The sequence below is a fragment of the Spea bombifrons genome, chromosome 5 (assembly GCF_027358695.1).
Source record: "Spea bombifrons isolate aSpeBom1 chromosome 5, aSpeBom1.2.pri, whole genome shotgun sequence".
Taxonomy (NCBI): Eukaryota; Metazoa; Chordata; class Amphibia; order Anura; family Pelobatidae; genus Spea; species Spea bombifrons.
In genome coordinates this window covers 88,310,327-88,449,423 of record NC_071091.1, presented here as the reverse complement: position 1 = coordinate 88,449,423, position 139,097 = coordinate 88,310,327, and the positions used below count along the sequence as shown (strand labels likewise).

The following is a 139,097-nucleotide window of genomic DNA, read 5'->3' as shown; positions in this document are numbered from 1 at the left end:
AGAAATAACTATAATATAACATTTTGCATCACTCATGATTTGTTAGGTAATCAACTTTGACTAAAGACTCTATTTTCTCTTTTTTCTTATTAACAGTAATATCCCTTTTTCTCATTATAACCCGGAGAGGACACACTCTCCGATAAATATCTCCTCTCCTGCCTTACTATATCTATAACCAAAGGGTCAGAAGAAATTCATCAGCACGTAAAGATTTCAATGAATCGCTTTATTCTGCTTGGAAGTTCATGTCCAAAACTCTAAAACAGAGGCATTACACATTGACTTGGACAAACTCATTCTATCCCGGCATCCACACTCCTGAATTTAATGGTTTGCAATTCACTTGATTGTTTGTGGAAAATTTCCTTGCTGAATATTAATGATGAAAAACTTGAAGTTTTAAAAATCTAACTGTTGCATTAACATATGTTTAACAATAAACGTTTGTCTGATATCTCTAATAAAGATAAAATATCTGAACTCATCGTCTATTTTTCTCATGTTCTGCTCATTTGAAATTCCCTGATCGTTTTTTTCCCATTTTTCAATATGGATATTAACACTGACAATTAGTTTTACATTTAACATAACTATCAATGGACATTAACCACAAGTTAAATCCATCATAATTATCTAAAAATATGCAAATGGTTAGGACTGGAAACTTAGTGTTCTGTATCTTTTTTTACCAGTTGAATGTTTTTGGCTTTTATTGTATATACAATCCCAGGTGTTTGACCACCAGATCTGTGTTGTACTGTTACTATAGGTAAATTTCCAAAATATATTCTCGGAATAAAAGATCCAATTGACTTTTGATTCCTTTAAGCTTAAGTCAGGGTAGCTAAGAATATGAATGCATTCATGCGGCAGTAATTTCATAAGTAGGGTACTGTCCAAATATGACTGACACATACAATATAAGTAGCCAATTTTATTTTACTGTTTCCCTTTATAGCTGGTAAACCTCTACGGCTCTCTTTGTCCCAGATGAGGATAAACTTGCCAGGGCTTTCCAAAATAAATATTTATATTTGAGGGAGAGATTAGCAATCGAAAATAAAGTTAGTTAATTTGTTTTCTTAAATTGTGCATGCTAACAGTGAAAAAAATATTGAAACTAAACGGTGAATTGAGAAAAAAATAAAAATAAATAAATAAATATTGAAACTTATATAGAAATATGTTATATCAGTCTTATAGATTTTATCTAAACGGTTTGCATCACTTAAAATGCATGTCAGTAGTGCTATGTTAATATATATCTATTTATAATATAAAATAAAAATATAATATTAAGTTATATATATCTACATTGATATTTTGTTTGGAATGTTCATTTTTTGGTCTCTGGTACTTAAAAGTAAAACAAAGTCACTATAGGACAATTTTGCTAGTTCTCCTATGGAAACACGAACAGTAATTTATATTTTCACAAAGATACCCGAAGGAACATAGTGCAAATACATTGTCATAGACTAGAAAACTCATCCAGAATTGTAAATGGATAGCCTGGGCTTAATTACTAAAACATGACGTGAGCCATGTGTACTTGCTACACAACTTTTATTAATGTTGCAGCCTTATATAATGGTTGACAATCTTTTTCTTCTGCTTGTTTTTAATCATCTTGGGTGCGTACATATTTATATAGACTAACATAACCGACTTAAAAACATAATACATTGTTTGGTGTATATCATAAAAAACTTTGTCTGAGAATTTTAACCTAAGTATTACTTTATGGAAACAAGTTGGTGCAATCAACCTAAATATTTTCATGGTCTCAAGGACATTTATTTTATTCCATATGAATTTGCAAAATTGGACTATTTTTTAAACCTTTCTATGCCGTGGCATATTGTGGCTTAGGCCAACTAGGCATACAACAGCAGGTCCAGGGGGTGGCAGCCGCCCTACTGCATAACAGCCAATTGCCCCAGGGCAATAAGGGTCCCTGTGGCGCCACTTCTAAATCAAGAGATCAACTGCCAACATATGACATGATATCCTGGTGCTCAGAAGAAGGATGCTGGCACATTAGGGGCAGTTGGTGGAGCTGCCCTGGGTTAGGCCTAGGGAAGTGCTGAAGATTCAGTTTTGCAATTAAAATTCAGCTGTTTGTGAAAAAAGATGCAGCTTGAGTGGTCAGCTTAGTGACTGAAAAAGTTTCATAGTAGTCACCAAATTACGGTTCAAAATGGCATGGCTGTATACCAAGATAGCTCCCTTGTGCAAAAGAGAACAAAAAGAAAAGGACCTGCTTACTTTATCATCAAAATTTATACAAACACAACTTTAAACCTCTGTTTAAGATGGTTTGGCCGTGAATGCTACCTTCTGTTCCTCTATGTGTTATTTAGCATGGTGACATTTAATTGAACAGGGGACCCGTGGTCACAGATTTCCCAACCACAAAAATAAGTGCTTACTTATTTCCATAACTCTAAGAAAAAAAAATAGAGATGAGGCATTTGTGCTCCAGAAAGGTGGAAAGTGAAAAACACTGTCCATCACTAAATTAAAGATTACTTTATAAGCCCTATTATAATCCATTGTCAATCTATATGTTTGGCCCAGGAAAGTGATTTATTGGGAAAAAAATAAACAGAATCCAAATAAAAAATAAACATAGGAAAATATCTAGTAGCTTTCATGGGCCTAGAAAGGTACCAACTGCACCTCATTGTTGAGGCTCCTGAAAGATAAAGCATTTGTTTGGGATTGGTGGTTCTTTTAAGCAGGGGAGGTCCGTCTCCGGAGTGCCCTTGGGTTGGTGGGCAAGCTACTGAGTGTTCTTAATTGCGCTAGAATCGGTAACCCAGAGCTGCTATTAACACCAAATAAATATGTTATTACCTTTTATCAAGGTTTATCTTTTCATTAATACCTATCTCCATTGTTTTAGCAAAACCAGCATTTGCACCATTTCTTTTTATTTATTGATGTATAAAGTACATTTAGTAAGAAGCACTAAGTCAGAAATACACAACTGGTTTGGCAATTGGCATCATAAATGATTACATTATTCTGATGATGACAAATTCAAGAACAAATATAAAACTTTGAAGACATAAAAAGACACGTGGCCACCCTATCATTTATTACAAAATGACATTGTGTTGTTTGGAATCAAATTCAAAAAGTATTTAATCAAAGCCAGGCAGTGAAATCTTAGCCCAAAATGGTCAGTGCATAAATGATCTCAATTTATTGGATATCTAATAGATGTTAATAGGAGGAAAGTGTACCTATCTGCCAGAAAGACTGCTGCCAGAACGGCTGAGGCTTCTGATCCTGAAGTGGATGAAGTGAGTTGGCTAAAAACACAAAGACATGGCACACAAGCCAATCTCTCCTCTTGCTTTTGTGGAAATTGCCTCTTGTGCCAGCTACTCGTCCTTACTTTTCCTTTTATGTAAATATTTCCTTTGAGTTTCTTTTTTGTAACTTTTAAACTTTTTGCAGCATACTTTTTAAAGTCCATATAAAACACCGCTTGCAAAATCCAGTTATATTCTTGCTTCCCTTCTGGATAGTTTTGATTTTCTTTTCTTTTGTTATTATACAAAAGACTATACCGGTTTAAATCTGTAATAATTTAGAATGATATAGAATTTATATATCAATAGAAGGGGTGGAATCTCAGTTTTCTGTCTTTTCTTTGCCAAGTTTCCATCAGTAGAAGGGGTGAAATTTCACTTGTCTGTCTATTCCCTCTGTAAAAACCTTGGAATTTGGAGCATTAAGTGTTTGAGATAATATGCATTATCAACAGTCAACTCAGATTGTGTAATATGTTATTACAAAGTTATAGAATGATTTCATTGTGCAGCAGATCATTGTCGTTTTCCCTTTAAGATAGTTATGGCAATTTGCATCCTAAAATTTCTTCTAGGAATCTTTTAGAGAATTCAGTTCATTAATACATGTTCATTAATATATGAGTGGCTTGTGAGTCATTGTAAATACCTGTATTACTAAGTAAGTTGAGCTAACCTGCACCTTGTAAATCCCCAAATTAAAAAAAAAACATTTTTAAAAGAAGGTTTCCAGGATACCAAGGGGTGGACGGGTAATCATCCTTGTCTCCAACCCCATATGAAGACGTCAGAGGCTTTTAAATTGTCCTGGAAGGGGCATAGAGAAATTACACGCCTCCTTATTTAAAATAGGGTATATTATTCACAATTCAGTCAAGATAAACATTTTCCAAGTGAAGGAAAGTACAACGTTGACATTGGTAGCCAATCCCATGGAGTGACGTAACCTCAAGTTGTTCTTCTGCATGTAAGCTATACGGAATACAGTGTTGGAGACCCATCAGACCTTCAAGGGGTTAAGTGCTTTTGTAATGTTACATATTATTTGTAATGTCTAAGTTCAAAAAGTTCAGGGCATTCGTTGGAAAAAAAAAGTCAATCTGTCAATCGCTAAAAAGTGGTATTGTATAATCATATGAGATCAGTGAATAAAACCAGGGAACATTAATCAAACAAATTGCAGAGTATCCAAAGCCACAACAATGCATACATTGAAATGTTTCAGGAGGCAGCATATTCCTTTACTGACATTTCTTTTCTATTGAATTGAAAGTTGCACTTCTCAGAACCAGCCAAGTCATTGGAACGAGTGAACATGTGTTTCTTGTTTTTGCCTTTAGGGAATATCTGCCAAGAAAATGGTCCTTGCCAATCTTTCTTATGCGCATTACAACAAGTAAATATTATCTTACTTTGAACTCTTTCCATATTTGTCACATAAAAATGCTGCCAATAGCCGCTCCGTTATGTGAATCAGACTGAATTTATTTATTTACTGCGCTCTAAGTTTTGTTTATATTCTTGATTTCTCCAAATTTTTTCTCCATCTTACCAGTTGGTAAAGAAACTCCTTTTGGTGACAAAACTGCTTTAATATTACAATTTACAATTACAATGACAATTTGTAGACAGAACAATTTATTAATGCACAAGCTATTATAACTCTGACCTAAGCCTCCATCTGCTACCCCACTCTCATCTGCCAGTTTGCATTTAGTAGAATGGTTTGCTCTGTAGTCCAAACATTGTTGGTTTTACCCAAACTTCTGGATTAAGATACATCACAATTGTGTCATCCTAGATCTTAAGCCAGAAGTCCTTCCAAGCAATACTAAAAAACCCTTTTATGTTACTTGACATTTCCTCTGTTAGCCAGCCTGCCGTTATGCTAACAAAAGTCATTCTCGGATGGCATTAATTTAAGGTGTAATACACAATACAGATCATTTCAGGACCACATTATTGTAATATATGCCGGAACTAAAAATACACATCAGAAAGTGACATGTTTTGTCAATGTATGCCTACAAATGATATATATTTTAATAAAGACAAGATATGAGAAGGGATCTATTAACCAAACCCTATGTGATAATTCTTGGATTAATATTCAACAGTTTTGAACTCTGGTATTGACTAAGTTAAACTTGACTGTAACTCCCCTGGTCTGTCTTGTTGGTGGTGAAATCAGGAGCACCTGCTCATTGTTCTTCATCCACACCTATCTGTAAGGATGAGATGAGTGATTGTCTGCAGTTTGTCCCTGGTACGCATCCTAGCACAGATCACTCTTCTGCCGCTCCCTAAGTGACAACTCAAAACCCAAGAGTTCAAGTGAGGTTATGAGATGGTAATGTAGATCTCCCTGAGCTCCAGTTAACAATTATTGGCCGATTAATCAAGCACACTCACTCGTCCAATGAAGAAGAGTAGTCACAGAAGTTTGGTAATACATTTCAAGCTTTACTTACGCGTTTCACTTACTCATAGAGTAAGCTTTTTTTGGCGACATGCATAAGATGATAACAATCGGGATTGTGTCATCCAAAATGTAAAGCCTGGCAATTTATATCATTTTAACGCAAGCATATTTTCATGAAATAATCGCTTATGTCTGGTTTTAGAGTCAGTTCTACAGATTATTAATTTTTAAGTCATAAAATGAAATACCCGTTTTTTTTCTCATTCAGTATAATCCTTTTGCTTCCACAGGGAGCTACTATGTTTGAACACCTGAGAATTAATGATGTGATTTTTACCATATGTGAAAGTATATGATTGCATTCCATGGGGTTTATTGGAATTAACCAGTGAACATAAAAGGCTCATTTTATTAGTCCAAGTGTGGTAAATTTACAATATTGCCTGCTTTAGAAAATGCCATTAGATTTTATTCTTATATCAATCATAAGTCAAATGAAACTAAAAATATTTAGGAGGTAAAATCCTTTAATTACTCTACTTTTTCCTATCAATACTTATATGGAGTCATAGTTAAGGAGGGTGAAAAAGGCACAAATCCATCAAGACCTTTCTTAAAGGGGTACTATACACATATTTCATGATAAATAAATGGATAAGCCCATTATTCATGGTCTTCAGTGCACTCAAGTAAGCGTCATCTGTCTTATTTTACTCCTCCCCTGCTACCTCTACTAAAAGTAGGGAGCATACCTTGGCATATTTCTGTGTATGGGCAAGCATGCATGTGTATGTATGTATGTGTATATGGGCAGACGTTTATATGGACAGTGCATATGTGTATGTATGGGCAGGCGTGTGTAATGGCAGTGTATTTGTGTATTTAAGGGTAGTGCATTTGTGTGTGTAAAGGCGATGTATGTGTGTATGGGCAGGTGTGTGTAAGGGCAGTGTATGTGTATATGTGTGTGTAAGAACAGTGCATATTTGTATGTATGGGGAGGCTTGTGTAAGGGCAGTCCATGTGTAAATGTGTGTATATTAGCAGGCGAGTGTAAAGGCAGTGTTTATGGGCAATTCATATATGTATGTGTATGGGAATGTGTGTCTTAGGGCAATATATGTGTATATATATGGGCAGTACGTAGGTGTGTGTGAGGTCATTGTATGTGTTTATATGTGTGTGCAGGCAAGCGCGTGTGGGCAATCTATGTGTATATGACTGTAAGCAAGTGTGTGTAAGGGCAGTGTATGTGTGTGGGCAGGCGTGAGTAAGTCAGGTACACGTGTATATATATGGGTGTGAAGCTGTAGCCTTACAACCAGATGGACAGGACAGGGTGGACAGCGGTACATGTGGATGGGGTGCAAAGTTTTATTCTGCCCCTGACAACCGTAACTCTGGTTACACCACTGTATACACTAAAAAACACACAGTGTTGAGATACACAACTGATAATGGTTTATTTAAGCATGTGGATTTGTGGTATTTTACAAAGTCAGGTAATTGTAAATTCAAAATGTAAGAAATGGACATCATCAAAAGTGTTCCATAACTGGATAAAGAGCACCTTATAAGTCCCAAGACCTAGATGGTCATGAGGACTACGAGATGTGTGGAATAAGAGAAAAGAAGGCAGACACAATGCTCAGAATAAAATAGCTTAAAAGTGGTTATAGGAAAACATGAAAGCGCCATATGAATTTAGGATAGACCATTGGAATTATGCCTCAAATTGATAGAATGTGACAGACTTCATAGAACAACATGAGGATGATCATAATAATTGTCTTAAATGTTAGAAAAAAGAAAATTTTTCATTAGGTATTAATGATAACTTCAAAGGAGATGTTGATTTAATGAAATGATGAAATCTTGAAATGTTGTTTCCAGAGTTAGATATTACCTTCATATATACTGTCTTACAAGGAAATCGGTCAAGCCAATCTTTTCAGTGCTGAGAAAATAAGTATGATTAACATAGACATCACTTACTACTCCCAGTGGAAAATACAAGCAAGCGTATTGTGCCAGCTGTGTTGGCTGAAAATCCTAAAGAACTGTATGGAATATATTATAAATTGAACTATTTTAGTATGAGACATAGATATGGACTTCTAATTGCATAACATGTTTGGTTTATCAGGACATGATTATTGGGAAGATCCAAACATAAATGGTTTACTCTCTCTGACGTCTGTAAAAAAGAATTTCCTTAAATCGACGGAGAGCCAAGAAGTTTCTGGGAATATGACCATACTTTTCTCTCTTCATTCTTCTCTCCATTGTACTATGGCATTTTAAGTAAAATCAGTTTTGTGTATAATACTTTCTTTCAAAGAACAAGCATTTAATGTAATTTCCCAGAGGTTGGGTTCTGTTGCAAATGTCAGCCAATTCAACTTTTTTTTTGTTTCAAATTCCAATAATGTTTCCAAGTGTAGTTACTAAATCATGAGTCAAAGAGAATCTGAGAAGTGTGCTGCATGGAATGATAATGTCACATATGCACGATGGACAACGTTACTGGTAATGACTGGTAACAAGTGGTGAAAAAGTAATCCTACTGCCATTGTGTGTAACCTCAGGAGGGCCAGGAAGAGGTTAATCTAAAATACAAAAACGCTCAAAAGGGGAAATGATCACAGCATTGATGACCGGAATCATGATCACTAGTTATGGATTGCTAGTCATGAGTGTCTGGACTACCATTACATTAATTTCCAGTAAGAATGTGAAAATATACCCTAATAACATAGTTATAAGCTGTGTTTTTTTACAATATTAGTACATTTTAATATTTATAACGTTTTTTTAGATCAATTATTTATAATATATTAACTTTAATTATTAAAATTTAAAAAATATTTATAATTCATTGTATTTATTGTGTGTATTAGAAGCAAATATACACTAGTTGACACACAATCCAAAATATAGTAGTATTATATGAATAGGATTTGCTTTGTCCTGGACATTCAACAGTATGACTTCATTTTTCCAAATTACTTACTTCACTGAGCAGGTCAAAGAAAAACGTATATAGAAATATAAATTAAATATTAACTGTGTTTGAAAACACGGCTTGTTCTTCAACACTTTCATGGGAACAGCCTTCAGCCTCATAGACCACAAACATAATTCACCCAGAGAAGTAGTAGTGCGGTCCTATTAAATATTAAAATAATTAAAACACATCATTTCACTCTGAGCTGTAATTGTGCAAGAAAACCCAGAGCTTTCGTTTGGATTGATGCAATGGTTCATAAAAATTTTTATTTTCCATAAACTTCAGAAATACTTAAATCAAAATAGCAACCTTCTGGCAGGTTGCTGACTCATTCAATATGGTTAATTGGAATATATTTTAAGTGCAAAGTCTCAACAGGCTTACACAAATAAATATGGAACAGAGGTCTATCCAGTCATTAGGTTATTACAATCTTTAACATTTTACATGTTTCAGGTTTCAGTCTTAAACATTTCTGCTGCAAGCCGTAAATATATCAAGTTTATGAAAAGCATTCTTTCCGCTGTCTGTGAACGTATTCATACTCAATGAAATGACTGTAAAGTTTTGCTATAAATTGAATACCTGATTAGATTTTTATATGGATAAAGTTTTCCATGCTTAGCCACTTGTTAATATCACAACTGCACCAAAAGTCTCTTGCTGCTAAATCCAAAGGTCAACACGTACTACATTTTCCAGAGGACCGCCGTCTGCCCAGCCGCAGCGTAATATCTGATATGTAGTGACCAAACTGCGTTGGACATTACAAAGAACCATCTATGTGGCACGCTTGACAAGACTGGGTAGGCTTTTTCACTTAGCAGTCAAGCCAACCTTGGTCTTAATGCAAAATGGCAGCCTTTTGATTTTTTGCTTTATAACTTACCCACATTTCTTTGCTGCACCAAAACTCTCATTCTTACACGTTCCTCAGTGTATTCTAGACGTGTATTTGTCACATCTCCCCTGTTATGATACATTTCTAGAATGAATAAGGAGGCCCACATGTGTGCCGGGATATTTGTGGTAGGCGATGTGCATTTTTTGCAAGAATTTCAGTGGAGCAGAAAGGGGTATTTTCTGTACCTTTGTTTGGATGTTGATGGGACCACTGGGTTCAAAATGCACTCACTGGCTGTGGATAAAAGCTCACACACTTGCACGAATCCAACTCTTTATTTATTAAGTGTTACATCCAAGTGTCATTTTTCCCAGGACAGACATGAGGAGATGTCTAAACCTACGTACTGTAGGCTAGATTAAACACATACAAGAAAGAGCCATCTGTAAAAAAGGTAATCCCGCTATAAATTTACGTTGTAGATTGAAACCTTAACACTATTCTCACTATACCAGGCGTGCTGACCACTGAATATAAGATTAACACCTCTGGGTTCAAAGCGGATCTTGGCTTGTTGACAGCCATATTGTTTTATATAAAAAAAACACTATTTTATCACTCCATGGCAGGAAGATGCCCAATGGGCCGGTGGCCTGTAGGGCCACATACTTACTGAAACATTCAGGTCCTGCAGTGAGTGCCTGCTTACTGGATATGTGTGGCTATATGCTCTATAAGAACATGATGGCGGCCCTATGTATGTTATTCGGCACCTGCTGGCCTTAAAGTGCTTAGACTTCTTAGTCATTCCCAGTCTGGCCCTGGTACACAGGGTAGTTATATGTGGCAAATCTGCTATGGTATACTATTAAACCAGTTACACATGGCATATTTAATGTTTAAAGTTGCCTAAAACAATTGTAGCTGGAATAGCTTGGATTTATGTAGGTATACATTTCTTCATAATTAATATGCATTAAACTAAATGGAATAATGCTTTAATCACATTAGAAATTATAAAGATAAAATCAATAGCATATGACTGTCCATGAAAAAATGAATTCCTTAATCCTATTTTAGGGTTAGGAACAAAGATGGATAAGTGGATGGACGGACCTATCAATAATGTAATATATACAATAAATGAGTACATACAATGATATAAATAAAAAAATACAATTTGTATACCTTCATGTCTGGTAGCATAGGATCGGTATCTGGGAGACTTCTTGTCTAGAAAGAAGTTTGGATCCTGGAATAAAAATTCCAGCAGATCCCAAATATAACATTATGTAACCTTCAGACTTCTAAGTAGCCATCATGGTGCTAGACTCTACACATTTCAGCGTTTTAATAGAAAACACTTCACTCCCTTCTAAATTACTAAACAAATATTACGTCTCACAAATACAGCCAATTTTGAACTCTTTAGATTTTTAATTAAATTATATTTAATGAAAGAAAATTATTTTTCTGGAGAAAAAAAAAAAGTACATAATGATTTTTCCCCTTGAAATAAATTGTACATCTTTATTTAAGTGTTCGTAGTATGGTTACATGAGGGGAGGAAATATGTCAGCCTGCCAAAATCTACATTATGTCAGCTGCCATACTCTATAAACACATTACACACACTTTAAACAAATAATCCTTGGTAAGGTAATCGTAGGTGCTGGACTATATGCTTAACAGAAAGTGTCAGTAAAACTGAACGAGATAATTTTAATTTTTAACATTTTGGTTCAATACGACTTACAAGTCTGTAGACTTAAAATGAAAAACTTAAAAAAGAAAGTCAAAAATCAAAATCAAATAAGAAATTAACATTATCCAGTTGTTTATTCAGGGTTAACTGCTGTGCGGTATGAGCTCATAACTTCATAAACCATGATCTAATTCTAAAAGCGAACTTAAAAACAGATATTGTGACAGGTGTAACAGTTTAAAGATCTGCCACAAAAAAAAAATGTTAATGTTAATATCTGATTTGATAAAAATAGGAATATGCCCAATATGCAGGCTAGTTAGAAAAAGAAAGATATAGGCTCCCGAGAGTTATTAATAACAATTTGTCACGCATGGCCTCTATATTTTATTTGGATGGCTCTAGAGAACAGAGAACCTCCATTGTAACTGGCCCAATGAGTGCACCATCAGGTTCTACGGCATTATGGTTGACCCCAAGCCAAGGCAAGAATATGCTAATGTAAACCAGACTAGGCACTGGACTAAATCAGAACACTATATTTTAGGGACACAAAGGGGCAGGGCTTTAAAGAAGAATGAGCAAACTTTACCAGACCCATGTGTGATCATGCGCTACTATTTTAGAGAGAAATAATAATATATCATGTATGTGATAATCAGCTAAATATGCTTGTGAATGCATGTGTATGATGTTTTCTGGGTTATTCAAAGACCTATAACATTTTTTCCACTACCTTTATCATTATTAACCCATATGGTTTTATTCAGTATATATGCGTTATTAATACAGTTTCTAAAAATGTAAGAGGGTATTATCAAAATATTTAGATTATTATATAAATATATATATATATAATACTGTCATAAAAATACTTTATAGCATTATATCTAAGTTGACAAGATTTTTGTTAAATATACACATATACATTTATTGCCAAATTGTAATTAATTGCCTTCAGACTGTATAGAAAACATTGTGAGGATGATTTCTCAGACACAGTGAAAAGTGGAAACAAATGTTAAATAATAATCATCTACATCCTTTCCAGTTTTCCCCGTCAGCAGTTGCATACATCAGCAATATGTCTTCAAAGGTTCAATGTTTTATTGGGGCATAAAAACCACTGAATCAAATTTCCTTAGGACTTATGACCTTACTCATAGGTCTATGCACTTATAAATTTAATTTTACAAAGTTGATTTTAGCTTAAAGTAAAACTGCATGACACATGTAGAGAAGCCGCAAGCAACAGGATCACTTAATACTACGAGGGGGGAGGGTTGTGTGATCCAGCGAGGGCAGCCATTGGGCGGTTTTATGCAATTTTTATATAAAATCTAGTTTAAAGGAAAACTCCAGCTGTCGTATGCACTTTAAACCACATGGATTGATAAGTGTCACCTTTAACCCCTAAAGGGTCTGGCTACATTTTCCCAGTGGGAGGCCTGACCAATTTTCATAGTTTTCCTATAATTAAATTTAGGTTACAAACAGCTTACATTTTACCTGGGGAAACCTATGTATATTTGTTTCAGGGCAAGTAAAGATATTTCTAGATATATTTCTTAGGGAAAACCATGCAAATATGTAATCTTTCCCTCCATTTTCCCTAAAAAATATCAGACCAAATAGTTTAAATAACATAAAGTAAATAATTATCTTAAAAAGTCCCCAACCTTTTAGTAAATTTCTTATAGACATGTGCAAATGGGCCAAAAACGATTCGGACACATTTTGTGATTCGTTTTTGGACCATTCATTGTCGGGCAACAAATTACGTTTCCTGCCCATTCACTTTGGATGAAAAACATTCTGCCGACCACTTCCGCATCTTCTCCTTCCTCTTCTATCTTTTACCGTCTGCCTTCTCTCATCTATTCCATCTTCAATATGTTATCTTCATATTTCTTTCTTTGTCCGCATCTCCATAGACATAAACCAATGGGAACTTCCAATGGGCGTAGAGGATTGTTCAACTTAGGGAAATATGAAGGTGCTTCCGGTGACGTCCTCTCCCTCAACTGACGTTATATCCATGGAGATACGGATGAAGAAAGAAGATTGAAGATAGCAGATTAAAGACAGAAGAGCGATGAGGAAGAAAAAGATGCAGAAGTGGTCAGCAAAAGCCAAAGTGGTTGTGGAGCGTGACACAGTGAAGGAGAATAAGAGTGTGAGAGAGTGTGAGTGAACGTAAGTAAATGTAGGCCTAAGTATTTCAGAGCTTTTTGCTTAATTTTCCTCCGATTGGTGTGGGCGGGGGGGTCTGTCCTCCTTTTTGTGGCTTAGCCACATTTATCAATATTTTGTACAAGTCTGAATGCACAAGTCTAATTTATAATATGAATCATTGGGCTTTAGCCCAGACCTCTTTTGGAATCAAGGAATACCCTGGGTATAAGAAGTTAGCACATGCTCAGTCCATGGTGTGAGCATGATGTATGTAACAGCAACCACTGCTATTGTACATTCACACACCACGCATACAGTGTAATCTTTGTCCCCAAACATCTTAACAATGCCATCATTTTGCCCAAACAGCTTAACAGTACCATCGTTGTGCCCAAACAGCTTAACAGTGACACTTTGTCCCCACCCCAACCAGATTTACAGTGCCAACTTTGTGCCCAAACCGTTTGTCCCTAAAATCTGTACCCAAACAGCTTCACAGTGCCATCTCTGTGTCCAAACAACTTAACAGTGCCATGTCTGTGCCCAAACAGCTTGCCTCTGACATATTTGTCCCCAAACAGCTTAACAGGGCCATGTATGTGTCCAAACAGCTTGTATATGAGATATTTGTCCCCAAACAGCTTAACAATGCCATATTTATCCCCAGACAGCTTGTCTCTGACATATTTGTCCCAAACAGCTTAGCAGTGCTATATTTGTGCCCAAACAACCTAACAGTGCTATATTTATGCCCAAACAGTTTAACAGTGTCCTCTTTATGTCCAAACAGCTTAACAATGCCATAATTTTGCCCAAACAGCTTGTTTCTAAAATATTTGTGCCAACCAGCTTAACAGTGCCATATTTGTCCCCAAGCAGCTTATCTCTGACATCTTTGTCATCAGTGCCATCATGTGCCCAAACATCTTAACAATGCCAACTTTGTGCCCAAACAGCTTGTTTCTAAAATCGTTGTGCCTAAACAGCTTAACATTACCATATTGTGCTCAAACAGCTTAACAGTGCCATCTTTTGTCCCCAAACATCTTGCCGCTGCCATATTTGTCCCCAAACAGCTTCCCAGTGCCATTGTTGTCCTCAAACAGCTTCCTAGTGCCATATTTGTCCCCAGACAGATTGTCCCCAAACAAGTTACAATGTCAACCTTGTCAAACACTTATACACTCTAATGTACATACAGCCATCCATGCATACTCCCTTCCCTTCCCTTAACCTGACATTGAAAAAACACTTTAGAAAAAAGAGGGCAAAGTTTGCTTTCCTGATCTGATAAAGGGTTTAACTCCTTCTGCACCTTTAATCTATCCTAATTGCAAGTAGAATTTAAAAGATCAATCCAAATGATAATAGTTTCCCTCTGCACTTTATTCAATAACATTCAAAATTAATACATGAATACATGTAAAATGGTTATGGAAAAGCTGAGAAATCTTTCTATCACAGTAAAATACTTTTGGGAAGAGGGTCGCCTGGTTTACAGAAACTCAATATTTGTTTAATCCGCTTTGAATTAATTAATTTAATACTAAGTAAATATGAACAGTTGTGTTTATAATAAAAGCCACGGCTTCCAGTTCACTGGAGAGCAGATGTAAAGTCATAAGTGACATCAGTACACCTGTATTTTTAAAACTGGCAGAAAAATTAATCTTACTTGGAATGGAAATTACTTTGGGAGAAATGGATTCTGAAAAAATGTTGAGTGGCTTGACTTAAAATGTTAATGCATATACTGTATATACTGTATATTTTAGGGACATTCCATTGCTTTATATAGTGTTGAATCTACTTTTAGTACTGCTTTTAAAATATGGACAATTTAATTAACCCTTACCAAATCAGAACATACCACTGCTCCTTAGTACCAGGAACAGTAAAACATATTTCCCTATTAAGTTGTGTATCTCAAGATGTTTCCCTAGATTCTGCCGACCACTTCTGCATCTTCTTCTTCTATCTTTTATCTAAATTGTTGTATTATATAAATAATACCATTCTTTACTTAGCATCACACTACCGGCTATGTATAAAAAGTGATTCTGATGCAAAGTGTCTTATCATCATGTGTCTATAGTATAACCTATAATATGGAGAATGGATAGGTTGCTTTTAAAAGTGTTATTTGATTTAATGTTGTTTCCAATACTAAAACATTCTATGTTTGTCATCCCCTATGAAGCTTTGGATATTTTTTTTTCTGCAGTTACCAACTAATATTTGCAATTTTTAAGACTTGAATGGAAAGTGTTTTAGTCCCTTAATCCTCTTACTTGCATTCTTGATAACAAGCCAGTTTTTTGAATCTAGGTTAGAAATCTCATTACTGTTGGTATTTGATATAGGGTACCATATACTTTCATGTCTGTTTTTTTTAAATAATTCTCATTGGCTTAGACTCTTTTTTCCAGTAGATACTCATATTTTCCATGTCATTCTTCCATGTTGAGAGAACCCTTGTGTTTAGTTTTACCCATGCCTGAAAAACAACACTACATAAATGTATAAACTGGATAAATGATAATGATCTCCAAATAACATGCAGATGGAGGTAGGAGACCCTGAAACATTTATGTAATGGTTTTAATAAATATGGGTGACACAATTGTACCGATGGAGAGTATTATTTTTTGTTGAATCTTTATGGTTATCCAATATCCATTATGGTTTTTGCCACCCTTTGTTTTCTTAATCCTACAAATCACACAAATATCTTTGATTTTGTTATGTATTTTCATTGTTTTTATTTAAGAAGGTGCATACCATGAGCATCACTAAGTAAGGATAAATTTGAACATATTGTTTTTTTAAACTTTAGCTGCATTTCCAACTGACACTTTTGTATTGGATTATTATTTTAAGTAATCCTTACTAATAAAAATATTGTCAATATTTAAATGTGATAAATATAATAGGAAATATTTTGCTAGAATATCCCAAATTTTATGAGAATGCTATGAGTGGGAAAACGTTTATTGTTATAGAAATGAAAAAAAAAAGAATATCAAAGGAACAACATTCTGGATCTATGGAGTGTGACCACAAATCCTGGCTTTCATTTGCAACCAGCTTGACTTATTTCTTTTGGAAACACTTTGTTTATTTAACAGATCTTAAAGTTCTTTGAATAGTACCAGCATACAATGAAACCTATGAGTACCGGACAGGCGTGTAATACTTTGAAAAATATTTTGCTGGTCACTCTTCTAGCAGTTATCAAGTGTTAAAGGGACCCTATCATAGAACCAATATTGTTGTTTGAGTTAACATATTAAAACAACGTTACATGATATAACACATGTTTTATGATGATGCTAAAATCTGTTAGCCTGCTAAGAAAGCTGTTCAGACCTTAGCTTCTTAATTGCAGTACAAGTCGTATGTGTATATGTCTAATGAGAAATATCTCTTTCGCGTCTTAGTTTGTCTCTGTGGAAACACTCTACAGTATTATACGGGAACACTTTATAATTATATGATTATTGATATTTTTATGGGTATAGTGAGGGATACAGAACAGAGAATGTGAAGAGGTGAAATGCAGTAATACAGTTTGTAACTAAAAAATAATGTATATAAATAATCAGTATGCAATCTGTACAATATTTATAGAACGCACAAAAGCTGAAACCATGTGACCATACCGTATTACCACGTTACCATCGTATCAATACGGGTTCATGCTCTTTGTTAGCTTACATGAAGGGCCAGCCTCCTCATTGACTGAGCAACCATGTAGCTGTGTACTAGCTGCACAATACTCTGAAAAACAAAATTGCCTTATTATTTATGCTCAGGCCTGGACTGGCCATTTGGCAGATCAGGTAAATGCCTGTTGAGCCGCTGCCCATCAGCACCCCATACTCACCGATCTGCCACTCCAACGTAATGCGCATCAGCCATCAGCCATCCTCTGGACTTAAAGTCCCAGGTCCTCCCTATCATGGCCAGTCTTGACCTGTTTATGATATTTTATCATATCTGCAAACTTCCTTCATGACGTTGTTTTTAAGGAACATTATGAAATATGCAAATAGAATGACTAAATGCAGTGTTAGAGACTTCTTCTGAAAGCCATCCCTTCCAGAGATAATTCTTGAATCATGTATGTTAATCATGTGACACAAAAGCAGGTTCTTAAAAGTTTTTGTGTTACTTTATATAATGGAACTTTCTGAAGATAGAATAAAAAGACTGATTGATTTCAGTTTATTTGCTGCAATTAGTGTTTTATCTGGTACAAATTACAAAGTACAAATTCTGCTTTGGTTGAGGAGAAAGAACAAAACGATTTACAAATTGCTTTTTCTTTTTTTCTTTGGATGTATGACACTCACTCATAAATGATACAACTTTCTTTATAAATAAAAGAAGACATTTTATCAATTTTATAGCAAAATATGCTTTGTAGTGGATTTCCAGCAGTTTAAAATTGATTGTCTGAATTGTTCATGTTTGTAACTTATATTGCCATATACAGAAAGATAGAATATAAAGTAGACAACAAAATAGTAAACATGGATCCATAGAGCACAGGGCTGGGTATATTATCCTTGAGTAAAGGCTATAGGTCAAGCACATTGTTTCATGCTTATTCTGTTTTGTATTACTGCACTAAAAACGTCATGCGGATTCCCCACAGAGCCCGTAAACTCTGGAACATTGCGATATACAGACAAGTTCTTTGGCCACTGGAAGAAATACTCTCAATGCGAACATGAAAAGAAACACTATTAGAATAAGCCCAAGAAAATCTGTCGGGCTAGTCTTTGTGAAGACTGTTCTGTGTCACATTATAATTGTTATGCTGCCCTGCCTATGTTGCTCATACATTTAATCACTTTTATAACTTATGTCATTTATGTAAAATCCAGATAATGACGCACACCAAAACATGTATCCGGTAAAATCTGTTTTTGCCAGTAACCACAGAATTTCATGTTATTTTTAAACATATTCAACTTTTTCTATTTTCCCCAGATTGGGCAATTTTACAGACCACAGGACGTCTTTAATTATGGGGAGAGAGAAATTCCGGACATAAAAATAACAAAAATAAATAAGGCAAAATCTGCCAAAACATCCGTTTATAATTTAAGTGTCTAAGATCGGTGTCATAATGTACTGTCCTTTGTGGTTTGTATTCGATTTTCCCACGTCACTTGAAAACGTTTCCTCTTTTGACCTCTGAGTTTACAGATGAGCACATGGCACACAATCATCATGGAGCTCACGTCACATTGATACGTTTAGCATTAATAATCTATGTTTACATAGAGGTACACTGAATGCAGGAGATCCCATGAGTTAGCGCTGGACATTATAGGGTTCAACAACTTTCCAACATAGGTTCCAACGTAGGTCCACCATTAATGTTCTGTATTTCTAGTAATACTGAAGGAACTATGCAAGCGGCATACTCCTTAAAATCTGACGGGCGGAAACTAGTAAAGTAATCATGAAATTATTCAATAATAGTGGAGATTATTCAATAAAGAGGTGAGTTATAGTGAGTAAAAACATTTATCTCCCTAACTCAACTATGCATTATGCCAGGCCGACCAGAAATATTCATAACGCACCATGAAGATGATGACTCCAGTGGAGGGCTACAAAATATTTACAGGCTTCTAGGAGAAACTGAGGAAGGGAAACATTGAAATAAAGGTATATACCAATCAAATACACATTTCCATGCAAATGAATGCATATGTCTGGGTTATGAAAGGAAATTGATATGCTCCAAAGAGACAAGCAAATGAGTGGAAATGTGTGCCTGGGAATAATTATATCACATATTTTGCTGTTTAAGAGCAGATGATTTCAAATTGGATTTTTGACAACCCAAGAAGATACATTTATGTTATTAGAACAATCCTGAATGATATCCGATCAAATCAACATACAAATACATGTTTCTTGAACTAATACGTCTTAAAATCCCCTTGGCCTCTTAAAGACTATGGATGTGGGATCAAAGTTTTAAAAGCCAGAAAGCAATTTTCCTACAAACCCGCGATATAAATAATCAAATCACGTTCTATTATTCTAGAGAGATAATTTTAAATTAAAATAGTTCGGTATACAGTAGATTTAAACACGTTTCTGGAACATATTACTTTGTGTTTTATCCTTTTGAGTACTGTTGAAAGTTAATTTTTTTTCATTTCAGCTTTTCCATTACATTATTAAATCACTGTATCTTTAGCAAAGACTTTCATACTCCATATGCAATTAAGGAGAATATTGCCAGCACCAGCATCATGATTTTAAAAAGGCAATTTCTCTCTGCCAATGTACCGTACATTTTGTCCATTTCAGAAAATACCCTGCAGTAGGATTCATTTTGCTCCATGTATCTAAACTGCAGCTCTTGTACTTAATGGTTTGCATTATGTGACTGTTATAGTCTGTCTTGTCTTTTATAATATACAGTAACTTGCACCAGGGCGCTTTACTACATTGGCTGTAATGCTGGCTTCATTGCCAGGACTACATTCACTTTAAATAATCCTGTTAGTCTCATCTGATTGATTTTTGGTGGTCTAGTCCAGGGGTAGGCAACCTTCGGCTCTCCAGGTGTTGTGGACTACATCTCCCATAATGCTCTTACAGTCATAATGCTGGCAAAGCATCAAGGGAGATGTCGTCCACAACACCTGGAGAGCCGAAGGTTGCCTACTTCTGGTCTAGTCCGATTGTCAATTTAAATCCCAAACCAGGTGTATTTTGGTTGTGGTAAATGGGGCAGTTGTGCAGTGCACCAATACACAGGTTTCTAAACAGGTTGTGCCTCGAAGTGACAGTCTATTGCCACAGACAGCCACACCAAGCATGAATGCATATTAAAATGCTTAGTACATGGATTAACCTGCATGTATCATTTACTGCATAAATTAACCATTAAAACACTGCAACTGCAGAGCTGCTCTAGAATGCCTCCTTCTATTTCCGTGACTCCTGACAACGTTTCTATTCAGCCAATCAAAATGTCCCCAACCGCCAACTACCAGCTGATAATGGCACGGAGAAAAGTTGTGTCATGTCATCAGGCTTAGAAATATTTAATAATGAAAGCACCAGCCCACCACAGCAACGGTTCATAGAGTGACCACCATAGCCCTCTGGGATGCATAATGTACGACTCTAGTGAGACTGAAGAGAAAACACAAGACTTGGGCACCAGGGGGCTCTTCGTGTTCGTCTTCGTGCTCGTCTTCGGGGGGAAAAAAATCTTCGTATTCCGCGAATATTCGTGGACATTCTTCGTGTTCGGTTTTTCTTCGTTTTTTACGGTTAAGGGGTTAATACGGGGTTAACGCGTACCGCAGCAGCTGTGGCGCCAGGAGTTTAAATGTCCCTATGAGCAACTCTATTGGTCGTCAGCAGGGGGCTCGTCTGCCAATGGTTGATGGCAGACAAGCCCCCTGCTGGCGACCAATAGGGTCGCTCGTACAGACTGTTAAACTCCTGGTGCCGTAACTTACCCTGCAGATCCCACTGGTCTCCCTGTTCTATCAGTTAAATGTCCGTACGAGCGACTTTATTGGTCGTTCGTACGGACATTTAACTGATAGAACAGGGAGACCAGTGGGATCTGCAGGGTAAGTTGCAGCACTTGGGTTTTAAAAGTCTGTACGAGCGACCAACAGAGTCGCCCGTACAGACCTTTAGGCTCCTGGTGCACTTGTTGCACCTTAAGGGGTTAAGGGGCCGTGCGAGTGAGCCTATTGGTCGCTTGCACGGTCCTTTAACCTACGGATTTCCGCTCCCGTTATCTAACGCAGCATCGCATTAACGGCGAACCTGCGGATTTCCACTTCTGTGAACTGCCGCGATGCTGCGATGCCAAGGTAAGTTAGGAGGGGGGGGATGGTAGACGAAGACGTTCACGAAGATCTTCGTGGTGTGTGTCTTCGTCTTCGCCTACGTTTTACCGCCGCTGTCTTCGGAACGAACACGAAAACGCACTCTTCGCGTTCGTTTTCATGCTCGCCCGAAGACGAATGCACAAGTCTAGAAAACACTATATAGTGAAAAAACACAATAGTAACAAACAGTGATCGTAGAGACTCCATTATGAATTTTTGTTATGTTTAACTGTTGCACTTCTTTTATTTAAAGGGACAGGGATGACAAACCTATTGATTCAACAATTGAACTATGCTTGTCTCTATAATCCAAGCAGCTGTTTAATGTCAAATGCTGCTAAGTTTTTAAAAGATGACTGTCTCCTAATATTATAGAATTGTTAAAAAACCTTGTCATCCTGAAGCAATGGGTCTCTGTGATTAGACATGCACAGCAGGTTCAGCAAACAATGCTGCTAGACAGGCTAGGGTCCTATGGACAGCAACGAGAAGCCTTTGCTGACTTCCATTATGTTAAAAATAGAATATTATTAAATGAGTACATTTACTTTTAAGAGCCGGACTGTTCCCTGATACTGTATAACCCTTATTACTCATTTGGGACAATATTTCCATGGTGTTCGGAGAGAATGCAAGCTTTCTTTTGGACATCTGTTGCAGGATCTGTCAACATTCTCACTACCTACACATCACCAAACCAGCTGCATTGCAGATGCTCTGACTTCAAGAAGGAGAACAGAGAGCAGCTGCTAGTGACAGAAAGTCCAGAAAATGGAACCTTTTTACTAATGGCATGCAGTCTGCATACCCAGGGCCGGACTGGGACTGAGAAGCAGCCCTGGAAAAATTTGGAGACCAGCCCCATATAGTTTATCTCACGGTGAAGCTCTTATACCCACACGCACCCCTTATACACACCCGAGAAACACACTGTGTTCCACTCTGCCCCATAATATGCCTTTTAATCCCCTATATGCCACTCTGCCTCCAGAAATGCCTTTTACTCCCTATGTCACTCTGCCTCCAGAAATGCCTTATACCCCCCATATGCCACTCTGCCTCCCTGATATGCCTCAACCCTCCTATATGCCCCTCTGCCCCGTGATATGCCTTTTAACCCCCTTTTTGCCACTCCACCTCCAGATATGCCTTTTGACCCCCTATATGTCACTCTGCATCCAGAAATGCTTTATACCCTATATGCCACTCTGTCCCATGATATGCCTTCTAACCTCCTATATGCCACTCTGCCATATAGGGGGTTAAAAAGGCATATCATGGGACAGAGTGGCATATAGGGGGGTATAAGGCATTTCTGGAGGCAGAGTGGCATAAAGGGGGTTAAAAGGCATATCATGGGGCACTCTGCCTACAGAAAAGCCGTATGCCCCCTATATGCCACTCTGCCTCCCCAATATGCTTTATGTCCTCCTATATGCCCCTCTGCCCCATGACATCCCTTTTAACTCCCTTTATGCCACTCTGCCTCCAGATGTGCCGTTGACCCCCTATATGTCACTCTGCATCCAGAAATGCCTTATACCCCTATATGCCACTCTGGCATATAGGGGGTTAAAAGGCATATCATGGGACAGAGTGGCATATAGGGGGGTATAAGGCATTTCTGGAGGCAGAGTGGCATAAAGGGGGTGAAAAGGCATATCATGGGGCACTCTGCCTCCAGAAAAGCCTTATACCCCCCTATATGCCACTCTGCCTCCCTGATATGCCTCAACCCTCCTATATGCCACTCTGTCCCATGATATGCCTTCTAACCCCCTATATGCCACTCTGCCATATAGGAGGTTAAAAGGCATATCATGGGACATTTTTGTTTACTTTATATGGCAAGCCGATCCAGCTTGCCATATTAAATAAAAAATAATATATGCCACTCTGTCCCATGATATGCCTTCTAACCCCCTATATGCCACTCTGCCATATAGGGGGTTAAAAGGCATATCATGGGACAGAGTGGCATATAGGGGGTATAAGGCATTTCTGGAGGCAGAGTGGCATGAAGGGGGTTAAAAGGCATATCATGGGGCACTCTGCCTCCAGAAAAGCCTTATGCCCCCTATATGCCACTCTGCCTCCCCGATATGCTTTATACCCTCCTATATGCTCCTCTGCCCCATGATATACCTTTTAACCCCCTTTATGCCACTCTGCCTCCAGATATGCCTTTTGACCCCCTATATGTCACTCTGCATCCAGAAAAGCCTTATACCCCTATATGCAACTCTGGCATATAGGAGGTTAAAAGGCATATCATGGGACAGAGTGGCATATAGGGGGGTATAAGGCATTTCTGGAGGCAGAGTGGCATATAGGGGGACACACTTACATACACACACATGCCTGTATTTTAACAAATACAAAAAACATTATACAGTACAAAAAATACATTATTTTACTCACCTTCTACTTCTCTTGACTTCCTGGTAGCTGCACACTGTTCTCCGGTGCTGCAGCAGTGCGAGGGGGCGGAGCTTCCACCTCACGCGGCTCCCATCACTATGCAGCCATCAGACTGCAGGGAATGTAATCTAAACGGCCGGTGCGTGCTGATGCCGCCGGCCGGAGCTACTTTAACACTTTTTTTTTTTTATTTATATGGTAAGCTGGATCGGCTCGCCATATAAAGTAAAAAAAAAGTATTAAAGCAGAGGCGGCCGGCGGCATCAGCACGCACCAGCCGTTCAGATTACATTCCCAGCAGTCTGATGGCTGCATAGTGATGGGAGCAGCGTGAGGGGTGAAAGGTCAGTGCGAGGGGGCGGAGCTTTCACCCCTCACGCTGCTCCCATCACTAGACGGCCATCGCACACGGCTGCTGGGTGCTGATGCCGGCCGGCCGGCTGGCCGCATCAGCACCCAGCGGCCGATTTGATTATATTTCGGGCAGCCTGGGGGGCAGCTCAGCGGCTGTCTTCATGGCCGCCCAGCCCACGGACCTTCCGGCCCACCGGGAAATTTCCCGGTATCCCGGTGGGCCAGTCCGGCCCTGTGCATACCTCCCCGTGTTAAAAGAATAATCTATAAGGATGAGGTTGTAGCACTTTATTTATTGAGTTTATTTACTATTAAAAATACAATATCAATATAGTTTTGTTTGGCTTTTCTAAGATAGAGGAAAACTAACATGGTATCGTTATAAAAACAAGCATACACTAAGTGACAGACAGGGCCGGCCTTAGGGGTGTGCGACCTGTGCGACCGCACAGGGCGCCATGGTTGCAGGGGCGCCTGACCGGGACTTAGATTAAAGCATCGTTTTTTTTTTAAACTTTATTTAACATCATTGATGTTAAATAAAGTTTAAAAAAAAAAAACGATGCTTTAATCTAAGTCCCGGTCAGGGGCGCCGAGCGGTTGCTCGTGAAGTTCTCGGCAACCGCTCGGCGCCCCTTACTCTCCGTGACTCCGTCGCGGTGCCAGCATCTCATGAAATGCCGGCAGAGCGAGAAGACGGAAGCCTCCCGCTCTTACCGCAGGACTCCGGCAACAAGGTAAGTGGGGGGGGGGTGGTTTGAAGGGGCAGGGGGGGGTAGTTTGAAGGGGCAGAGGGGGGGGTAGTTTGAAGGGGCTGAGGGGAGGGGTAGTTTGAAGGGGTAGAGGGGAGGGGTAGTTTGAGGGGGGGTAGTTTAAAGGGGCAGAGAGGGCGGGTAGTTTGAAGGGGCAGAGAGGGGGGGTAGTGAGGGGGGGCGCCAGAGGAGTAGTCCGCACAGGGCGCCACAACGCCTAAGGCCAGCTCTGGTGACAGAGGCTAATGCAGTGAGGGAATTTAAACAAGCATATGGCTATCCTGAATCCAAATCAAGGTCAAGGACCGATTAAGGTCTGAGTCTTTATATCAGAAAAAATGGGCAGACTCGACGGGCTGAATGGTTCTTATCTGCCGTCAAATTCTATGTTTCTAAGTACAGGTTTATTCTGTAGGAGGGAAGCCAATGAAATGTATTCGTAAGTAAGGCAGAGAAAAACAATAACTTCAATTTTGCTAACTGCTACATTTTGTTTATAATTATTATTTATATTTCAGATTATAATTGTGTATATAGACGTTATTATAGTTTACAGGGAGATAGTATAAACAGAACAAATACTATAGGCTCAACGAATGTGCACAATATTCGGCAAGAAAAAAAATAAAATATAATTTTATTAAAATAATATAAATCTACTTATTTTCTATAAACTGAAATAGATATTTTTTTGTTTTTTTTTTATGATGAATCCAGGCATGTTTTTGTGACAGCTAAACCGAAACAACTAAAAGAAACCTTGACCCGTAAAAATATAATTTTCAATTCATGTTTCGCGATTCCTACTGATCATTAATATATTTTTTTCGCTTATTGTAAGCCACGTTATTAAGAACACATTTGTTATTCTGGCAACAAAAAACAACAACAAATGTGTTTGTTGAAATGTTTTAACACAAGAAAGTACTGCTTTTCAGACACAATCGTTTTTTTTGTGGCTTGACTGACAGGCCCTGTGATGTCTACAAACAGCTGCCACATCTTCTACGCTGACCATTCAGTAAGTGTACCCAACATTTAAACACTTAGCGTTTTTCTTACTCAATAAAATTCCTTTTCATTTCATGCCGGGTTGCTATGTCTTTTCAAACAGAGACTGAAAAAGCAGTTGTCTGTGTCAGACAGATTTTTAATTTTCCATCCCCATCAGTTTGTATAAGGCAGACAAAAGCAAACAAACCCTACCAAAGCCCTGGCAACCCACAGTTTAGGCAGTCAATGCATATGATCTACAGGATGAAGGCCGGGACCTGTTCACACATGAATAAAGAAGATTAAGATTTTCTTTCAAAAGACGTGAAGCTTTTTTGACATCCAGTGTCAACAGTTCTGTCTGCTTTTGAATGTGAAACAGTCGTCTCTCTCAGGTTCCCACAGGGAGGTCTTGCTTATTAGCATGCTGTACATTACTGTTACTGGTCACCGTTTCATGGTAGAATAAAGGTGGAAACACTACTTGTTAGCAAAGAATAAAGGATAACTTGCAGAAAAGTCTCCGAACTGGTTGTTTGGAGTATCCTCAAGGAATAGAAGAAAAAACGGGGAAAGATCAAGGGCATTGTTTGAAAAAGGAACAGCATATTTTATAACAAAATCAAATAATTGTGTTGATTTCATTCATGTATAATTGTATTTTTCTAATTATAGAACTATAGTTGATAATTTTCAATTATACGTATATTTTTTATTTATTATTTTGTCCTGCTATGAAAGAGTTACTTTACATTAAATGATACAGTGTGAGCAGAATCTGAAGACCTATTACAAGAGGGGACAGCTAAAGATAACAATAACATTAAAATTGACAAAATACAATCAAACAATAAGATTAACAAAAGTATTAAAGAGTATTAAACATGATAGTAGTGAACAATGGCAGAACAAATCCTGTGAACATCCCTTGTACTGATATGAGATAAAGTGGAGTCGCTTACTGCAGGGACCATTAGTGGAATCTGTATTTTGCACACAATTTCCTTTGGATAAACAAATGGCTCAATTGAAACCCAGCCCAGCATATGACATAAAGATCAAGTACAATAACACACTGCTATATTCCATTTATTATATCACAGTACTATGATTACATTTACCAGAAATATACATGAATGATTTCAGATTTTTCCTTTTCTCTGTCACTAATGCCCAGCATCTCAGCAAATCATTATATTTATAAATGTATTTGATCTATATACCCTATGCAAACATCTATTTTTGTCTGCATTATTTATTATAATTTCAATTTTTTCTCTATACTATGGCAGTTAAAAACAGTTAATAACAAGTTCATGGCGCTACACAAAGAGCGCTTCAATTCAACAGTCAGACCTCAAATAGAGGTCTGACTATGAGACTAAGATCCAGATCCCCCGCAGCACTGCAGGGGACCCGGATCCTCCTGTCTGGTAAACTCCACTGCTGGTGCTTCTAACTCCCTGGTGTGTTGTTGGGGCAGCGGGTAGACGTCTACGCGATTCGCGTAGGCAACTTCCGCTGCAGCCAGAAGGAGGTGTGGTTAGCAGCGGGGGTTGTCTGCGTCCATCTCGCAGACCTTCCCCTGCTGTCAGAGAGGAGAGTTCCCCGCACTGCTGCGGGGAATTCTCTCTGACAGCCGGAGGGTGTATGCGCGATGGACGCAGACAACCCCCGCTGCTAACTGCACGTCCGGCTGCAGCGGAAGTTGCCTGCGCGAATCGCACATTGTCATTCACAATTTGCACTTCAGTTTCTATAATACTGTACATCATTTGTTTATGAATGAGAAATACGTGTCCTTATTTAAACCAAACGTTAACACAATTGGACCTACAGAATAGTTGTCAGTTGTTTTCATATCAATTCCTAAAAGCCCAAACATTTATTACATTGAGACTTCAAATTATATGAACCCTTACACCAGAGTTTGATTTTTGAGATGTGACTAATATGTTTAATCCATAAACACATGGGGAGCAGTTATTTGAAATCCCCTTTGCCCCAGTGGGCAGGGGCTGGGGTGACAAATATGGTCCCCAAGGGGCATACGTCAAACGTTAACCACACCATCCCATTCCACTGAGGGAGAGGCATGGTTGAGGATCTGTGCCTCCCATATGTCTCTTTATGTTATTTAATTGCTTTTGGAGTAGGGCAAGTGGACAGTCTCCCTTTTGGTAACTCTCACTTAAAGAAGCACTTAATCACTCAAATCACTTAAATCAATGAACTGCAAGTTATCCGCTTTTTTCAACTCAAATGCAATCGCATTACCTGGATGCAAGTGTATGCAAGGTTTTTTCTACTTTGTGCAAGTTGCTAATGGGAGTAAAGTGAATCTTTATCTTCATATACGCCCTGTCTGACTTCAGCTGAGGCTGGTACTAACCCTCAGTATCGAAAGTCCAGCTAGGAAAGTCGACACACAACTGTAGGGAAAACTGGATTTAAAGGACACTCATGCAATACTTTGTTACGTTTTGCTGATGTTCTGCCTAAAGTAACAAAACTAACAAAATTAACAAAAAAGTTATTCTAAATACTAAAGATATTCCATTACCAAATAAGAACATATGACATTTATTTCATATGTATATGGCTTTAATCAAATCTTCTTACTTACAGTGAAGCAGACATGAAAGTTAGCCAGCACCCAACAAAATGTCCACATGTAAATATCTGGGAGTTTATTTGTTCAAAAGCCTACATTTCACAAGAAATTAACAATTCACTGGAGTATATTCATTAAAGCATCATAAAATGACAGCAGTTGTAACATACCACCCACCAAAGGGTAAAAAGGTAATAAAGGAAAGTTAAAACCTTAGCATGGCTAAATAAAAAACCTCCCTGTGTGTCTGTCCACATTAAAGCACAGTGTAATGTTTTGTGTAAAGAACAGTAAAAGGTTTCTCCACAGAAGGATTGAGGCTCTTGTGAGGCCTAAGGCAACAGTTTGACACAGGCCTTCACGTCACGCTATGTTTTACAACAATATTCTCCTGGCTTCATAAAAGAGAAACCTTGTGTTTTTTCACAATGGGTCTCTATAAACCATAGCCTTAATACCATAGCACATAGAATCGGCAGTGAAAACCCTGCATTGGTGTTTTATACTTTTAAGCATAATGATGTGCAGTGGCATATCTTGGCTGGGAGTTGCCTGTGGCCTGACGCAGTTTAAGCCCTTACTACTTGGCTCCATGGCTGCTGTCTTTTATGCTGGGAATCAACATATGATGTCAAAATCATTATGGAGCCTGAGCCGGCTAGGCACCGTGCTCTATAGTATATATGGACCAGTTACAAGGTTGCACCGGTGACCAAGGTCACCTAATAGGGCAATGTGCTCCCCGTTATAGAACAAAGGGGCTCTGGTAACTGCAACCCTAGGCCTTGGCCAAAATACACCACTGCCGATGTGTCAGGTGGTCTAGTGAGAAGACATGTGAATTCTCAATATATTATTTTGTCAATTTTATTGATATAGAAATGTGAACATAGAAACTAATTTTGGCTTCCGGTCGTTACACAACTGGATCTCCTACGTTAGAGCAAAACATTTTAAAGAAACACAGCTTATACTGTTACATACTGTTATATACTGTTTTATCACCCCTATTGTCTTGTGGCTATTCATGCTCAAACTACAGTGCTTGGCCATATCACTATGTAGGGAGCAAAGCAATAAGGTAACTTAATCAGAAAAGTGATTCTGCCGTTTGCTTTTTGAACACAAAGTAAAACTTAATTGAGGGTTGTGGATGGGAGCCCAAGGGTGTGAAAATTATAATATCAACCAAATAGGTAGCCTTAAATCAGGAACTCAATCAAACAGTAAGTATTATGTAAATTACCATACAGATGAAAAAGAACATTTAAATGCTAAGATATAAGCATATGTTTAAATGTAACATTATTAAACAGACAATTAGTAAACAATTACATTTAATTAAAACTGTGGAATATGTTGAGAAAAAGAAAATTTTCCCTGGGTAGCATGTGTGGGCCCATTCTGCTGTGGAGTAACAGACGGCCACCTACAGTATCAAGATTACAATTCTAAAACGCTTTGACATTATTCCAGACAAGTCTTGGAACAGTCAGTCCCTCAGGTTTAATAGATTTATATCTTATTTTTTGGCAGTGGAATCCCTCTGCACTAATTAGACATTCTTTCTTACATTTTGGATCCCTACAGTGCTGGGGAATACACTACATGTAAAGTTTAAAGCAGAGGCTATGACTTCATGCAACAGTGAATCATTAAAATTGAATTACTTGTTTTGCTTCCCATCAGCCGATGCTCTTCTCCTTGCAGGTAGTAATGTGTATACTGTGTATACTGTGTATAAGCGGGTTTGCCATTATTGCTCTATAAATCACTAGTGCATTTAGGTTATAATGTTTATGAATATGACAAAAAATATTGAAATCCAAAACCTATTAAGGGAACAGACTGTGTATATATTTTAGCATATGTGCTAGTCATTGCAATGAGGTGGCCAAAAATCTTTCACTTTTTTCCATTTTCTTTCTCCCTTGTCTGTCTCCAGATCTATCTCCCATCCTATTTTTTCAGTTCCACCTTCCCTTCCTTCTCTCTTTCTTCTACCCTCCCCTATTTCCTCTCTCTGTTCCCCTCTCTCTTCCTTTTCCCTTGACTCCTTCTCTCTCCCCCTTCCTCACCCTTCCTCTCCTGAACTTAATCACATGGAACTTGCCCCAGATTTTCTAGGATATTATCTAACAAAGTCAATTATCTTGATACATTTTCTGGGATGTCACATTTCTTGAGCAAAGTCAAATTTCAAAACTTCCTTACTTTCTTCATTATGCTCTCCTCTTCTTTCTTCCTGTCTCTTTCTTCTCTTTCCTTCTATTTCACCTCTCTCTATTTATTTCTTCTGTCTCTTCTTTTTGTTTCCCCATCTCCTTTTTTCTTCTCACTTGTTTCTATTTTCTTGATCCTTTCATACCAGCACGCAATCTTCTTTTTTTTTTTACTGAAGTTGTAGGGGAAGGAGAGTAATGGGCATCAGAGGGACAGGGAGAGCAACAGAAGGCACTTGTCCTTGTAGGAAACATTGAGTGGCATAGGGACCTGCATGTGAAATTTGATTGGACCTTACTTTGATCTAAAGATGTCTTGTTATATCTATATGATTAATTATCCTTGCTTTGTGTGCATATGTTTGTAATACTTGGTGGAAAATTAGTTAATAATTATTAGCAATTTACTTAGCTGGGTCATACAACTGATATGTCTGAAACAACTGAAAACTTTAAGGTGCTCTTAATTATCTACTAAAACTCCTAGTACACATTCACATATATTTAAATTGATGAGAAGAAATACTCAGTGAAACTCTTAAGATAACACAGTAATTTTGTTTGCATAGGGGGCATTACACCGGGACAGATAAAGGATTTGGCAGGAGTTTCGCTTGTAGGGGAGAGAAATAAGATACCAAGGAGGGTCTATCGAGAACAGATTTGGCATGCAGTATAATGAAAGCACTAATAGATTAAAAGGTTAGATTTCTTGCATTTTTGAGTTTGACCTCTAGGTTGCCATACTTGCACGTAACATGGAAGATGCCCAGACAATTCTTGTCAGCTACTTGCATGCAACCACATAACCAAACCTTAACTCTCTTGCATGTAGAAGTCCTGGTCCTGAATGAGGGAAAGGGCTCTTCTGGTATCAACTAAAATATTTGTAGTTGTCCAGTTTTGCTGTTCATATAACTTCAGAGTAAACTGACCTAAAAAATCATAATCAGACTTTTACAAATTCAATTCTGTTTATATGCCGGGCCACTCTGGCTAGAAATACTGTAAGCTCCAGCCAGTCCACTATATAATAACAAAAACTTATCACACAGATCATCTACATTACTTATTACATTTACATCTATATAGTTTCCTCTAGTACCACTGGCAATGTCTGATATGATGTAGAAAGAGGCATGAGACCAGCTTAACTGAAAATAGCAAGTTAACAGCCTGCCCTATAGTGTATTTCTGCTTGGACCTCATCAGTGGGGTATGGTTGGTATCTGTAATGGTTTAGTAGGTTAGGATCCCAAGAAGCAGAAAAGGCATGAGATAGCTGGAGACAAACCTAAGCTGAATCACAAAAGAAAGCCGTAGACAAGAACGCAACTGGGTGTAAACCAGAAGATATCTTTCGTAGTGCCAAATCAAAAACAAGAACAAGGTCAAGGCAAGTCAAAAACTAGAACATCACCAAAACTAAGCAGAATCAATACAGGATATTTACATAAACCAATGGAAACTATCATTTGAAAGTGCCAGGTAGATATAGGCCTCTAGAGCTGAAAAAGGCAAATCTGGTCACATGAGGTCATCCTGGGGTCAAATGAATAGAGAGTGCCTGCCCATGGGATTGCTCCATGTTGCTCAAGCAAACATGCGACCTACCAGCAGGAGCCTGCTGCCTCAGAAGACCCAGGAGGATGTTGTGGGACAAGCTCCGATGCCGGCCATGACACCAGGGGAGCGTGCTGGTGACAGAGGAGACCGAGAGAAGCCCTGGAATGGAGGTAAGGAGGTCCAAATTTGGACTCTCTGTTGGGTGAACCCAAAAAGAGACATTCCATACAAAGAGGCATGAGACCAACTCAGCCAAGAAATTTGTAGTGCATTATTATCGGGACTGTCCTTGTTAGCGGGATCAGGCTAGCATGGTGATGGAGATTTGTAGGTGTTAATGGCACAAGTGACCTAAAACTTTAGATGCTAATGAACAAGGGATGCACTGTAAGGCAGGCTATTGAGTCATTTCCCTTAGTTAAGTAGGTCTCATTCCTCTTTGTACAAATTCTATGAAATAGTGGTTAGCAAGGTGTCTGTACATGGATTCTAGTTTCCGCTACTTGGATTACTGTAAAATTGGTAACTGAGGTAGATCGTCATGATCCAGTCCTGTGACATGGTCTCCTTAAAAGTGCTTCTACCTCACTGATACTGTGATGACTTATCTGTGGGCGCAGAGCAATGTGGGAGATACAAGCAACAGGGAGCATGCAGGAGGTAGCAGGGGGCAGAACTGAGTTCTGAGGGAAAATGTTAAGTAGGATGCAGATTAGAACATAAAGGAGAGAAGGAAATGTTAAAGTCAGACGAGCAAAAACAAAAGAGGACAGCAAGAGAAAGAGGGTAGAAAAGGGAGATGGGGCTTCCACAGAAAAAAGAGAGGAAAATAAGCCATTTATACATAGCAAAAAAAGTGCATGAGAATCAGGGAGAAATAAAAGAGACTCCAAAAGGTAGGCAGAAGAGACACTTAAAGGAGATGACATTTTTTTATTTTTTAGTAATTTTGTTTTAGCAATGCAGCGGCAAGCTAGCAACCTTAGGGTGGCAAACTTAGGTCTGTGCCCTGATGGGTAGAAAAAGTAGTCATTACTTTGCGAAAGGTCACGTGAAAAACAGCAATTACAAAATGTAATGCATCGCTCAGAGCTGGCCTTAGGTGTTCCGGCGCCCTGTGCGAACTACTCCTCTGGCGCCCCCCCTCACTACCCCCCCTCTGCCCCATCAAACTACCCCCCCTGTGCCTTCAAACTACCCCCCCTGCCCCTTCAAACTACTCCCCTCTGCCCCTTCAAACTACCCCCCCCTCTGCCCCTTCAAACTACCCCCCCCTCTGCCCCTTCAAACTACCCCCCCTCTGCCCCTTCAAACTACCCCCCCCTCTGCCCCTTCAAACTACCCCCCCCTCTGCCCCTTCAAACTACCCCCCCTCTGCCCCTTCAAACTACCCCCCCTCTGCCCCTTCAAACCGCACAGGGCGCCACACTCCAGGGGGCGCCGCCGCCGGGTCCTCCACCGCCGCCGCTGCTGCTGCCGCCGCTGCCGCCACGGGGTCCTCCGCTGCCGCCGCGGGGTCCTCCTCCGCTGCCGCCGCCGCGGGGTCCTCCTCCTCCGCCGCCCCCTCTGCACCTAAATGAAAACGTTGTTTTTTTTGTTGTTGGTTTTTTTAACTTTATTTAACATCCTCCATGTTAAATAAAGTTAAAAAAAACTTTATTTAACATGGAGGTTATTAAATAAAGTTAAAAAAACCAACAACAAAAAAAACAACGTTTTCATTTAGGTGCAGAGGGGGCGGCAGCGGAGGAGGACCCCGCGGCGGCGGCAGCGGCAGCGGAGGAGGACCCCGCGGCGGCGGCGGAGGACCCCGTGGCGGCGGAGGACCCCGTGGCGGCGGCGCCCCCTGGAGTGTGGCGCCCTGTGCGGTCGCACAGGTCGCACACCCCAAAGGCCGGCCCTGGCATCGCTTAATACAATACATATATTCAAGGGGTATGACAAGACGAGAATTGACAGACTAAGACAAACCGATACATTAGGTGGAGAGAGCCCTGCTCGCAAGCTTACAATCTTGAGTTTAGGATAATATGACTTAGCAGCTGGGGGTGTCATTGTTATAAACATTGTAACAAATGTGTAGCTAAAATGTGTAAAAAATCTGCACATAAAGCAGGCATGTCCAAAGTCCGGCCCGCGTTCCGGACGGATACGGCCCCCAGGTGAGCCACGGGACTTGGCGTCATCAGCCGGCGCAGGGAGAAGGAAAGCGCGAGATTTGGGCTTTCCTTCTCCCTGCGCCGGCACACACAGCCACAGGGGCATCGGATGAAGAAATTGTGTAGGGGAGGGTTAGATTTCAACCCTCGTCTACAGTAACTTTAAACAGGGTTGAAATCTAACCCTCCCCCAGTAGCGTACCTAGCGGGGAGCGGGGGGCGGTCCGCACCGGGTGCCGCTCATCAGAGGGGTGCCAACTTGCCGGCACCCGGCTCCCCTCCAGAGACGGACAGTAATGTCCGCCGCTGGAGGAGCAGGCTCGCAAGGGAGCGGTATCGGAGGTCTTTAACAGACCACCGGCTCCCTTGAGTGATTTTAAGCCGGTTCAAGGATTTTCCTTGAACCTGGCTTAAAATCACTCAAGGGAGCCGGAGGTCTGTTAAAGACCTCCGATACCGCTCCCTTGCGATCCGCGCGGCAACAGCTGTTGTGCGCCGGGGTTTGTCAGATCCCGGCGCACAACACTGAAGCCGCGCCCACCGCTGTCCGTGCCCTCTGAACCCCGTGCCCTCGGAAGAAGAAGGCAGAACTGAAGAAGAAGAGGAGCGAAGAGCAGGAAAAGGAGCTGTAAGGAGAAAAGAGGAAAGGTAGGAAAGCATACAGTGAGAGTGGATTGGTGTATGTGTGTGGATTGGTGTATGTGTGTGGATTGGTGTATGTGTGTGGATTGGTGTATGTGTGTGTGGATTGGTGTATGTGTGTGTGGATTGGTGTATGTGTGTGGATTGGTGTATGTGTGTGGATTGGTGTATGTGTGTGTGGATTGGTGTATGTGTGTGGATTGGTATGTGCGTGTGGATTGGTATGTGCGTGTGGATTGGTATGTGCGTGTGGATTGGTATGTGCGTGTGGATTGGTATGCGTGTGGATTGGTAAATGTGTGAGAGTGATGGGTGTTATGCTGTACCATTTCCAATGTATTTTTCATTATATAATTATGCTCTAAAGTACATCATAACTCCCATCACTCTATACTGTTCCATACAGTGGCAGAGCTGGGAGACCGAGGCCTTGCACCCCCACCGCAGGACTCCTGAAAGGTAAGTGAACTTCAAAGAGGGAGAGGGTAGATAGTTAGGAGGGGTAGATAGGGAGAAGGGAGTGAGAAGGGGTAGATAGGGCAGAAGGGAGCGAGAAGGGGTAGATAAGGCAATCATACTCCTATCATGCCAAGTCTGCGAGTGCCTCCTGGAATCTGGGTATGCCTGGGCATGATAGGAATGTGATTGCTGTTAACAATTATATATATATATATATATATATATATTGTTATTTAATTGTTTTGTCCTATTTTGGTGTGTTACTTTAAATAAAAGTGTTAGATTTTTTTATGGTGTGTGGGGGGGTCATATTCAGTTTCGGCCAGGTAGTTTTAAAGTGTGTGTGTGGGGGGGGTGCCACATACAGGATCCGCCCCGGGTGCCAAATACTCTAGGTACGCCCCTGCCCTCCCCTACACAATTTCTTCATCAGATGCCCTTGTGGCTGTGTGTGCCGGCGCAGGGAGAAGGAAAGCCCAAATCTTGCGATCTCGGACGTCGCTAGATTTGGGCTTTCCTTCTCCCTGCGCCGGCACACACAGCCACAAGGGCATCTGATGAAGAAATTGTAGGCAGTGGCGGAACTACCGGGGTCACGACTGCGACCGGGCCCTGGAGTTCTGCCAGTCAGTGGGGCCCAAGGGGTGCCGAGCGGTTGCTGAAAACGACCGCTCGGCACCTCTTGGGCCCCCCTGACTGACAGAAATCCAGGACTCCTCTGCTCGCCGTCGCTGCCACCGCCGCCTGCCTCTGCGCTGCCCAGAGTGCAGTGTTGGAAGCGTGAGGTGTTTGTCTCGAGTGCCGGCACTTCACGCTGAGCGCCGGCATATGACGTCATATGCCGGCACTCAGCAGTGAAGCGCCGGCACCCGAGACAAACGCCTCACGCTCCCAACACAGGAGTTGACAGTAAGTGACCTACAAAGGGGAGTAGGGAGGGAGTGGGTAGATCGTGAGAAGGGGGGGTAGGGAGGGAGCGGGTAGATCGTGAGAAGGGGGGTAGGGAGGGAGAGGGTAGATCGTTAGAAGGGGGTAGGGAGGGAGAGGGTAGATCGTGAGAAGGGGGTAGGGAGGGAGACGGGTGATTGTGAGAAGGAGGGGTAGGGAGGAAGAGGGGAGATTGTGAGAAGGAGGGGTAGGGAGAAAGAGGGGAGATTGTGAGAAGGAGGGGTAGGGAGGAAGAGGGGAGATTGTGAGAAGGAGGGGTAGGGAGGAAGAGGGGAGATTGTGAGAAGGAGGGGTAGGGAGGAAGAGGGGAGATTGTGAGAAGGAGGGGTAGGGAGGAAGAGGGGAGATTGTGAGAAGGAGGGGTAGGGAGGAAGAGGGGAGATTGTGAGAAGGAGGGGTAGGGAGGAAGAGGGGAGATTGTGAGAAGGGGGTAGGGAGGGAGAGGGGAGATTGTGAGAAGGGGGGTAGGGAGGGAGAGGGGAGATTGTGAGAAGGGGGTAGGGAGGGGAGATAGTGAGAAAGGGATAGAAGTGGTATGCCGTTTTCAATAAACTTTGCATAAAATAGTTAATTTGCATTTAATTTTAATGGTTCAGAAAATGTCAGGCAAAATGGTCGGCCCTCGCACATGTTCACTTCATCAAATCTGGCACTCTTCGAAAAAAGTTTGGACATGCCTGACATAAAGAATATATTTTTTGTTTGCTTATCTATCTCTATATGTGTTATTTCACTGTTTCCAAAATGCTATGCCTTTTATTATATCATAAATGTTTCCTACTCCAACACAATTCGTTTCAGAGAGGAGAAGTACCGTATTGGCTCGGATATAGGCCGCCCCCGTATATAGGCCGCACCCTAAAAGTTTGGTGCTTTTTTAAAGAAAAAGTTTTTTTTCTTTAAAAAAGCACCAAAAAAAACATGCTGCCACTGTCCTCCCCCCCGAGATATGCTGCCACTGTCCTCCCTCCCCGAGATATGCTACCACTGTCCTCCCCCCCGAGATATGCTGCCACTGTCCTCCCTCCCCGCGATACGCTGCCGCTGTCCTCCCTCCCCGCGATCCGCTGCGCTCCCTCCCCGAGATCCGCTGCCCTCCCTCCCCGAGATCCGCTGCCCTCCCTCCCCGAGATCCGCTGCCCTCCCTCCCCGCGATACGCTGCCCTCCCTCCCCGCGATACGCTGCCCTCCCTCCCCGCGATACGCTGTCCTCCCTCCCCGCGATACGCTGCCGCTGTCCTCCTCTGCCCCCCCTCCTCGACTTACCGGAGCAGACTCCCGGGTGTCTTCAGGGCCGGCGAGGGACATCTACGCAATACGCGTATGCAACTTCCGGTACCGTTACCGGAAGTTGCATTTGCGTATTGCGTAAATGTCTCCCGCCGGCCCCGCAAGACACCCGGGAGTCTGCTCCGGTAAGTCGGGGGTGGGCAGAGGTAAAACGCTTAGATAACCTCCCGTGCCGGCACCCCCCCCGTGGGAAGTGCTGGCAGGGGAGGCTGTCTGAGCGTATCGGGGAGAAGGATGCAGGTCCCCTGCACCGCTGCGGGGGATCTGTATCCTAACCCCGCTGCCTGCCTGGCGCCCGGGACTGCATGTCCCGGGCGTCGGGCGCTAGACCCCGAATATAGGCCGCACCCCCACTTTAAAAACTTAAAGTGGGGGAAAAAAGTGCGGCCTATATTCGAGCCAATACGGTATATGGAACAATAAACACACGGTTAATTAACACATTTTAACCAAGGGGAACTATTTAGAGTTTTTTTTAAATGAAACAATTGGCGGTGTCGCCCACTGAGTCATGAGCGGTGTCTATGTCTATCCGTGGTATGAAATTATGCGTGAAGGCACACTATACACACACACATATAGACTGACTAACCTCTACAGATCAGTGAATAGTTAATGTTACTTGTGTACAGTCAGGAACTATATGTCAGAATGAAATATTGCAATGTTCTCTATGTTTATTTTAAACACTCCTACAAATTTCTGCAGATATCAAGTACTTGACGATACCGGCTCCCACCTACTTTCACACGGCAAATTAACTAGCACCTTGTGAATTACGGAAAAATATACACAATAAAATTCAGTTTCCAAAATTATTTGCCAAGGAGTTTCCTGTGCAAAGTCAAACACCCTATATTAAAACGTGAGAGAGGGCTCCTCCAAAAATCTAAAGCCAAGCAGCCAAGTAGCACTAGATCCATGTCACATATGTAAATTTTAAACCAGCCAAAAATATTTTATGAAACGGTCTTCTCATTTACGCTAAAGTATGAAGTTATGAGTTTCCACTAATCCCTAATAAAGCGGTGTTACAAGTATAGTGTATTGTTCTTGTGCCAACTCACAACTGCAATTAAATCCTTTTTCAGAAATATGCTTTGATAATAATTAATATATCATCACAGCCTGAATGAAAAGTTAAACAAAAAAAAAAAAAAAGGATCAGCTTCGTTTACTTATTATTCTGTGAAATTAGAAAAAGTAAGTTTCAGGATGTAGGCCATGAATGTGTTATTGTAAATTCTTGTGCCCTGGTATCAGATATTTAATAGAGTAATTACTATGAAGATTTAGGAACTGTATTAACTCTTTGGTGGGTGGCAAATACTTTGCATTATTGGACTTTGCTGTGTTATTGACATTATAACATTGTATAAAGCACAGGGCTGTCTTTATTGTTAGAAGGGGTATTATTAGTATCTTTTTGTGCCACCACTCCCCAGAGCCCCTACATCCTGTCCAAGAATGGCTCATCTCTATATGCTTCTTCCATCTTTCTTTCACCCTCTCCTCTCCTGTGGCTCCTGGATATAAAAAATGTCCCAGTTTGACCCCTTAAAGAATGCACTGGTCAAGTAGGTTTTTTGCTCAGCAAGAGGGTAAAAGTCACAAGGGGCAGAGAAAGTTCTTGAAAGTCACTTACTGAACAATACATCATACAGAGACAGTACTTGCATAGAGGTTTTTTTAAGTGTGGACCTTTATATTGTATAGTTAACCCAGTGAGCAGAAATCACAACTCTAGCCAGGTCTACTTTTAGCGAATAAAGAACCACCAGGCAGGTATATCAATGATATTTATCAATAAGCTTATCTTTCAAGGTTGGTAGAGCACATAACATCATGGATGTTAGACAGAACAATACCGAGTGTTAGAAGGCTTTCAGACTTTAGCAAAGCCCTGATGCTAGTCTGTGACGTGTGACAATGCCTTTTGGTCGACACTAGAGACTCAATATTGCTTTCTTACTTTAGGCTGAAAAATTAAGACATTGTATATTTAAACAGTCCATATGGTACCTACCTAAGCAACTGCTAAGGTATGTCATCAGATCTCTATCATTATGAAGTCATATGTATAATTTAACCTGGAATAACTTTCCTTTTTCTTTATTATTTTATGTATGACATGTGTGAATGTTTAGTGAGTGATCACTGCTCTGTTTGTGCCACCTGTCAGTGTTCTTTACTGCTTGACACAGTGAAATGTAGCCACTTTGAGTTTGGCATCTGTTCGCCTATAGCACTATACTGTTTTTATTGGATATGTGCAGCAATTACATTTGTTTCCTCTCCTGTCAACAAGAGGACTTCTTAATTATCTCTCCTAATAACTACTAGGCTGTGTGTTTATCTAGCTCATGGACAGAGCTGGATGCAGGACAGAAGAAACACCTGTGGAGCCATAATGGTTGCACTGTCCTTCCCGAAGGAATCTTTGAGGAAGTGCAATCACATGAATTGAGATAATATCTTAAATCTATAAACAGACTGCACGTGTGAAGCAGTTGCTGGTCTTTAACAACAAGTGTGGGAAACACATAGTTTGACATCTACATTGTTTAAAAAGTACATCGTTTTTCTTTGCCAAATGTGTTTAGTCCATTAAAAAATATCTCCTGCCATGTGATATACTTACCTCCAGTGCTATCTCAGCAGGGGTTCTAACAGCAGTCTATCAGATCCCCGTACGCATGCGCAAGTATTTCCACTGATTTCAATGAAAGTTCTTTTCTGCCACTAAAAAAATGCTTCCACAGATTTGTTCTGCTACAGCTCTGGAGTTGGATCTTCTCCTAAAGGTAAGTGATTTATTTTATTTATTGTTCCTGATTTAAAGAATGCATATTAAGTACTTACAAAGTCTAACATCAATTCTAGTACTTGGATATTTTCCTTTTTGCTAGTTTGTATGTATTATGCATGCATACAAATAACACAAATATGTAATTTCTTATTCAGTATCTGTATGATAAGCAATAAAAAAGTTGATACATTTTATTGGGCCAGCATAGAAAAATACGTAAGGTTACATAAGCTGTCAGGACCTCTTCTTTAGATGGAAATACGTTTCATAACTCCCTGATAGATGTAAAATAGATAATTCCCAAATTCCAACCAAACCACATGGTGGGGATTCGAGATTATAACCTTTGGGTTCAAATCAATGACCAAGTGAGCATATTAGAATCTTACCAAAGCAAAGTTCCCGTTTGAAAGACTAAAGATGTTTTAGATTAACTGTATCATCACCATTAGGAGCCACAAGCATTATCTATGTGTGTTTGTATATACACAGTATATATAAATATATACAGTCCACTTGTGTCCACATTTAGTTTTAAATCAGGAACAAAAGTTCTCAATGCCTGGGTGCAGCGCAGCCAATAAACGATAATCCATAATAAGAACCCACTTGCAGGTAATTTATTGAGTTTGAAAGAAGATCATCATCAGCGTGTCGGTCCGGTTATCAAGATATTCACAATGGCTAAATGAGCCGTTTAAATACAGACATAAATGCATAAGCAATTACATCGTTATTTAATATACCAGTGTATCTCACCAATTAATCACTACTCCCGACTCCTAACAGCGAAACACACACGCACACGTATATTAATGAGCAGAAAGGTGCCAGCTAAAGTTACTATGAGACCAGAAACGCTAGCTTCGCTATCATGAATCTTCCTATTGTGTATGGTGGCGCCAAACACACAGCCACAATTGTCTAGATATACTATTTGTTACTCGTTATATGAAACACCATCCCCTAATCAATAGTACAGCATTGTCCAAAATGTTTTGGTATGGTAAAGGGAACATACCAAGATACTTTTGACAATGCTCTGCTTCCAACTTTGTGGGGACAGTTTGGGGAAGGCACTTTTTCTATTCCAGCATGACTGTGCCCCAGCGCATGATGCAAGGTCCATAAAGACATAGTTGGATCAGTTTGGTGTGGAAGAACTTGGCCGGCCGCACACCCCATTGAGTCCTGGCCTCAACCCCACATGAACTGGAACGAAGACCTTCTTATCCAACATCAGTGTCTGGCCTCAGAAATGCTCTACTGGATGAATTGGCAAAAATTCCCACGGAAACTCCAAAATCTTATGGAATGCCTTCCAGAAGAGTGGAAGCTGTTATAGCTGCAAAGGGTGACCAACTACTCATTAAAGTCTATGTATTTAGAATTCAAGTCATCAAAGTCCCTGATAGTGAAATGGTCAGGTGTCCCAATACTTTTGTCCATATGGTGTATATTAATATATATAATTGAGAACATAACACACATGTGTACACATATCCTTAATTGGTTTAGCAATGCGGTACCAAGTTGTAAATCTGAATGTGCATTTTGAGGCTGCCGATTGGGAGGTGTGGGAACACAAATCAAATGTCCCTCTTACCTCGTCATTCATCGAAGCTACAGATAAGTCATTAACTCAAAGGATATGGAAAGCGAGGAGTCACAGTTGGAGACTTAAAAGGCCTCAATAGTAATGTGTCTTATATTTGTTTAAGGCCGTAGCACATTTTTACCACAATTATAACACTTTTGCTTGGCAAACTGCTCCATTAATATTGCATGTGAGGATTAACATTAAGACTTGCTGCTGCTGGCTTATGTTTCCAACACCTCTGTTAAGAAAAGGGCAAAAAAGACAAAGTCTATGCTGTGTACAAAAAAAAGTCTAAACCTTGAGAAGTTCCATCAAATAAGTAAAAAAAATGTTTTATTATATGTTATGACACAAACCCAAAGAAAACTTCAGTCAATACTTGATTTCTTTTTAGGGTAAGAAGCCTGTTTGATCTAGAAGTAAGAAGTCATAACATGCCTTCTGTAATGTTTAAAGATTATTCAATGTGCCAAGTTTATTCACATGGAGAGATATATAAAATACAGTAAATATGTTTTATTAGTTGTACTTACAGACATTTTGAAGGCTTTTAGTTACAAAGTGAAACATAGGCATGATGTTATTATTTCTATCAAATTAATATGTGCCCCCAACAATTTAATACATTACAGGAACATTTCTTATAACAATAATGCTATAGATATATAGGAAAGGTGGAGGAGGTTTGCAAATATGGGTCAAATTTTAAATTGTCCTACTCCAGGCAAGTTTAGAGTAAACATCCTTTGTGTAACGTGAGCATTACGTTTTGTTTTTATGGAAAGAGACATAGTGAACCTTACCTCAACAGAAATCTTGGGGCTGGTTGCATTTCTTATCTATAAGATCCATGTCAAGGGAGACAATAAAATATAAGACTTGCAACATAATCATCCTTTCTTCATTTTGTCCAAAATATAAAAAATAAAGTAAAAGTAAATCCAATAAAATAAATACAATAAAATAGAAATGATTCTGGGTGGTACATTTCACAACATAATTATTTACCCACCTTCTAATTAAAAATGGAATGAAGAAGAAATGTTGAAATCCCACTCTCCTATTCGTTCCACTGGTATCAGCTCTGAAAACTATCTAAAGTAGAGTAACTGAGCAGTTCCTACATAATGCCCCAAATCTATCCACCCTCCAAGTGACATAAAGTGCTTGTTTTCTAATTGTTTAAGATAGAACAAAATAATATAGTTTGTTAAGGATTGAGGAAATCAATACATACTCAGGACAGATGCCATGTAAATGACAGAATTGGTTATCCTTTGGTCATCTCTATCAAATATTATACGATCATTTAATAATGCGATGATCAATCAATCATAAGAACGGATGCTAAATTGATTTGTCTTTTTGATGCATACAAAGGGGTATCATCTACATTTAGATTTGCTGTGATGTACATAAAAAAGAGAAGTAGAATCCGGAGCCACCTATCTATGCTTAGGACTTACAATAATAACCTAATAGCAATAAAATAATCTCACAGACATATTATTTGCAAACAGTTTATTGTGATAGCAGCATCATGCACATTCATTTAATAAATTCAACAGTGTAAAAGCATTCACCCTGTAGTTTACAGAAGCATTAAACATGCCCCACAATACAAAAGCCTCCAAAAACATTTTCCTGTTGTTCGAGATTTGATCTTTTTCTTTACCAGAGTGATTTGGGGGTTGACCACTGTTTAATTACCATTTTTACTTATTATGCAATCAAGCAATGATTTATTCATTTAAAATATAATACAAACGTCCAGGCTTCCTCCATAACCACTATATAAAATGCAATTCTAGAAATCTTTCTATATTTTTTAGTGTAAGCATAGTGATAGTGTTTATTCAAACTCTGACAAGTCATGCACTCCAAAATATGACGGACATTCACAGAACCATTTGTTCCACAAATGTTATTCAGAAAGTATAAGATACGTAGCAAGAACGACATGCTGTACATTTTTTTTTTAACAAGAACACATTTTAAACATTCATTGAGTGTGTCCTAAAGTTAGTTTTAGATAAAGAATACAGTAAAAATATGTCAAAGTTTTTTTTGACGACTTTTCTACCATTATTTTTTAAAACATCTTTAAAAAAGTATGAATTAAGGCAAATAACATTAGTTTTTTAAGTACCACGGAATTACTGTAAACATTGTTCCACTTTGTAAATAAGAACACATTTAAAACCAGTAATTTTTTTTTTAGGTTAAAAAGTAGAAATATAGGTAGCATGACAGATTAAAAAAATTACTATTAGGAATTTTCAAGAAAATGACGATCTGGCCATTTATTTTATGATCATGGACACTCATAATATATCAATATCCATTAAAAGGGAACGTGGTACATTCAATATAGTTAGAAATAAAGAAAATGAATGTCAAACTTTCATTCTGATAATACTGAAAAGATAGAACACGATGCAACATAGTTATTCAGCCATAAAAAGATAAAATACACACAGGCACGGTGTGTTTTATTCATGTTTTACAACACCAGCGAGTTCTTCGGTGTTTTTTTAATATCCCGTACATGTGTGCATTATAAATTTCCAATATACTCTCCAGTAAAAGATTAAAAAGCCGAGTTCAAAAATTCGGATGCAGGGTAGGCTAAGTAGCCAAGCCTTTGGTTGGCTTTTATAAACTAGTGCTTGTGCCAGAGCAATTAAAACTACTTAAAAATTTCATATTCAATGCACATAGTAAAATTTTAGAAACAAACTGATCCATATACTTTACAATCTTTATAGTACTTTGTTAAAGAAAAGTGTTATTACAATTATCATTCAATAACTATGTAAGTTTCATGCACGTCGTAATGTATTGGTCTAAGTATTCCGCAGATTCGGTGGAGGAATTTAAAATGACTACTTCTTCGCTCTACAATGAGTGCATATAGCTATGCTCCTAATGGTTTTCAACCAATAGTAAATATGGTCCAGTCTAGGAAATAATTACTGTAATGTAGAACTGTGTTTTACTATAAGAAATATAAGGAAGTAGTCTAGGACACCAATTTTAAGAGTGCCTGGAGAGACAAGGAGATGCCAACGACACTCATCTCCAACCAGTTTTGCCCATGCCCTTTAAATGTCTTATATGTTATTGGAGAACATGGTGGTAGTTTTGTCCAAAGTCTTCTGAAGTTACCTTTAAGCAAGCCAACATAAATACAAGGAAGGTGCCTGGAGACATCTACAGCTTGTCTGACCATAATGTTGTATGAAGCCAAAGTGTATGAAGTCTCTCCACCTGAATATGACCCGACAGAATCCCAAACAATGGAAGGGTGTGTCTTATGTTATGGGATATTTATGTAAAGTAATTGTATTATTGCTATCTAACATTCATTTAATTAATGATTTTTTTTAATAAATAGATTGATTGTACTTAATTAATTCTGTATCAGGATTTGGGATAAGAAATTACTTAAATCACTTGAAACAGATCAATCATTTTCATAGTATAAATAACACATCTCTGAGCAAACTGATGGATGAACAAAATAAGCCAGCAACGCATATTTTTTAATAAGCGCAACTCAAGAGGTGCTGTGCGGCACAAAGCTAGTGTTTTTTGGCAAATGTAATGCTGAATATAGACAAACATATCTTATGTCACACGCTATACAGCAAAGGCTTGCATACTAGCAGCGTGTTGAGAAAAGAGCGGTGCCCCTCAAAATATCTGTGCTGAAAGAGGACCCCCTGCTTCTTTAATATGGATGGTGGCACAGATGCACCTTTATACGCTTTTTGAAGTTGCACGGTATCTTTCCTCTTAAAACATATGAAGGGTGTTGAACAGTGTTTTGAACTGTTTAAACTTTTTATTTTAAATATTCAGTTTTTATATCATGTATATTCTACATTTTGCAATAAATGTGACAAAGCATAGCATCCTAAATATTAATAACTATTAAAGGAAATCAAGTATATATTTTCAGTATATTTTAAGTTTTCTCCTTTTTTAACACTGAATTTAATTTGAAAAATGAAGACGTATATAAAGGACTTACGTTTTTCTGTGAATTACGTAAAATCCCTAACCGTAGAAATGTTCGTTGTTTTGACTTACAAATTAAGAATTACAAATAATATAGAAATGTCACAGATTAAACATCCATTATTTAAAAGCATAAACTTCCCAGGGTGTGCTACCTAGAGCTCTCCTTCTGGGAAAGGGGCTTTGTGAGGGAGCAGGGCTAGCCGTGCGTGGAGGCAGGGCTAGCTATTCATAAGGGTAGGGCTAGCTGTTCAAATGGACAGGGCTAGCCCCAGACAGCCTAAAATGGGCTAGGGGCAGGAGGAGAAATGATTATAGCCAAAGGCCGGTGCCCGGAGGCAGCAATAATCCAGTTAGAAATGTGTATTTTACAAATACCTTACGTGTAAAGAACTGATAAATATCCAAGGCAACCTGGGTATCAGTTAAAGGTCACACACGAACCAGGTAATATGGACAAAATCATTTCATACAATTATATTAACATATATTGGTAGAGGCTTCATTATGATTGATTTGGGCATTTTCACTGGGCAAACCATGCCAAATCTTAACAAACACTACCAATTTTATCTCATTGAAAATGCTTTATAAGGTAATTAGAAATATGAAACAATATAAAAATAGTTATTCTTCTTATTTATTGCAGATATTTCCAGTGTTTTGAAAAAAAAATGTTTCCAAGTTCTCATGTAAGTGTGTTTTCATGACACCAACGTGCAAGGTTCTCTTGGTATCACAACCCTGTAGAGAAAGAAGATAAATAGTTACACTATAAGCTGAAACACAAGAAGAATAAAACTACAGCAAAGGTTTAAACACAAATTATGTTTCTAAAAGAACAGCTCAGTGATGGAAAGATTTAATAGGACCCTATTGTAAGCACAATATTGTATGTGGCCTTAATTGTATGTGATAATTTTTAGTGGGCCAATATATTCTTAAAACAAGCTGATGATTCCATAAGGAGGACCAGCTCTTCATAGAGTGGAGAGTCACATTTGTATACAATTCTAACACGGGCACTATAGAATACAATAAATATGTTTTATACAGGGTCATCCAGGCTATTCTTGGAGCAGAAGCTTGCTAGGACTGACCCTTTATAATGTAAAGTGAGATCAATGACATGTTCTTGTGAAGGAATTTTAGCTCACATACTTAACTATGCATTAAGAAGTGACAGAACAGTTTTAACGTACACTATATAACCAAAAGTACGTGGGCACCCATCCCAAGTATTTAGTTTAGCCATGGCTTTTGCTAATAGATGTATAAACCCATGCACATGGACATACCATCTTCACAATGGTGCAGTGGTGCAAAGAGCCTCTGGACTCAAGAGCTGGGGAAACATGTTCTCTGAAGTCATGAATCCCGCTTCACTATCTGAAAGTTTGATGGATGCTTGGTGGATGTCAGGAGAATTCTATCTACTGGAATGCATAGTGCCTACTGTAGAGTTTGGTGGAGGAGTGATAATGGTGTAGGGCTGTTTTTCAGGGTTTGGGCCCCTTAGTCCAAGTGAAGAGTAATGTTAATGCTATAGCATACAAATACATTTTAGACAATTGTATGCTTCCAACCTTGTGACCCCAGTGTGGGCAAGACTCTTTCCTGTTCCAGTATAACTGTGCCCTGTGCACAAAGGCAAGATTTATAAAGATATTTGACAGGTTTGGTGTAGACCAACATCAGTGCCTTACTTCACAAATGCTCTTTGGCCTGAATAAGCACAAATTCACACACACATTCCAAACTCTTATGGAAAGCCTTCCTAGAAGAGTGGAAGCCATTATCGCTGTAAAAGGGGGCCAACTAAATATTAAAGTCCATGGTTTTGGGATGGGATGTCCAACCAGCTCATATAGGTGTGAAGGTCAGATGTTCACATACTTTTGGTCATATAGTGTACATGACTTAATAATACTAAAGACAACAGTATTAATAGTAGTAGTGTTAAAATATACCCCATTCCTACCCAAATTGTGATGCATTCCACAGCAGCTTGAAAATCAGAGTGTGCCAATGCCTTTAACAGGGAATTAGCCTGTGTGTGTCTTTTTGTAATAGTGTTAACTATTTTGTGGTATTGTCTGTAATAGGATTAAAGTGCTGAAACATACTTTTGCACTTCACTGTTTACACTTAAATTACAGAGCACTTGGCACCGTAGCTGTGAATAGTCAGAAGTGAAGAGTGTGTGGGAATGAGAGCCCTGCTGGATTCCAGGCCATAACCATGAGGGGAGGCGTTATGTATCTGAAACAAATGGCATATTTACTTTGTAGGTTTTAATTTTCTCATACACAATTGTAGAGATAGCCAAAAATTCCAAGCAGCTCCTTATGAATAGATAAAAAGGTACAAAAGAATTGGCAAGGTAAGGCTACATGTTCCCGGGAGAAAAAAAAAGAATATCCACTCAAAAGTGAAAAAAGAGAAAAAAAATAATGAAGAATATTTGTAAATAACACTGTTGTTAAATAAATTAATGTTCAAAGGTCTATTTAGAGGGCCAATACAATGTATTATACAGGAATCTTTCCCAAAAAACACCAGAGTTGAATGTGCCACTTTCTGTTCAGATAAACTGATTAAAAGCTACAGGGAGTTCATTTTGAAGATGCTAAATACTGGAGAAAGGCGACTATACAGTAATGTTGAACTTAACTCCCAACTCATATTATATATATATATATATATATATATATATATATATATATATATATTTGATCAGATTATAAAACTGGAATTCCTACTAATGTTTTCATTATTACTATGAGATTAAAAATACATTTTCATATATATATTGTTTTCTATTTCTTACAACGGGTAACTAATAATAATAATACGTTTTGCATAATATAATGTTTTCAGGCAGCAACTTATCTATATGCATCCTGGCTGAGTTAGCCTGGCCCAATCTACTAGACAAACACTCTGACAAGAATGACGGCTGTCATTCAAGCAGCCAATCAGTGGCAAGAACCATCTGACCACAAATGGGGACCGTGGCTTCTTCCTCATGTTTAAATGCTTTCTTTTTTGAAGAATGCATATTAGAGTACTCGCTCAGTACTTTAATATGTATTCTTCTTAAGTTGGACTGTCAGGGACAGTAAGCTGACCCTTTAAAAATGTTACAAAAAGAATCAGTGGAACTGGGGCAATAGCTATAAACCTGACTGTTCGGTGATCAATAAAATATCCATGACCTGACTCTCTCATACACAAGAATGTACACATCTGTACCTCATTTTAATATCCTGTCCTTAAACTTGCTTTTCCATGCCTGTCAAAACACAAATTTATCTACATAACAATTGTGCATTTCTAATTGTAACATAGATTAGGCTGTAATAAGGTGCATACCTCCGAACAATTCAACTAGCCAGAGGCTCTGGTTAGAGGCATGTCTAGGAGATATGATTTACCGAGACATTTTATGTTTTTTGTTACCTATTGTTAGTTATTTATACTGTAGTTTGGAGTAGCCGTATTAGTCCAGTGTATAAGAATGCAAAAAAAAAAAAAAACCCAGAATGTTTTTTTTTGCATTCTTAGATATTTATATATAATACCCATCAAACATTCTGAGCTCCTTGAAAATCTGGGCCTTAAAGACAGACACATGGATTTGGGCCTCGAAAAGATGGGACACTATTTAGTTGTTAATAATGAATGCAATATTTTTCATCACAATGACTATGTTGATATGTTTACCATTATGTTTACCATTGTGTTTTGGGGATAAAGGTTTGAAGTGAATGACAAGTGTCATAATATAAGTAGATAAGTGCAACAGCTTTCTAGCAGGTTCAGTAAGGGATTTTAAACATGTACGGGACAGGTATAAAGCTACCTACGACGAGACCAAAGACTGACAAGGGTCTTCACATCCAGAAAAATTAGCAGGTGGGCCGAATGGTTCCAATCTGCCATCAAACTATGTTTCTAAGCGATGTACAGTCAAAAATGTCTGCAGTCTCAAAGTGAGTGGAGTGTACATAGCAAATTAATATAATCCAAATTCTAAATACCTGAACCTGCAGCATGAGTCAAAAAGATTTTGCTATATAACCATATTTAAGGTTATCAATTAAATAAATAAAACAAGTGATATGTAACATGGTTATGGCAATATTAATACAGCTATCACTAAGTTGACTGATATTTCCAGTAAAAAAAATCCGCAATTAAACTGAAACCAGGATTTTTTTTAAATGTGTAAATTGACTGGTTGCATAATGTAAGGTGACTGAGAACTTCCTGTTTTAACCATATTATGGCGTTATGGTTTATTTTACTAACACATAATTGAGAGAATTCCTTGGCAAGTCAGTTGGTTCCAAATCTGATTAGTTTTGTGAATTTCCCCTTGGATTCCCGTGAGATTGAAGGCTTTGTTATGACAAAATTACGCAAAAAAAATATATGAGATGTTTTAGATACACTATCCACAGGAAGCCACAATCTCCATCTCACATTGATACCTGACCTGGAAAAATCTTAGTGAAATTGTGAATGATTTCCAAATAATAATAATAATAACGCTCAGCTTCCTGTTACATTATAGGGAGCGTGCTCCTAAGTATATTGAGCTTGCTCCCAGATGATATTAGTTCAAGATTGTATGCTATATATAGTTTTAAGGTCATTTCTGAATGACATAAAATATTGATTGGAAGCTGTGCAGAAGGTGAATGAATGAAATTATAATTTCCGGGATTTATCTTTAGGAATGTGCACAGTGTGTCTTAGATTTTGGACAGCTTTTGCTATTTATTGCGTTGCTTTTGTGAAGTTGTATTCAAGACGTAACATTTGTTTAGTTCAAGGCAAATATCAGGGGATGGCCCGGGCAGGGGAGAAATCGACCCGAGCCAAATTTTTCAACCAGCTTTGGGAGGTCACATAACGTCACATAAGGTGCCAGCCCTCCTTACGTCCTGGTGTTGGAGAGAAATATTAAATACAAAGTTGAGATTTCAACCAATGGAAATTAACGTAAAACCTATTTTATCAAGACGATTTTCCATTATCTAGCATACTGAGAATTGTTTGCAATTAATTACATTATTATTTATGAAAACATTTTTAAAAAACAGAAGTTGACATATCGGTTGATATTTCATCAGTTCTAATCTTAAATTACTTCTGAAAACTACAACATTCTAAAATAACTTGATTTGAAGGATTTTATCTCATCTTAACCATGAGATCAGACGTGTGAACCCTGGCAAATTTCTCTTGGAAGACCAGCTGATCTGGCCTAGCATTATTATGTTTTATGATTATTATTATAATGGATTGTTCCATATAGCACCATCATATTCCATAGTACTGGACAATGGGCAAATTGTATAGTTCAAAATTAAAAAAGAAGAAATTCCTTGCACCGATATTCTTTTAGAAGGAATGCTCAATCCCAGTATACCACATTAATAATGGGAGTCTTTGGTGTATAGACCCCCCTAAATTATGTCAAATATCTGTTAAAATCACAATTCAATCCGGCACTGAATACAGATGATTTCATGTGATATTTTAATTATATATCACTTATAATAGCCTATTTTTAATGTATTTAAATCTAAAGACATTGTTATGTTTCATAAAAAGTACAATGATGTGTGTTAATATGTTCAATATATCAAAATTTGAAAGAAGACTTGAAATACTTGAAGACTTGCAGACTTGAATTGAAATACTCACGTTTTTCTTTCTTCGCCTCTACAATTTCACTGTCTGTGTCACTTGGAAGGGTCCAAGGTTGACGCGAACCCTGCAGTTGTTCAAAAGACTCCTCCTAAAAAAGCAATCAAATCAAAAAGGTTTTCAGTTTTATACAATATATAGATATATACCCATAATTTAAATATTTAGTTAGCATGGGTCCAAGCAATCTGGTTCAGACAGAATGATGAATCAATGCATATGCACATAATAAACGTCGTTTGTTTTGTGGTTTTGGCCCCTCAGTACCCGTCATGTTAGCCAAAAAATCCTGTTTCCCTGTATGGGGTTAGAATGTGTTTTTCAGGGTAAAATCCGTGTGTGTATATTCTGCCAGTTTTGAAGATTTAGTGATAGTAAATAAATCACAGTTTTCATGTTTCCCTACCTAGAACTAATATAATGCAGTCTTTATAGTAGTTCAAGTTATTAATAACACAAACATGTAGCTGGAGTTGAACATTCTTCTATTTACTGTTTAAGTAAACACTGTACTTTCTCATGCTGGAATGGAATACACCTTACTGCCCAAGGTCATTTACTTAAATTAGCTGTAAGATGTAACTTTTGGTGCCAGGTGTTATCTCCCAGAGGCATAATTCTTCACAATTTTTAGCTTCAAGTGTTTATTTACTTAATGCCTGAAAACAGTTGTATGTGTGCGTTCTATTAATATGAAGTCCCTAACCTATCTTTAGATGACTTGCATGCTCATTTTCGTTTAGTGGAGTAGAGAGGGCCTGATGATGGGTTCCAGACCAAAGCCTAGTCCACAATTAACATACATTTACATGTTCTTTGTCTGACACAAAGAACATTCTGAGCATGAACACAAAGTAAGGAGTAGAACATTGCAAACTCAGTGATATCTTTGTTCTGAGTCTATGGAAGCAATGTGTAGTGTTTTCAGGATATGTTCTATCAGGATTGTATTGATGTATTCCGGGTCTCTAGAATATTATTCAGAATGTGGGGAACTTTACCGAACCCAGGCTAAACTACAATATTGATTATTGTAGCTCAAATGACACTTGTGTTTTAGGGTGAACAAGTTGTAAGAAAGTTCACAGTGGGTTCTCCGTTGTGTACTAAAGGACATGAGACCCAAGGCTGTCTTTAGAGCAATGCAGTATTTGGTAAACTGCTGAAAATTCAGATCTGTATATTCCCTACATCATTTATTACAATGCCAGACTGTCATTGCAATGTCCCCGGCACATCCGCAGTGTGACTAAGACTAATGGGATCCCTTCTGTAATGATGGACGCACATCCATTTATGCACCAGACAGAGCAGGCAGCTCTCTGCTTCTGTTCATTTACACTGATCGGCAATGGTGTCTACTTTCTGATCAAAACGAAAGAGGGAGTTACAAGTGTAGTGTGATAGGCAAGTATTAATATGAAGAACACCAATGGGGTTGGGTAATGTACTTACCAACTAGAATTCAAAAGGTTATAAAAAACATTAATTGCTAAAATATCACTTTGGTTGGGTATTGTATTGGTTTACATGGGATCTAAGATGGGTAGATAATGGCGTCGGCGAAGTTTAAAATGCCGCCCCCCCGGCATCGGCGGGGGGGGGGTGTCATTTTAAACTTCGCCCCAGGCGGCGTTAAGTCTTCGGCCGGCCCTGCTTATTCTTGATATGCCCTGCTAAAAATATATACTAAGTAATCGTAAAGACCTGGAGATAACACAACACAGTAATCATTTTCTAAGGAGATACTTCTCTGTCTTCTAATTTACATTCAGTAGATTGCCAGCTTTTAGATCACTATGTAGCACGACGACCTTTACTGTTTACGACAGTAAAAGCAAAATATAAAAAAGACAAAAGGAGTTTAATCACATTAACTGGACTGAATCAAGCACTTGTTTATTTGTTACTATAAATCAGTACACTGATTCATTTTTATATGTTATGTTTTTTTATGTTATGTAGACTTTTATGTTTGCTTTTATAGATAACAAAGGACTCAGGATAAATACAGCAAAATATTTGTTCTCTGCTAAACATCTGACATTTTTACCAAGCAACTCAAAGAAATAACATGTCATCTAAAAAGATCAATGATTTCTGCATTGTGCACAGTAATATTTTCACACTGCATCATTTGTTTTACTATTCGGAAAGTGATAACAGGTTTAAATGCACCGCTACTAGGATTGCCCGAGCTAATAAGTCACCCAATACACTGTTAAGCACATGATTTCATTAAAGATTAATTGGCCAGGTGGAAATGCCTCAGTAATGCAATCACTTTAAAGAAAGAAAAAAAAAAAAGGACAAGTGCCGCTATCCAGCTGTGCTGAAATATCACAGCAGCCATCACTCAGGCTATACAGACAAACTGGGGAGTGCTGCAGCCTGAAGCTCTGGGTGTCAATGCAGAATGATGGCTATTCTGATATTTCAACACATTTACATAGCAGCCCCCGGCATACCCAGATTTTAGTCTTGTGTCCAATTTCTATCTGTTTCTTTCTATTTCCGATGCCTCCAATCACTAAGCCTTTAAGTTACACCATGTTAATGAATGCATATGTTTACAGAATTATTACTAATATTTACTATTTTATATAGCTCCGTCATATCTCACAGCGCTCAACAATGAGACAAAAAGGACTCAACCAGTAGTGAATCACATGACAATTTGGGCAGACATAACTGGTGAGGAGGGAGTCCTGCTTTTATGGTGCGTCTTCATTACTATTATTTCATTCCGGAACTGAATTTCCCACTAAGGAGTTTATTCACTAAGTGCTCAATTTAGGATTTGTTAAATGGCACTCAGTTGGCACTGGACGCAATATCAACACATTTCTTGACAAACACTACTGGGGAACCCACAATCCACCTAACAGGAGCAAGAAAAATGTCCGACATATGCCCAAGTTGTAACATTTTTCTTGTGGTTTCTGTCAGACCTATCTGACCCTTAATCAGTGTCTAGGTCCATAAGGGGCAGGTTTATCCACCACCAGGAACAGCATAATATGAATACAACTAAAGGTCAGTCCCCTCCACCTGGAGATCAAAGGCTGTCCATTTAATGACAGAAAGTATACTCACAAAGCAGAATTCTTACCTCTGAGATACTGTTTTTCTGAGAAGCATTTCCTATATTCTCTGCGGCAATTTGAACAGGAACTCCCGACACAGAGTTTGGAGTCCACGCAACCTGACTCTTAATCGTTACAGATCTACTCCTTTGGCCAGCAAAGGTTATATCCTTGTTTCCTTGGTTACTTGGGGTCAAGGGTCGAGATGGCAAGCTGTTTGGTGTCACAGGTCTGCCCAATGGAGTAAGTGGTGTTTGAAGTTTGTTTGACTGTGAATTTGGTGTTTGAGGCCTACTATTTGGGAGACTTGAACCCTGCCCTCTATTGTTTGGCTGAGGTGGAGACTTATTTCCTTGAAGCTGAAGCTGTAGGCTTTTTGCAGCTTGGTTTGGCAACTGTGGTCTTGTGTTTTGTAGTTGAGATAAATGGTAGACTCCTTGTTGATCACTATTAACGGCGGCACCTTGTTGACTGTTTGGACTCCGTGACATACTGGCTTCTGCCATGAGAGCCAAGTCTTTTTCAATATCTGAAACAAGAAAGGAAACATTGTTACATCTAATTTACAGCACACGATACAGAATGCATTGATTGTCACAACTACCGCATGAAGCTAAAACCATGGCTGAAGCTTTCATGAGTGCTCGTGAGTTGCATATAAATACTAAATAGGATAGAGTCACAATGCAGAGATAGCAAATATTGTAGTTATATCTGAAACACAATGTTCCATTTATTACTTCAAAACATATGGAAATTTGTAATGGTTTATATAACCAATATAAAAGTGAGTTGAAATCTAATGTTTGCCCTTAACACTACTCAACTAATTCCGTATCTGCCATGAAGAGATATTTATGGTCGTTCTCAATGTTCTATCATGTAGACCTTGCATCACAGTTCTGTACTGTACAATAGTATTCTGAAGTATAAAACAGAACTGGGTCTACTGTCAACCCTTCTTCTACTAAACCCTTGTACTATAAAACAAGGCATTTTGATATTTCTACCACCTTTTTGTTGAATTGGCTTCCCACTTAAAACCGTTGGAAACAGGTCCCTTTTATCTTCATCTGAAGAAAGCTCAGTCCCGAGCTATGATACCTAACTCTTAGCCAAAACACTTTAAATGATCGCTGAAACAATTTAGACCATAGCTTTACATAAATTTTTAAAACAGAAAGGAATATGCTTTATCATGGAGTTAATGGTGATTAAGAAGACCATTTTCATTTCCAGCAAGTTAACAAGTAAGATGTATCAACAAAGGAAAAATAAAATATGAAGTGGGCCAAGAAATGCATCAGACTTAGAAAAGGCACTAAATGTTAAAATTGGTGAATATTTAAAAATGTTGGAAATTCTGAAAAAAAATCATATATAATCAAAATAAATTAAAAAAACACCCCATGAACTGTTTAAAAGTTATACTGTGTTTTCTTTTATAAAGGTTATGCTCCAAAATATATTTTATGACACTGTGCTCTGAGATTCACAGGAGGAGAGAATAATATGGGTGAGGTTAGTGTTGCACATCCTTGGAGACTTGTGATCCTGTTCAGTGTTAATTCCACAGTGTAGTTACAGAACTACATGTGCAAATGACGGGATTTATAACGTACAATAACTGTCTCATAGACTGGAACATAGCGGCATACACCTTTACAAGAAACAATTATGTCATGCAAATTCATACTTAAAGCTGTAGGCTTAATAACTTAATAATCCACTTATTTGAGGGGGTTGAGGAACTTCGTTTTTTTAGAAATATTTAAATCTCCCTCTTATACCATAAACATAAAATATTGAAAATCCACAATTCAAGAAATAGGGTTCAATCACAATGACCTATGGATTTATTGTACAAATGTATCAACTCTAATAATTGCATTTTGGCTTAATAAAAAGATTGTCAGTCTTTTTGAAAGTTGTTATTTTTCAAAGGTTTTTGTCTACCCTCTGAAAGAGAAGTTGTCATGAAACAAGGTTATAGTAAGAACAGCAACCCTAATGCTTCGGGTCCAGGTCCCAGAACAAGCCTCCAGCTGGCCCATCTTGCAGGGCTGCCCCAGTTTGAGATACCGGTCAACCCTTTGCAGGGCAGACGTACAGATATACCTGTTTTGGGTAGGCTTGAGAAGAAGGGAGATAGTACTTAGAGTATTTTTCCACAAGAAAGCAGACAGGATATGCCTTACAAAGGGTGATCTAAACATGACCAATGAGGGAGTGATTAGATTACAAATATAGTTCATTCAGTGATGCAAAACTGTCGAGTTCAATATGATCCAATAATGACAAAGCCAATAATATACTGTACATAGCTGGGAGCCCTTAGGGTATGACCAGGAGTCTCCAGGAGAAGCACTGCTTCCTTGGGTTTCAGGGTCACTTCACATTTCTCCTGGCCGGGGTAGCGGTGTTTATACAAGACCACTTTCCCTTCTACCCATACAGGTATAGTACTGTCTACATTGCTGGTTAGCCCTGCTCCATGCAAGGCTAGCCCATTTTCTAGGTGAAACCATTCTTCCAAAAGAGGGGGAGCTCCAGGTATGGTAATATATGTAAATTAAATTAAATTGGGCACCTTTAGCATCCTGACTAGATGATGGGATAGTTAAACAAACTAGCACTGCTCTCTCACACACCTATTTTATGTCTAATGCAGAGGTGGACAAATCCAGCATTTTGAGGGCTTCAAATAGGCCAAGAATTCAATGAATCTTTGCCTGAAAATAAGTAGTTTTATACATTTTAACTAAGATGTCAAGCTAAGATGTCAAGCCAAACAGGGATGAGCCCAGTGCTAGTTGTTCCTGGGCGCAGTATTTCTATGCTCCCATTCGTAACTATAACATACGGACATACTAAGAAGTAAACACGCTCTAGCACCCACTTACTGTAACACTATACACATACATACATACCATCTTGCTTCTCTCAATCACACCAATAACCCTAGACACACCCTAAAACCATGCACTCCAAATACTAACACACTCATGCGAATGCCATACACTAATATACACACATAATCTTACACATATGTTGACACACACACTCATGTTAACAGTATACCCTGACACCCACCCAAACACTAACACCAAATACTGAGGCAAACACCCATGCTAACACACACTAACATCATATTCTGACACGCACACTCATGCTAACACCATACAGTAACATGTGCAAACAATGCTAAAAGCATGCACTCAAATATATTACTATCATATACTCACACACACTAACACAAGCACACTCTAACATTATACACTAACACACACTAGCACATACGCAGTATGGCCACACAAACTAGCCAGTATACCAGCACACACGGAGTGTACTAACATACTCACTCACTCTAACATACACTTATGCATATATACACACACTCTCCCTCTCCTATCATCAGTACAGCTTTCACAGCTCCCCCTCCCTGCTCTCCCTTCCTCCTCATGCTTCCTCTTACTTCAAGAGCCCTGACTTCACTGTAACTTGCATTTTCTTTGCAAGCTGCTGTTGCCCTACTACTGTGGGGTCACATAGCATCCTGAACATGACCCAGGTAGACGCCTTTGTTACCAGGTGCAGTTTGCACACCGTTGTATCCTAAAGTGCTGGCTTGATTCCGCCCTCAAAAAGTGGAATTGTGCAGCCCTAGTCTAATCTAAGACTCATTTGAATGAGAACACAAATTTAACAGATTTGTTCATGATGTCACAGAATTTCTCATTTTCTGCTGAAATTCTCATATATGTCAATTATTCTGGTTCTTGTAATAAAGTGTATCATGCTTTGAACTTGAAGCAAAACAATGGGATTTGGGAATTAGACAGGGCAGTACAATCAAGCAGCACCAATAAGTATCCTCACACGGATATATAATTTTTTAATAAATATCTGTCTGGAAAGAATGATCTAAACTACTGTTTCCCAATTTGTATGCACGCAGTCATCCTTGTTAGCTTCAGCTGATTGTTGATCACCAACCTACTTCTTTGTTCTCTAACTATACCTGCCTTATGTGAAACAGAAGAACCATATCATAATGATTAACACATATATATATATATACACACACACAAACACACACACACACACACACACAAACACGCACACACACACACACACACATAATATTAACAGACTGATAAGATAGGCCTGGTGACCAGAGAGGGTGGTAAACATTTGTAAGCCATTTAGAATATTTGAATTTCTGCCCAGTTCACCTTCTGTGACATTTCTAGCTACCTTAAGCACCTTAACTACCCTTACAGTTTACACCAAATATCTCCAAAACATTATTTAGAGCTGTCCTGGTGATAATTTGTCTTTATTTAGCCCATATGTTAACACATTGGAGTATTATACCACAAAAACTTGTTTCCAATACTTTACATATATAGGATATAGAATATATTACTGTGAGGAATTTAGCAGATTTTTATGTTATTTTGCTTTCCATTGACAGGCAGACTGGGGAAAATTCCCATCCTAGGACAGATTAAAGGGCACTTTTTTTCAGCACATACCAGCCAGATGCTTTTCCATGCTTTGCAGTTCTTTTGCGGTTAATGCCTCTTTCAGGAGCTTTTGACTGTGTGAGCCTCCACTTCTGGCAGACAAGGCTTCTGAGTCCCAGACTGGTTGACGCTAAAGAAGTTCAAAAAGTGAGAGAAAGTGCTTTTACAAACAAGTCAAAATTGAAAAAAGGAAAGAAGTAACTACACGTTCCCAAGGCACAGAGATCTTTGGAATTAGTAGTTTCTCAATAGGTGTGTCTACTGTCATTTTATTTAAGAAGCCTACAGAAAATGGGTTACTTGGACCGTCTAGAACTACAACGCCTAGCGTGCTTATTCGGCAAAAGACCAAAGGGTGTCAGAACTTTCTTGAAAATACTAAGTACATTTGTAATAATGTGGACACAGTGGCTTATCATGAGGTCTCATGATCCACTGAAAATGGGCAGAGAAACTATATGTTACAGTTTTTCCACCCTGATCTGATATTTGTGAATTAGACTAAAATTGTCCAAATTGTGTAACATATTTTTTGAATAATTGAATGAATCGAATACAGTGTATATTATATATATATATATATATATATATATATACATACATACATACATACATGTACATGTACATACATGTGGCATCCTGTAGACATGTTTCGCCCTGTGTTTGATTACTTAGTTAATATGAGGCTTTGCCAGAAGGCTTAGGCAATGTATTCACTTAAAGTGAGGAGGGAAAGGGGTTTTTGTGTAATGATAGTTTTTGTATTTATCTGCATACCACATATAATTTTACTTAAACCAAAGTCTGGACATGTTGCGGTGTTTGATGCTGTAGCTGAGCATTTGATCACGATTTCCACTTACTGGAAGTACATAAACTTGAGATAAGTACATCTCATGGCCACAAAGCACTTGAAGGTCAAGACTAAGAAAAACAAATTCATATAGTAATATCCTGAACAAATTCTTGAAGGGAAGTATCTTAAAGGTTTGCAGGAAACATAAATTAAACTAAATATCAGTACATTCTACCATAGAAAACATATAGCAATAAACTCCTGTAGGCCAAGTTTATAGCAGGGGAATTCAGATTTGGCAACTGTGCTTGGATACTCTGTTTACACAAAGAAGTCATATGTTTCAGTTGGCTATGCTTAAGTTTTATCTTTTTTCTTTTCTTGTAGACAATGTGGCATTGGTCCTATTCTCTCATCTTCCCCTGATAAAGAAATAATTAAAGAGGAGCAGGAATTTGTTCAAACCATGCTGCAGCTGGAAAGTGATGTAAGCTAGAGACGCTAGAAAGGGGTGAAACTGGAAAAGGTGCCTTCACCCTCTTCCAATCCCAGTGCATTGAAAAATATGCTGGCTTGGAGACCAAGTTGTCTTGACATCTCAAAATAATGTTCATTATATATAAGGATTAATTTATGTAAATTATTAGAAGTAGATGCTAATTATAAAAAGTTATTGCATGATTAAATAGAATGTAATTGTTGAAAAGCTTGAAAAGGTATTGCTGTTGGTTCCTGATAAGTGGAACTGGAAAGTCTGGGACGTTACTGGAGATCTCCCCCATGCAAACTCCTCAGCGGTTATTACACAGAATATAATAGTACGCTCTAAGATCATGAGTGGGTTAAGGTGCGTGTCTTATATATGTAAAAGGTCAGCCCTTCTCTTCTGCTATTTCTTGCTGTTTTCGTGGTGATGACAATATTTTTTCAAAAAAATGTGTTTTCTTATCCCATTTACTTTGATACAAGTCACAGAAAAAAGAAATTGTTAATAAAACCTTCAAAGCAAGGCAACATACTGGTAACTACTAAAAATATTTTACTCAAAATATGCCTGAAACTCATAGTTGCCAACATTTTCAATCAAATGCTTACTTGAAAAATTGAAACCACCGCCCAAAACTCCACCCACTGTGCACAATCCACATAATTAGCATAATTTGGCTCCGCCTAGATATTATAGTGCAGATTACTGTATATCACCAGGTTGTGTCACACTATCATACATCCTTGGTGTGCGGTACATTTGCAGCACAGCATCTATGTCAGACAGGAGAATTTTATGGGTATCAGCGGTGGAAAGATATAGTAAGACCCTGTGCAGAGCTCTGTCTACACCACAGAACAGACAGTTCACAAAAATATTGGGGAGTGAATATATTGGCGAGTGATATAGGCTTTTTGAATACCTGAAGGAGGATGGAAGCAATAAATATGAACACTGACACCCCACATACACACTCATTCTAACACCTCAAGCTGTCTAGCATTGTACACTAACACACATACACTGATTGTAGCATCGTGCACTGACACTCCCCTCACACACACTATATGCTGTCACACACCGTCTAACACTGTACACTGACTCATGATGTAGACAGCTTAACATGTACACTGTCACCCCATACACACTCATTCTAACCGTGTATTTTAAGTAAAGGATAGGTACAAAAATGGATAATTGTAGATATTTTCAGAGTTGCAAAGTAATAGTATGGATAGACTGTCAAAATACACATGCGCTGCCTTATTAATGCCTGCCCATACACATATACATACACATTTGAACTTACTCACAAACCTACTGGCTCACACTTGCCCTTGCAGCCACACACTTACTTTCCCTTAGATACACATGCTGTCAAATACTCATACTTTCAAAACACAAACACATTCTCTGTCCCCTTTCTCATTACCGTTTTTCTCCTAATCTCTCCTATTCTTTATCTATTCCTATCTGTCCTATTTTCATTATATCTCCCCTTTCTCATTCTCATCCCTTTTCTCCCCATCTTTCTTCTTTAAGTCCTGTGGTGGGAGTCCAAGGTCTGTTTCTTCAGACCTCTTCTCCTGTGCACACTGCTTCAGTGCTCAGTCATGATGTTTTATCCTGGCGCTCAGCATCAACTGCCGGCACACAGTGTTAGGCAGAACTAAGGCAGAGGTGTGAAGGAATAGACCTCGCGCTTCCTTAATTTTGAGCCGGTAAGAGGGAGATTCATGATCTCCCCAATCGGCCCTGCACCCACAACCCTTAACTGCGGATCTCCTGGGACACGGAAAGTACCGGGACAAACTCCAAAATCCTGGCACTATGATGGGACAGCTGGTAACAATGTAAATCTTGAATTATCAACTAGCACTTAAGTATCTGGAACAAATATGGTTGCCAACTTATTGTCTGTAGAACCTGCAATAATTACCTAATTTATGACCTTGTTTGATTCCATGTTAATAAAGTCTATTAGTACAGCTGGTGCACATAAGACACGCACACACGTTTCATTCTTACATTAATACTTTTGAATGCATTTAAAATATGCTTTGTGTCTTTTCCAAACCACCAAACTGAAGATACACTAGATACAGTTTTCCATAAGTCTATTCTGCGTCCTCAGTGGAATTTTTTTTTTTACATTTTTTACAACTAGATTTCCCCACCTTTCGATTAGGCATTGGTTTATTGGTCTACTTGTAATAATCAAAAACACAAGTAGAAAAGGGCTGGAAACGTGAAGCAGATGTAAAAAATAAATGTTCACGCTTTAGCTGAAACATTTTTTTTAACGATGGAAAAACCTTTCTCTGACGGAGTTCCATAAAACTTTAAGATTATTTGAGATTTCGTTCTTACATATCCATAGAAATGTATCGGAAAATACCAGTGAGTTAATTGGTTTAGGTATATTCAGATGGGCTACAGTTAAGGCATAATGGGAGTTGGCATCCATCAACTACCACATATGGAAGGTAGAACCTACCTAAGCCTGGTTACCAGTTGTCACCATTAGTTTAATGGATTAATTAATGGATTACTAAAAATTAATTTGTCAAATCCACAAAGCAATACTGGCAAGGTGTTTATAGTGATATAATAATACTAAATTTGAGCAAAGTTCAGTCACCCAATGATTTCAGCTTCTCAATGTATTCAGTGGCGGCTGGTGGGTAATTCCAATGGGGGTTCACAATACACACATTTTGAAAATGAAATGTACATTTACTACTTAATGTACAGGTTAAAATAAATTTCCCTAAATTAACCCTAAAGACCCCATTAACCATAACTGCCCCTAAATTAACCCCCACCTCCCCTAACTTTCAGCAGCCCAAATATTAATTTTATACTCACAGTTAGATGAGTTGCTGAGCAGTGTGGACGCTATCAGGAAAGGGGTGGGGCCAATCATCAGTGTGACTGCAGGGATTGCAGTCAGTCACTGGGGAGGGCGGGGAGTGTGGTGGCTGGGAGCTGACGGCTGGGAGCTCCTCCCCCAATCGCACAGCCTTTACTGTGCGAACAGAGATGAAATGGGCGGCTCAGCCGGCGCTTTAGCAAGCGCGGCAGCAATTGAACCAAATAGGGTCTCTTCCTATCGCGTGTGCAAAAGGCATAGGCACTGGCAGGCTACATCAGGGGACAGGAGGCTTCATGGCATGTGACCCCCAAAGCGCAAAGCCCAAAAAACAAATTGCAAAATTCATCAAAAATCCATTTTAATCTAATTTAGATTAAAATAGATTTTTGATGAATTTTGCAATTTTTTTTCCTTTTGCGCTTGGGGGTTCACGTGCGCATGTGCTCCTATGGAGGAGCCTGAACTGCCTGTATAATGAAGGGCTTCCATGGTATGCAATTACTTTTAGAAATCATTCAATATTAACTTCACATTATGCATGGCCAGTTTAGGGCCTTGTTTTTGCCGTTTTTAATGTATAATCAAGTTGGGAAGCTGAATTTTGTAATACACCAGGAAATGCCCAACTTAGTGAATATACATCTGACTATGGTATTTGTAGCTAGTGTATAATTAGGTGTTGATCTCTGTTTCTATGTGGGCACAAAAACAAATGTCTATATATTTGTGAATGATAACATTCTCACTTTACCTTAACCTGTATTGCTATGTTGTGTTTATATTTCAATCCCACGAGAAACAATACTGGAACGATATCAGAGATGTTCCTCTTAAATGGCATTTCAAAATGGATTCAACATAAATTGGTCAGGTAGGAGCCCAGTTGCAGAGGATACCCACGATGCATGACACCAGACAGGAAGGTACAGACAGGCGAATAGAAAACACAAAATGCTGAAAATGAATAGGGAACAGTCTATATTGGAGTGTGATGGTTGGTTGGGAAACACAAACAGGACTGGTTTACACAGTGGAATAAGTCACAAACAGGATACAGGCTGTAGGTAATACACGGGTTGAAAAGTCTCTTGAAAGGGCGCTGTGGCTGGGAAGGGCACATGGCAGGAAGCCCTCAGGCAATAAGACGTGGTAAAAAAACAAGCCAGGTTGGTAACAGAAAGATGTGGTTGAATCAAACGGCCAAATCAGGTATCCAGTAGAATGGCGACAAACAAGCCAGGTCAGAACCATAGGATAAGTAGGAAGCTTCTAGAATAAGTACAGGACCAGGATACAGCGCCACAGTAGTAAGCTGCTTAAACTGCAAAGGCCCAGACTGGAGGGCAGAGCAGGTATATGAGGGCAGGGCTACAACCAGGTAACGTGGCTTAGCTGATCAGAAAATAGCAGGGGTGCTGATGAGAGGGAAGGGTGGCCACTAATATTTGCAGGTAGGCATGGCAGTAGGTATACTTATTACATGGTCCAGGCTGGCAGGGTGGAATCCTGACAGTAGATGTGACTTGCCACTCTTACACTTTTTTCATGCAGGGCAAAAAAGAGTTTCAAAAAGCCCCCGCACCTATTGAAATGAATCTGCCCAAGACATCTTTACTTGATTTTCTGTTGCGGAATCTACAGGGAGGAAACAGGTTAGTAACTCCAGGTGGTTTCAATTGTAAGAACAACATTGTTAAAGGATCTACAGGTTTAGGGAAACTGCCATGACACTCGTGTTCTGCTTTTATACAATGAACTGGGCACTACAGAGCTTTAGGAAACAAGAGCGCAAACTTGGGAAATATGAGTGTTGCATTTCTGTGCAGTACAGCAAAACAAATTATGGTATTTACCCCTGAAAGTGAATAATTCAATTCTAAAAGGAAAAAAGACTGGGAAGAGAAAGGAAGATCAACACAAGAAAAGGGAGAATGTTATGCCAGAAAACCACTAGTAGAATTATCATATATTTATACTGAACAAACATTTAAGTATTTAATAATGGCTTAAAAATTATATTTAAAAGGGTTTTTAAAACGTAGATCATCTATGGTTAAAGAAAAACAGTGTATTCTCCAGAAAATTTAAAAAGATACTTCAGCAAAAATTTTTTTTAGGGTAGAGGGTAATTATATCTAGTACTTGTTTTTTTTTTTTGGTTAAATGGAAACTTACTTTTTTTTATTTTTCTTTATGTTGGCGTTTGCAGCATTTATACTTATGCTTCACGTGTGACACAATCAGACACCATGCTCTAAGGTCTTCCAGGTCACGAGAACATCTCACAAAGCAGAGGATCACAGGCAGGGAAGTACATAAAAGTAAAATGTTTTGCAGCAAACTTAACATATATATATTACTTACAACCATAAAACAAGAGCATTAAAAAACAATTTAAGTCTAATTAAAAACTATTTAATATGCCTTAAAAAACTTTGCCCTAAAAGAGGTCACTTCAGTAACCATTCAAGATGAAGGCACATTCAGCCAATCTCGGAGGACAGAAGTGTCAAGAAGCATCAAAAACTAAAACATGTTGACCTGTTAAATCAAATAAAACAATGGTGGGAAAGTGCCAAACTTCATTTTTCGGAGAAATGTTGATGCGCAGGCCGGCAATGTGGCTTATATCTCATTGTTTAAGCATGTCTTACGTAAAAGAACAAACTAAAGGGACTTTCATTATTCTTTTTTTTTTTAAATGACATGGCCGTTTTTAAAAAGATGAAATCAACGGCAAACAGTTATTAAACTAGGAGAAGCAACCGTGTTGACTTTTCTTCCTGTTGAATTACATTTCTAGTACTGGATAATGCTGGAACCCTTCTCGGAAATAATTAATCAAGTAAAATCTTGCCTCAGGCACTAAATATTCGAAAGAAGAATAAAATGACAGATCTGCTAAGATTGATTTGCTTAGGATAATGGAGTGCAAGTGGTGCTGTGGCTAGGTGGAACAGCATCTTTAACAAGTGCTCACCCAGAATATACTGTTGAGATTGCAGATACATTAGATTTTTTTTCCATTCACTGTTATTAATTATAGTGTTCAGTTACTGGGGTTTTTTTTACATAACTCCCACTTCTTTAATTAATTGTTAGCACTAAAATATGACAAAATTATCAAAAACACTGCTCAGAACCCCGATGCGTATTTCCAGTTCTCTTGAGAAACACATTTATCTCAATATATCATGGTCTAAAATGATTATATTTACTAACAAAGATATTCATCATTGCTGAGGTCACAATTAGAATCACCCAAAAATGGATTCCTAGCCAAATAAACCAGACAATTCCATCAACGATAATAAATTAGTGTTATTTTTCAAAATATTGCCAATGGTATAGATCTCAAATTTTGGTTGGCTGATCTTTCATATGTGTTGCAACATTTTTAGGAACTGTAATTGTTCCTTTTAGATCTCAAGTATAATTTCAATTAAATGTGTCAGCAGCATGACCCCATTCACTGAGATCAGCTGAAACTAAACCTGATTTACTTCTAAAAACAAGATCGGGTTTCAGAGGCAATAAAATTATAAACACCGACATTACATTCTAGGTGAACTTGCAAAAATATTGTCCTTATCTAAATAGTGCAGTTTCCTTTAGCCGAGTCTTTAATGAACTGTGACAAATGCCAACACAGGTTTATTCATTTCTACACTTAAATTTGAATGTTCAAAGTTTACTTAAAAGTTTATTTAAAGACATTAAAAATTCAAACGAACACCTGCTGTTTCATGTTTCTTTCCATTCCATGTTACACCTCAGCTCTACAAACTATCCTGATCATACAAGCTCATTTAGACCGTGTTGGGTCAATTTATTAATCTGGTTACTAGAAATGTGCCAGCTTGTAAGGTCAGCCATGTGTCAGTTATGGAAATTATTATTTTTAAGTCTTCATTAATTTTACCGCTCAGGCTGACCTTTTAAGTTTTTGTTGAAAAAAACAAAAGATGCATAATTACTGTGGAGTGTTAAGTATATTTTAAGCACTTTAATAGAGCAAAAAAAATGAGTTGAAACGGGTGATGTTTGAGAAGTAAGCATTTGACGGTTTTGGGACCTTGGCCTTTATTATATTTGTTTAGTCTTCTGGAGAACGTTCACCAGAGCAGGTGCACAAATTTATTGAGTGTGTGATTTCAGTCATATTGAAAATACTACAGATGGGGCTAACTCGACAAGATCTGTGCACACATTAAAAGGAAAAGTTGTGCTCACATTTGGTTTACTAAAAATCAGTTTTACTCATACTGCTTTCGAAGCCTTTTCTGTTTTCTTTTGGCAAAGCCATAACCCTGGTTTCTCTGTAGTGGATGAGATTTGTGTAGAGGCAATGCTTTGCAACTATGATGTTTATTTTTTTAGATTTCGGTTCAGTCAATGATGATGAAATCACTTTTCAAATTATCATTAAATTCCTTGGTAGGCAATCCTTGGTAAAACCGAGGGCAACCTTTACATACTTCCTAACATTTTGAATGAGCCAAAAAAAATTATACATGGCTATGGCTTTACCGAGACTTTTTTATGTGACTTTGTGACCTGTTGAAAACTATGAGTAAGGTATTTAGAAGATGAATAAATTGAGCAAATAAAACTTTTATGGTTGTGGAACGCTTAGATACAGGAAAACATATCAGCAAACGTTCTGAGCTCCTAGGAAAGAGGGGCATCAGGGGAGAAATAGATTTTAAGCATGAACAGCCTTCTCAGATCCTTCCGGGTACTGTCTGCTGAGTGATTTGCTGGAAATATCAGCAATGGCAGGTGCTCCTTTCTGGATAGCTTTTCCAAAAGCACTTTAGCTCCCATCGTGGACATATGTTCCTTGTTTTTCCCACCCAGTGAAGAAGATAGGGGAAAGGCAAAACCCCTAATGCCATGTAGAACAAAGGAAAGATCATCAAAAAATGGGGAATTAGGTGGCCAGCACATATTTCCTCCAAGTTATTCTATGTGGACTGATGCAGGCAGTCCAGCTTAAACTCTGTTGTATGTGGCTGCCTAATACTGATCTCCAAGGCACCTCTTTCACAGCTGAGCATTTTAACTTGTACTCGTATCACCCCTTCCTTATACTGCCCAAGGGTCTCCATTAAGGAGAGACCCTCTTTTGCTGTGCATCAGCATTGCAACAATTAGGTCAATAGCTTAGGAAGGAGGGATCGGCCAAAAAAGGCCTCCACCTTCCAATTGACCTCATCTTCCTCCTTGAGTTAGTAGTTCCTGCATGGTGTCAGACAGACAGACAAGGATCACACTGGTAACATCAACGGAACAGATGATAGTAACAGGACAATGGAACTTCTTCTTGAAATGATGGAGGAGAAAGATTAGAGGATCGTCAGGGTGGTAGAGAGGTGATTTTGCCCTCCTAAACAAGTCTTTATAGTACTTTACAATATCAATACAAGGATATCTAGAGATCTCATGTACAAACAACGTCATACAGGAATTCCAGAATATATGCTTGTTTCACTCATGCCTAATGTGAATATATATAAACATGGATTTCTTACATTAGGTGACACCCCTTCCATAGCTGGGTGCCAAAACTCTAACTTCCATCATGCCTTTTTTTTCCTTGCCGACATTCTGTGCTGTCTATAGTCTGGTAATAAGACTTGCCACTTTGAACGTGTTATTTTTCTTTAGTTAGCCTTGATCCAAACCTCATACCTCAACTGCCCTACCCAGCTATTTAGATAAAGAACTACGTTTAGCATGTACTTTGCCTTTTGAGATTTATTTCACCTCAGACATGCACTAAAGAAAGCCACATTAGTTCAACCACATGAGGCTTGAAGGCCAAGGCGGTCCAGCACTTCACAAAGATTACTCTGAATCCTGGCTTCAAAACTCTTTCCCTGAAATGTTAACCTACTAGACAAAAGTGAGTCATAAGACATTTTTTGGTGTATAATAATCACCGCAGGCCACAAAAAAATGTACAGGGATTTAGACTGGATGTACAAAATGCAAACTATGCTGCTGCACACATACAAATCCTGCCATCTTCTAAAAAATCAGGAAGCCACAGTAAAAAAAGTGGTGTGTTAAATGTGAGAATAACATATAAAACTCAGAGAAAGGTTCTACTTCATATATAATCCATTTGCTTCAATGTTATAGCTTTACAATAAAATGCACCAACACCATACAAGTATTTTTTATTCATATAAATGAAGTAAAAAAGTTGAACTATACATAGACAAGTGTGTTTAAAATTGGCGTTAGACGGGTCAATGAAGCATTGGAGCTCCAACAGATACACAGTTCACTGCTTGTCACTTAAAACCTGCTGTTTCCCAAAAAAATACTTTCCCGCCCAACATGTCCAACATCTCTGCCACATGTACACATGAGGTTGTGCTTCAGGAAATTTGTTTAAGCACCTTGACTGCTACGATTACTAGTTTAACTCTACCGCTAATTTAATTTGCTTCATTAATTTTATTTCAGTACATGCTGCCAACCATCCAGTTGGCTGATTACCCAAAAGTAGAAACCTTATAATCACGACTTCAGTTGGTCGCTAAACTAGAAATAGATGCAACTTGGCTGGACTTTCGTGAATAGATTAGCATATATGTAGCATATGGATGGCTTTCACTATATATATATATATATATATATATATATATATATATATATATATATATATGTTTTGAGGGAACGCTGGCATTAGAGCTACAGTGATGAAGCATGCAGTCATTTTAGTGCATTCATAAAATCAATGACTCCTCTTTTACAGTCCAATTCAGTACATGCTTCGAGAGAGTAAAGAAACACTGCTGGCACTGACAGTATCATCCCCATTTATTCAGCAAATGTTACAAACAATCGAAAAGCCTAGAGTTTTGTTTACCATGCTGTTCTATTTTATTCTACAGGAGAAAGTGGTCTGCTCAGTCCAACATAATATTATTATATCAAATTATTATTACAGATACTACTACTAATAATAATAAATAATTATTATTATTTAAATAATAATATTTTCATCATATAGCCTCAACACACTCAACATTAACTTGAGTTCCTATAAGCATTTCTGATAAAATACACAATCTGTGCATATCTTTTCTTTGAATTAAATGCAATACATCCACCATGGCTAAGCTGTCAAACAAATCAGACCTCACGTCACAAGACTAGACGAATTACATGCTATTTGTTTTAGGCACACAACCAAAATATAGCCTTTATTATTTTGCTGATTAAAGACACATTTTCTCAACCACTTCAAGATGCAATAGATCATATATCACATATTATGCTACCTATTTACAATGCCCGTTCTCCCTACCAAAGACCAGAACTTGAAAGTCTCAATCTGTGTTACACAGGAACAACTTTTCAAAAGTGGGGTTTTGGAAAAACTAGAACTAAACACCATCATTTCAAAATCCCCAGGTTGAAGTTGTGACACTTAAGTGGGATCATGTGTCACACCTCATCCATCAGCATTCCCGAGATTAACATGTCGCATTTAATTATGTCAACTGCTTGTATTATATCTTAAAAGGGCAAAAGGAATACTGGTTAACATGCCTTAGGTTCTATCAAAGCCAATATTTAACCTAAAACAAAAATTTACCCTCAGATCCTACTAAAAATAGCATGCAATATTTTTAACCGGTCGGATCCATTTATCTGCAATGGAAGCCTTAAATTAACCCCTTAATGACAAAGCCCATACATGTGCGGGCTCAAAATACATTGCTTTCAATGGGTTTAGGGACCGCCCATTGTCCTTAAGGGGTTAATGAAAACAATGTAAACATTGTCTGTTGTTAATTTCATCTATCTCTAAGATATTACTGACAGCAACCTGTCATAACATTCATTATTATATGGGCGTGTTGGGCACTTATCTAAACTAGGGCTGCAACTAACGATTATTTTAATAATCGATTAATCGGCCGATTATTTTTTCGATTAATCGATTAATCGGATAAAAAAAAACAATATGCAAATTTTTCGTTTATTTAAAAGAATTTAATGAACTGGATGTTAAAAAACAACTTAAAATTTACATTAACATTCTTATTTTGTTATGATGTAATAAAAAACAATATTTTCAAAGTACAAGAACCCAAACACAATATTTATGAAACAAAATAACCCCAAACATTCTGAAAAGAGGTGGACTATTACTGTTCAAGAAACTTTGCCCCAGCCCTGGCACTTTGCCCCAGAACTTTGCACCCAGCACTTTGCACCCAGCCCTGGCACTTTGCACCCAGCACTTTGCACCCAGCACTTTGCCCCAGCCCTGGCACTTTGCATCCAGCACTTTGCACCCAGCATTCAGCACTTTGCACCCAGCACTTTGCACCAGCACTTTGCACTTTGCACCCAGCACTTTGTACCCAGCACTCAGCACTTTGCGCCCAGCACTTTGCCCCAGCCCTGGCACTTTGCACCCAGCACTTTGCACCCAGCCCTGGCACTTTACACCCAGCACTTTGCACCCAGCCCTGGCACTTTGCACCCAGCACTGGCACTTTGCACCCAGCACTTTGCACTGTGCCCCTGCACCCAGTCTCCAACTCTGCCCTGCACCCAGCCCTGCCCCCACATTCTGCCCTGCCCCCACACTCACACTCTGCCCTGCACCCACTCTGCCCTGCACCCACACTCACACCCTGCCCTGCATCCCCACCCCCACTCTGCCCTGCACCCAGTCTCCCACTCTGCTCTGCACCCACACTCACACCCTGCATCCCCACCCCCACTCTGCCCTGCACCCAGTCTCCTGCCCTGCACCCCCCACCCCCACTCTGCCCTGCACCCCCACCCCCACTCTGCCCTGCACCCCCACTCTGCCCTGCACCCACACTCACGAACCGCTCTGTGCGAATGGAGCCACTCGCACAGAGCGAACCGCTCTGTGCGAATGGAGCCACTCGCACAGAGCGAACCGCTCTGTGCGAATGGAGCCACTCGCACAGAGCGAACCGCTCTGTGCGAATGGAGCCACTCGCACAGAGCGAACCGCTCTGTGCGAATGGAGCCACTCGCACAGAGCGAACCGCTCTGTGCGAATGGAGCCACTCGCACAGAGCGAACCGCTCTGTGCGAGTGGAGCCACTCGCACAGAGCGAACCGCTCTGTGCGAGTGGCTCCATTCGCACAGAGCGATTCGCTCTGTGCGATCCGTGCACATAGACATGAAGAATACTTACCTCCGGAACGCGTCACATCCGTCACGTAGCTGAAAGAAGGCGGAGACTGCAGAGCGTGTAGCAGAAGCGGGGAACGCTCGCGGAGGTAAGTAAAAGGAGCCGAGTGCTCCAACAACGAATTGATCACTCGATTAATCGATAACGGAAATCGTTATCGATGATTTCCGTTATCGATTATTATCGATTTTATCGATTCGTTGTTTCAGCTCTAATCTAAACCACATCATATTACCCGTCTACTAAGAAAGAAATAACTGAAAAGCTGAAAAACTAGTAGCCAGGGGATTTGGTGCATCATGGGAAATGCCACTTCAAGACCAGAGTAAGAGTATTGATAAGTGCAAACACATTCATATAAATATCTTAAAATGATGGTATTTTAAATTAATAATTATGTATACCTGGGTATTAAAAGGATTATTGTTTAAGGGTTATTTTTCTTTTATTCAAGTCCACTTGGTGCACTTTTAATAATTAAATAAAACTATTTTGCTTTTGTATTTAACTCCAAGTTTTTCACCCTGTACAGGCCGTAGTACTTACTGCACTCGCAGAACAGTTTTCTAGAATTCCATGCGAAATGTATCAGACATATAAGTAGACTTAATTTCAACATTAAACATAACGTACTGGTCTCCCTTTAAAATAACACATGAAGGGGGGGGGGTTATTTGCTTAACATGATTAATTGCAACAACAATATACAACAGATTTAGAACAATTAGTCACTTTCAAATATCTAGTCAGTGGGGGTCCACTTGTTAATATTGGTTCGAGCACAATGGGTTAACCCCTTGAATGTCAGAGGTTTGGGCAACACATTGATGGGGGTTATGTTACCCACCCTCTCTGGGATTCCAAAGGTTAACTGCAGGAGGCACCAGCACAGGCAGCAAAGGAAAGTAACTTGTCTAAGGTCACAGAGAGGCATGAGAAAATCTCTGAAGATCTAATCACCAATTCCTGTTTTAGCATTAACCCACTCACCCCGCTGAACTATTCAGCTAAACCCTTTCTTGTCAGTAGCTGTTCCCACAACCACTGTCCTCTCTAGGTAAATGGGATGTCCTCCACAAGGCAAAAGCATTGATCCAAACTAAATGATAATTACATTGTAGGGCACCACTTAGAGCGCTATTAGCAAAAGTTCTAAGCAAGCTTTCGGATATTATACGAGCTCAAATTTAACATTCATACATCTAGACGTTTATACGCACATTTTATCTCATTCACACAATTCTGAATAGTATGCAGCAATTTAGTTTTAGATAACAAACGAGCATACGTCATTTTTAAATGTCTTAACAGAATCAAAGTGCCCTAACATGAGGCGATTGAACCTTAACTAATTGACAGTACTTCAGATGGGTGGCATTATGTATAAAGTTTCCTATAATATACTAAATAATACTTTGACAATTGAGAATTAAGTGTTGTGTTGAGAATGTTACTGTAGTTTAGGGTAGCCGTATTAGTCCAGTGTATACGAATGCAAAAAACAGAATGTCAGAAATGCTTTTGACTTGATAAAGGGAGGACTCCCGAAAGCTCGTCTATTATTTTAAATACTGTTAGTCCAATAAAAAAGGTATTACAAGATTCTGCAACATTCTGTTTTTTGCATTCGTTGAGAATGTTATAATAAAAATACAAAAGGTAGGGTCTTCAATGTAAGTTATGGCTTTTTTTTCTGATAATGTAGAGATCTGTACAAAGGCTGCAGGAAATTTACTAGCCGGAGTGTTAGAAGAATATAAGCATGTATTGGATAGACCCAAACATTTATTCTCTGCTGCCAGATTATACGTGTACTAAACCATAAAACATATTATATGGACCCAAAGGGAAAAAACGAAAGCGTATATACATATATATATATATATATATATATATATATACTGTATATATATAATTTTTAGTCACAGTTCATATGAAGGAATCATCAACTTTCAGGGCAGGGTCTACTGTTTGACAAGGGATGCAACAATGTCTTGGACAATTCATCCTGTGTGCCGCTGTCTTTCTTTGATTATACTTGTTTGTATCTCCGATTGCTATGGATCATGGGAACTGTAGTTCAGGGACATCTGGAAAGTTTGCAGAATGGCTATTTCTGGTCTTGGACAAAGTAAAAATGCTTTAAACCATAATAGAAAAGCACAGGGACTAACGAAGTGGATACGGGTACAGAGGGGAGCCCACAATGAAAATAATTGTGGAGTATAATATTTATTATTAGATAAAAAAAGCATTATGGTGATGTAGCTTTTGAGGAATTTATCACACTGGGACAGGTCATTTTCCTTCTTCCTCTAAGGAGTCTTTAGTTGAAACTGAGACCACCAGCACTAAGGCTGCTTGGTCTGCCTTTATGGTAGCACCAACCTCCTAGGTGCTTTCACCCATGCAAACAGTAACTTCTCCCCCAGGAGCTTAATAGCAGACAAAGTTTAATTCTTTACCAAACATTGCAATATATTACAAACACAAGTGATTGAGGAGAAGAGCCCTGGATATAGTGATAGATTGACACTTGTGGTTTTCATGGATTTGGAAACTATGGAGGTTGGGTAATATAAAAAAAATAAGCAATAGACTATTGCTTTAATTCTCAATTATATGATTATGTTGTCTAAAGGAGTCATCAGTAACTACTGAAATGTTGTCTTGCGTTATTGCTTTCTGTGTCCTGTCAATACAATTTCAAGATGATTACCGAAGTCAACAGCAATTTTGTCTACTTACAGGTCCTGTCACTTGAGATGCACTCTCAAATTCCTCATCATCTTCCATTACTGCCTCCGCTCCGGGCAATGGATCTGTTCCACAGACAAAAAAAAAAAAAATACTTTCAGATTCATGTAATTACTTTGGAATAATTAATCTCTTGAAATATGTAAACCTCTAGGTAGCCTGCCAAACCCATACAAATAGATTTAAAAGTAGGTTTCAAATTACACGGGTAATATGTTTTATATCATGTCTGCCCACGAACATACTTTGATGACTGAAGTCCTAATGGGCTATGAAGAACCTTTTTTTTTTGGTCACTATGAAAACAAGAAGGGTGAATTATCGTGCCAAATGATCAACAATGTAGCCTTAATATTGCTGTATGCAACTAGATGCTTCTAGGAAAATCAGGGCAATAGCCTTCAGTTTAAATTAAACTTTATCATAACATTCTTTCTTTCATACATATTTCAAATTTAGCATTTGGCTACAATCAGCATCCCATTAGATTTGCTCCATTAAATGAAAATGTTATAGCATAAAAAAATATGTGTCACCTGCATGAAAATAATTGAGCAAATTGAATTAAAGACAATGTCATATTTGCCCCTTTCCCTATTAAAATAGAAAACTAATGCGCAGCCGCTGGTCTGACCTTACTGTAAGATTTTTAAGTTGGAGTGGAGGCCTACAATTATGGGTGACCTATATCTGTCAGTACTATTTATTTTTTACACCCCTGTAATTACCACCAAAGGATAGACCACCAAACAAGATCTAATTGCTGTGGGCATGTGGGTAATTAGGGATCAAACTGGGACCCATGTAGGAAGACCCAGAAAACTAGGTTTGTATACATGTGTGATGCACAGATCAATATATATTGTATGCCATGGGATTTCTTTTCACAATATTACATTTAGCAGATATAACTAGTTAAAGATTCCAAAACAAGACAAAAGCACTCGTGACAAATGTACTATGTGTTTGTTCGACCATCATTTTTCTTAGTGTTGACACTGAGCAGAGACACTTGCACATGTTGAATATAAAGATACACATGTAGAATGCAGTAATTATAAAAGTCTTATAATAAGTATTTTTATTTCTTGCTGAAGGCCAGCAAGTTGGCAAAGCATGCTCATTTATTTAAAAACAGGTTTTTTCCACACTGTGGAATTATAAATCATCATAAATGGATGCATGTTGATGATCGCAGTCTTACACAATTTACTCCAAATACATACATGGTTCCTGTACATGTTGAAGGAAGTGTACAAATGTCTTAATGTTTATTCAGCCACAAAGTGGTTATTTATCAACTTGTTTCCTCATTTAACAAAACGAGCGCTTGTGTAATAACATATCATAATCGTTTCACTAACCTGATTAAAGGGTATTTGAACAACTGCCCAAACAAATGTTCCAGCAAAACGGGTCATCATTACTGCTGTCCATCATGGAAAGTCTATTTTTTATTTTTATGTATTGGAAAGCATTCCAAAATACCTTGCAGTATATATGATATACTACAGTGGTGTCTTTTTACTTTATATTTTTGTTTTTGCGGCTGCTACTTGACGGTGTTCAGAGACACATCTAACCTCTATTTATCTAGGGCTCCACTAAGAATAACACTTTATTTTCACTTGTTGCAGGCTTGTTTATACTTCACAAATGCTTAACTTTGCATTCATCAATGTTGAACTTATTTTCTGCTCAATCCCTCTCATTTCTCTACAGACAATAACAATACAAAAAAAAAAAAAAAACCTTCAACAATCTCATTAACAATTTACTCCTAGGGGCCTTTACAATATTTTCATTGGCCTTATGTCTATCGTTGGGTCACATTGACTTTTGCATTTATTTCTATTTTTTCCCTAGTAAGGATATACTTAAAGTTAGATTTCTCCCACAATACCACAAGTGCATTTTTTCCAGTTTCAAATTTATTCCTAGTCTATCTGTAGTATTGGTCCTTTGAGTAAATTCCAATAAGCTGTTTTTTAAAATTACCATGTGCCATGGTGATAGCAATAACGCACTGTTCCTGAAATGCCTGTTTTTTGTATTGCTAATTCTTAATGCATCATATATTATGTTTATGGTACATACTATTTTCTGTCATCAGATCTAAGGTGAATTTAGCTCTACCACAAATTGGTTCACGTGGCAGCCTTTACATTTGCCTACAATCCTGTTTTCCCATAGGCATGTGTGTAAAAAAAGATATCATTTTTATATCCACATATATCTTAATTTAAATTAGCCCACCTCTATATACAGAAACATTTAAAAACCAATAACATCATGCCAACATAAGGTAATCTATGCAATGACAAAACGCAACAATGACCGATTTACTTACTTGCTGCATCTGTTGTAACTTTCTCTGTAGAATGAGATCCCTTTGGTGCTTCATCTACCCCATGAACAAGGTTATCTCCTTGTAATCTAAAACACAGTGGCACTATTATGAAGTTAAGTTTTTTTAGATGCAACAAAAGAAGACACAGGTCTGGCCAAATGTTTTTACACATTAAGGGGGACCAAGCCTGCTTACGCATTTTAGGAGGCAGGAGATGGCACATACATAAAGCTTACCCGCAGTAAAATTTTAGGAGCCATGTCCAGCCTTTTACACAAAAATATAGATTCTTTCCAATCTTATGTTTCTGTGCATTGGTAATTGATATCCCATCACTTTAATAGCTTTCAATTTTGTTCCAACTTTCCATATCTAGGAAATGTAAGGTATCTCAACCCAGCGATTGCATCAGCTAGTTTCTGGCTATTGTGTTTAGCAGTTATGTGTTTAATACAAATGACATCTTATTCACGTCTACCTCTTCTATCGCACTTAAACTGCCTTTTATCTTTTATAAACATATCCCAGTATTACACCAGCGAAGCTCTAGTAGTTAACCTCTTTTGTTTCGTAATTGTCCTCTGGTTTCCCTATCACAAATAATTGATTCCACATTCTGATGCAATTCACCATTTTCCGATTTATGCTTATGTGAAAGAGTCAAAGTTTTTGTTGCCATTAAAAAGTCTTGCTAACTTTTGGAGTCAAACAGAGGACACAGAAACCGAAAAATACATAATTACCATGACAAAAAAATACAGAAAACTAGGGCTGCAACTAACGATTATTTTAATAATCGATTAATCGGCCGATTATTTTTTCGATTAATCGATTAATCGGATAAAAAAAAACAATATGCAAATTTTTCGTTTATTTAAAAGAATTTAATGAACTGGATGTTAAAAAACAACTTAAAATTTACATTAACATTCTTATTTTGTTATGATGTAATAAAAAACAATATTTTCAAAGTACAAGAACCCAAACACAATATTTATGAAACAAAATAACCCCAAACATTCTGAAAAGAGGTGGACTATTACTGTTCAAGAAACTTTGCCCCAGCACTTTGCACTTTGCACCCAGCACTTTGCACCCAGCCCTGGCACTTTGCACCCAGCACTTTGCACCCAGCACTTTGCCCCAGCCCTGGCACTTTGCATCCAGCACTTTGCACCCAGCATTCAGCACTTTGCACCAGCACTTTGCACCCAGCCCTGGCACTTTGCACCCAGCACTTTGCACCCAGCCCTGGCACTTTGCACCCAGCACTGGCACTTTGCACCCAGCACTTTGCACTGTGCCCCTGCACCCAGTCTCTAACTCTGCCCTGCACCCAGCCCTGCCCCCACATTCTGCCCTGCCCCCACACTCACACTCTGCCCTGCACCCACTCTGCCCTGCACCCACACTCACACCCTGCCCTGCATCCCCACCCCCACTCTGCCCTGCACCCAGTCTCCCACTCTGCTCTGCACCCACACTCACACCCTGCATCCCCACCCCCACTCTGCCCTGCACCCAGTCTCCTGCCCTGCACCCCCCACCCCCACTCTGCCCTGCACCCCCACCCCCACTCTGCCCTGCACCCACACTCACGAACCGCTCTGTGCGAATGGAGCCACTCGCACAGAGCGAACCGCTCTGTGCGAATGGAGCCACTCGCACAGAGCGAACCGCTCTGTGCGAATGGAGCCACTCGCACAGAGCGAACCGCTCTGTGCGAATGGAGCCACTCGCACAGAGCGAACCGCTCTGTGCGAATGGAGCCACTCGCACAGAGCGAACCGCTCTGTGCGAATGGAGCCACTCGCACAGAGCGAACCGCTCTGTGCGAATGGAGCCACTCGCACAGAGCGAACCGCTCTGTGCGAATGGAGCCACTCGCACAGAGCGAACCGCTCTGTGCGAATGGAGCCACTCGCACAGAGCGAACCGCTCTGTGCGAGTGGAGCCACTCGCACAGAGCGAACCGCTCTGTGCGAGTGGCTCCATTCGCACAGAGCGATTCGCTCTGTGCGATCCGTGCACATAGACATGAAGAATACTTACCTCCGGAACGCGTCACATCCGTCACGTAGCTAAAAGAAGGCGGAGACTGCAGAGCGTGTAGCAGAAGCGGGGAACGCTCGCGGAGGTAAGTAAAAGGAGCCGAGTGCTCCAACAACGAATTGATCACTCGATTAATCGATAACGGAAATCGTTATCGATGATTTCCGTTATCGATTATTATCGATTTTATCGATTCGTTGTTTCAGCTCTACAGAAAACACATATCCATTGCTTTTCATACATGATATATCAAATCAAAACCCATATATATAAAAAAACCTTTCTCATAAATTTGTACAGATAGCTGTGAGGACTATTCTGTTAGAGAAAAATTGAAAGAATAATATCCTCTAGAGAGGAGGAAGCCAGCCAGTGGCACAACATGAACGGAATTCAACAGCCACATAAGATTCTCTGTAGGACACGTAAGAAGACCAACCTACTAAAGTGGAAGAAGAGCTTGAGCTCTTACTTGCACTCAGACTCATACTCCTACACTCATCATAACCCAGACCTTTGGGCTTTAGATAGATTGGCATCTAGCTATTCTGTAGGTGAAAAATTCAATAAAACTATCCATCGGGGCTCCAATTATAGTACAATATTATAGTACATTGTACCTGGGTGTGCAAACTCCTTGGGTCTAAATTCTCTAACACTTCCACTTATCCAATACATTAAATTGGAAAAAAATGTTACAATAAAAACCTGCCTACCCCCTTCCCCTGTTACTTGCTATCTAAATAGTGGATACCACTGTTCACCCCACTGGCCAAGGAACACAACCGGTAAAAATATTTAAGACGTTTTAGAAAACTCCATCTGATGTTCCTCTTATCTAACATCATCAAGTTCTCGTCTTCAGCCCTTGGAAAAGGGCCTTTCAAAAAAATAAAATCAACGAAAATGACCAAGGATAATTTGGAATGGAATACTTCCCCTTTATGTCAAGTCAATCCATTTAGTGGTTTCTGGTAGTATTCACCAATGCCCACAGAAATAAAGGGTTATTTATTATTCCAATTACCAAACGTAAGGCATTTGACATCACTGGTGCAAGATCAAATATTCAAGCAATATGTTTCTTCTCACCAATGGAAGCCCTGTGGAAAATGTGAAGCAATATCACATCTGTATAATATCACGTCTCATAATTACAGCATCGGGTGATATACACGGCTTTGATTCACTGCGTTGCAGCATTTGTAGAAAATCTGTATGGAAGTTTTCCGTTACGGTGCCTAAGGTGAAGCATCCTCTAATATAATGAATAAAAATATACTAATAAAAATGTATTTTTTCTTGGGAAAAAGCACACTCTGTGCCTAATGGAAGACCTGTCTTTGAACTTAGTGAGTACAGTGAAAAATGTGTCTAAAAGGTATTTGAAAGCCAAAGTGCTCGCTTAAAACTAAAATCAACTCCAACATCTGCTGAAATGGCTCGGCTGGCTGGGGATAAAGAACGTTATAATCCGACTGCGTGTGCAGAGCCAACAGTAGCCTCCCTCTGATCTAACATTGTGCTATGGAACATTAGCTGCTGCTATTCTGAACGTCTCAAAACTACCAGCTGACCGAATCGTAATGTTACCTAAAATCAAAAATGCACAAACCCGAACCAATACTTCTCCATCGTTATCAATAACATTAAATGTATATTACTATTAAACGTGCTAGTATATTATTATTATTATTATTAAAATACTTTTATATGCGTTCTTGGTCCGTGGGATTGTATGAGTCACGGGAGTGTCCCTTTAAGTCTAGGGTGAAAAAATATTTTTGGAAGTAAAGATAAATGATGTGCCTGAGTAAAGGTCTATACTTCTGAACTGATGCTATGAGATGGCTTTAGATGATCCTGCAATCAAAATATACTGTATGTATTTCATAGGTGCCAAAAAGGAATATACCAGTTTATACACACACGGTAAGCATTCCAGAAAGATATAGGTACTCTTAAAACATTAATACAGGCTGAACAGCTGCTTTATTTACAAACTTTTGGAGCCGATCAGGAGGTCCAAATATTATCTCATAACTGGCAAATGTTTTGTAGGTGGTGGCTGTGGAAATAATTGTGAATTTGTATTAAAGGTGAATGGAATTTAACCCCTTCAGGACCGGGCTTTTGTTACTACGTTTGCGCTAAAAGACCGGAGCAGTTTTTGTGTTTTTGCTATGTCTTTTTTCAACAGTAAATTCTCTCTCTTCTCAATTAGTGCACCCACACAAGTCATATTTTTTTTTTCAGCACAAGTAGGGCTTTCTTTTGAAATAATAATTAGATATATAAACCATCATTAAGTATGGAAAATATCTAAAAATAGGGGGGAACTTAGGAAAAAAAGGAAATAGTTTCACAGTTTCACCTATAAAAACTTAATACAACCAGTGCAAATGGGAAAAAAAAAATTTTTTTAAATGTGGTATCCCGGGATTTGCGCCCCAATAGTGCCCAGAAAGAAGAAAAACTGCTCAACAAAAGTATATATTTTTTGAAAGATGACATCCCAAAGTATTTTACTTGGGGCATTTTAACACTTTTGATTTAACCATTTTAGTGCCAGTCTGTCCTAAACATTGCAGTAAAAATATTTTTTTTCATTTTGAACACAGTACCGTATTTTTCGGCAGCCAGGGCAACTGATCTTACGCGGCCCGCACCTCGAGCCCTGCTACAACAAGAGCCCTGCTACTTACTTGTGGGAGGGTCTTCTGTACTGCACAGAGGAAGCGGAACCCAGCAGAGTTCATGTGACATCACATCCTGCTTCCTCTGTGCAGTACCAGAGAACGCAGAGGGAGGCTGCGCCCCCTGCTGAAGTCTGTGAGCGGCATCGAAGAGCTGCAGTGCAGGTAAGGGGGTGGGGAGGGTCTTTGAATCAGTATGCGTGATTGAGGGAATGAATCTGTGAATGAATGAGTATATGAGTGAATGAGTGTGATAGCATGGATGTGTAAGTGCTGTAACCTAGGCATGATGGGACTGTGATCACATTCCTATCATGCCAAGTCAGCCAGTACATGCTGAAACCTAGCTAGCTTCCCCCCTTGTCTATTGATGCTGCCAGCAGTATGGGGCCTGTACATCACTTACAGCCACCCTGTACCAGCATGTACTGGCTGACTTGGCATGATAAGAGTGTGATTGCTAACAGCAATCACAGTCCCATCATGCCTAGGTTACAGCATTTTCTGGTTGGATGTGTAAGTGCTGGAACCTAGGCATGATGGGACTGTAATTGCTGTTAGCAATCACACTCCTATCATGCCAAGTCCGCCAGTACATGCTGAAACCTAGCTAGCTGCCCCCCTTGTGTATTGATGCTGCCAGCAATATGGGGTCTGCACATCACTTACAGCCACCCTGTACCAGCATGTACTGGCTGCCTGGGTATGATAGGAGTGTGATTGCTGTTAGCAATCACACTCCTATCATGCCAAGTCATATTGCTAATTTTTTTTGTCCAATTGTGGTGTGTTACCTACTTTTATAAAAAATGTAAGTTTTTATTATTATTTTTAAAGGTGGGGGGTCATTTTCGGTTTTGGCTAAGTGAACCGTTAATGTTTTGGTCCAGAATTTTCATTTTGGTGCATCCCTAGAATAAATAGAACTATTTCATTTTTAATTATCCTGAGTCCTGAATTTGTAGTCACAAAACTTTCTAGGCCCAGAGAGGAAAAGTAAAGGTTTTGTGTCATTTACTTTATTTTAATCTGCATATTTCATTAAAGGCCATATTTTCTCACAATGAAAAATGAGTGCGGCCCGCGCACGTATACAATTCTGATGAAGTGGCCCACTGCAGAAAAAACTTGGAAACCCCTGGGGTAGACAGTGAGAAGGAGGGGGTAGGGAGAGGGTAGCTAGTGAGAAGGGGGGGTAGGGAGAGGGTAGATAGTGAGAAGGGGGCGGTAGGGAGAGGGTAGCTAGTGAGAAGGGGGGTAGGGAGAGGGTAGATAGTGTGAGAAGGGAGGGTAGGGATGGGGTAGATAGTGTGAGAATGGAGGGTAGGGAGGGGGTAGATAGTAAGAAAGTGTGAGAGGGGGGAGAGGGGGTAGATAGTGTTAGAAGGGGGGAGAGGAGGTAGATAGTGTGAGACATGGGGAGAAAGTGGGGATCTGATGGGGGAAAATGCTGTCCCCCCCAGATTTTTAGGGGTTCCTACGCCCATGTTCTCCGGCTCGGTAAGTTTCAGTACCCGGTGTATAAGACAACCCCCGACTTTTGAGAAGATTTTCATAGGTTAAAAAGTCGTCTTATATGCCAGAAAATACGGTATTTTTTTCCCCTGGGTACATGAAATTATTTAAACAACCTGTGATTTGTATTTAGAAACACCCCCCCCCCCCCCGAGTACAGCGATACCCCACATGCATAGATAAGTACTGTTTCTCAGATATTGTGGAGCCAAAACTGGAACGTGCACATTTCAATTTTAACCTTTTTTAAAATATGTTTTTATCAGATTACTTGTAAGTGACAGGTTTAGGCCGCTGACATCGATAAGGGAGACCGATCAATAATCAGTGAAATAAAATGCCACTGACAAGTGATGAGGTAATAGTTATGTATTTTTTATTAATAATTTGTGGTTTCTTCATAATTACCCTAGATGACCCCTCTCTCTTTCTAGGGCAGGGTCATCCAGGGGCTGCCATAATGATCAGATCACTCCTATTGGCCAGGAGTGATCTGATCATCATCAGCCCACTTTTGATATTAACCCCTGCAATGCCACTGTATGACACCATCGCGGCATTGAAGGTGTACTTCATTGGTTGATGGCAGAGGAGGCCCATGGAGGCAACCAATAGAGATGCTCGTACGGACATTTAAAATCCTGTCGCCAAAGCTGCTGCGTAGCCCTGTATTAACCCCTTAAAAAAGGAAGAAAAAAACGATATTCGGACAAACCGAACAGGAAGACAAAAACGAAGGCCGGCACCCAAGTCTAATATACACCATTCCAGGCAATGATGGAATCATCTAAAAAATCTGTACAGGCATCAGAAGTAAAAGTCAACGGGCATCCCGCTGATGTCACAAGACTCATGCCATTGTTGGAGTGGAAATTGGTGAGGAGTGGGGCATGACGCAACAATGTTTCCACAACCCGAAGTTTCCCGGTAGTCACCCGGAGACCCTAAGATGCCGTGCTTCACTCGGGGAGAGCCCCAGGCTCTGGCTGTAAGGTTCTGTTTACCTACACTACTAACTATACCTATTTACCTAACTATAGCAGTGGAAAAAAACCTTCCTAGTGCCAAAACCCTGACAAAAACCTTAATTTGCATTCATCATTTCACAGGGAATGTTTAATTGTTATGTGATACAGAAGCAGGTACTGATAGGTTGCTGGTTAGAAAAACACTCAAAGATTCTTGTAAAGCCCATATGATCCCATTACTAGTTTGACAATAGAGAGCTCTCCTAAACAGAGCTGGATAACACTGGTTATAAACCAATTGCCCTCTGTTGGTTATTCTACTATTTTTACCTTGCACACCTTGAGCAGATGTTTAAAGTGACTTTTGCTTGAGGCTCGGTGGTGTAAGTACTCCGTCCCTGGCTGAATTTGCTTCCAGATGGCATCAGGCTTGTAACACCTTCCATTCGAAGATCATCAAGGTCCTCTAAAAAATTGTAGAATTGAATTAAAACTTTGAATATTTACATGCAATTGAAATCAAGGACATGGAAAGCACACACAATGGGACGTTTTTGGTTAGTCTTAGGAAACTAACTTCTCAGCTTGACTTCCAAACACATATACAATCCAGGACGTATCATTAATTACGTTTTTTGGCAAGTAAAAGGTGTTAAAGGTCTTATTCTTTCTTTTGGTAACTTTTTGAATGCAACATTCACTCTTCTGTTATTCCTAAGCCTAATGATCAAATAATGAATGATATAAAAGGGCTTCCAAAAGAATTCCGTCTTTATGCATTAAATATATCACAGACATGGCACTGCTGAAGAAGTCAATGTAAAGCTGAAAAAGAAACACACTTCAATTCAAGGCTTTCCTGGGGAAACGCAGACTAAGAGAGAAGTGTTTTCACATTTGTTTCCTCGGCATCCGTAATGCAGTGATTATTCATTAAGAGTTAGACAGCCCTTGATGAATTGCTCAATAATTTCCAATTGTCCTTCAGATAAAACAAATACTTTATCCAAAATAGTGGCAATGATTATAAAGCCTAGTTTTCTCGGCGTATGTTGTTCTTTAAACATTTGAACCTTCCAGAATATAACAGGACAGACATAAGTCTTAATAAACAGCATACTTATGTTTTCTAGATTTTATTGTAGCAATATTTCAAGCACCACCTGTCTCTCCAAGAAATAGACTTTAGAGTCGAGTCATTGTGGTCTCCTCTTTTTAAAGTCTTTAAGATCTCCTCTGGACCTGTGCCCTCCGCAGCTATATGAATGTCTACCACCCTGATCACCTTGGTAACCCAACGCCATGCATCGATGTGCCCTCTTCTCAACACTACAGAAAAGGAAATCTTTTGGCAACGCCGTTTTCCCATGCTGCTCTATCAATTGAAATGACCTGGCTTTTTGACAGACACTGTTTAATTATCAAAGGGCCTAAGACTTCGTTAAGACCCGACAATCCCATACCTACCATTTACACCCAAATGAAACAGAAAAGCCACAGAATGGAATTATTATGCGCACGCTGATCCACCAGACTTGGTTGTACTTTTAGTTTAGTTTTACATTTAGATATAATTTATAATCCAACTTTTTTTCCCTCATTTTTGTCTTGAAAGCAGTTGTTGTTTATTGCTTTAAGAAAACCATTAAGCAAAGATGAAATGTTTTATATTAACCGCATCCCTAGAGTGGTTAGTGGACTGCAGTTGCCCTCACCATGGATAATGAGAATTATAGTCCAAGAGATATGCTGTGGTTTTAACTCCTGCTAAAGCACATATATGCTTTATTGTATGTAACTAGCGTTCTATTTGATACAGGCATCAAGCATGACAAAGTTAATTATTTTTTAAAGGAAAAAATGCATAGCGGCATTTCTAGCGGCTTTGTATGTGTGAAGTTTTTGTTCCCATAATTAACATAATAAAGCACATATCAAATATTATAAACTTTTTTCAGTAGACTTAATGTGTTAAATATGGAAACAGACACTATAATGAAAAGTTTGATGAAGGAAAAGGGGAGTATGGAAAGAACTGATTATTTTAAGCCAAACCAGTTTGGTAAATGCTCTCCCCTCTCACAGGAAGCAGGAACCCTGCTGCAGGGTGGGTCCTAGACTCAATGACACCCCAGACAATAATACTACCCCCCTCCCCGTTTTTTCCCCAATTTGATGTTCTTACACAGTAATTGTCTTGAAACAATTGTATTTTAAAACACATTTTCTGTCTTGTCTAGCTGTTTTATCTAAAAATCATTGTGACTTCACACTGGGTAAGATGCACTCTCATCTATGAAACTTAGACAGTTGGTACATCATGGGAGGAAAAAGAGCAGATGGATTTGAGTTGGAACAATAGGGCATCTGCACCTAGTAAAGCTCCTACCTCTTCATACCTGTCTCCTTATAGAGAATATGTCTATTCTCAGCGCACCCTGGATTCGGGCCACCGAGGCATTTGGATGTCTGGTGCTAGGACTGGGTCTGTGTCATGGTACCAAGGTCGTCAGAACATATGAACAGCCATGATGTGTTGTGTGATACGGTGTTGGATATGTTATCATATCATATGTAGTGTAGAAACTGGACAACTTTCAGCCTGAACCGTGTGAGAATTGATCTTTAATTTAAGCGGAAGGCTAGTGCTCACTAGCGAAAGGCTAAACCCTATGTGAGAACATTTTTAGACAAGAAACTGTTACAAGACCTTCCTAACAACATGCTGGCATTTCCATAACACAAAATAAACATCTGTCTAAAGCAACACGTTTTAAACTGAGCACTGGATATTAATCCACGTGCATGCTAGCCTTGCACATGCGCCTTCTAGTTCACCATCTGGCTGGTCTATAATTTCCATGTTTGAGATTATGGAGAGAATGAAATTGTATTCATGTATATAAGTGGCATTTACGTACATTCCTGGTAATTTCCCTGGGCTGGCTCAGTAAAGATTTCCCACCTATGGGGTGGATCTGGGATTACGGGGGGGCAGGCTAGCAATGTGTGTGGGTGCATTTATCCCCAGAAGCATTGGAAGGGGAGGGGGTTCGGGCAGGACCTGAGTGCGGATGGGGAAGCCTGGGAAGGTAGTCCATGTGGCCAAACACAGCTCCTTGCTCTGTAGATTAAATACACTGAGCTGGAGTATTTTCCAGGTATACAGTGATTTCTGTGTCTTTTAACCAATGCGCAAGTAGAAAAAATATTTAAGGTGTCAATTAATTTCATGTTTTGCTCTATTTCGCTTGCATTAATTTGAGATTATACCTAGTCGTAAGTAAATTTCCTAGGCGGTACAGTAGTAGATTGTTGTTGGGGCATATTATCGGACTGGAGTAACCCATCTACCGATGTCTGACAGTCACAATTCGTAACTGGATTTGTTTAGAACTCAACTTCCATTTGTCTTATTTACTGTAAACTCTGCACAGCATAATATATGTAAAAATTCTTACCTGGAAATACTACCATCAACCAAGCAAGAAACTCATAGTTCTCACCAAACAAAGTCAATTTAAAGTTCCAAAGGTTATGTGAATTTCAGGTTAATTTACAAAATTAATTAAATGAAGGCATTAGAAAATCCTTTATAAGCACTTAAGAATGATTGGCAGGTATTTCAGCTTCAAAAATTTATGTTATTATTAAAATGGGCTCAGCATGAATACTTAAAAGTCACTGACCTGAAAAGAAGTCAAAGGGGTCTATTCATTAAGCCCCATTTTTGGAGACTAAAACTCAAGGCAATTCAGGTGCCCTTGGTTTGAACTACCCGGAACCATTCACTACTGTATTGTTGACCTGGAGCGTGTCTGAAACGACGTCAATGGGAAATATGCTGACCATCTCAAAAATAAAATTGATGCAAATTCCAGCTTTGATCTTCCCCAGAATTCAGCAACAAAACTCAGACACAAGTGAAACTAAGCAAATAGCAGGCGATACACCAAAAATGATAACAACAAAAGTGCATTTTGTATAAGGTGCACTAGTTTAGACACAAAAATGTGTGCCTCTTCTTTCTAAAGCCTGAGACCATCCCTACCAGATCCCCAGGTATTGCAGAGTTTCTCTCACAAAGCACAAGAATCATACGACAAACCTGAAAATAAAAACACAGAGTTCAGAAGTCAGTTTGCTTATAACTGTAGTTCATTTCTGGTACTTTTTATATAGAAGGATGTAGTTTTGTGTTTTTTATCCAGAATTTGTTTTTAGTATAGTACATTATTCATTTTGGCGATAAAGCATCTTATACATTCTCATTGTGTAATTTTTATGTATTTTTTTCTTTTAAGTGTGATCACTGATGTTTTGTATCGCCGTTATCATTCTTCTACAGGTGTCTACACGAAGACTTAATGAGGTTTATTTCTGATCCAATGGCTCAATTTCTTTATTCAGCCCTTTATATATAAAATACCTCATAATATACTTAAATGAATGGCTTTTTTTCCAGGGCGCATGCATATTGGGATTTATCGGAAAATCCACTTGCACTCAATGCCTTCCAGCGCCATGACTTGCGGGTCTAATGCATCTCCTGCTTACCACTTCACGCTTAAAAATTATTTTCAACGTAATTAAAAATGCATTCTTCATTGGTCTCTTTACGTTAACCCCTTAAGGACAATGGGCGGTCCCTAAACCCATTGAAAACAATGCATTTTGAGCCCGTACATGTACGGGCTTTGTCATTAAGGGGTTAAAAGTTGTTCATATTTAAAGTGTGCATTAAATACATTAAAAACATGTAATGGGTATATACAGTTAAATCTATAAAACATCTATAAAAATAAAAACCTTAAAGCATCCTTTAAAAGTTCAACACATAATTCCTCACTTTAAGAATATTGTTCTGAAAACTATAATTGATGTCCAAGATCTAACACGTTATTTCTCTCATGTTTCATGGTTTCTATGTATTCAGAATTAGGTGCACCGGCCTAAAAGATTTCTACAGAAGTTGTGAACTTAAATCCAATTAGCAGACTGTGATATTGATGTAACCCTTTCTTTACTATAAAAAGAAAGCCATCCATTGAATGCCATCTCCTTTGCAGGAAGCAGGGCATAGACAATATTGGGAGGATTCATTTCAATTGTTAATCTATTTTCTGTTTGCTGAACTGAACAAGCCGTAGCATGAGCGGTGGAACCTTGATAATACCGGGTCACTGAACCATCTTAATTGCTTATTTTGAATTCAGCCCACACACATTTTGAAACTAATGCAGGCGAACAACATCGCCCACGTTATGCTTATTTAAATAGCTTATGTTTTTATTCGAAAACCTTTGTCTGTAAGGAAGAAATAAAATATAAAAAGGTTTATCATTATTATGTTTGTCATTATAGTCATATTTTTTCCGGCTTTATGATATTTGTAACCACTGTGCTGTCCCATAAAGCAAACTTAGGAACCTTTCTTAAGCATAGTCAATAGGTTTGAAGAATAGCAACAGTGCCCCCTAGTGACAGGCTGATGCCATGGAAATGACTGTATTGATTCTGTGGGAACCTTAATATCTACGTTATGTCACATTTGATAATATGTTTAAAGCGCAGAAATAGGGAATTATGTCATATACACACTTACTGATATTTCATTATTATCAGGGCATTGAACAAAGCGTGAAACACCCTAAAGAACTTGCTTCAACTACGTGTAAAGTACAAAATATCACCAGATCATGCAATTGTAATGATATATGAATGTGATTTTATAGCAAGCGCTAAAAAGACGGTAATAAACAAATAGGGATTTTAGCTCAATATATTGGTGTGAATGAATTTAGCAGCTGTGCAGTGGGAAGGCAGCAGACATCTAATCAATTCTGCTTTAAGGAGTATTAAGCTATTCAGCCCAGCCAGTAATACCTGGGTAGTTGAGTCATAAATGCCCTCCATCTTTATGGCCTCAGAGAGCTAGGTCAGTACATTTAGGTACCAAAATTCACAGGAATGTGTGAATAGCTCCAGCCACGTACGTCTGAAAAACATGGCTGTTTCTACATCCACAAATGCAGGCAAAATAAAAAAAGACACAAAGACATATATACCGTATTGGCTCGGATATAGGCCGCCCCCGTATATAGGCCGCACCCTAAAAGTTTGGTGCTTTTTTAAAGAAAATTTTTTTTTCTTTAAAAAAGCACCAAAAAACATGCTGCCACTCTGTCCTCCCCCCCCCGAGATATGCTGCCACTCTGTCCTCCCCCTCCGAGATATGCTGCCACTCTGTCCTCTCCCCCTCCCCGAGATATGCTGCCACTCTGTCCTCTCCCCCTCCCCGAGATATGCTGCCACTCTGTCCCCCCCCCTCGAGATACGCTGCCACTCTGTCCTCCCCCCCCCCTGCATGTCCCGGGCGTCGGGTGCTAGACCCCGAATATAGGCCGCACCCCCACTTTAAAGACTTAAAGTGGGGGAAAAAAGTGCGGCCTATATTCGGGCCAATACGGTATATATATAATACCAATTCAAGTTATTATTGTCAGGGCCTTAAACGCTGATTGCTGGTTGCTCCAATCCAGTAGGGTAATCTTTTATGCCTAGACACTCCTTCTGCATATTTTAAACATATTCATCACAAGCATCAGTGTTTAGTTCTGGTGTCCTTTACAGCGTCTTTGTGCAGCCTCTCTATTGCATCTTTACATAGTGATGTCATGGTCTCATACAGCATTTTCAGCCTCTTCCCCTACTTAAACCTTAGATCTTGGCTTGTTCTCTGACCTTCCACGGTATTAAGCCGGCCCGACCCTTTGGCCTATTCTTGGACTTTGATTTAGGTTTGCCGGTAGGTTTTGGTTGCTCTGAGAGGAGCTGTTAAAATTGGCACGGTATCTGCAGGCTCAACCAAAGGCAGGCTGCTTTAAATGGGAAAATCTTACGGTTTAGTCTCTAGTTGTCACAGACCAAGGGTCCTACCGTTGACACAGTGTACAATCATATCCTTAACTAGCTTAAAATAATAAAAGAAACAGTAACAGAAGGTAGAAACTAGATGCCAATTCCAAGTAGAGGGTGGATTACTAATCAGATATCTGCTGCACACTCCTATTGCATGTTGCACAAAACTAGAAGACCTAACAAGCATCATTGTGAGAATTCGCATTATATACATAAAAGGTAATAATCATAATAATACTCACACGATCCTACAATAATTATAATGGTTCCTTTTTGTAATCCATTTTTTGATTCTTTTGTATTTGTAATCTTATCTCTATCACTGATAATCCCTGGAAGGATATTTCCAATCAATTTAAAACAATTTCTCCGCTTCAAGCTTTCTTCCGGTCTGCTTTACTCATTTCACACTTACTAATCAATATTTGTCACTCTCCTCAACCACACTCTCCTTCTTCAACCATCGTCCCAACCATTATTCCAAGTGAAAACAAAACTCACAAAGATCTCATCTTGATTCATTACATAATACATAATAACGATAGAGGGAGATTACTAGAAGTAGATATGAGCTGTTTATATATTGATAATGTTCATCATTCGGTGTCTTAAACAGGGCAGAAAATCACATCTAAGGATAGGGTGAAAAAAAGGACACAGATGTACGCAGTTTAAATATTGCATCCCTTCCCAAATCCTTTCACACACAGAATTAACTGAGTAGATGAAAATACAGTACAGTATAATGAGAACAGTGTGAGATCAGTGAAAAGGGTCAATATCGGGCAGTATTAGTATTATTATTATTATTACAAAAGATAGGTGGTACAAAGTATACAAGAGGGTGAGTTTGAGGTTCACAAATACCTTTAGATTAGCATTTAACCTGTCCAATTCTGCACTGACAACTAGACAGTTGCAGTCTAGACAGGACAGGACTGGCCATCTGGGACACCGGGCAAATGTCAGGTGGGCCACTGGCCAACATCACTCCATACCCACTCCATCTGTTGCTTATATATCAATAATGATGGCAGTGCTGCCTGAAGGATTTCTGATATGTATAGACACATATTTATTGACTTTGTAAAGAAGTTTAAAGCTGAAACGTGCATCACGATATATACTGTATTTTTTTATTTCACTTAATAGCCAACTAAAACATTTCTCTGGAAGCCAAAGAAAATTCCACCGAATCTGGTGCCAATCTCGCAAAATCCAGCAGGAGCCAGTTTTGGTTTGTCTAGTGCCTTCACTATGAAGCTCTTAAAAGACCTATCCCTCTTTTGTAGAAAATTGAAATGTGGTACACTAAGGTCGAAAAAAAAAATATTGTGCTGTATATGTATTTTAATTAAAACATTTTATAGGAACATTTTGAGAAATATTATAATATTCAAATAAAACCATATATTTTCTCCTCTTTTGATAGAACACTATCTTCTACCTCTGGATTAGGTCGTATTTCAGTTCCTGTACCTAAAAAAGGAAGAGGCTAATGTAACTGGTAACTCAAAAAAATCTCTTTTTCAAAAAAACAAAAATACACACTTTGTCTTTTTAAATATCGACGTTTATTGAAACTCGAGTCTTAAGTAGCAGATGTTTCAATCCCTCAGAAAAGAATACCAGCTCAAAAATAGTCTTCCTGTACATCAATATCTCAGAGGGAGGAAGCGTTATTGCCATCTCCTCCAGTAACTCTGACATAGAAAGCTTTATTGCCATCCCTTGTGGGATCCTGAGTGACTAAATAGGTTAGAGTGCATTTCTATACTGGATATATTTCATCACACATCCCATACGTTGACGTCTAAACATTCTAAAGAAGTGGCAAGTGTTATTTTTTGCATTTTATTCATAATCTTAACTATTACACTGACAGGTGCCCTTTTATTTACAATTAATATGGGTGCTTATTTATCTTCATCTCACATTTTACTGAGCATGTCCAGATCAACCCATTAAAACAGGTTAATCTTCTCTTGTATAGTCTGCACAGGACCAACAAGGAACAAGAGTCTTAAACAAGACCTTAGGGAAGCAGAGACTTGGGAAAAGCAACATGTCTATAAGCTGTAGGATGACTTCATACATAAATATTCATTCAAGGTCAAATGTGTGCAAACAAAAATGTTTTTACTGTACATTAATTGCAATTCACTTTATATTGCATTATATACTTTGGCCACAAGAGGGTACACTACTTTCCTTAATCTATTGTGCATCACTACATTTTACTAATTAAAACTTAATTATTTATTATAGATCAAAATAAAAAAAAGTATATTAACCATCAGAACATTAACGAATATTATTTAGTACATAATACTTTATTGAGTCTTTTGGTTTTTATTACATAGGAAGTTTATCTCTTGGTTCTAAGGTTGTTTAGCTTGCAACACTTTCTCATATTGAGGAAAGAGCCTTGGGATTGCGAAACTCTTGTCTGGGTTTTGTAAGGCTGTCATGTTTTTGTACCTTTTTGTGTCTATAGTTGCTGTGCTAAAATTAGTTACTCTCATTCTACTCTTGAGGCCTGGCAATGGGAAAGTTAGCAGCAAACCACACTGTTAGTAATATACCACTATTCCCCAAGTGAAAAGATTTAGTGCTAATTGGAAAAAAAAAAGAGTTGATGTGTTGGAAGGAGCTGAGAATATGCTGGCAAAACTAAGTATTGCTAACAATAAACGAATGCCTGCCTCTAGGGCCAGACAGCAGTCGCTTACTAGGAAAAGGAGAGCCTTTCTTAAAACAGGGCCTCTAATATCCTTTGTCTTTTCCTGTTTATTAGTTTTACTTGTAATTGTTTCATTACATTTTTTTTAAAATACAACATAAAAATTACAGTGTCATAACAATGCCTCAATGGGAAAAGGGGAGAACCTATGAAAAAGTGCACACATGTATCCAAGATTTACTTGATATTAGTGTTAGCATTCAGTAATATCTAATAATGATTTTAATTAAAAAAAATAATAATACAATGTAACGTACATCAGCACTGGCTCACGTTAGCTAGAAAATAGCATATGGTGGTCTCTATGAATAAACTGCCCCAGGGGTCATTTAAGAGCTATTTTCAGCAAATGATGGTTCTGTGATGTTAGAGGGGTGTCTAAGGTGATGCCACATCAGCAGCCGTATGTAAACTGTTTTGAGAAGCTTTTACGGCATAAGGCTGTGGATTTCAGCAGTGTGTTGCTATCAGTTATAGATGCAAAATTATATAGCAGAAAAATAAGAAGATGGTAAACACAACAAGCTGATTAATACATTTCTCTTATTGTTTTTACAATTTATTCCAAATTACATTTTTCTTTTAATTAACGGTACTGGTGCTCTCTTAAAATGACTTAGAAAGCACGTTATAAGATATTAAAATACATCTAGCCAATTGCCTTGGTGAACAATGAGAAAATATGCTGCTAATTTACTATTCTAAACATATTTATATCCACTTATCCACTATACAAAATATACATTAACCCATTTCAGCTTGAAAAAAAAACACTCTGTACTATTAGAAGCCATGTAGGCATTAAGGAATTACGATAACTGAAATAAAAAGACAGACAGAATAGGATCATTGTACTTAGTTTAACTGTATGGACAGATTAATTTACAAAACATCCATTTTGATAATAGATACCAATATTGTAATGTGAAATTAATACTTACAAAGTCAAAGGCATGCATTATGCTTCACTGTGTGACCTGCTTAACATGAGAATTAGTAGCTAGACTAATGTCTATGGAGGCTATAAATAAATTAGGAACATTCTAAATTACCTAACAGTTCCATGGCATCATCCTCATTGTCAATGTCTTCTTCTGTGACCGAGGGTGGAGTGCTGTGTACGGAATCAAAGGAGTCTTGCGAGAGCATGGCTGCAAGAAGCTTCTTATGCTGTTGTTGCTGCTGCTTCAGGCCTTTGTTCTTTGGCTCCATCTTTAAACTGAGGAGATAAACCAGTAAGATCTCCAGAACTCAAGATATCAAGATGGGGTTTTCAATACCATATCTGTATGCATTGTCTTAGTTTGCTTTTTTCATCTTGCAACTGGACTGGATGGTGAGGCCACAGAATAGGTGGCTGTTATATACACTGTTCTCCTGTTCTCTACCATATCTATGGTTTTCGTTGGTAGCTTGACCATGTCAACCAGCTTCCACAGATTTCTGAGATCCTTTAATGAGCTAACATATTAAAGCAATAAATTGAGCCTCACAAGCCTTCGAAAAGCACAGAGGACTCTGGTGTTAGGTGACATCTTGATCTATCAAAATTCTGGCCCACCAAAAGCTTTTACACATGTCCAAAGACTTTTTTCCCTTGGACCATTGGAAGGCAAAAGGCAGATTACAGAGGAAAACGGGTCATCTACATGCAGTTTAACTACTCTATCTTGTTAGTAAATAACTTTATCCCAAATGACTATGCTATAACAAAACATAGTGTACATATTAGTGAACCCATGCCTTTTACTGACGGTGTCGCTCTCGCCTGCCCATGTGGTGCTGTGGGATCCACTAATAAGCCCAGCCACAAGGGGGAAACGAACAGGAAACAGAAAGTATAAGCGCAAACTTTGTGCCTTTGAGGAATGCGGGAGGCAGCCATGAATTGGAAGACTGCTGAGATTGCATGTGCCCTTTTTATATAACCACATATTGCATTGAACATGAGGGGCTAGTATTTTGTAATCCTATCAAGGGCTCTATTAATGAGCGTTACTACTATATGGTTGGAAATAAAATTATTTTGTCCCCACAAAAATCTCGTAACCAGAACATCCTATTCTGACTTTTATATACTGGCAGGCATCAAAACACCTGCAGTGCCCCTATGCAGTCCCACCAAAGCTGTTAAACGAACAAGGAAGCAGCCAGTACGTGTCAGGAAAGTGCTCCCATTGAAGTCGATTGGAGCACATTCTGTGCATATGTGCGGGGGGCTTTATCAGACCCCCTGAAACTCTTGCACAAGGCACCTCTGTAGCTACCTGGCTGTGAGCATAGTATGGGTGTGCAGTTGCAAACAGGAGATGCATATAATGGTGGGAGTCTTCCTTTAAACTAAAATTAACAAATTCATATTAATAACATATTTTATTTTGTTATGGTGGCTCTTGAGTGGGAGTAGCTATCATGAGTGGGACCTACATTAGTAGGGACAGGAGCAAGAAACTCTGTATGCTGTTACTGACCTACCACTCAGTTGCTTTGATATTACACCCAACAATGAAGAAAATTTCTTCCTAAAAGCAGTTAAAAGTATATCTTACAATGGTTTATTGAAGCCCAACCGTGACTGGTAGGTTCCTTAAGAACCTCTCTACCGATTTCTAAACTGGCTGTGACATTTGGGGACAGGTGAGTGCTGGCCCTAGGGGCAATTGTCAAGTTGGGAGACAATCAAGTGCAATGAGAGGCAGAAGTGCAGTGGGGTTAAATATACCATTGCTTGACCCTACAGAAGCAGCAGTATAGCTCGATCACAGGGCATAAACAAAACCCAGGTAATTAATGGTATCGGTGTGGGAGTGTGTGTGAAAAAGAGTTGAGTGTAAAAGAGAGAGTATGTGTATACCTACACAGTGGGGGAGGGGTGGAAGTGCCAGCTTAGGGTACAGGGGACTGACCTTCTTCAGACTAACAAGTAAATTAAAATGTTATATACCTTGGCCACTTAGTTATATTGTTTACAGCTCTAGGGAAGAGGTTTGTGTTGCAGTAGGTAATACACAGGTTTATATTATAGTTTCCTTGGGTTCTTGGAGTTTGTGCATTAAACAGTGCCTTGCTTTTCAGGAATCAATACAACGTTTGGGTTTATATCTCAGTTCTGTTTATTTTTTTTTACTGGATACTGTTTCAACCATAAACTCTTCACCTCACTGGGAGAAAACTAAGCTTTTTCAATATCATCCATTTTACCGTTTATTGCTCCAAATAACTCAATGTAATGGTATTTACAGACTAATTTCATCAATATTATGCAATAAAAACAGGTTCTCGGAATCTGATAACACCTAACACAATCTACATAGATACAGTATATACTATAAAAATTGTGGCATTTAAATGTATTGAAAGCTTGCTCCAAAACTTTACTAGTGGTGCTTTTATACGTTATTACCCAGTAAACATGCTTTACTGTAAACATTACTTTGAGGCTGTGCTTGAGTGATAAAAAATAATTCAATTGATACAGAATACAAGGTGAAATAGTTTATCCTTGGTTTGTTCAACAGCACATACTATAAAGTTATTTTTCGTGTTGATGTATAGAAATCCTTGATAAGAAATTCTAGAATAAATAAAAATCATATTATTATCCAATGCAGAGAATGTACTTATTGTGAGAAAATAATAAAAGAAAGGTTTAACCTTTATATGTAAGCAAGGCATCAACAATATGTATGTAATGTTCCCAAAGGTTATACCGTATATACAATTATTCATGTAGCTCATGGACAAAGTCAGTTTAAGGGTAATTCATCATTGTCTGTTTTACAGCATGACAGCTATAATTCATATTAAAAAATATAATAGCAGAGCTACATACCCATCTCAACCCGCTGTTTACTTGTTCTAATTCCTCAAAAACTTTAACAGAAATACACCATTAATATTTTAGGAAATTGTGTTTTTTCCATGTTTCTTTGATTTCATGCTAAGTTTCTGAACATGAAGGGGTGTCCAGTAGTTGGAATGGTTTTACTTTATGAGTATATATGTCATGACCGAAATAATATTAACCCCTTAAGGACAATGGGCGGTCCCGAAACCCATTGAAAACAATGCATTTTGAGCCCGTACATGTACGGGCTTTGTCATTAAGGAGTTAAATTGACTGCAGAAACAGAACAAAGTATTTTTATATATTTAATTATATAACTAAATATTTAATAAAAAATAAATATTCATAATTAAATGGCAAGAACCTGGCAAGTAATGAATCCATGAAACGTACAATCAGAATTATTAAATGTTTTGTTTAAATGCTTTACAATGTTAAAATGTAATTAATTAGAACATCATGTAATAAAATATATACTGTATATATGTGATCTTGACAAAGGCCCAGTGGGCAAAATGTTGATGGCTTTGTGAATAAACTACCTATTTATTTATTTGCAAAGTGCTGTGAGCGTTTGAATGTTTTTTTATTCGCTTCCAAACATATTTAATGCAAAGAATACAAAATCTAATTTAACCACAGCGAGGGATGAACTTGATTTTTCATTTATTTGCATACCTTCCTGCAGGAGAGTTACTACCGTCTTCCCCTTCCCTTTGTTCATTTTTGTTCCTTGGCACAGGGGGTTGTATCATTTCAGCAGCCAGTGGATCTGGGTCATTGTCTTCACGGCCAACCCATTCTCCAATAACACAGGGTCTCAAAAGGGACGAGTTAAATGCTCTTGACTCCTTAACGGTAAATGAGAAACTGAATGAAGGAAGGTTACTTACAGCTCATCACACGATTAACCCTCAACTTCCTCTAATAGACAACCACGTATGAACCTGCCATCAACAAGCTTTTAAAATACATTATAAACACATCGATTGAGGTGCCACGTCAAGGAGAGGCAAGATGAAAGTGTGTAGAACCTCATCAAATGGGCTATATGCTGGGTCACATACAGGGCCGCTCTTAGTGCCAGGCATGTCAGGCAGCTGCCTTGGGTGCCTGAACTAGGGGGTTACTGAGTGTCACCCCAGAAACTGCCCCAGTTTGTAGAAGTTGGTCTGGTACTTGGTCGAGGTGCAATGGAAGCCTAAACAAAGTGTAGGGGACAACACATCTATGCCTACAATAAGACATGAAGTGTACTAGTGTGGGGTGATAAAGGGGTTTCTTGCCTAGGGCACTATCTGGTCTTGGGCAGGCCTTGATCACATACATATCATATATCTAATAACTGCTAAATCATAATATCTAAAATATCCATACAAAGGCTTATTTATTAGTAGTGATTCATATAAAGTATTTTATGCTGTATTTTAATGTTAATACGGATTTATACTGCAATGATAGATTGATAGACAGATAAAGAAAGAATAAAAGAAAAACATCTATTTGAACTGAGGAATATTTGGCTATCCCGTTTATTCTTTGATCTAATGGCCACGCTACCAATCACAGTTAATGAAGTTCAACAAAATTAACCATGCTAGATCCTCAGTCATTTATAATTGACTGTATCTAATTCCTTCTGTAAACTATTTCAAATGATGCTATAAAAGTCTAATTTTCTCCCATTTTGCTTTGTAGTGATCGCCAATCTCATTCCATTTATTTTCATGGAGCTCATACAAAACTTAATATGATCTGGATAGGAGCAATTTACAAGAGCATTGGCTTTTATAAATATGGTGACTTACATTGTAGTTACCCTCTTACACTAATGCTTGCAAACTAAAACCTACCCCGCACTTGGCAATCAATGGGGTTACATTTCACAGTAGCAGTAAAAGCTTATACATTTTCTGTACATTACATTTTAACAATGAATGGGTTCAGATATAGTGAGAAACGTTGCAGTTATTACAAACCCATAAATCACTGAGCTAATTCCATAAAGATTTAGAGAACAAGTATTTTTTTACCAAGCAGAAATGAAACAATACAACAGTTATTATATATTTATATAATATGCCGAAAAAATCATTAATGTTACCTGTTCTAATTCATCAGAAATGGCAATGCCTGCAATACATAAGATATAATAAAATGTAAGCAAATTTGATAATGCTTACCAACGCAGGAAAAGAACTTGAAGGTTCTTATCCCAAAAGGCTTAAGAACAATAGGCAATAAATAATAATTGCTGGGAATCAAGGCCAGTAAAATATTCCAGTATATATATATGTAGATACAATACGCCAAAACAAGGCCATTTAGGATTAATAGCCGTTTTTTGTAAGCAAGAGAAACACAGGGATGACCTTGTCTACAGGAATGCCCCACCTTTTATTATTACTGGGTATGAGATCATTTTCAAAACTATCATGATGTTTTCTTTTTTAATAAAAGTTCTAGTTTGTAGCTCCATATAAGTAAAATTTGTATGTGTTCCAGCTCTGTTATCTTAGCCCAATCTAATAGACAAAAACTGACTACCTAGGGTAAATAATACAAGGGCTCAACCAGCCATATAATGAGTAACGAAAGTCTATACTGTAACGGTCTTCATTAGCATCACCATAAAGAATTAGCTCAATGTGATGTTTTAGCATAGAAAATCATCCAAAATATCACGTGACTGACAACAATGGCAAGTTGGGAACCTCCAGTCTACAGATAAAGGACGTTCCTCTTCATCGCAAAATATTATTGGGTCTATACAATATAAAGCTTCATCAGAAAAAAATAAAAAATATCTGCAAAAAATGCTTGAAATGTTGTGCTTTTGTAATTTACAGAACTCCACAGTTTTAAGTCCTACATAATAAAATAAACTAATCTTTAAAATAGGCTTACTTCGAGATAAGTTCTCCAAGGCTTTTCCAAGTTTCTTACTTTCTTGCAAAATATGGTTTAATTCATCAAAATCATGGCTTTCAGGTTTCGTCCTCCAGTCCCACTTATGCTGTTCAATTGACCTCGGCACTATAATGCAACAAAATGATTTATAACAATATTATAACATATATTACCGGGAATAATGCAATGATTTAAAGCAGGGACAGACCAGGGATTAAAATGTATTCAGTAAACAAATTCAAAAGTGATCCTTTAGCACAGGGTGGAATCTGCCGCGTGAGCAGTAATAAAGGTATGTGTGAGCCATTGGATATTGGCACACCAGTGGCCAGTATGGACCTGTTGTAAAGGTAAAAATTAGTAATACGGTGGAAAAAAATAACTACGGTAACTGAATATTTGCCTTATTACTTTTACAAAAGAGAATTGACTTTATTTATGCTGTACTACGTTTGGCCATGAGAGCTACTCCTACTCACTGTCACAGAGAGGCAGATACAGACATATTCTGCGAAATCAGGGCAAATCGGGAGAAAATGCACTGCATTGAAATGTGTGCGTCTCCCTTAAAAAGTTATTATGGAGTAATGAAAGGGCTGCTTGACTGGGCATGGAATATCATTAACATAAATGGTGTTGATCAGTGTTGGTGTGTACACAACATCATGATTTTTTAATGATTTGCTGTTATTTATAACGACATGGAGAGTACGCTCGTTCATTTGTTTCATCCTGTCACTGTAGAAATGTTTAAAGCGACATTATGATGACACATGCTGGGGCAGTGAGGAAATATTTCATTTATATACACTGCATGTAAATTCCTATTCATTTGACTTACAGAAACCAACACAGGAAAGGCAGCAGGGAGACCCAGGAACATCTACCACTTGACTCTATACAACATTTGTAACCTGCCAGCTAGGAACCATGAGCGTACATGATGATTTATAGCTCTACTGAAATCATTTGTGCGTTGGCTTCTTACGTATAACACCCAAGTGTCCCTCTTTAGGAGGACCAATCCCTCTTTTTGGACCCAAATCCGTTTGTCCTTCTTTCCTCCCCTAATGTCCCTCTTTTCCGGTTTGTTGGGTGTAATCTACAGCCGTAAAACTCAAAATCTTAGAAACACCTTATATACACCTTATATACAGCTTTTAGTTGGTCCCAGCAGCACCTAAGGAATCTTGATTCCATGCCACACTCCGTAAAATAATAGTGGACTTTTAGTTTATAATATTGGGAGGTAGGTTTAAGCAGCCCAAGAAGGGTAATAAAGGAAAAAATGTAAATCACATGATACAGAACATTAAAACATAAAAAAATCATTATTTTGGAGCATCCACGTTCAACCCGATCCTGTCTGCTGGAAACTAGAATGCACTTTATCATCCGTTACCAGTCTGTTGCTCTGCTTACACCACAAACAGTTCTCTTTATAAATATTTCAAAGGCTTGCATCTCCAGCAACATGATAATCTCAGTGGAAACATCTATGCAGCATAACTAATTCATTTAGTAGAGGTTTCATGTGTGAGCCGGTTGGGTAAGGTATGCAAGCAAGAGACACAATCAGAACACCTTTGATTGATTTAATGGAAGCAGAAGTGATTGATGATAAATTATACAAACACGATGACATACAATTACATTTACATTATATTCTGTACCCAGATAGACTCACACATACGCACAAGCCCGCATATAAACGTATCATTAAACAATATTTGGTGGTATTACATTTTTAATTCCTTCATATTTAAACCCAGTGATAAAACACAGAATGGCTTAGCTTAATCGCTTTGATAATAAGAATTATTTTCCCCATAGGAGACAAAACATGATCGTTTAATGTTTTAACTAAGTTATTTTTTTTACATTTTTTGTTTAATTCTTTATGGATAGTATACACCTACTAAATAAAATAATAAATGCATTACTGATACAATTATTGTCAATAATAATTACTAGGAATGACAGGCTCCTGGTGGCTTGTCTGGTGGGCAGGGGGGCAACTCAGTCACAGGCTCATTAAAACACTTCAGATAGAGCTGGTCCAACTTGGGATCGCCCACCGTGGGAGTCTGGAGTTAAGTGCTGCAGGTCAGACTGTGTGCAAGCAGGGCATCCTAGGTTAGTATAAATGTGTGTGTGAACGCCAGTATACAAGAGTGTGTGTAAGTTTGTTTATGGGGGACGGAAGGGGCCAGGGGGTCCCTTAGCTTTGAATGCCACAAGGGCTAAAAAGGTGCTAGTCTTCCCCTGGAACAGCCATATTTTACACCTCTACAGACTGAGACTCCTTTCAAGTAGCTGCTACAGCATACATATTACTATCAACATTTGTATGCAAACAAGTTTTATCAACAGCCTTTTGAAGTAAAAAAAAAATATTGTTTTTTATTTGATGTTCTACACCTTTAAAGATGTTGTGCTGCTAAAACAGAAAGGTATAAAAGTTATGAATGAAAAAGTGATTCTGGTGCAAAATTTGAATAGTACGGATCGGACCATTCTATTTGACGCCATGGGTGATAAAGCATCACTTAAAATGTTTAAAATAAGAATAAAAAGGTGAGATGAATTAAGTGATTTGATGTGGAGTTTGTTAATCCTCTTTTCCACAACGAGGTTGTGTTGTAAAATGTATCACTTCAGAAATGTTAGCGAAATGCTATTTATAGAAAGAGACTAATGTGGATTCAGCCTTAGAAGAAATTGCAAGGAAAATAGGCCATAACATTTTATCAAATTGGGCCACAAACAATCCTTTACAACAAATATCTCTAAAACATTTGCAGCTATTTGAAGCTATAGGTAACAGATCAAATTAAAATCAAGGGTTGTATGTCATAAATAAAGCTATTTAACATATTGTATTATGTATTTATTATTTCCAAAGATGTCATAGTATATTGAAATAATTATGCATTTTATTTACATTTCATAAATGCGTGATTTCAATTCCTTCACGGAATGTCACGGAACATAAATGCTGTAGTGCCTGAATTTTCTCACTCTTTTTATATTACACTCCTGAAATGTAGTTAATAATGATGTATAGTCTTGTGTTCGGTTTGTTGGATGAAATAGCCGGATATAACTGTGGCCATTAATCATTATAGTGCTACAGATCAGCACATTTATTCAGACAAGCTGCAATAATACATAAATGTAAAAAAGGGCAAAAGCTATTGTACTTTTAATTCATACTTACAAGATTTGGATTCTGGTGACGGTGGTGAAATATTACACACTGCAAGGTCACTCTTTGATTTCTTTGGCTTCTTTGCATTTACCTGCCAGGGCTTGTCATAGCATCTAAAATCTCTTCTGGTTCCTTTGTTTTCTGCATAGAAGAAATTATAGAGTGGTTTGTCCATGCTTATAGTTTGTGTCTATGTCAGGAACAGAAACTAACAGAAAATAATTTGTCTAAAAATTCTCAGAAAATTCTAAAAGTTATATCTAGCATTTTATATGCAAAGAATGCAATTTCTTTTTAGCGTAAAATGCTGCATTTTAGAATTCAATATACCGCATAAACACACTACGAATTTCTAGGTGAGGTGTTGCTTCCCTGGGACTCCGGTTTAGAATTGAACTATTCGATCATTTTAAAAACAATATTAACAAAATGACAATTCTTTAATGTTATATCCATACCTGGGAACTTCTCGGCTCCAGCTACCCGGAGCCTTCCCTTGCGGGACGCGGGGAGGACTGCACACTGACTTCAGCGGGCGGTCCCGCTGATGTTGGTGGGCAGCCCCGATGACATTGGTGGGCGGTCCCGCTGATGTTAGTGGGTGGTCCCGCGGACATCGGGGGAGCAATCCCGCTGCCGTCCCATTTGAAGGAAAAAATGGGCAGGGAGCAGGGCGTGTCAAGACCCCGCTCCCGCGACCCGGAGGATTCGAGTCTTGACCCGGAGAACTGGAGGAGGAGCAGCGCTCACCTGGCAATCTCTGGGTCAAACCTAGAGAGTTCCCAGGTATGGTTATATAGCCAAATATCAGTGGAAGGGCACATTTTTCAGAGGAAGAAAACCCATAAAGAATTGGCCATTTAAGGAAATTTAATTTACGCACTAAAATCGTTCATCCAATTTCTCAGCTGGTAGCATTTAGCTGGCTGTAAAGCCATGTTTATTTAATGTGCAACATTTACTTTTGTGAGTAGAAGTTTATCTTGTAGGCCAAACATTGGCCTGTGTTGGCGCAGCTAAAATAGCACCAAGGCACTGGCAGCAGTGGAGTCATTAAACTTAAATTATATTTATTTTGTCAGCTAATTAAAATGTTCGGTAGTGCACTGTTAGAGAATATATAAAAGTTTTGTAATTTTACTATTTTTTATAGTCTTGGGAACTCTTGAGTGCAACTTCCGACAAAGCATAACCAAAAGGTGTTAATTAGCGGCATTTTAACAGGAAACATAATAACACTGAGTCTTCTAGGTAACACTTTCTCTCACCACCAATGAGTAAGAATAATTACTAATTTCTTAGGACTTCTTTTTATTGTGGCGCAAAACATAACCCTTTATAAGGAAGAAGTGTTACTTTTCAAAATGCTGGTGCCCTAAACACATTACAACGGTAAGAATAATATGAGCTGTAAATAATTTCGCAAATTCTTTAAAAAAAATTTTTGTTATATAAATTTTGTAAATCATGTTTACACATCCATATATATATATCTATATATATCTATATCTATATATATATATATATATATATATATATGTCAAATTGTTATGTTATATACTACTTGTTATGTCCTGTCTACCCATTGTACAGAGCTACGGAATATGATGGTGCTATATAAAACAATAAATAATAAAAATATATTATAGTTTATTATGTCATGGGTTTGATAGGATTGATCAAATTTTATAATACTCACATTGAAAAGTTGAACAGTACTCTTATGAAATAGAAATATCCAAGCGGGACTGTCTTTAACACAGGGTGAAAGGGATAGCAGCCTGTCCCAGGCTTACCTTAGGGGGCCACAGCAACTGTCCCACGCACAATTGCGGGGCTCCTGGGGAAGACGCTTTTGTGACAATGGACCAGCGGAGAATATTTTTTTTTTTCAATAAAGTAAATAACATCAACTTGAAAACTACAATATTGTAATTTTTAGGTGAAAAACAAGAAGAGAGCAATTACCAGAAGTAGCGATGTCTGCTGAATATTATAGCCAGTAACAATGCTGGAGTGTGACATGCTGACATAAACATATTGATACAATACAAACACAACTTCTGACAGTGACATTTTTATTAGTATTTTATCAGAGGGAACAAATACGTTTTTTTTTCATAGTTGCCAAAATAAAGTACAATGATTTACACCAATCAAGAGAGCCATTAACCATTAACTTGTCAGCCGGATAATGGACATAAATTCAAACGTCAATCCGGTCCATCAGTGAATGAGCTATAGACTATAAGATAATATATTGTGTCCCCAGACAGCAGTGCCTGTCCATAGATGATATGTAATTAAGTAATAAAAACATCTTTCATGTAGAATGGAGGCTCTAACAAATGCCCTTGGGGTGCAAAAACTTTTGTTGCAATGCCTTCTATTGGATAACAATGATTTAGCAAAACTATTACCTGTTGATTCACTTTCCGCCCAAAGAGCAGCAGATCCAGACAAGGTCCTATGTAGGTGGCCAACATGTCCTATTTTTGATTGAAGATGCTGGATTAGAAATGGAATTGGCTGGTCTGGGGTCTCTGTTATCAGTTTTGTCATTAATTCCTAAGGATAACAGGAAGAAATGTTTTTTGTTGAGTTGCACAATATAAATAATAATAGGCAATACATTTGTAGAACACATTAGTGTCCTCATACAGTTACACATGTTACATGAAATCATTGTTACCTTCTCATTGTAGCTATTGTTTAACTATATATGTATGCGCTATATACACATTTTATGTCTACACTTGGTCAGTATGTGTTTTATATTTAGTTAATGTGATAACTGCAAGGGGTTTTTATTTATTTTGTTTTTGTTTGGGGGGAGTCCAATAACTGAAGAAAATGCATGATATCAACAGAACCAGAGTGGCCAAAATTTGCACACAAATGCAGATTGCAACATTTACACCTAAATTACAGTTTTGTGTTTTTTTGTGTCCTGTGCCAATATCCTGCTACGCTGGCGCTAATCCCAGAGTTTGAATTCGTATTTTAATGTCATGATGTAAAAGGCACTGCAGAAAAAAAAAAAATTGTGCTTAGCACCAAATGGTTAAAATCCTATCCTCTTACCTATATGAACTTGATATAATTGGTTCTAATTAAAATATACAAATCACATTGTGTTGCTTTATTACCACAGTATTATCAGTTCATTAGCAAGTAGATGAGTAAACCTCTGACACCCATTTGTAGAGTTTTCTCCAGTTTGCGGAGGTGCCTTGTTATGCAAAGTTCTAATGCCAAAATTAAAATCCCCTTTTTCAAGCCCAATTGGATGGATCAAAGACAAAAGGGAGAGAATGCAAGAGAATACAAACTCATATTAAAAAAAATATATATATTATTGTTTGAAACACATATAGTACAGGGTCATGGTGCCTCGGAATATTTCTGTTGTATCCTCTCCAGAATTACAACATACCGGTTTCCAATGATTTTTTTATTTTTATGTGTTCTTTGTCATATCTCAGCAATGTTACCAAATTATACAGGATTTTTCCTGAATATGATGAAAATATATAAAAAGTTGCACTGCAGGAGAGTTGCTGGTATGCTCACAGTAGCTACATTGCTGTTACCGTTCTCCAACATTTGGGTAGGTAGTAGTATTGACCTGAATGTATAGAGGAGTATGGGTATGAATTTAGAGTATGGCACACTCTAACAGTGATGAAAACCCAACATGCTATTAATTATAACACAGTCTATCGCACATAAAATGCTTTATGTATAAAAAGGTGGCTCTGGATCAAAGTTTTAATTGTGCTCTGATTACCACAACCACAGAAAGCTAAAACCAGCCGAGACATTAAATTGCTATAAGACCACATAGGGAAGAGATTGGAGAACTAAACAAAATAAAGATGGAATCTGCCCTACGCAAACTTGAACAACTATTATTATAACAACTATTCCATGCAAGAGTGAATAAAGTGGATTCGTTCTTAGCAGAAATGTTAAGGCAACGTATGGGAAATAGCTTTAATTACTTCTGCGGGAGGCTGCAAACTGTATAATCCCTGTGATGTTGCAGATGAATTCGCTAATTATTCTTTTATAACACACATACACAGATGCCTAAACAGATCAACCGCCTGCAGATGAGGTGAAGACATTCTTCGACTCAGTTGAGTTCCCAGCCCTCAGCCATGAAGTCAGGGAAGCCTTGTAAGCACCAGAAGTAGGGGAAGTAGTTGAAGGTCTGAAACTCCCCAAAGCACCTGGGGCTGATGGCTTTACCCAGAACGGTCTTTGGAGGAAGCTGCACGCAGCGTATTGTTACCCTTCTTAGTAAACCGTTATTTTCAAACAGGTCATATATCCACTAAATCATTATCTGCCCTTATATCCATCATGCCTAAACTGGGTAAGGCTCTGGTCTACTCACTGCCTAAATTTAGTCTAGCCCCTCCCCTGCACAACTCCCCCACCCCCTAATAAAGACACTCCCACAGGGAGCTCTGAGAACTTCCGAGGTATGGTAACTAGACCACGATCCTCTCCTGCCAAGGTTAGCTTAGTAAGGATGACCACTTGAACTGGTTTTTTTTATTTAATGTTTTTACATCTTTTTTTCAGCATAAATTACTTTTGTAAATCTTTAAAATGAGTGTGCTGGAGCCAAAAACACTACTGACCTTTCACTGTCTCTGCATGATTGCAAATTTCCTTCTCACAAAATTATTGTGCAGTCAAAAATACCAGAATGAAGGGAATATATTCTTAATCTTCTTTTTGTTAAGCAAGTGTAATGAATGAATCTCTATTCGCAGATAAATGCTAAACTAGCACATTCATTGTTAGCAGTTTTATTATGAGAACAAAAGCAGTTCACTCTAGCATACGAACAATTAGGAAACCTGCAAAACTTTGCTGGAATGCTTAGAAATGTATTACCATTATCCAAGACACACAAAATGTATACTTAGGCAAATCCATTCACATTAGATTTTTCTATACCTTAAAGGTGCAAATAAATTACATTTAATTCTTAAATACATTTTTTATCTGTAAAGGACACAGTTTTGTATTTATTCATATGAATTCTGTAATCAAATATAAGTGTCAAGGGCAGGGAAATGCCTTGTAAGCTGGACGTAAGGTCTGATGGAAGAACTGTAGAAATTTGGAGTACCTTCACTGGTGGCTCCACTGTATAAGTATGTTCTTAATGCCCCATCTAATTCTAGGTGGACTTGGATTGTGAATCCAGAGCTGTTACTTTAAGCACGCAATGGATGCAAACTCCTTTCTATAGGATAGACTGAGGACGTCTTCCCTGAATCTATCAGGAGAAAACAATGTAAGAACATACAGGTATTCCTAGGAGTTGTCCATGTTTTGCCCAGAGTCTCCTGGTGAAGGGCCGCTTCTCCAGTCCTCAGGGTCATGGTGTTCTGTCTCCAGGTTGTGGGAGCGGCCGGCATTTAGTCAAGCCCACTCTACCGCCTGAATCCCCAGTATCCCCAATCTGTGTTTGAGATATGTGTTTGAGATTTTTGTTTTTAAATAGTATTTGCTGCTTTTATTTGCCAAGTGTGAGCTAATTCCCTGCTTCTGAAAGTGTACAAATGTGTTTTGTATTTTTTTTTGTATACAGCTAACGTGACCCCACTGAGCACACCACTCTTGCCCCCCACCCCCAGAGCTCAGGGGGCTATAAGCATGTGCCAAGTATGCTTGATGTATAATGCCCCCGTGGCTGCACAGAGCTTCAATTCCATTGAGCAGCACCATAAGGGGCTGGGACGGCACTAGAGGATGCTTGACTAGAGCCCCTTATTATTAAAAATGGTCTAGTCTGTTCTATTATATTAACTGATATTTGCTGCAGAATGTATATATGAATATGTATATTTCCTGTAACCTTTTCCAGAGTGTCAGAAAACAACCTTCGGCTATCTTGACAATTAATAACAAGAGGATAACTTTACAATAGAATTTTATTTATCTTTCAAACATCATGTCCTGGACCTTCAGCAACATCTAAAAAAATAAACAATTTTGTGCTAAGATTTTATAGAAAGTAACTTAACATGTCACATTTGGGGAACAATGCTCCACAAGATGTGGATGAACAAAAGGATAAAACAAATGATAGAAACGTAAAGGTCAAACAGTCTGAATTTTATTTCAGGCCTTGGTCCATAGAAAGATAAAGGTTATAGTATTATATTAGCTGCCATATAAGAAGAACCACTTTAAGTCTGTAAACATCCTTTCTGCATCCAAAAGGTTCTTTATTGACACTAACCTTACATTTTTAATTAAAATTAGATCAATAATATTGTAAATTGTTACTTCTGTTACTGATGTGCTGTTTTTGAGGGTTGTCTCCTTATTTTAAATTGCTGCCTAGCCCTGTTTGATATGCAGGGATATTTAATTAATATATAAATATAAATATAAATTATAAATACGGTATATAAAGTCTCTACCACTCATGAACATGTCACTAAAACGATGCAATATGCTGTAAGTGGGATTCCAAAGCAAATATAACAGAAGGATCATGGGGAATGAAGGGCATTTTGCATGAAACACTGACTGTGCCTTTGAAGGAATTAAATGTGTTGTTAGAGCTGGGTAACAGACTTGAATAGAATATCAAATAGAAATAAGACAAGTAATAAGAATACCTGGGAACTTTCCAAGGTAGGCTAGCTGGAGTTCACCTTGTTATGATGAAGTGGCTTTGTGAAGGGGCAGGACCAGCCATGAACACCTGGGCTTGCTACAGATACCATTAGAATGGTTGGGAGTGGGAGCAGGATTTGGCGAGTAGTGAGCCCAGTGTTATTGTCCCTCCTCTGCCCGTGAGAAAGAGGATTGTAACTCGGAGACCCAGGAAAGCAGCTCTTCATCTGAAGACTCTGGGTCAAACCTGGAGCGTTCCCAGGTATGCTAATATATAGTTTTTAATGGCGGATGTGGTTATATCATAGTTGTGATAATTCATTTTTGAATTTAGAACTAGCCAATTGTGTACTAGATATAGAGCATTTCCATAGTTTCTAGATATAAAGCCTAAATCTCAAGAGAACACATCTTTACTTACTTTTATCAATTAGAAATGGAGTAGAAGTTGCATTAATTAGCATAATACCTTGTAGGTACATTCCGACACAGCTAATTAAAACTTACTTGTAATTGAAGTAGTGATTAATAGGCTATAACTGCTAACCCATTTTTTTTAAATGCCTGGATGCTCACAGGATAATTTTAAGCAATATATTTAATGGGCTGTATCTAATTGCAAACTGCATTAATTGTGTAATAGGTAAATATTATTAAATAACACTTACTTAATGTCAAAACTACCAATCAAGATAATTTCTGGAAAATAGTTTTGTCAAAAGCTAAATCCAGAATTTATAGGGAAGTAGAGGCTAATACAATCAGGGAATGTAACCATGGGATAGGCATAAAGCTGTCCTGAATCTTGAAAGACAAGACTAAGAACTAAGGTCTGCGTTTGTACAGCAGGAAAAATTGGCAGACTAGATGGGTTGAATGGTTCTTATCTGCTATGGGACCCGGTACCAAGACATGTAAATGAGTATAAATTATGTCACACTTCTACCTCAATTCTCTAATTTTTTAAAAAGACAGCGGGTTGTTCCTAAACCCATTAAGGACAATGCATTGTGAGCCCGTACATATACGGGCTTTGTTGTGAAGGGGTTAATATGTTTAAAACGCTTACTCCCCAGAGCATGGTTTACCAGGGAAGTTTACTTTCACATAGTTTATTATTACTATCATTATGCAGTGATTTCCTTCTGATAGATCGGAAATTGTATTTATTGATATTTTTTAAATCTCTTTTTATCTTAAGAAAAGTCGCAGCAATCAGGACAGTATATTCCATCAGTACATCAATACAAGATGACACCAAGTGGAACATTAATACATGTGTGCATGCCCATCATCTAGTTATCCCCACTTCAATCTTGTTGCAAAACCAAAGAAAAGAAAACATTAAACATGTATGATCTCCAGGGCCATGAGGATTTCCCCAACAACTTGGTTGGTCAAATGCATACAGAAACAAAGAAATTCCTAGCAATAATCAATCCCCTCCTCTCCCTCTGTTTCATTCCAAATGCGACCCTTACAGTGCATAGCGGTTCTAGAGGTCTAAAGCAACAGGATCGTAGCAAGCTCTGCTTTAAATCATCTATCTCCATAATAGCCTTCACAATAGTTTCCTAGCACCTCCAGCATATTGGGACCTATGTACGATCTCATAGTCTCATAATATTTGCAGTTCTCTTCTCATACTGGGCCACTGCAGATGTCCGAAATTGAAAAAGTTAACATAACTTATTTTTTTTAGCATTGTGATCAAAGTGAAATTTACTTCTATTTCTGCTTTCTATTTCTGTTTTAGCATCTTGAAAATATTCAGCCATTTTAGCACCGTTTTAATTGTGTACATTAGAATGCTCTTGAATCTCACTTTGTAAAGTAACTTTCAAAAGAAATATCCTGGATCCGCTGAGGTGTTAAACTGGCCATCTGCGGATAGGCAGCAAAAGCTTAAATCCATAAATCACTTGACAGTACTCTGTTCTAAAATACCTGACCCTTGGCTCCATTTGGCCCGAACAGTACATACCATCCCTTGTGTTCTTAAGCCAATGTACTGTGAAAGTTCTTTCTCCGCTATTGTGGAACAAATCATATAACTTCAAAATATGTACTTTGGAGACACAGAGCTCTACCGATGATGTTTATCCTTCTTGAAAGTTTATGCTACAAATAAAAAAAAGTATATTAACAATTTTTTGGGGCTTTTTCGTTCTCCACATGTGATGCACAAATTAACAAGAAAAGGCACTATTTAAAATGGTTTCTCATCAATACTAATATAATGCATTATATTTACCCCTGTATAATTTAATACAAACTGATTATTGACTAAATGGTTGATACTCAGCAAGTGTGTTTGCGGGATTACACTCTAGTGCTTTTAGCTTGCATGTTTCTATTTCAAGCCTGGCCGTGACAATCCCAGCTCAACATCTCCAAAGATTCTGATAGGCATTGTACATTAGGGAAGTTGCCATAAATTAGAAACGGCCTTACTGGAGTTTGAGGTCCAGAGGGACTCGGACAAGATCAAATCAGCCCTTGAAACAGATTTCAATACCCACTTTTGTTAATTCTAGGAGACAACTCTACCTTTGGCGGTGAGGCCTCTAGGTAGTTCTCCAAGTAGCTGAAATAACATCTATAGGGTAGTTACAATGAAGGCACCCAATCTAGGCCCCATTATGTAATTTAACGGACCAGTTAAAATATAACCTCCATACCTCATGCTACCAGGCTGACTATGATACTCTGGAATATTGGAATTTGGATTGCTATAGTATGTTTGCCAATGATTGATATTGTTCATTATTTTTGTGAGGCAAGAGCTCCCCTTTCTACTTGAGAAAATTGTGGTAAAACATATAAGAAAAAAATAATACCTGAAGATAGCAGGAACAATGCTAAAATATAGACTTAAAACAACAGTAATCTCCAAATGCAATTTCATTTTCTTAATTATTCTAAACCCCCACACTTCATCATACCAAAGCAGAGTATATTATGACGGCCCCTTTAGCTTTAAAAACGAGGGCTGTTTAAGGGCGGAAATCTGCAATGAAACTCGCACGAGGCTAATATAAAGCACTGCCCGTTACAAGATCACGTTATGCGATCCCTTTGGGTCTCTTTAACATGCTTGATATCCAGTGAAAGTTTAGAAAAGACAAATACTGTATGTCTGCTGAGTGTACGGTTTTGCTAAATGCTTACTCGTGAAGACACGTTTAATGGGAAACAAAATCACCCAGCAACTTCATAGCTCACAGGGGGAAAGCATCCTTCTAGGTTACAACAAGCACAAAAAAATTAACTAATTAACTATTAAAATCTGAATAAACCCATGGCCTGTGCTGTACCCTGAATATTCACAGCAGAGCATCATAGAGGTTTCATTTTCATCTCAATACAGGGGCTCCTTGCTTAGGAACGCTGGATGATTATGCAGGTTTTACAATATGCTTCTATACCTCTGAGATAATGAACCATTCTACTAGCATGGAAAGTAGAAATACAGCCAACTCCCAACAATTTATACCCTCATGCCCGGTAATCAGGAAGGATATGACCTTGAGTCACTAATCCATGGATGTACCCAAGTATTCTAAGATACACATTGAAATAAACATGTATTTGAAGTGTTTTTGGTACTTGCGTATTGAATGGTCCAACCGCAACTTAATATGGCAGCCAAACAACTAGATTGACCATATTTTCTGTGGTTAATGCCACTAATAGGAACATCCAACTGATATTATCCAGGTCGAGATTGCAGTAGTTGTTCATACCACCTAATTACTAAATATGGCTAGTATCTAAAAAATTGCCGATATATTATTTAGTTCCTTAAATTTGATAATTTTCAATGGATGAATGGATTAAACATCTTTGTAATATATAAAAGCACTTAGCTTATCACCCATCTTTGCTTTTCCGCATGATACAAAATGTATATTCATATTATAACATAAAAAAGCACTTCCTGACTATGAAATATTGATGTTTCTGCTAGGCAGCATTATCCCGTTTCTGAAAATTGATATGCTAGGTAAGCTCTGTATGACAAACCCATGTACTTATGATAAAGTATATCATTTCATTATGTGAATGCACTTAGTTCTCGCTCATAAAATCTTATCAGTTTCTCTCCCTTTTGCCCGCTCTCCTTACAACCTAAGCTTTTTCCAGAATTACTAAGGGAGCAAGTCAACCATGGTTCATTAAGTCCCTACAATGCTGTTCTACTAAGAAACACATCTTAGCCAGGTTTGCAAACTGGGAAGTTGTAGATTTTCTTACTCTGTCGCTCTGATCGGTGATTTATAATAATAGATAATATTCCATGGATAAAAATAAAATAAAAAAAGCCAAGCATTAAGGTAGAGAATACATTCTGATTTTATTCCATCTGTGGCATCATCATGCTTCTATATGTAAATTAATTGATTTGCATAGACGTATGAGGGTAATCTCACTAGGTGGGTGTTCGGTCTTATTTAACTCTTTTGCTGGCTTTTTTTTCTTAAAAATTGAAAGGAATTGTAGTAGGAAAGAGTAGTCAAGCTGATATAATCAGTGACAAAAAAGTAACTCAGCTGGCAATAATTATGCCAGGGGCGTTTGAAGTGCAGGAAGGTAGACAGGTATTTATGAATAACTCAGGTGGTGGAAATTCTGCATGAGAAAGCAGGACATAGCAAAGGCTCAATAGATCAAGCGTGCAGGCCATTAAGTGACCCATAGGTAACTACATATCAAGGCCGCTTTATTCAGCGGGCAAAGTTGGTGTTTGCCCAGGGCCCACTAACCTTCGGGGGGCCCACTGGCAGTCATACTGTCGGTTTGGGGCTAGGGTGACAATGCCTTGCCCCAGAATGAGCAGTCTGAGTGAAGGAGGTCTCAGCCAATCAGGAGAGACTTCTCAACTCTCCTGATTGCCTGAGAGTTCAGAAGCCTCTCCTGATAGGCTGAGTTCCTCCTTCACACCAACTCAGAGTAAGCTGCAGCCAGCACCAGGTTTGTTTGTGTGACTGTGTTTGTCAGTTTGTCACAGTGTTTGTTTGTGTGACTGTGTTTGTCACTGTGTTTGTTTGTCACTGTGTTTGTCTGTTTGTGAGACTGTGTGTGTAATGTCTGGTAATAGAGGAGTTAATGCTCTGAATGTACTCATGCCTGGTATTAGAGGGGTTAACATTCTATATCTACTCATGTCTGTGATGAGTGTATGTATATTATTAAATCTGAAATCAACATGGTTTCCAAGGCTTCTTAGTAATTAATATATAATAGTATATGTGAATCAGGGTGTGTGTGATATACCGTATTTGCTCGATTATAAGACGAGGTTTTTTTCAGAGCAAATGCTCTGAAAAATACCCCTCGTCTTATAATCGGGGTCGTCTTCTAATCAGACCTCAAATAGAGGTCTGATTAGTAGACTAAGATCCAGATCCCCCGCACCGCTGCAGGGGACCTGGATCCTCCTGTCGTCGCCCCCCCCCCTCCCCACACACTTACCGGTGCTTCCGGAGGTGAAGTTGGCAGCGGGGGTTTGTATGCGTCCGTCGCAAATACCTTCCCCGACTGTCAGAGATTAGAGTTCCAGAGTTCCTGATCTCTGACAGCCGGGGAAGGTATTTGCGACGGACGCATACAAACCCCCGCTGCCAACTCCACCTCCTTCCGGCTGCCGCGGAATGAGACGTCAACCCGCTGCCCCGGCAATGCAGCAGGAAATTGGAAGCACCGGTAAGTGTGTGTGTGTGTGTGTGTGTGTGTGTGTGTGTGTAATGCCTTACACCCCTATATGCCACTCTGGCACTTAGGGGGTTAAAAGGCATATTATGGGGCAGAGTGGCATATAGGGAGGTATAAGGCATTTCAGGAGGCAGAGTGGCGTTAAGGGGGCATTTAATAGAGCACTCTGCCTCCTGAAATGCCTTATACCTCCCTATATGCCACTCTGCCCCATAATATGCCTTTTAACCCCCTAAATGCCAGAGTGGCATATAGGGGTATAAGGCATTTCTGGAGGCAGAGTGCTCTATATAATGCCTTTTAACTCCCTTAATGCCACTCTGCCTCCTGGAATGCCTTATACCTCCCTATATGCCACTCTGCCCCATAATATGCATTTTAACCCCCTAAATGCCAGAATGGGATATAGGGGTATAAGGCATTTCTGGAGGCAGAGTGGCACATAGGGGGTCAAAAGGCATACCATGGGGCACAGTGGCATATAGAGGGTTAAAAGGCATATCATGGGCCACAGTGCCATATTGGTGCGGCAAGCCTGGGGGCAGATGTGCGTAACTGGGGGACAGGTTGGAAAATACAAGAAATAAAAACAAAAAAAATATATTTTTCTCAATCATAGCTTTTATTAAAAAAAATAGTTTACATGAATTAACATTTACTGGTAAAACTTTTTTCCTTTAGGGTCGTCTTATATTCAGGCTTTTTCTTTTTTTCCTAAGTTAATATTCAGATTTTGGGGGGTCGTCTTATAATCAGGGTCGTCTTATAATCGAGCAAATACGGTATATATATATATATATATATATACATATTTATATAATATATAAAATGTATTTTATGTGTATGTGACGGTGTGCATCAGTGTATAAATATATGTATTATTTTTATATATATATATATATATATATATATATATATATATATATATATATATATACACCTGTTTGTGTAATCTTACCTGCTTTATAGTGTGTCCCTGAATGACAGAAAAAAAATGTGGTCACCCTATTTGGGTGACCACATTTTCACCCGCGGCGGCGTCCAGCGACCATCTTTGAATATTTTTTTTTATAAATTTTGTTTTGAATTTTATAATCAACTAATTTTCCTTTAGCTGCTTTCCCCCACTATACAGCACCTATCCCCTCCACTACACTACCATTCCCCCTCACTACAGCACATTTCCCCCCACAGTGTGGGGGGGCAGTGGCTGTAGTGGGGGGAATAGAGGCTAGTAGTGGTGGGAACAGGGCTAGTGGGCCCTCCACTACAAGCCCCCTGCCCCCCCACTACAATCCCCTGTCTGTCAGGTGTACTTCATTGGTTGATGGCAGAGGAGGCCCCTGCAGGCGACCAATAGGGTTGCTCGTACGGGCATTTAAACTCCTGGCACCAAAGCTGCTGCGTAGTCTGTACCACGTTAACCCCGTATTAACCCCTTCTAAAAAAAATGGAAAAAACTAAGAAAAAAACGAACAAGAAAAATGCAAACGTATATTTGCCCGAACCGAAGACAGGAACTGGCAAATATTCGCGGAATACGAAGATTTCTTCCCCCACGAAGGCGAACACGAAGAGTTGGCCGGCGCCCAAGTCTCCTAAAAACCGTGTACAATGAACAGTGGGTTAACAGAAAATGTACAGAGAAAAACACGTAAGCCTTTAATGTAGTGCACACTGTAGCTTGGACAAGTACAATTATTAAACTGACAATGGATGGATGTGAGCCTCATGTTCCCAGGAAGCTACGTGGATGAGACCTGTCATGCAACAGACAACTGCCCTAGAGAAGCTCATGTTTTTGTTGATGTTTTGAGCAAATAGCACAAAATGTATAAATGTATTGGCCACATTAACACATAAAAGGCAAACACATCATTATTGTGTGCACATAAGATTGAGAACTTAACATCTGTACCGCTGCATCTACTTTCTTTCATAGATTAAAAGGCGTAAAAGCGGTTTAAAGGAAACATTTGCCCTAAGAGAAAAATGATTTCTAAGATTATTTCTATACAACCTAGATCAACACATCATTCTACATTGCTCTACAGATAGAAATACCTTTTCCAAATCCACAAATCCTTTAGTGAATACGTTTTGGATATATGGGTCAAAGGCAGACACAGCCGGTGCCTATAACACTAATATAATGCAAGTTCCAGTAGAAGAGAAATATGGGGAGTCTTGTTGGTAAATTGACAACCATCAGGTCTTAGTCAGGTCTTAGGTGTCCCCAATTTTTTTGGTACACAAGTGATCCTTCAAAGGCGGCAATGGAGACATCTGTTTTGAGTGATTTCTGTAAGTGTATTGCCAGATGTGCAAAGTGTTTGATTATATCATTCGCTTATTTTTAGGAAAAACGTATTTATTTATCTACTTCATAGTTTTGGGTTAATAAGCAACGTGGTCTTTGGCATAATTCATTTTAACAGCCTTCCAGGAATTTTTCCTCTAAAAACATACTACTATTTCAAGATTTTCTAAGAAGTGGCGTGTGTTTAAATTCCAAACGACAGCCTCAACTGTGATATACTCAAAAAATTATCTAAATTTCACATTAAAGATAATCCTCATATGTGGTACCAAAAAAAAGAGTCATGTTTTATTATGGAAACATTGTTTTGAGGGAGTCTGGATAAATAATAGCTTTGCCATGATGCCTAGCCTCTGGTATATACTGCCCGGCATATCCTCTATACAGAGGTAGAGGCCCAAAAATCCAATGCCACCAAGCTATTTGAAATCTTCAGTAGGACTAATGGTTGTGTCAATGTTTTTTTATTGATAGAAAAATCAATAACAATCACTGTGAAGAATATAAAAATGCCCACCATCCGTAAAATCTGTTTAGTATAGGAAAAATGTAGCATTCAATTATGGAGAGGCTCTTTGTGATAAAAGTAAATCATTTTAAAACCTTGTTAAATATTATATATGCAAGATATTTCATCCCATTTAAGGGTCTTTGTATTCTTAACTGGTGTTGTCATGGACGGTCGTAGCAATAGTAATTAATACCTGCGCTAGGCTAAACAGCAATACTCCTTAAGGGAGTATTATGTTGTGTATATGCCTTATAGATCAGATGCAAAGAATCCTTCAGGGAATAGGACCTGGATCCTCGGTGGAAGAATTGCAAATGTTATTAGCAATTAATTAGGCTAACAGTGAAGAGAAATGTGAAATGAGTCAGGTTCAGTATCCTAAAAATGGTTTTCAGCCCTCTCTCCATTACAGATGGATTAGAAGCACTAGACTACTAGATGTTTACGCAAGGAAGGGAGAGCCATGATAAAAGCTGATAAATGTGCTGATTTTGGTAAAATCATCGCAGAATATAGCGTAAGGAATGTGAGAATAATATTCCTTCTAATAAAAGAGGATGTTTACAGAGAATTTATGGTTTAGTCACTAAACTGTGAATTGCAGTTACTAAAGGATTATCCTGTGAGGGGCCATGTTGACCCTGCATAATGCATAGTTAGTCACTCATAGAAGATGTATGCCCTTCTTTCAGCTTCGTAGTGACATGTAGGAGATGAAATGTTTTCTCTCACAGTCCAATAATAAGCCCACGCTTTCCACTTTCTCCTAATGTTTTCTTCTTTGGATTGTGTTTTCCTTTTATATATCGTGTTTTCCTTTTATATTTAATAGTATACAGGTATATATTTTTCTTTTCTATTGAAGCACTCCAGTCCTATTTTCATGTTAAATGCATAACCAAGTGCATTTTGCATGGAATTCAGTGCAGGCGTTTTTTAATAATTGGAGTTCTTGAGTCTCCCTTAAACTCCTCCCCAGCTGCCTCTACTGAAAGCTGCAATCATACTATGGAATGCTTCTTGCACATGCTCAGTAGAACTCTTGTTGCAGTCGATCTGAACACTGATGTTCTTCTAGCATTCACAAAATTGGATGCTGCTTCAATTACTTCAATAGGATTGCTACTGAGCAATCCTAGTTCATAGTCAGGAAAAGGATAAAATAAGACAAAAGCCTAATTTTCCCCAGTAACTAAATGCATTAAAAAATAAAATTTTGGGAACTAGACTGTACATTTATATGAAGATTAGCACTAGGGTGAAATTAGGGATGAGAATCTGAACTGGCACTTTAAGGCCAGCAGCTGCTAAATTATGCAAGTATGGCCGCCAGTTGGATACACACAGCAATATGCTAGGCTCTTAACCTCTCGCAGATACTTAAGATCATGAAGAAAGATAACGATGTATGGTGCCGTCGGCCATTGGACCGCTAGGCTTTTGCCCAGTTTTCCAGATGTGTACAAAAGCATGTGTACGCCTTTAAAACATAGCCGATTATATTTTCTTCGTACAAAATAAACTTAGCCCATTATATATAATCAACCTACAAAATAACTAAATAGCTTTTTGAGAAACTAAATTGCTTAGATTCGATACTGAGCAATGCATTAATGCATCCTTTAAATAATGAAGTAGTTAAATGAGATTTAACGATTTTTTTGTACCGCTGTTCACTCAGCATACAAACACAATATGGGTTCTAGGATTTTCCAAATGTGAAACAAGTTTGCAGCTGCAGATACACAGCCTACTAGATTTTCTCTCTTTTTTTGGTCTCAGAACGTGAGTGTACTTTCAAGTTAGTCCCAGTGAGCTGGATCTGACATTTAGGCATGCAAGAAGCAAACTTTAATTAACTGTCTGTGCCAAGCAATACCACAATTAACATGCTAATGTAGACTGGATGTGAACCACATGAGAAACTGATATGGTGCACTCCTTCTAGAAGAGCTGTGTGATTACGAGCAAGCTTCAACCTGCTACTCGGCGCAAAATATGCCATGCTCATCACTTATGAATAGGATTCGGAAACATGCATTACTCAACAGACTGGTGATCAATTAAACCGTGCAAGCTAGAGGGACAGTTTAATGTCTCTGACACCCCTACTATAGAAGAATACATATTAAAGTAGCAAATGTATATAGGGGAATTCTGCAGAACCCCCCCCCCCGCATTTGAAAAACAGACAGGAATACCTGGAGTGTCAATGTATGCACAACATTCCTATAAGGCTCTTTTTATACATTTCAAACTATAAGTGATGCTTCTGTTTTAGAATTTACACCTTTAATACAAAAAAGTCACAAAGCCTAGTGCCAAAGGTCTTGTTTTTTAATATACATTGAAGTCAATTTTGCAATGAATTTTGCTACATACATTATTTAGTTTGCTACAGAGAGCAAATAAGACCTCATTTCTCACCTCCCCTGGCTGCCTCTAGTGAAAGCAAAAAGGAAGCCATATAAGCCCAAGAAAAAAAAATAGTTTTTAGTTAAAGTAGTGTGGTAAAGTGTATGGGAGAGTGGTTGATGGGATGTATATCTCACCTGGTTACCTCAGCCAGGCATGGTAGCAAACCCAGGTGCTCTCAGGTGAGGCTTCCTAAGCTCGTTACTGGGGAGGAAGCCTTATAAGAGAGGGCTGTTAGGTTTGCAAGAAAAAGGGAGAACCTGAATGAAGGAGCAGCTACAGCCAGCGCTGCAGCCCACCAGGTATGAAGCTTTACCCCATACAAAACTGGTTACTTTGCTTTGCGTCAGACCTTAGGCTGCTAGAGAGGTATCCTGCTGTTTAGTTAGAGCCGGACAGGCTTATAGTTTGTTTTGTTTACAAGGTGCTCTGTGACTACAACATCTAAATAAACACGCTTTTACGTTGGAAACCTGTGTGAAACCGTCATTGCCGCCCCATGCGTGAGCTGTCCCCTACAATTGGTGGAGAATGCGGGCACAGTGGTGCTAGGAGCAACGGCAGGACAAAACACAGCATCTGAATTTTGTGGACATTTAAAGGGCCGGAAGCATATGTCCTGAGTGAAGGCTGCAGCACTGTAAGGCCCATCCGGCACAATGGAGGAAGTGATAAAGCAGCTGATACAGGCTAACCTGAGACATGAGCAGGCCTTGGAACAGCAACGGAAGTTTCATGCAGAGGCTTTTCACGCCCAGCAACATGCGCAACAGCAGACTATGGCCCAACAACAGGAAACGAATCGCCTGTTAATGGAGCAGATTGCTGCGCTCAGAGAGACTGTTGTGGCTCAGTCCCAACAAGTGGAGGCAAGCCCCCTTGAGACTGTTAACGTGAGGAGGGCCGTTCAGCGGGGCTTACAAAAAATGACACCCGACGACGACGTTGAGGCATACCTCACCGTATTTGAGAGAGTGGCGGAGAGAGAGAGACTGCCAGTTGCAGAGTGGGCAGAAGTGATTGCACCCTTCCTGACTGGTGAACCGCAAAAGGCCTACTATGACCTCGGGGAGCAGGATGTCCGGGACTTTACAAAACTAAAAATGGAGATCCTTGCTCGCCTGGGTGTTACGCCCGCTGTTCGGGCCAAGAGAGTCCACTGTTGGAAATACACCATGGACAAGCCTGCCAGGTCCCAGATGTATGATCTGATTCATCTTGTACGCAAGTGGCTGGAACCAGAATCCACTACACCAGCCCAGATTGTGGAAAAGGTGGTAGTGGACCACTACCTCCGCGCCCTCCCGGCGGAGCTACAACGGTGGGTTGGGCATGGAGACCCCAGAACTGCTGAGCAGCTTGTCAACATGGTGGAAAGGTTCATAGCAACCGAGGACTTCCTCCGTGAGGTCCCTGCGGCACCAACACCTTACAAGACTGTCAGACCCGCGACATCTTTGGGTAAGAGAGTTCCAGCTGGAGGTGTATGGAAAAATGTGAGAGGGAGCAGGGATCTAGAGTTTGGGCAAGGGCAAAAGACTGATCCTGAACCCCTGGGACCCCACAATCCTAGAAAGGGCTCCCTACTAAGGAGGCCAGGGACCCCCCAGTGCTGGAGGTGCCATGAGTGGGGACACATAGCCGCCTATTGCCCTCTTAACTCAGAGCCCATGGTGTGTGACGCTAGTCGGCGTCAGTCCCTGTTTGCAGAACCTGTTTGTGCAGCCATTCCAGAATCAGAGACTGAGCCGCATTTTTGTATGGTGAAGATAGGTGACTGCTCCGTGAAGGCACTTTTGGACTCGGGTAGCCTGGTGACTTTGGTTCGGGCTGGCCTTGTGACTATGGACTACGTGCCGAACAAGCACATAAGAGTGCTATGCATCCACGGGGATATTGTAGCTTACCCTGTGGCCCCCATTAAGTTGGTGACCCCATCTGGAACTGTGACCTACGAAGTCGGAGTTGTAAAAAGACTTATGCATCCGGTTATATTAGGCCGCGATTTCCCATTGTTCTGGGAGTTGTGGAGAAGGGGGAACGTTTCTGCAGCTGGGGAACAAACTCCGGCAGAGTCTGTAACCCTCCCTGTAAATAATGGGTCAGGTGAGACGGCCATTGGGAACAATGATACCAGTAAGGGGCATGATGAAAAGGATCTAGGCCCACCTGAAATGTATAGTGAAGATTCTTTCCCCTTGCAGGTGTTAGCTGGGGAGGAAGAAGAAGAAACTTCCCTACCCGGCCAACAGGTCTTAGATTTAGAAATGTCTCGGGGTAACTTCGGGACAGAGCAAGTGAGAGACCCCACTCTGGGAACTGCACGGGCAAATGTCACGGTAGTAAATGGGGTACCACAGGAACCCGAAGCTGACCAGAAATTTCCGCATTTTGCCATGAATGGGGATCTAGTGTACCGGGTCACCAAAGTTAACAAGGAAATTGTGGAACAGCTTCTGGTGCCAAAACCATACCGACACCTGGTGCTGGACATAGCCCATAACCATGTGTTTGGGGGGCACTTGGGGACTAATAAAACACAAGAGAGGGTCCTCCAAAGGTTTTATTGGCCTGGGGTATATGAAGAAGTAAAAAGGTATTGTGAGTCATGCCCCACATGCCAGAAGAGTGCCCCAACACCACACTTCCGTAGCCCCTTGGTGCCACTTCCCATCATTGAAGTACCATTTGAGAGAGTTGCCATGGATTTGGTAGGGCCCATTGTCAAATCTGCTAGGGGACACCAATACATTTTGGTTGTCTTGGATTATGCTACCCGGTACCCAGAGGCGGTACCCTTAAGAAACATGGCCTCCAAAAATATTGCTAGGGAGTTGTTTTACATGTTCTCTCGCACGGGGATCCCTAAAGAAATTCTTACTGACCAGGGTACGCCCTTTATGTCACGGGTCATGAAAGACCTGTGTAAGTTGTTTAAAATCACTCACCTCCGTACCTCAGTGTACCACCCTCAAACAGACGGGTTAGTGGAGAGGTTTAACAAAACCCTAAAGCATATGCTAAAAAAGGTGGTAGAAAGGGATGGTCGGGATTGGGACTGTCTATTACCCTACCTCATGTTCTCTATCCGGGAGGTGCCCCAAGCGTCTACAGGGTTTTCCCCCTTTGAGTTAGTCTATGGCCGACATCCACGGGGTTTGTTAGATATTGCCAAAGAAACTTGGGAGACCGAGGCCACCCCATATAAGAGTGTTATTGAACATGTGGCTCAGATGCAGGAGCGAATAGCGACGGTGATGCCTATAGTTAAAACGCATCTGCAAAGAGCGCAGGAGGCCCAGAGCAGAATTTATAACAGATCTGCCAGGTTGAGGGCCTTTAATCCTGGGGACAGGGTCCTGGTTTTAGTGCCCACCGTCGAAAGTAAGTTTTTAGCCAAGTGGCAGGGTCCCTATGAGGTTGTAGAGAAGATGAGTGAGGTGAACTACAAGGTCCATCAACCGGGCAGGAGAAAACCCTTCCAGGTTTACCACGTAAACCTGATCAAGCCGTGGAAAGAGCGAGAGTCTTTGGGGGCGACCCAGGCAGGGGTCAAAGAAGTGGGGCAACCAGTTCCCCCAGTAACAATAGGAGAGGCACTGTCAGTGCCCCAGAAGCAGGAGGTGAGGGAGTTCCTGCAGGAAAACAGACGCAAGTTTTCAGACATACCGGGCCGTACCCACCTCATAAAACACCATATTAAAACTGAGCCTCACAGTAAAGTGAACCTGAAGCCATACAGGATACCAGAAGCCCGTAGAGAGGCGGTATCCACGGAGGTCAGGCGCATGCGTGAATTAGGTGTTATTGAGGAATCTACTAGTGAATGGTCAAGCCCCATAGTGCTAATCCCAAAGCCCAACGGGACGTGGAGGTTCTGTAATGACTTCAGGAGATTAAATGAGGTCTCAAAGTTTGATGCGTACCCCATGCCCCGAGTGGATGAACTGGTTGAGAGGCTTGGGAAGGCAAGGTACATTACAACACTTGACCTTACAAAGGGCTATTGGCAGATACCGTTAACTGAGGAGGCTAAAGAGAAGACTGCCTTTTCCACTCCAGAGGGCCTGTTCCAGTATGTTGTGATGCCATTTGGGTTACATGGGGCCCCTGCTACCTTTCAGAGGCTGATGGATCTGATTTTGAGACCACATCGTGATTATGCCGCTGCTTACCTGGACGATGTGGTAATTTTTTCGTCTGACTGGAAAAGTCACCTCGGTAAGGTACAGGGCGTGTTAGACTCCATTAGTGATGCAGGCCTAACCATAAACCCTGAAAAATGTGCAGTGGGTCTGGAGGAAGCAAGATACCTGGGTTATATCATTGGTAGGGGGCTGGTTAAACCCCAGATCAATAAGATTGAGGCGATACAGAACTGGCCTAGGCCAGTAACAAAGAAACAAGTGAGGGCTTTCCTTGGCATAACCGGGTACTACCGTCGGTTCGTGCCCAATTTTGCCTCCATGGCCACACCATTGACAGACTTAACAAAGGGTGGTAAGTCAGTGATGGTAAAGTGGAACCCCGAGGCAGAAAGGGCTTTTCAGAGTCTGAAGTCTGCCCTGTGTGACCAGCCAGTGCTCGTTTCCCCTGATTTTAGGAAACCGTTTCTGGTTCAGACAGACGCGTCTGCTAGAGGTTTGGGGGCAGTTTTGTCACAAGTGGTTAATGGGGAAGAACACCCAGTGCTGTTCTTGAGTAGGAAACTGACCCCAGCCGAGGAAAATTATGCCATAGTGGAAAGGGAGTGTCTCGCCATCAAGTGGGCGTTGGAGTCTCTGAGATATTATCTCCTGGGCAGGGAATTCGTGTTGGTGACTGACCATGCTCCTCTGGCATGGATGAAACAGAATAAGGAGAGGAATGCAAGAGTGACCAGATGGTTTCTCTCCTTGCAAAATTTTAGATTTACAGTGGAGCATAGACCAGGGAAGTTACATGGGAATGCGGATGCGTTGTCCAGGGTGTACTGTATGGTTGCTGACGCTGTCCAGACCTCTGGTCTGGAGTCGACGGGGGGGATATGTGGTAAAGTGTATGGGAGAGTGGTTGATGGGATGTATATCTCACCTGGTTACCTCAGCCAGGCATGGTAGCAAACCCAGGTGCTCTCAGGTGAGGCTTCCTAAGCTCGTTACTGGGGAGGAAGCCTTATAAGAGAGGGCTGTTAGGTTTGCAAGAAAAAGGGAGAACCTGAATGAAGGAGCAGCTACAGCCAGCGCTGCAGCCCACCAGGTATGAAGCTTTACCCCATACAAAACTGGTTACTTTGCTTTGCGTCAGACCTTAGGCTGCTAGAGAGGTATCCTGCTGTTTAGTTAGAGCCGGACAGGCTTATAGTTTGTTTTGTTTACAAGGTGCTCTGTGACTACAACATCTAAATAAACACGCTTTTACGTTGGAAACCTGTGTGAAACCGTCATTGCCGCCCCATGCGTGAGCTGTCCCCTACAGTAGATACTTTTTATTGGACCAACATAGAAAAAGATATAAAAAGATATAAAGTTACATAAACATTTTGGACCTTTACAGTGTTTTCTTTGTTGGTTTAATAAAAGGAATCTGCAGAAAGCAGGATGCATATTTAAAGCACACTTTCTGCAGCAGTCCCGTAGCGCTCTCATTGAAATAAATAGCAGCAGCCATTCAATGCATACTAGCGGTGCCTTTGCTCACACTGATTTTAAAGTCAGCTGTACATCCCATTGCAGGAAGCATACTTAAGTACTCTTCCTGTAGAGGTAGCCATCAGGATGAGGAATATGAGACAGAAGTCTCATTTTCTAAAACCAAGAACAAAGAAAGCATACATGCCACAAGAGATGGCAGAGATCGGTGATGCTTGATGGTTGCTGACATTTCATATATTTTGTCAGGGCAGGCAAATGGGCTTCTAGGAGTTATTGGTAATTAAATCTTATTGCCTTGGAAAGACAGGTGCATCCTTTTCAGCAAGAGGCAGGTAAAATGATAGGTTTGCTGAAGCTTCCCCCTCCTCCCGTAAATTGAATATGTCGATGCATTAGCCAAAATTTGCCCTTACTGAAAATGCTGGGCTCTATCCTTATTTGAGTTAATAGTAACAAACCCTTATGATCCACTCAGCAAGCATTTTCTATTACTTGTTAGGATGAGAAAATCACTTTTACAACTAGAAATCACTTTTTTATAAACAGATGTTTATTTTAAAATGCGACCGTTTATTAATTTATTTATTGACTTTTATCGAAATAATAAATTTTTTTTTTCATTAGGCCATAACAATGAACATAATAAAAAGAAAACACCCATATTTATGAAGGTAAAACAGGAGTGTTCCTGGAGCAAAGTGTTTCATTTGAGGTGGTCATCAGTGACACCTCATCTGTTTACATGGTGATTAGTCCTCATTTACTACTGTCCCCCCAAAACAGCTCCCATTTTGCCTTGATTAATATGACCCATAACTACCTATATCAGCTGTTAGGTTGTGGGCACATGAATGTTTATAAAGCAGATTTCAAATTATCCAGGCTATTCCAATTCAAAACATATTCATTATTTTTAATAAACTTTTAATTTTTTTTTAAGAGAAATGCGTAACATTTTGTCTTGCCTAAATAATAGATCTTTACCAACCACAAAATGTAACCCATTCCCCTTCAAAGCATCATAAATTATTCATTACACTTGCACGTAGAAGACTAAAATAAGGAAGAAACATTGATTTCACATTTGTCAAGTTGTTACACTGGGGTATATGAGACAACGACAAGTTTGCTATTAAACGTTAATTTAATTTATTCCATCATTCTGACATTTTCATGATGTTTGCTTCCATCTGAAGTTTAATCACATACACATGTTTGCCATAATCCCATTTCCCGAACAATATTCCGATGCATATAATTCCCTGCAGGCGTTAGGGTGAAAATATAAATAAGGCTCCATATTTCACAACAAGGAAAAGCTGTAGGGAATAGTCAGACGCCTTGGCAAGAACAAGAACTTCAATGAAAAAAATGCATGTGCGAATATATATATATATAAATATATACAGTACATACAGTATATATATATATATATATATATATATATATATATATATTCTTAATATAGATATTCATTGTAAACGTGATATCACTCAGATATCATCACATATCTAAGAGTATGCAATTGAGTACACTGTACCATACTCCCCAAAATGTCAGGTGTCCAAAACAAGACACCTTTGTTGGGAGAGGTTACGCAGGGCCAGGAGCAGTTACCCTACCTCTTGCGAGTTATTGTCAAACACTAGAATGGGATGGTCAAGGATGTTCAGAGCATGTTCAATGGGACTGTTCCCAAAACTGTCCCACAGAAAATGGAGCACCTTTAGTAGCAGTTTTAGCTCCTGAGATCCAGCTGAATGCCTCATCCTTGTCCTGACATTTTGTGCCACTGATCGGCTTCTTGAAGCTGCGCAAACAGCGGTGCTCATTATTATAGATCTGGGCTCAAGCAAGCCTTCATAGTTGTGGTGCTGAGCATACATAGAGCAACCAACATAAACGTTTCAAGCCCAAAATTGCCCAAAATGCTCCAAATACCTTTGGACAACATCGTCTTAGAAGTCATCAGGGAAGGTCTGATATCCAGTCAAAATGGAGGAACAAATCTACCATGAAGTTGTAGGGGGAAAAAAACTGGTACCTGAATCTATCTTTTAGTAATGGTAGAGAGTAATATTAAATATATCCTTATCATAATATGTATATGATTGTCTACTCTGTTCCGTCCATTCATTCACCGATGCATGACTCCAGTATATTTATCTACTTCCTGCACGGTAGACCACTTGATGTCGTTTTTTGTACCTCTTTGGTGCTTTAAGAGTTAATACGCAAGTCTCGCTGATAGTAACAGTGTATATCTTATATGTTTCCTTGTGCTCTTTTTTCCATTCAGTCACATCTAAAAGTAACTCTTGTCCCCTGACAGCTCCACATACTCCATGTTATTAAGTTATAAAGACATTTGAGACCCAACAAACCTGAGTGTGATTGATCTGTAAGTATTTTATCATTACTTTATACGGATACACTCCCTCGCTTTAATATGAGCTGCTGTACTTAATATGTATCTAGCACCGGCTTCATGAAAACCGTTCTGCACAGAACACCAGCATCAGCAAGAAAAAATCTAATTTGAATTTATATTGTATGTCAGGCACTGATGCAGGAAAATGGGATGAAAAAAATAAACAAAGAGGAAACTGCTCACAGATGATACATTAAATAGAAGAACAGAGAGTAAACCATTAGTGTGACTTCTATAATAACCGAGACTTTAGTATTTAAATGTGATTTGAGGTTGTATCACTATATAGTATAATACTATAAAGTATTCAAAGCCAAGCTTATAAAATAGACACTAATATAGCATGCACTTGGAGGGCTACTGGAGAAATGACCCTCATGGACCTCTCATGGGACCATCCCAACTTAGCATTCGTTCTAATGTAAGTCCATATATCCTCAAAGTTGATGTGTTAGAAGCAGGAGAAATTGGCAAGCGTAAGGATCTGAGCGAATTTGATAAGGGCCAAATTGTAACAACTGGGTCAGATTATCTCCAAAACCGCAGCTCTTATGGGGTGTGCCTGGTCTGCAGTGGTCAGTACCTATGAAAAGTGGTTCAAGGAAGGAAAAGCGGTGAGCGGCATCAGGGTCATGGGCGGTCAAGGCTCAAGAATACACAGTGCATCGCAGTTTGTTGCGTATTGGGCTGCGTGGACCCCTGTCCACTGACGAAAGCGCCTACAGTGGGCACGTGAGCATAAGAACTGCGCCACGGAGCAATGGAAGAAGGTGGCCTGGTCTGATGAATGACATTTTCTTTTACATCACATGGATCAAAATAGCATTTAGGAGTGCTACTGACATTGTTGTTAATGTTAAATGGGACCAAAGCTAACATGAAATGGTAATAACTCCATAGAACATTTGATTCCGTTTCTTTTCTTAGCCTGTGTAAGGTTAACATAGGTTTTCTGCCTTTACATAGCTTAGTGGAAATGGATAAAAGTGCTTCCAAACAATAACCACTCACTCTATTGACTCGTCTACAATGGTGCTCTTAGATACAGGATACAATTCTACTCTTTTATTTCTAGAAAATAATAGAACTGTACAGAATCTGAATAGAACAACAATATATGTCGTGTGAATAAAGAAAAAGTAACAACAATTTGTTCTCAGGATAAAGATGTCATTAACACACACACACATACACACATATATTGATGCATAACAGGGGGTGAATCAAACATGCTCCCTGTAGCACCGCTGCTCATATTTAAAAGGCTTGGATTTCACGTCATATCTCAGCGCTCAGCAGTAAGGACGGTGGGGCTGAGGGAGCGACTGGTGGTGCTGCGCATGGTTAGCACTGGAGATAACTAAAACATTACATATACATGCACTCGTGTAAGTCATTAGCATGTATGCAATATTTACAGAAATATCTTCCGCCAAGTATGTAGCAACCACTGGTCCTGGACATTGTCGGTCAAGTAGTGGAGTCCAGGGGAGAGGTGAAGAGTAAAGCACTTGGAGGTCAGTCACTTGATGTCTATATTTAAAAAATAAGAATAATAATCTTCAACATTGATTTATGTCTACAAAATGATATGCTTATGTGCAGTGCAGTTTTACTGCGTGTTTCGCATACAGCGTAACTATACTAGAGCCTGACCGGACATCTCTGTGTCTGCCTTATCACTTCTTGGTAGTCTGCGTCCAGCGGCTATACAGCCGTCAATGTGAAGCCCATGAATTGTGCAACCAAAATGTCAAGCGGCATAACGCAGGGAAGGTTTTTAATTGATATAAGGGCTCTCGGTCTATGGGTTATTCTATGAGAGGTGAATGGATAATATTTTATGTCTTGAAATCTAGTGTAGCATAGACTAGTGTCTATATAGAGGTTTATTTTATGTAAATGTTCACCATCATTCGTGTCAATGGAACTCAACATGGATTTATACATGCCGGCTCCTATCTCTTGCTCAAGATAATTGCTCTGTTAATACTCCTGCATCACTATCTGTCAAATGGTGAAGACTTTTACTGCGCTCAACATATATTGTCCATTATTTAAGTATTTCTAATGCTGCTCATTATGCACAAAGCCATCTGTGGATTTCAACAACTGATTAAACTTATTAAAAGACGAAGGCACCTACTGATTTGAACAGATTGTTTTGTATTATATTATTTTTCTGTTTCATTTGACTATACCCATAGAAGGAATAGGGTGTCATTTTACGTAACTGTCGTAAAAGCCCCATTCCCGGAGTATTTCCTTCCTTGCCGTGTGTTTTGATGTTCCATTATTCCAGACGAGAACCAGTAAGGTTTAATCCTAAACCCTGCCGCTAGGGGAGAATGCATCTATAACTGGCTTTGCTGCCCGGCTGTAGCTAGGAACAGTCACAAGGAAAACACAGCTCGTTAAGTGTTAAAACAGAGATCTGCTGAGCAAGCATTCTTTTTTTTATTGATCCCTGAAAAATAGACATTCTTGACCCTACTGCCGCTATACAGAGCTGCAGTTTCATGCACCCTGAATAATTCAACCCATTGTTTCTAATTCTCTATTATTAGGGTTCTTCTTTGTGTTCCCTACAGTGCTATATAGAGAATACACATAAAATACTACGGAACAAGTTACAAGTGACGCCCAGAAATATACCGAAAACCTCGCCTCACACCTGCAAAAACATGTAAACAGATAAACGTATCAAAACAGGAGTTAATATGAGAAAAAATAAATAAACAAGGGTGAGCATCACGTTTCATATACTTATTATACATCAGAAATAATTCTTACTATACCGAGATGTTTTTTTTGTTTGTTTTCACAGAAAGCCTGGTAGGTAAATGGAACAGCTTCCCAGCAGAAGTGGTAGAAGCTAATACAGTAAGGGGCTTTAAACATGCATGCGATAGACATGAAGCTATCCTGAATCTAAGACAAGACAAAGGACTGATTAAGGTCTGAGTCTCTAAGTCAGGAAAAATGAGCAGACTAGACTGAATGGTTCGTATCTGCCATCAAATTCTTTGTTTCTACCTTGAATTAGAATCTAGAAATCAAGTTCATCTCAAACACTTCAATGCAAAATTATGGCCAATGGTCGGAGTTTAGTTGTTATCCTCACCTTCTCTAAGCAATTGACGACAGAGATCAGATCCGAAAAACTGGGGTCAGCCGAGCCAGCACGTATCTGTCTTATCTGTCTCTATCAGTATCTAATTTAACCCCTTTATACCTGAGTGCAGCATCCGTTATGCTTTTCGGTGAGACCCTGCCGGAAAATGTTTTGCTTCCTCTGTATCTTCTCAGAGGCTCTGAATCAAAATCCAGCCAGGAGTCGCGTAACACAAAGCTATTAAAGCCAAAAGTTTTCTTGTGTTGTTTTGTGTGTTACTTTGTAGCATTTCCTCAATGTGTTTAATGTTAGATTAGCAAATGTCCTTAAATGTATTATCTTAAAGAATCAACCCAGCGCTGGAAATCACTGGTGTTCTAGTTCTGTTTATTTAATGTTCTCTCTGTAGGTTTGTCAGATTTAGTCTGATTTGCTTTTGTCTGCATTACCTATATACTTTCTGTAAAATGGAAGCTCGCAAATGAGGCCCACATCAACACATCATTCCTACTGGGAACATCGTATCAAAGGGCCAGAAGACCTGATTGTAAGCTCACGCGCAGACTCCTCAACTCCTGTTTCTGTATAATTAGGCGATGACTTTAAATTGAACAGTGCTACTGATTGTGTTAGCAAAGATTAATAATAATAATCAGAATAATAATCTACATTTGTCATCTTACTTTACATCTGCTCCTCAAGCGCGTGACCAAAGTGTTTCATGGACATTGTCCTGTCCCCCTGAAGCTTGAATGTAGGCTGCACTAATGGCAGCCCCGGGGCGACGTTATATCTCTCTTCCTGGATTGTACCCGCATCGTCTTGGCAGACACTACACTACACACACTACAGATTGTATAGGTAGGTGTGCAGCTCCTCTTTAACCCCTAGGCTGCCGGTACGTACATGGTATGAAGGCTTGTAGCCTGCACAAAAGTGCTAGAATGCCAACTATGTACCACATAGCGGCACTCTCCGGGCCACTCCAAGTTATTATTAATTTATTGTTGTATATAGTGCCATCATATTCCGGAGCGCTGTACAATGGGTAGATAGGACATAGCAAGTAGTATATAACATAACAATCTGACAATCTCTGTAGAGTGAGGAGGCTGCTGGTTGGCTCCATCTTTACCTGTCCCTGGCGGAAAACATGCGCATTTAACTGACTTCTGGTAAAGAGGAAAGCCATTGTGTGTAGGATTGTTACCTGAGTGTAACTATAGCAAAACTAGTGGGGGGAAGGAGCTACACCATGATCAATGGGAGCACTTTCCGCACACAGGAGTATGTGTTCATTGAGCCAGCGCTGCAGCTGACTGGGGGTGCGTCGATGACATGCGGGGAACACATGTCCCGCATCTCCGGCAAGGAAAATAGCTGGGAGCGGGAGTGCTGTCCCCCCTATACATTCACAAGGGGGGCACCACAGAAATCTAACAAGACCTCTCAGCTATCATATGCGTTATAGTGAATATGACGGCTGGAGTGTCATTTTAATAAAATATTTAAAATATGCTGTGAATATTTGCCAGTCATAGATAGAGAATTCTCTTTGAAATAGTTCAAATATTTTATCCTGAAAGCTACCCGTATTGTATAACTATGTCATATTAAATGTACAAAGTATCAGAGAGATATAATTATAGCTGCCAGAGGAGATATCAAAAATATTTCTGCTAGTAGGGCCGGATTTTGTTAATAATTATGAGCATATGAAACAATGGGATTTTTTCCCAATACCAATGGTACGAGCTATTATATTATTATTGTATTATACTTCAGTCATCATAAAATGATACAAACAATACATATATAGCGACAATTTAAAATTTTTGTTTAAGGTGCTATTTTTTGCCACTTTATTCATTTGTCGTTCAATAACAAACAGCTATTACTCCAATCCAAACATAATGTTCAGTAATCACATAACCTGACCACTGAGCACTTTCGCTAGTATTTACACTGCCAGAAATGTCTACTTAATATTCAAAAGACAAATGCAATTCAATTAAATATTTAATGGTGTTTGATCGAGGTAAGTTCTAGTGATTTAATCCAAAGTCAAATGAATTCCAAGCTGTGTAATTATCTCTCGGTATATCCGAGCTGAACAAGAGAACAGATCCAAGTTTCTTACTGAATCATCAGATTATTAAAAATAAAGATTAATTGGCGAGCATGTAACAAAGCAGCATATCGCACATTTCTTGGAGCTGGACCTCCGCACCTTTTGTTTCTGTAAATCTAAATTATGTGATACACTGCAAGTTATGCCCTGCATGCCCATTGTACAGCGATATCATTTAATAAATAATAACAATGAGGCTCTACTGGCCTATTTAATTCAAGTATTCAATAAAATTGATATCCTTTGGAATGATCGTTTTTGATGATGTCAAACAATGAAGTTCGGATTGTTACAAGAACATTAATATCATCTAGAAACAAATTAACATTAACGGAGCATAAAAACCCACTATTTGCGGTGTTAACATTTAACATACTATGCAGGAGTGTTTAATATATTTGCAAAAAAGGTTTGAATTTGTACGTGCTGCCTTCTGAGAATGAATGTGTCCCTGTATACAATCAAAGTGCCTTTTCCTGATCTGTGTTTTCTGTGTTTTTTTTTTTTAACAATCCCAAGATGTACTGCAGCAGCCTAGGTCTTTTGATTCATGCATGCCTATTTTTTTACTTCTCTTTTTGCAGAATTAGATTGTAAGCTCTTCAGGAGATGGCCTTTCCTAATGTAGTCATACCTGTTGTACCCCATTCATGAGGTCTGACTACTGTACTTATTATACTACCTTTTATTATATTTTAAAATTTAAAAGCCTCAAGTACATCTGTTAGCACTTAATAAATACAAATATAAATGCATATTATTATTATTATTTATTGTTTGTAGCGCCATCAAATTCCGTAGAGCTGTACAATGGGTCTACTAAGTGATTATATATATATATATATATATATATATATATATATATATATATGAAATATTTGTGTTGGTAACCATAAGTAATACTGTAGGTGAACAGGGTTTATTCAATTAAAGGAGAGACCTCAGATGAATGTAATTGTAATAGTTCCTGGCAGGTATAGCACATTATAGAGGTGACATGACGCTGCGCTGCCTGCAGATATCCGCTAGGGGCGCTGCACTGACTCCAGCACCAAACACCTGGGCACTGCACCCACTTGCTATGGCAACAAACAGGACGCTTTGGAGTCAGCATTTTCCTGCACACAATAGCCCTCTATGGCAATAAACCGAAATCTGCACCTCCCTGAGCACACACTTCATAGCCGCCAACCACATTCAGATGATCCACATTGTTTGCCCTTTGCTAAGATCCTGGCAACAGGCGTTCGACGCATTTTAATTCTTCATAACATTCGCTCTATCGAATTGCTAAAATGCCAATAGATGGAGTATTGGACGTTATCTTGGCATTTTCCGCGTTATTCCTCCCCTACGCCTATTCATTATGAATTAGAAGAAGGATCCCAACCCTTTCAATAGAAAAATCCGAGACATACATCAACTTCTGGTAGCCCTGTAGTAACGGACTACAAATCCCATCATGCAAATCAGCCAACCTATAACAGAGAAATGCAATAAAAAGGCACATCTGCAATCCATCTACTGACCCCCCTTGTTAGTACATATCGCTTATGTATTCTAATAACGCTGTAGCTGTCACCGCACACAATATGCACGGAATATTTCTGGCTGCTGGTTCTTCTTCGTGTCTATTCTGCCTGCCATGTGTCATTATGGGCAGCCACATAAGCAGAAGGTGTGATAGATCTGGGCTATCTATTCCCAAAATAGTACCGGCCCATGTGATGCCACATCAGGCTAACAATGCAACACCATGATGTGTAACTGGAAGCAATCATATCACACAAACAGCACACAGCGTCACCTCGAACAGAGGTCCGATCCGGTTTGTTTCCAGGTAGACCTGGATCCTGGTCTGCTGACGAGACGCCATCCCTTGGACCTTTAAACAGAGCCAGATGATCCTGACTGCGGGGGGCTCAGACGGTCGCACCTCGCTGAATGGGGTACTTTAAATGTGAAGGTAGATCCACGTCTGCTGGGTGGTGTCTCCGAAAACTTCACAAAGGCAGCAAAAGGCAATGCATTAAATGTAACGAATGGAAGAAACGCTCATCTGCCTGCCGGGAGAATCACATTCGTGGCAAACGAATCATTGTCTTACTCCTGGGTGAACGAAGAGTTGCAGTGAGCTTGGAGGAGAATGGAGAGTGCATGGTGCGGGCTGCCTGCCTCTTGTCTCACTGTAGTGCTTGGTTACAACAGAACAACAGCACCAGTTCCCCCCCCTCTCTCAGTCTTTCAGTCTCTCAGTCTCTCTCCCTCTCTCTTTCCCTCTTTCAGTCTCTCTCCCTCTCTCTTTCCCTCTTTCAGTCTCTCTCCCTCTCTCCCCGTCTTTCAGTCTCTCTCACTCTCTGTTCCCCTCTTTCAGTCTCTCTCCCTCTCTGTTCCCCTCTTTCAGTCTCTCGCTCTCTCTCTTTCTCTGGCCGAGACAAGGAAACCCCAGCGATGATTTCTTGCAGGACAAGTTGTGCTGTAAGTTATGCAGTAAAGCAGCCCCTGATTGGGTACTGGTAACCAGCACAGTATATTACCTCCCTCTCCACCTGTTTGTTATATATATATATATAAGGTAATGTGTGGCAGCACATATGGGACCTCTCTGCAGAGCAGTATCTAACATGATCTAAGAAGAACATATCTCACAAATGTGTGTCTTGGTTACAAATATCTCATTGGAGGTTTATGGAGGTGGCCATGCTTTGTCTGCATTATAATTTCACAAAATTATACTTTATGTTAAAATCTAGAGGGAACAATACAGGTATTTTTCAGCTCAGCTTTTATTTGATAAGAATTGTTTGTGTAGGATGGTTTGCTATAAATCTGTAACTGTAGTAGGCGTAAATGCCACCTTTGTCATTTTGCTGTGTGCCTTGTGTAGTTGCTGGATCACCACATGTTTTGGCTTGCTTTGTAATTCCACATATAGCCAGAAGGGTGTCTAGAGCACCTTATGATGCATTGACATGATGACTGCATCAGTACTGTTTTCCTTCTGTTTTGTATGCATTCCCTGAACATGCATTTTGGGCAGCACTAGATGTGGCTCTTTGGGTGTATTATCTACCAGATGAGTTTTGTGGTGCTTTTATTACAAAATAGCTTGGCTGTGAATGTTTCCTTAGAACATGGCCAAGAAAGGGAGCACAAGGTCTGAGTATACACTATTCCCTTGGGAAGTGTGCCTGCTATTCATTCTACGCTCTGGGATATGATGCCTTAAACAGAGACTTGTAAGGATAGACCTCTCGCTCTGACCACATGACCTAAGAAAAGTAA

The 139,097-nt window shown here is 39.0% G+C and overlaps 1 protein-coding gene and 1 long non-coding RNA gene across 3 annotated transcripts; both read right to left on the bottom strand.

The window, feature by feature from the left end:
• Window positions 1-46,883: 46,883 nt before the first annotated feature.
• Window positions 46,884-138,027, bottom strand: C5H8orf34 (chromosome 5 C8orf34 homolog). Of its 2 annotated transcripts, none has more exons than XM_053468319.1 (14): window positions 137,620-138,027; window positions 107,311-107,458; window positions 104,900-105,031; window positions 101,677-101,805; window positions 100,874-100,902; window positions 99,448-99,620; window positions 95,975-96,141; window positions 85,589-85,724; window positions 78,028-78,113; window positions 75,669-75,742; window positions 59,569-59,689; window positions 55,057-55,559; window positions 51,942-52,035; window positions 46,884-46,967 (listed from the first exon to the last, which is right to left on the bottom strand). In XM_053468319.1, the coding sequence occupies exons 1-14, from the start codon at window positions 137,686-137,688 to the stop codon at window positions 46,960-46,962; spliced, it is 1,869 nt and encodes a 622-aa protein (XP_053324294.1). In that variant the 5' UTR covers window positions 137,689-138,027; the 3' UTR covers window positions 46,884-46,959. The 2 variants fall into 2 exon arrangements, with proteins under 2 accessions (XP_053324294.1, XP_053324295.1); XM_053468320.1 differs by having other exon boundaries at window positions 85,598-85,724.
• Window positions 77,206-77,485, bottom strand: LOC128498048 (uncharacterized). Its single transcript, XR_008354381.1, has 2 exons — window positions 77,456-77,485; window positions 77,206-77,374 (listed from the first exon to the last, which is right to left on the bottom strand). It is a non-coding gene; the product is annotated as an uncharacterized LOC128498048 (long non-coding RNA).
• Window positions 138,028-139,097: the final 1,070 nt, after the last annotated feature.

Excerpts from the sequence above, each read along its gene's own strand:
- C5H8orf34 (XM_053468319.1), bottom strand. The coding sequence starts at position 137,688 with ATGGCGTCTCGTCAGCAGACCAGGATCCAGGTCTACCTGGAAACAAAC. Across the intron at positions 105,032-107,310 it reads GGCGGAAAGTGAATCAACAG|AAAACAAAGGAACCAGAAGA; the intron begins GTAATAGTTTTG and ends TCTTCTATGCAG. Across the intron at positions 55,560-59,568 it reads CATGGAAAAGCATCTGGCTG|ATATTGAAAAAGACTTGGCT; the intron begins GTATGTGCTGAA and ends TTCTTGTTTCAG.